Source organism: Pezoporus flaviventris, unplaced genomic scaffold, assembly GCF_033815535.1.
Source record: "Pezoporus flaviventris isolate CSIRO_AGI_PZ_B2104156 unplaced genomic scaffold, CSIRO_AGI_Pfla_v1 ptg000029l, whole genome shotgun sequence".
In the NCBI taxonomy this organism is placed as follows: Eukaryota; Metazoa; Chordata; class Aves; order Psittaciformes; family Psittacidae; genus Pezoporus; species Pezoporus flaviventris.
The window spans coordinates 3,783,788-3,918,137 of record NW_026892577.1 but is presented as its reverse complement, the minus strand read 5'-3'; the positions used below and the strand labels follow the sequence as shown (position 1 = coordinate 3,918,137).

Sequence of the window (134,350 nt, the reverse complement as noted above, 5' to 3'; positions counted from 1 at the left end):
AGCAAACTACAGAAGTTAGTAAGCTTGCATTCTTGCCAAATGCAGTTTTCAGCTATTTTGTGAGCCATGGTCCCCAGAGGTATTCTTGCAAGCATGTGCTCCTGCTCCAATTTGTAACTGCATTGCTGCGGGTGGGCTTGGTGGCCCCATTTCAACACACACACAAAGAACTAACTCTGTGGAAAGGACAGCAAAATATTTGAGCATATCCAGCAATTCGGGTCCCCTAAAAGAAAACATGTCAAAGGGGTCTGATTTTCACACAAAGATGTTCAGCAGTTGCTGAAGGAGTTTCGTCATTAATAGAGGCATTGGTTTCACTGGCTGCTTTCCATTTAACTTACGTGCCAGTATTTTGACAAATGCGGCCCATGACATTCCTTATCCCTTTTCTGTGGCTCCCCAGCCTCATTCCTGCCCAGACTTATCTAATGAGCTACATCGCTCTGAGGAGATACGGGTTCCATAACTGCTGCCAAATTTCCATCTTCCAGTCAATGAACGTAGACTAAACTGCGGATAATTTCTTATTAGCTAGATCTGTTTTGTCTTATCTAAAATTACACGTGTCTTCAGTGTAAGCAGTAATTAAACATGATATCCAGTCATGACCAGCCACTGCTTCTCCAGATTCCTCTGAGACTTGTTTCTAATGATTTCTATGTGGCACTAGCTTGCACCACTTTACCAAAAAGAACCAGACCCAGATCCGAACATTCATGTAGGTGTCACATGCTGCAAGGAGAGACACTCTTGACTTGTTTTTTACAATGGCTAGCAGGCTGAGTGCATTATGTACAGCTCAGCATCTGGAAAAACATAGTTCTGGTGTTATTTCTGAAATTATATCTTCTCTCAGGCAATGCATGTATCTCAAGACCACAAATTGGCTTCTTATATGAGCAGCAGACTCAACCCAAGTTACTTCCTGCCCTTAGGCACCTGAATCATTGCTTGTGTAAGGGTGGTAGTCACTCTCATACAGTTGCCTGAACAGGTGATTATGGCAGAACCCATCCTGTAGATAGCAGTGTGACCTGAGGTCTTGCCCAGGAGCTGAAAGTTTTGGGTCGTGACAGTTTTGACCCACAGACTCCAAAGCACAGAAGAGAACCTGGGACTTACATGATGGACAGGTCAAGAAGGCATTACAAAGAAGAATCTGAATGACATGAATGGGCTTGTTCAGCCTGGAGAAGAGAAGGCCTTTCAATACTTTGAGGGGGCCTTCAAGAAGTCTGGAGAGGGACTTTTACGAGGACATGTAGTAACAAGACAAGGGGTAATTAAGCTGAAAGAGAGTTTGGGTAGAGAAACCTAATCTGTGAATCCCAATTGTCCCAAGAGGACATAGATTAATCAAAATGGTAATGGGTAGACAGAGCTTGAGTAACTTCACTAGAAAAAGCTAACAAATGCTCAGATACCTATATTGTCCCTAAGCTGTAACACAATTTTTTTTTGCTCCCCCTTTTTTTAAAAGAAGCTGTAAGAAATATAAACATGTTTGACTGCATGAAAATGTACCAGGGCACGTATGTCAGACAGATAACAAACAGATAGCTGGTGACTTCTAGCAGGTGACACAGGGCAGCAAAATTAAGCTGTGGAGGAGGCTCAGCCCATTGCCTGTAACAGGACCTTACAATAACCAGCTAAGGTGGACATTTCACATTGACTGTTATGAACATTACATACAACAACCCACTCTGAGGTCTAAAACGGTCTTGCTTTTCTTCAAATCCATAGCAAAACTTTTAAGAGGTGAAGATTTTCATCTATTAGATACGATGAGAGACAAGAAAAGGCAACATCTGTTATATCCAGCATTAAGGGTATCATTCTCACAAAGGTACTCACCCACAGGAAGCCTATAATTAGACGGCGTGTGGGCAGGTCCGCACCCACCATTGTGGGACCAATTCCAAGTGAAAAGAGCCAGTAGCAACCAGGATTTGACAGGGAGCTGGCTGAAGGGAGCTTGCAAATCAGGAACCCCTGCTGCATTCAGAGTGGTAAGTGGCTGAAAACTTGGTTGGGATTTGGGGGGAGTGTCCTTACTAACTGCTGGCTGGGGCTGAAGGACTGTAAGGACTCCTGTTTAAGAAAAGACAGGCTGAACGGTATGGTTTGAGTCAACAGGCAATAAGCGAACAGCAGCACTCAGAGTGACCCTGAGGAGACTGGTGGGAGCTACAAGGCTTCAAACTTTTCAATTCCAGGAAATTCCAGTAGGAGAGGAGAACTTCTGGGCTGTGATAACGTAATGCAGCTAAGAAAACAGGGCGGATTCAGTGGGGCTAACGTAATGTAGGACTAAAACAACTTTGTTTTTAAAGGAAGATTAAATGATGGTGTTTGCGTATGGAATCTGGACTTTTTTCTAAGTGAAAATGCCTGAGAACACAAATAACAGCTCAAATTAAAAGGAGGAAAGATGAGGATACATAATTAAGCATTGGGAGCACTGCAAATTTAAAGGGAGAGTGGAAGTGGGGAAGAATTACAGAGCTGTTATCTGGAAGAATATAGCAAACGTTGTTTGGTAGGCACATACAGAGAAAACTGAATTAGTCAACAGCAAGGGTTATTCTGCCCTTCAGAAATGGCAAAAGACAAATAGTGTTGGCCTCAGAGTTGACAAAATTAGAAAGTAGCCTAATCATGAAGAAGAACAGCGAGGATCCTCCTAGAAGACAGACAAGTGACCAGATGATGGCTATAAGTCAGCTGAAGGCTCCCTCCTTGGCTTAGAACTGGTATGGTCACTTCCTAAAACTGAATCATGTTTGTTGAAGGTTTTATGATGCTTGTAGTCAGATTAAATGATCATAATTGTCTCTGTTAGCTTAAGTGTATGACTACCAGTGGCGAGAACCCTATTATTTCAGAAATCAGAGCAGACACCGCACTAAGTCCTGAAGTGGGAAGCCAAGGAGTTGTTGTTTAACAGCTTTTCTTCACTATTATGCCATAATTTCATGAAATTGTTCACCATGTCTAAGCAACCGACCTAAATACCTTAAAAGCCCAACTCTTCCTGTAGCCTCCAGTGATGAACAATTACATGTACAACTTTGCATACTTACTAACCTTTTATTGGAGTACTTTCCACATTAAACACCTTAAGAAAAAAACTGGATCACTATTACGACTCATTATTTCATGCTAATGCCTTAGTCCACTGTCTCTGATTCAGTTTAAGAGGTCAGTAGACACTCAGAAAACTCTATTACCCAGACCAGACAATGTATGCGAGCCCTGCCTTGGGTATTACTTCATATTGGGTGGTTTGGAGGAAGGAAATCTACTAAAGGTTCTGAACACCTTTGCTCCACTACAAAAGTGACATACATACTGTTAAATATGTCCAGTACTGTGCTCACTAGTTTTCAGTATTTAATAGTCTGGGCAAATGGTGTGTCTGAGATACTGAACAGGGACTGTGCCTAGAAAAGATTATGTTCTTTGTATACTTGCAGAGAACGGACTGAACAACAAAATCACATTCAAATAAAGCAAACAAAATTATAGTACTTTCAGGTATTTGCATATGGGTAAGTACATATACGATCCCCTTTATGAGGCCTAGAGACACTAATGTGATTTCTTTTCCTTAGTTTCTTTTACCATTCTGGGTTATGTTACAATACCTGGATGTGCAACTTGCAAGTGTTTTCTACATGCCTCAGGCTCGAAGCCATGCAAGAATTTGCTGAAAGCAGGAAACTTAACCTGTAATTTCTATACCCAAGCTTTATATGCTAAACTCCAGATGGGTTCTCCTTTGTGTTGTGTTAACTGAGCGCTGTGCCAAACTACTGAAAAATATGAAAGGCTAAAATAAATCACTGGAAAGACAGAACTGATCAAAATATTCTCTGTTTAAGGACAGTGTCAGTGCAGGAAATATAGGAAGTATGGTCGGAGTTGTAAGGCAAGAAAGGATGGGGAAAAAACACATAAATGGTGAATATTTTGAAAGAAGGTAAAGATACTTAAACTACTGTACTGAAGGGGGAAAAGCTGACCTGAATAATGGAAAGACCACATAAGACTGAAGGGACAGAAGATGCCACAATTGGTTTGTTGACATGTGAAAATGTGCTAGCACTGGGGATGTTACTGCATAAGGAGGTGCTCCTGCTCTCCTGCTGCTTGCTTTGAACACAGTGATATTAACAAAGGCTGATCCCCATATCAGCATAGGCTGCTGAGGTGACCCTTTACCTTCCCATTTGGCCTCTTTGAAATACAGGATGAAGAAGCAGAAAGCACCATCTAGGACATCAACCCTTGTCCATTCCACTTCTCACTGTCACATTAAATGTGACAAAACTTCATCTTAAAACTAGCTATGTTGTTTTTCCCCTATGACTTCAGCTTGACAGCTATTTCAGGGCAACATACCAGACTTCATTTTTTCATGGCTAATTCATGTTCTGCCACTATTGCATTTTTAAGCATCACTGCTCCTCTTCCGGTCTGAAGTTACACCTTTGGGGAGCAACCATTTACACTTTGAACCTTCATACTCCTAGTCTTAAAATTTCTCTCTTCGCTTCTTGCTCTGCATTCCCTTTTTTCTATTCTCATGATGATCCAACAAGACTTTCTCTCAACCTCCATTTTCTCAATATCCCTCTTGACCAATGAAACCTCTGTACTCTTTAAATAATATCTTCTCCATCTATATATTGAATACAATACATATACTAAAAATACTATTCTCCCAGCTGCCTGGAAACAAAGACTAACAAGTTCTTTGGCACTTCAAAAGTCACTAGTAATAGATTAGCAAGACTTCAAAGGCCTTTTCAGTCATTGCTTCCTCAGATGCTCATCTCCATTCTGTATGATAGGCAGTATGACAGCATTTACTTTCCCAAACTATAAAACATAATCCAACATTCATGACCTGTACTTTTTATTTATTAATTGCTCTGTCTAGATGTCTATTTTTTTCAGTATGAGCTCATGTCCAGCAATACCAGTGTTGAAAGCTGGCATGCAGTATAATGGAAGAAACTGATTCCTATAAAACCCTGATCAGTGATGATTCATCATAAGCACTGAAAAACAGGGTCAAAAAACAGCTGAAAAAAAACCATGACCACAGCTTCATCATGGTATGATGCAATGGCAAGAACTGTATTTGTAAGTTCAGGAGCTGCCTTCTAGTCCTTTGCTATCATAGTCTGAAATGCAGTAATTGCTCAATTTTTAATCTATTTAATCCATGCATTTAACTTCTCATTTACTTAACTGTTGTAATAATGCATGTATATAATTTTAATTTCTTAAATAAATATCAAATAGCAAAGCAGGTCTTATTAAAACCAAAGTATCATGAGGCTTGAGTGTTGATCTTACGAGAGTGTCGCGTTAGTTTGTCATGTCATGTAACTGAATTCAATGATGTAACTTAATTTTAACAGGTTCTTGCCATTTTTCTTTCTTGACTGAGTATCCTGTAGAGGATTTCATTATTCTGCCTCAGCCTGTTACTCCTCACCAGAGAAGAAGAGCGATAAAAGAATAGTGAGTAAAATTCTTAGCAATCAGATAAACAACATATCTTGGTCTAGATGAAAAAATATCTGTTTCCTGGGGTAAGATTATTAGGTTAAAAATACTGATAACTAAAAAAGCTGAGATTTGGACTTGCTTCTCAGTAATAGCCTGTGTTGGTGTGCGTGTTTGTGTGCATGTCCTGAGGAAGGTGTGTGGGTACATGTGTGGGACTTAAAAGCACACTGCTGACAGTCATTATGCAGACTTTCTCATATCTCACAAACCATCCACTAGTGGCCCATGACTTGCAGGTTGAGCAACAGAGTCCAGAAGATGCCCTGGTGGCCTATTGTAAGGACAACTACTGCTCCACTGTAGGTTTTGTACATTGCAATGTCATCCTATGAATGTTTGCTTTTTCTTTCTTTTCTCTTCTTTTTCTTTTTTTCTCTGAGCTAAACAGCAATTTAGAAATATTTAGGGCTGATATTGCTTTAGAAGTGCATATCCTTTGTCCACTGCGTATAACAATTTAATTTAGCTGAGTATAACAATTGGGCTAAGTGTTCAGCAGCCTTCTTGCCAGCAATACTGGCTAGGCTGAGATCATTTTCACAAACAAGTCATTCCAGTTCCTCTTGTTCAGCACTCAGGCTTTTAAATGCCCAGTGACAGTTTTCCCCCATCGAATGGATTGCTGCCTCAACTGTTTTTAGAAAGACATAATTTCTTAACCTCCTTGCAATCTTGTTGTCATTTAACATAGAATAGTTACGGTTGGAAAGGACCTTAAGAGCATCTAGTTCCAACCCCACTGCCATGGCCAGGGACACTTCACACTAAACCATCTCACCCAAGGCTTTATCCAACCTGGCCTTGAACACTGCCAGAGATGGAGCATTTACAACCTCCCTGGGCAACCCATTCCAGTGCCTCACCACCCTAACATGGATCAGTATCGAAAACCTACCCAGTAAAAAAGAATCATCTGCTACCCAAACTACATCTCTCTTAATAACAGAATAAATCAACATTCCACAAAAACAATAAATAAATGAAAAATAATAAATCTGCATCTTTCATTACTTACCTTGCTACATGTTCATTTCTACTTTCTGCCTTCAAAGGAAGAATCTGTGATAGGAAATTACTGATCAATTTTATTTGACAACAACCTCCCATGTTTTCTACAGTCATTACTCATTAGCTGCCTTAGAGATTTTGGGTCCGAAAAGAAATTATACTACCATTCATGCTGTAGTGTTCCTGACAAGGACTATACATCTCCTGAGTATGAGAGCTTTCCATTAAACATAAATCCCACTGAGCTCTCCAATTTATTTGATGAGCCACATCTTCTGTGATTTTCCTGCACTCTCATCAGGTTCTCATCATGATAATGGGTACTTCTTGATGGATATTGCAGCTGAACGGAAGTGATCCTTTTGGCTGACACTTGGGAACTCTCTGTTCTTCTGTGTTACCAGCTGCTTAGAATAACTCCTGATCCCCTTCCCTCCTACTCTTAATCACTGCCAGACTTCCTCTCTGCTTCCCACTCTCCTCAAGCACCTAGATTTCTTCTCTGTTACCTACATCAATGGATATGTTAAAGTGGGGGACAGAATTGTATTTCATAATTCCTCTAAGCCATGCACACTGCAACTTCAGCTCAATGTTTAGATATTCAGCCTTGCTCCTCTGCCCTACCATATAAACAACAAGCTATTACCACATAGGGACTTCAGAGTTTATTAGAGTGATGAGACACACTCCCTTCACTCTGACCTGTTCCATGGCGCTTGTTTAGGGAACAACATCACTACAGCCAAGTAATCCAGCTCACACAGGGGAATCATACATGCCTCCTGTCCGACATGTGACAGACATACTCCAAGGACATGTTCTGTGAAATTCCCAATTGTTTCTTGTTTGTTTCTGGGAGCATTTGGCAGTGTCAATGGCCTTTAAAGAGCTCATTTTCTAACTTTCTCACGTTGGCAAATCTCCAAGAATAGCTCTTGTAGACAATTTCCCACATAACAAGATTATACCTACTAAAATGTACCATTTTTTCCTTAATTACTTCTAATGAGCTATCTCAGTAACCAGGGGCAATAGCTCAAAGTTTTTGCTTTGCAAGAAAAGCAGTATGTTAGAAATAGAAGGCAAGAGGTACAGAAAACACTTTGAAGAAGAGGAAATTGAGAACAGTGAATGAGGCAAATGGGAGGGAGCAGAATGGTGAAATAAATGACATGGGAAAGGAAAGAGTAAAGGGAAAGCATAGAGAAAAGGAATATGTATATAGTAAAGGATACTATGGTGCAAAAATACTAAAAGCCCCAGGTAAAAAGCAGCATGAACAGCCTGCAGATAGAATCATAGAATCTTTTAGGATGGAAAAAAACAATTCCTACCATCAACCTAACACTACCAAATCCACCACTAAACCATACGCCTAAGTGTCACATCTACATGTCTTTTAAATACCTCCAGGAATGGTGACTCCACCACTTCCCTGGGCAGCCCATTCCAGTGCTTGACAACAATTCTGGTGAAGATATGTTTCTAATCTACACCTCCCCTGGTGCAACTTGAGGCCATTTCCTCTTGTCCTATCGCTTGTTACTTGGAGAAGAGACTGCTCCCTGCTTTGCTCCATCCTCCTTTCAGGTAGTTGTACAGAGTGATAAGGTCTCCCCTGAGCTTCCTCTTCTCCGGATTAAATAACCCCAATTCCCTGAGCCACATCTTCTCAGTCTTGTGCTCCAGACCCTTCACCAGGTTCTTTGCTCTTTTTCGACACACTCTAGAACCTCAATGTCTTTCTTGTAGTGAGGGGCCCAAGGCAAGCATGAAGACTTTACCAAGCTACAGGTATCACTGTCTTTATTCTAATATATCTCCCACCTGTCTCCTCACAGCGGGCAAAACTCAGGACCCCATAATCTGATTCACTCCCTCAGCAATCCATATGCAGTATTGGCTGTGCAAGAAACGCAGTGAAAAGCAAAACTGAGAGGAAGGGAAGGACAACCTCTCTCATCCTGTTGGCAACACTCCTCCTAATGCAGCTCAGGATACTACTGGATGTCTGTGCTGCAAGCGCATGTTGCTGGCTTATGGTCGATTGGTGTTCACCATGACCCTCAGGTCTCTTTCAGCAAAGATTCCTCCCAGCTGACAGGTCCCCATTGTGTACCACCCAGTGTATGAAACTATTCCTCCTCAGGTGCAGGTTTTTAAGCTACCCTTTGTGACAAATGCTTTTAAAGAGGACAAATCACTCTAAATAAAATGCTTAACCTGAATATTCAATTTACTTTAGGTGGCTGGAATGTGGATTATTGCATTTTATCTCCTTGGCACTGTAGCAGGTAAGACACTATATCTATGAAAACTACCACTAGAAGGTGAATTCAGATGAAATAATATATAGGAAATGATGACTGGTATTTAACACTGGAGTTGTAGTATGATTTGTGTGGGTAATTGTGTGGCAATGTCTATTCCTGTGCATAGGACTAATGCTAAAAGGCTCTGCTCTCTTTAAATTTTATTCTTGAGAGATAACACTGTGCTGAAAATCCACAGAGAAATTCAGGATCATGTGTCCTACTTCTATTAAAGCAGTGTACAAGCTGTCTTTGCGTGACTGTTGTATACAAAGAACCTTTCAGCAACAGGGTGTTTAGCACAACAGACAGTGCTGAAACATAAAAGTTGATCATAAGTGAACAAGAGACCCATTTGATCTAGGAAAAGCTACTATATTGAAGGAAATTACCATTTTATTAACAGTACAAGGTCACTGCATAAATATCCTTCAATCCTACGAGCAGAGACACGATGCTTTGGAGTAGGAAGCATGCTGGAGTAATCCTAACAAGCACTTCTTGCAAGACTTTTTTAAAGAAACTAGGTTAATCCTTTACAAGCCTAGAAAATGGTATCAAAACAGCATCTGGGTTATCTTCAAATTATTTAGCTCCCTGCGTGTACCTGCTTCAGCCAATAGCCATGAAGGAAACAAGAATGAATCTCAGTTTCAAAATTCATCATAAAATAAAATCCTTACCTTTCCGTTCCTCAGACTTTTGTAGGCTCAAATAGATCATTGAGCACAAGAAAGTCCAACATGTAAACCAGTTGTTTGTTCTACTCTAGGTAAAGAGGTTTGCTACTCCAGGCTTGGCTGTTTCACAGATGATCCACCCTGGTCTGGGATACCAGGGAGACTTCTGACTGGTTTGCCTGACAATCCGGAAGAGATGAACATCACCTTCTCCCTCTACACCAGAGAAACAGGAAATAACTCACAGGTGGCATTTATTTCTAACATTGAGAACTGATTAAACCTACAATGTTTGTTTATTATTTAAAAAGTCTCTGTCAGTCATCAGAGGCTAAACAGAATAAGAAGGTAGTTGAAGGTACGGTGCTAAAGGTACTTTGGGATAAAGTACAGCAAAAATGTTGTGAATGAACTGTAAGACACAACAGCTTTCCTGGCATTTTCCTGTGGAAGGATACGGGTTATGGCAGACTGCCTTTTGCATGCACTTAGGTCTCTGAGGGAAGCTGAAGACTCACTCCAATAATGAGCCTTCTGTGTATTCAGGTAGGAGAGCAAATAGTGCTGTCTTCCAGAGCTGAACTGTGAAATTATTGTGAGCTCTAAAACTAAAACTCTAAGACTGATTTTAGCAGGTTCCAAACCCACAGTGAAAGGAGGGTGATTTTACATTCTCACCTGCCTCTCTGCGCTTTGAAAGTAAAACAGAACTACTCAGGTTGCTTCTGCCCTGAAATACTGAGCAGAGCAATACAGAGGAACCTGTAAGATCAGGAGCTGGGACCACTTCAGCAAATGTTTATGAAGCTACTAAATCCCTTCCAGGCTCCCAAACCTAGTGTCCCCTGAGCTGTAAGGGATGTTTAGGATTCCTCTGGCATGACCTATGATGCCACCACTGCTATTGCAGACATCATTGCTTACAGCAATCCTGGTTGCCACAATGAGAGTCCAACTCAGGCTCTCTAAGGGTGGGAAGTTATACCTGCAATAAACTTTCACAACTTTCAGAGCAGGGGCATGTGAGCACACAAGATACGTTCAGCAACAGGTTACTCAGTACTTCTGTTGTTGGTAAAATAAGTCAACTTACACTGCTTCCCAGCCACTAAACTTCAATGTTTATGATCTATGGCACAGCCCTTCTACACTCAAACTCCCTGAGCTCATATCACAGACCCTGTATTTGAGTCTGAAAACAATACAAACAGATGTCATTCTCAGAGAAAAGGGACTATTTATAATTAAGAAGTTTGCAGCAATGTGTGAAGATCAGCTTCACCCTTATTGCTGACAGTTCTTGCCTTTCTGGAGTAGAATGACAAAACCACCGTATGAACACCACCTATACAGAACAACAAACGCTGTTGTTTAGATGCAGTGCAACACACTGAAGCCACAGCTCAGGTCAGTGAAAAATCAAGCTGAACCAGGAGATCTGGAACTGGTGGGCTTTTCCCAGAAGGAACTCTTCCAACTAGAGCCAACAGGCAGCATTGGACATTGTGGCCCCTTTAGGTTACTTCACATTCCACATAAGGGGGCTCTTCCTGCATTAAGCAGAATAGACAGGAGCAGCAGAAACAACATGGGAATAACTTCTTCAGAAACCACAGTGGAACTGAGAAAGGAGACGTACAGGGGTTCCAGAGTTGCAAAAATCAGACTTGGTCCATTCAAAGTAGTCCCTTGAGTCCTACAGAGTGGATGACCTAATTGGCTTTTTAAACTGTTTGAAAGTACAAATAAATTAATCTTTTTTCTCCTTCTTTCTCCTCCAAAACCAGCTCATCTCAGCAATAAACTCCTCAACGATCCAAAACTCATATTTTTCCTCAAGTAGGAACACCACCTTCATCATTCATGGATTTGGCAGCACTGGAAGAGAAGGCTGGGTGGTAGAAATGTGCTTGGTATGCGAGTAGCTTCTGATTTCCATCAGCGGTTGTAACTACAAACTGTCAGTATCCTTTAGGCATTAATGTTCACTTTCCAGCTTGCAGTTTGTTAGGTTGTGGCAGATACCAATCAAGAAGCAAATTTCACAGACACCAAAATATGTTCCCACTCTGGAAGATGCAGCATATTGGAGACTTCTTGGACATCTCTGACATTAGGTTTCCCTAGAGTTTCCATCTCCAAACCCTACAGACTGCATCAAAGCAATAAACCAAACACCGATGTCCCCAGCCTGTGCACTGGTGTCAGAATATCAGAATAGACACACTGACTCACTGCATCTCCCATTAGGAGAAATTAGAATGTCCTTCAGTCAAAAGGCCTTCCTGAATTGTAAAGCTCAGGTTTTAGTCTACAAATACTATTGTGGTTGAGCACTATTCAGTTCTTAAAAAACCTAAACCCAACAAAACAATAACAAAACCCTTTTTCTTTGATTACAAAGTGCAAAGAAAATAAGAGATTTCAAATTAGAAATGTGAAGCTACCACAAAACCAGCAGAGTATACTGTGTCAGTGGCAGCCTTGGCTCTGATGGACAAGCAAAATCTACTCTAGCTTGTGCTTCTTCCACCCAGGCACAAAAATATGAGCAGCTAGAAAAAGGCCACTACTGAATACTGGTCATAGACCTGCAACATCGCTTTCTTTCATAGATCTATGAATACTTTTAATCTACAGTATTAAATTTCTAATTCTTTCAGTTGAAAAGAAACAGCAGTTCTATCTGCCTCTGTATAGCACAAACTTAGGGTGCCTGCAGGAAAGGAAGATGTCCAGGCATCAACGCACTATCTCTTCAACCTTTTGCTTTCTTTGTCATTCACCTTCAGCTGTTTATCATGGATTATTTTTTGTTTCCACTTCTTGTTCTTTCTCAAACCTTAAGTGAGCTTTAGTCACAGAAAGCTATAACCTTAGACTCTAATACATAATTCTTCTACTAGGAGAATCACTGATCTCTGCAAGACAGACTAGTACTGAAGTGACCAACACATTAGCTTTCTTTACTGAAATAGAAACTTTCTCCTCTACTCCAGACCTTTACCAGTCTGACATGACTTTGACTTTCTCAGTTCTAAAGGTACTTGGTAAATAAGTCTACTTTCTATACTATTCAGTTAAGCTAACAACATCTCTCAGAGAAAGTCACATCCTGTGCATAGAGACTACTGTGCTGTTGTGTGGCTTTTCCAGATTACTTCAAATAGGTATGCAAATGGTTTATAGATTAAAATATTTTTATTATGGTCATTCATAATTGGTATTTTTTGGATGAATGGCTTGTTATATTCTGTTTTGCAAGAAGATGCATGTTTCGGCATGGCACAGGCAACGAAAGTGAAGAGTCCTGCTTAGTAAAGATTGGGAAATTGCATTACTGTATTACCTTTTAACGCTCATTCCAATTTCAGTTTTATCTCTGTTATTTTGTCTCCTTAAATACTTTATGTGTTTCCGCACCAGCTGTTACTGGAAGTGGAAAACATCAACTGCATTGCTGTCGACTGGAAAGAAGGTGCAAAAGGCACCTACATCAGTGCGGTGAACAACCTCCGTGTGATTGGGGCCGAGATTGCCTATATCATCAACATTTTAAAGGTAAAAGGCACAACCTTACCACCTACAACTTAAGTGGATATAGAGGGGTTGTGCTGCCCCAAAAGACGCGCATTACGCTGATGTGGTTGAAAAGAGGTGCCAATTAATTAAAAGCCAGTAGGTGGCAATATTTCCATATGATCATACAGGAAAGCAAGCATTCCGTGGAAAGGAGGCAAGGCTTGTGAGTTCGGTGCTCGTGAGAGTTTTGCCAACGTTAGATACTTGCGCTAGAAGTGAGTTAGTGTCTCAGCTCAGCGCAACTGAAACGAGGAGGAGCTGACTCACTTGACAATGCCATATTTGCTGTCTACAGGCACGATAAATCATCCAGTTGGCTTCTAGTTGTGAACTTCATGTTCCTGAAAGCCAGTGTTCACATCTACACATACCGCACAGAACTGCTCAGTGAAGTTTAAGAGTATTGGCATTTCCTGCTGACTTCAGGAAGACTCATGAGTACTTAGACATGCTAAAAATCAGAACGCTGCCTGGCTACGGACTTGATCCTGGTCAGGAGGCGTTCATCTTGAAGTGCTGCAAGAAGTAGTTCAGAGCCCACACGACAAAGTGCTGACTTTGCAAGCACCTGAATACAAAAGAGCACTTCTCCAGAATCTGCTGGGGTACAATCGGTTGTTTCTACCTAGGAGGTTCTTATGTAGGCTCACATGTTTGCTTCTTTGCGTACAAATCCCAGGTCACTTGAAGATGCGTTCAGTTTTTCATTTAATATCTCTATTACTGCACCTTTTGCAGTCTAGGACCGTTTTTCTTCCTTTAGAAAAATGCATAAATGTTCCTTAGACTTCCTTTTCCCCAGTTTATAAACTTCGGCAGTTTGACTTCAGGAAAGGTTAAGCTGCACTGTAAATAGAAGTACTCCAGTAAATCGTATTCAGAAGAACCTATTGTCTACTACTAAAGGTAGACAGGCCAGTACTACAGATCTGCTTTTATTTGGATACATTCTGCATACAACTGCATTACAAAACAGAACTTGGTGTAAAACCATTAAGGAATTAGCAACCAGTCCTAGTTGGATTTGGTCATTATAAAATCCAGCAAATCCTTGAATGAAACATATCCCCTGCATGCAGCTTACACATTCATTAATCTCCATTTCCACCTTCAATGCATGTGTAATATCTTAACAGTGCAGGTCTTGTACAGCTGACATGTGGCAAAGAGGAGAATAAATGTCACCCCACCTAAGCTTGTCAGCCAAAATACTATTGAGTGTAATCACATATTCTATGTATGCACATTGAGGGCAGACATGCGATTAAAAAAGGCTCCATAATTGAGTAAATAAAGAAAAAATGACATTATTTTGACAAAAATTAAATTAGGGTTTGATCCAAATGAGAAAGAAGGTTCATATTTTGTCACCAAGAGTAACTGAGTATGGTAACCATACACCAACCCTACAAAAGTGAATCCATCACCACTAGGCATTTTAAATTCTACATCGGATCATTTTCTATCAAGTCTTAGTGTAATTTAGACAATAATTAAGTCAAGGAACTCACTTAAAAAAACCTCAATCCCAGTTTGCTATGCAGGAAGTCAGTCTAGATGTTCCCGAAGGCCCATAATGTAAGACACCCTCTTTGCTTGCTATTTAAAGCCTGTGTTCTTGTCTCCCACCACCACCTCAATGATCAGAAAGTCTCCAGATGCTCCCCTCATGATATCCATTTAATTGGCCACAGCCTGGGAGCACACACTGCAGGAGAGGCAGGAAGAAGGACTCCAGGCATCAGACGGATAACAGGTAGGCTGTTGATCAATGTGCAGAGCTAACATTGCATGTGTCTAAAGGAAAGAAACTTGCAACACACTGGCCTGTAAACTGGAATTAAATGATTGGCAGTGCTGGAAGCACTTCTCATGAGAGCAGACAAACTTTGTGCTTCCCAGAAACAAGGGTAATTATTACATTTTCCTTCTCTAGTTAAGTTAAAAACTGTAGTGGAAGTCTTTAGTGGAGCAAAAGACATAGTTTATATTTAATCCAGTGAATGATGGTAATGTTACATCAAACCCTACGCAAAGACAAAGCAACATGTCAAGAATCCTTAGATTTTCTTATCTGTAAAGCTTTACAGGCCAGTAATAAGCTCAAAGGTAATAAAATGACTTCTTCATGGTAATATGATGCCATTCTATAGTCTACTGGCAAATATTTTACTTCTGGTGGAATAAGTTTATAGAAAGGTTCACAAAACCATGTTTTTGCACATTTTCTTTTCAGTTTAGCTTAACATTCACATTATTATCATTCAACATGCTTTGTGCAGTACTGAACAACGGATGTTGTAAGTTGGCAAAGACATTAATACATGCAACACTTCCTTCCCTCCCTCAAACAATAAATGGGGGGGGGGGGGGTGCTTCTTTTAGGTTTAGACCCCGCTGGGCCCTGTTTTGAAGGCACTCCTCCTGAGGTGAGGCTGGATCCTTCAGATGCAAACTTTGTTGATATCATTCACAGTAATGCTGCTCGCTTTCCTGCTGTAGGTAAGTGTTCATGTGTAAGTAAATACCTGCAGGAATGGGCACCATGTCACTGAGACACCGACCTCACCACATGTGTATCTCAGGGTTTGGAATATATAACACCACTGGTCACCTGGACTTTTACCCCAATGGAGGAACTGTGATGCGTGGATGCACTGATTTACTTCCAGACATGAAACCAAGTGAATTTGAACCTTTCATTGCAGGTAAACATACATTCCCAACATGCATAGTACTTGGTTTTCATTCCATTCTGAAACATTAACTGTGAAAGTAACTGTCAGTTTGGGAGAAAACAGCAAAACAAAATTGGGTTTTGTTTATTTAATTGTAAGATCTAGAGGGAAATAAGAAACAATGAAGGCTGGATCAGAACAGTAATGCCCAGGGAGCAGTGTAGGAAAGGAAGTTCAATACAGGCCTAAGCTTAGCTCCTCTAATTTGAAATTGAACCTGCAGAACACAAAAAAACAGGGAACAGGGAACAACCCAGTCCAACAAACCCCTAGGCCCAGAAGGAGGTTTTCCAGGCTGACACAGGCTCGTGCCATGACCAAAAGCAGCCACCATCTTTCATTTCTCCCAGATGCTGCAGAGAGCATCTGACCCTTTTACACCTTAAATTAGGCAAAAGCACTCAGTGTTTGCAGTGACTGTACATGCTTCACCTCTCCACCTGAGACTTCTCTCTTCATAGGCTTTGGAGAGGTCAGCAGAAGGCTGGTGGAGTCTCCTTACTCTGTTAAGCTCTTTAAAACTTAATGCCATTGTCTTAAAAGGGGCTCTGGTGCCATAGCAGATCAATGTATCCCACTTGAAATCTTGGGGTAACTGGCACACAGTTCTCTGGATAAACCCCAGGCAAAACAGTAACTTCTCAAGACCACGCTGCTGTTCTGTTCCATGCCTCATCTGTTTCCATGGTGAGACAAGTGCAACCCTTGTACAGGGTAACAGGAGGTTATTTCACTGATGTTCATAAACTTTGTTCCCACAGATGCTACAGTCTTTGGAGGGTGCCATCACTCCCGCAGTCATGAGTATTATTTCAAAAGTATCCTTTATCCCACTGGATTCCTTGGATATCCCTGTAAAAGATATGATTCCTTTGATTTGGTAAATATATCAGACCAGGAATGGGTGTAAAAAAATGATCCAGGTCTGTACAATCATAATAGGTCCCACTATGTGTGCAGAAGACTTGGATGCTGGTGACTGTGCTTCTCATGGGTTGGTTTGGTAGGAGGAAGAGTGCAGTGAGGCACAGCAGCTCCATCAGCTATTCCACTCTGGGAAATTAATCCTGAGGCACAGATAATATAACCAAAATAGGGGGAAAAACTTAAACCCCATGCAATTCTCACCCTAAACCTTTATGCAGAGGACGTAGGTTAGATAGAGCTATCCTACTAATTCCTGGCTGGAAGAAGAGACATTTGGAGCCTCCAAAATCCTTGACTGTTCTCCAACTTACGCTTATTAGAGTATGTAAATAAATGCATTTGTGAATGATGCTCCTTTTCTTCCCCTCCATATGGTGTTGTAATGTGAATTTGCAAGCTGCTTTCCACTAGAAGGGTAAAATTGGCTTATATATTGTCCTATACTCTAGCTGAAAATGATTTGAACTAGGGAGTTTCAGACCAGCATGGACATGGGTATCAAACCTGCTCATTCTACACCCTGGTGTACGGCAGGGTGCAGGAGCTGTTGTCTGCAACAAGTCCATCAGGTTTTGGTGGTAAGATATTCAACATACAGCACTGCCACAGCTTTGCAAGATCAGAGCAGCATCATCAACCTTCATTTTGTCTGAGCCAGGATGAAAAAACAGTCTTCATTAACTGATGCTCTTATTTTCCCTAGGGAGACTGTTTCCCATGTCCAAAAGAGGGGTGCCCAATGATGGGGCACTATGCTGACAGATTTCCAGCCAAACTGGAGAGGGTAAACCAAAAGTATTTTTTAAACACAGGAGCAGACCCACCTTTTGCTGGTAAGTGGAGAAGGTTTGTTACAGTTGGTGGTGTGTTTGAAAAGTGATTGCCTTGATGTAATTAACAACCATGCTCCTACGGTGCTCCTATAAACACCTGCCAACATCTCTGACAAAAACCACTACATCAGTTACTAATGTTCATGCTCACTGAGTCTTTCATTCGACAACACAGATTAACTCCAATTAGGAAAAAAAGAACTTTCCACTAAACTAGTATTTTTAGTTATCTCATATTAATGAGAACCTAGCTTGTTTTGCTTTTCTTTATGCAGCTTGGAGACAAAAGGTACTTATCCAGCTGTCTGGTGCAAAGAAAATGAGAGGGGACATAAAACTAGTTTTCCATGATGCAGAGGGCAACACAAAAGAATATGATATTGCCAGGTAAGAGAAATTAATATTTCCCTATAGCATTTAAAGCTGCTAACATTAATCTATGCATTTCCCACACGTTTAAGCAGTGCAAAAGCTTATTCCGCGTTGCAAACATTCCGCTTAACATCAGATTATGAAAAGAGTTATGATTTAGATAAGGTCCATGGATGGTTGCAAAAAGGAAAGGGAAATCACTTCCTTTTCATGAGTTCTGTGTTTCTCTGAGTTGCTCTTAGAAAAGAAACACATGTACACCTGTGGAACGCACATAATTCATATGGTGCTCACCTGTTTCACATGCACTTTACCACAACCACTCCCACGCTAGCCTGGCAACATACACGTCAGCATGCTCATTCCTTGCTCTGACAAGGCTTTGCTGTGCTGGCGACTTGCTGAATGATCTCATGCAAGGCAATCCTATGCCCAAACTTACCAAATTTGCGAAGTGGATACCTCCTTTCTCCCTAGGAGATATTAAAAGCCACCAGTAGCATATGAATGGCACATCTATATAAGCTGGCCAGCAAACTTCATTCACAGCTCTTATCATCTCCCATTGACTACCAATGCAGCAGCTCCCACTGTCTTCCAAAGCAAGTGTTTCCCTGCATTCTCTTACCATCCTCTGTGTATGTGCAGACCAAAGTGCCACAGAAGTGTTCAGCTCTTCCTTAAAGTCCTTCTCAGAAACCTTAGCTGAAGCTCTCCCTGCCAAGATAAATGCAAAACACAGCCCACATGGGTGCTGGAGGCAGACCCTTCCTCACCCCTTGTTATTTCCCAGTGGTTTCCTGCCTCATGCCCATTTATTGTTTTCATCCTCTCCCTGTTCAGAGCATGACACCAGAGTTCTGGGCCTGCACTGTCACAAAGAGCAGCACAAGTGCAGATTTCTGTTGTAACAAACCTTGTGGAGAATGATGTAGGTCAGCAGTTTCTACACTGGTAAACTTAGCATTGCTGTCTTCATTGTATTTGCAGTGGAGACCTCTCTGAAGACCAAGTTTATGCAAAATATCTTGATGTTGAAATTAACCCAGAAAAAACTACAGAAATTGAATTTCTCTGGAACAAAACCCTATTTACCCTTCTTTGGGCAAGACTGGGAGCAGAAACAGTCAATATAATTCACGGAGATGGACATAGGTAAGTATGTCCTTTTACAGCTCAGAAGGAATGTGCAAGGAGTGCAAAACCTCTGCGAGGTAGGATTGAAAAACAGTCTTAAATTGGACACAGTTTGCAATCAACAATGTGAATTTCAGTAACTGCAAGGACAAGATACTGCACTTTGGATGGAAAAGTCAAATGTTCAAGAACAAACCTGTACAAACATCAAGTACAGGGGGTAACTGTCTGACAACAAATACAGCAGTGCATTATTTGGAATGTATACTGTTTGGCTAAAGCCAGACAATTACAACCCAAGATAAAGCAAGTCTCATTCCCACGTGCATTACCTTGTTCTCTATAGAAGATCCAAGGAATAATTATTCTTATTGAAATAATTGGGGTCAAACTGTAACTAGAAGCAGGGTCTTTTTCAAGTCTGGGGAGTACACTTCAGGAGCAAGGCACACACACTGAAGTCTGCAAAACACCAAAAGAGACTCAGAAAGCTTGATCTGAGTAGAGCAGCTGAAGGAAACGTGTTTCTCAATAAAAAGAAAAGCCTGGAGAGGAACATAAAAACAGATGCATAAACTACCTGGGAAGTGATATCCACTGGGTTTAGGCCAAGGTTAAACTGATATAACCTGATAAATACAAGTTAGATGTTAGGAAAAAAATATTCTTTATCATTTGGCATTGGCTTGGGATTATTCAGAGAAGCTGATTAAATCCCTTTCATTGTGACCTCCTAAAAACAAGCTGTAAAGTTTTGCTTGGCGCTATCCAGTAAAGCACCAAGCCTAAACAAAGGCATCTTAACAAGACTTAACTTTTTCTCTAGAGTTCTATATATTGAGATTAGTTTTATTCAGGTTTTACAGCTGGTCCTCAAAAGAAGGAAATTCACCTTGTTCCTGCTCATATGCAGTTGCTACTGTTCTGTACAGCAGGCTTTCAGAAAGGCTTAAGTGGGATTATGGATTGAACTAACAGGCCTCAAGGTGACAGCTGAGAGCTTTGCATTTGTCTTTGGGGGAAAACAGATAAATAAATATTGATTCAAGTGGTTTTTCCTTCCCAGGTCGACTTTTTGTGGCCATGGAACTGTGACATATGGAGTACCCCAGTTACTTACACCTTGCTAGATTACAACTGGTTCTGTACACAGCAGCTGAGCAAACCATCAGTCCTGTGCATGGGAATGTTGATACACAAGGCTATTAAAGCAAAGCCCAAACTCTCTGTGGCTTCCTTTGTTTTTTCAGTGCTTTGCAAACACACTTGTCAATGTTTTTCACGTTTGACCCAGTTTATTGGGCTTGTAACCATGGAAGAAACTGGAGATCATGCCCTAAAATCTACTTATACCATTGTACAGCCTTGCTCCACCACTGCCTCGAAATAAGAGCTATTTCCCACCACATGGATGATTTGCCAGATTCTCTGTCTATCGAACGCTCTCAAGGCAGTACATTACCTCAGCACTTCCCCGTGGCTGGGAATGGTCCCAAATGCCTCCTTTCCACAGTCTACGCCATTGTGCAAAACTTTCCAGCCCCACACAAGAGCACTGCCCTCCAAAAGCACCCTGGGACAGGGCAGGAACAGACCAAGACCAGGGTACTTCAGAGCAGCCCTTTGAACACAGCACCTTCGCAGAAGCAATAGATGAAGGCAAACCTCAAGCATTCCCCACTTCAGAAGCTTGATCACAGCACCTGGCTACTGTTTAATTTCTAACACATACCTCTGCTCTGACCACTGGCAGTCTGGAGAGAAAGTGACTTTGAGTAATGCCAGACTCTGCAGAACCTGGGATTGACTATTTCCCATTCAAATGAGCACTACTGCAAAACTAGGCATGAGTGAGTCACCTGGAGCTTGAAGAGACCAAAGCAGGGGATACTTTTCAAAGTATAAAAACAAAACTCAAAGTTAATGAATAAGAAGAAAGAGTTGTTGAATTATTAACTCCTGTTTCCCCGTGTTTGATAAGTGAAGTACAAGCACTTCCGCAGATAAACTTCTAAGAAATAGGAGTAGAAATACAACATTAAGAACATCTACCTGGACTTCAGCAAGGCTTTTGACGCCGTTTCCCATGACACTGTCATAGGCAAGCTCAGGAAGTGTGGGCTGGACGAGGGGACAGAGGTGGATTGAGAACTGGATGAATGGAAGGTCTCAGAGAGTTGTGATCAGCAGCACATGGTCTAGTTGGAGACCTGTAACTGGCAGTGTCCTCTGAGAGTCAACCCTGGGCCCAGTATTGTTTCACTCGTTCATCAGTGACTTGGATGAAAGGATAAAGAGCCTCCTCAGCTAGTCTGCTGATGATATAAAACTAGGTGGAGTGGCTGATACCCAGGAGTGCTGTGCTGTCATTCTGAAGGATCTAGACAGGCTGGAGAGATGGGCAGAGATGAAAGTCAAAGGCAAGTGCAGGATCCTGCACTTGGGGAGGAACAGTCCCATGCACCAATACACGCCAGGGGATGACCTGCTTGAAAGTAGCTCTGTGGACAGGGACCTCGGAGTCCCGGTGGACAAGTTGTCTATGAGCCACCAGCAGTGTGCCCATTTGGCCAAGAAGGCCAGTGGCGTCCTGGGTTGCCTTGGGAAGAGCATTGCCAGCAGGACGAGAGAGGATACTTCCTCTTTATTCAGCCCTGGTGAGGCCTCACCTGGAGTACTGTGTCCAGTTCTCCACAAGAGAGAGCCTGAGCTCTAGGAGCAAGTCCAGCAAAAGGCCACTAGAATGATTGTCTAAAGCATCTCTTATATGAGGAAAAGCTGAAGGGGCTGGTCCTTTTCAGCCTACAGAGGAGAAGGCTCAGTGGGGATCTGGTCAATGTGTATAAGCATCTGAAGGGAGGGTGTCAAGAGGATGAGGCCAGACTCTTCCCAGTGGTGCCAGGCAACAGGACAGGAGGCAACAGGCATAAAGAAAAACACAGGAAGTTCCACCTGAACATGAGGAAGAACTTCTTTACTGTGTAGGTGACTGAGCTTTGGCATAAGTTGCCCAGAGAAGATGTGGAGTCTCCTTCCATGGACACAGTTCTGGGCAATGTGCTCTTAGTGACTGTGTGCGAGCAGAGGGGTGGGACCAGAAGACCCCAAGTGGTCCCTTCCAACCTCAACCATTCTGTGATTCTGTATTTACAATGAGTATAGATTTACAAGTGGAATATTAGTTAAGAAAAGAAACATGAGTGTTGTATCCTTGACTAAACACTATCCAAGTCTATGGAATTCAAAGGGTAATTAAACACATGTCTGAGGTCCAGCCAAGAGAAATCTGCAGTACAGAAAGTTCCCTGGGGACTTGACAGGTGGCAAGGGAGGCATGAACAATGCCACGAAGCACTGCACCATGTCCCAGGACAGAGCCAGGGCATCCTGCAGCACCAGAAATCCAGTCCTCTCCTCTGCCTGCTTCCAATTCCAGACTACAAGGACCAGAATGGCTCCTCCAGAGAGCAGCCTACATCGTACTGAGGGACATGCATCCAAGCCCTATCGTTCTTCCCAAAGGAGAAGCAAGCAGCTGAAACCCATCTGACCATGGCCTAGCTGTTCAGTTTGTCCTGTGTTATTACTGTTAAAAAGGGTAGTCAACTAACTATGGTAAAATCCTAACTCACATCTTTTCCACCAGCTCTTCATTTAAGAGGGAAAATCGGTTTCCTCCTTCATTTTGATCAAGAATTAAAACTTACCAGCATACTAGGGCATGTAACGATTCTCTTTTATCACTGATACGGACATATCTACAAACTAAAATGCTACTTCGATTAAGGATGGGAGCCCTGAGCTCTAAATTCATATCAAAGGTGATTTTTAGCAGGAAAAAAAACCTTTAATACTACTTAAGAAATAAACCCCACTTGCGCGGATAACAGATCCCTAGACAAACAACTGGTATCTGTTTGGACATTCCCAGAGGCGGACTAGGAGCCATCAGCGCCTCCAAGACATGTGGCCACCACCAAAAATCAGAGACAAGGTGACAAAGCTTTCTAGGGGAAGAGTTAGCCAAGGTTTCCTTTCTTCTTGAGCTTGCTTTCAGCCTTCTCGTAGAGTTGAACAGGACCGAGGGGTTCCCAGGTCTAGTCCTGTTCCTCTGCACAGCCCATTTTTCACCCTTTAGTTGAGGTCTCTAGCAGAACACCATACTGAGCTCTGCAGCATCCCTATACAAAGTGGCCATGTCACAGTGTCTGGAGTAACTTTGAATGTTATTTGTGTGTATTTCCAGCATGCTTACGCTCAGTTAATCACGAAGAGAAAGGTTTTCTCAGAACTTGGGTTACATGGGCAGTATAGAAAGGATCCAAAGGGGTAGACAATCATTCTTCTACATCTACTTAGTTCAAGAAGGAAATGAAAGGGACACCAGAGGAGGGTCTGGCTTTTTCACTATGGAGAGACTGCCAGGCCCACTAAGTAGTTTTCTTAAAGGGATAAAGCTTTGCCAAATGGAGTGGATGTGGAGAAATGGGAATAAAAGACCCAGAAGCACAGGGGCATTCCACATACAAAGTCACTTGTTGCAGGGCAAGGGTGGGAACTCAGTGTTGTTCCCTATTAAATTCCCCAGGAGACCCCCTACATCCCAATACTAAAACCAAAAGCCTTCCCAGCCAAAACAAGGCCCTAAATCCATGACACAAAGATCCACCTAATTCTCTTTAGTGTCCCACTCCTGATGTGTTGCTGACTGGGAACTGCCCTGTCTCTGGAGCTCCAATCCTATTCTGGGCTCCAGCACACCAACTCAAGCAACCTATGCCCATGGATTTTGGAATTTTACAGAGAAAACAGCCATTAGAGTTATTTACCAGTTATCAATAAACCATAATCTGAAACAAATATTCCTATCTTTCTGGAAACATTTCCAAGGATAAAGCAGACTATAAAAAACACACGCAGAGTGCATGAAGCACACACCAGTGCATGGAATTTCCAAGAGGCATCGTAAGTACTTCGGGATTTGGGGGATTTCTTCTACCTTGTCAGGTATACGGCTTCCCAAGGCACAGAAGCATAAAGGAGACGGCAGCTCACATAGGCATCCTTAGGCTAGTTTTAACATAACTACTATATTTTCAATGGGAAGCATAGCTTCACTGGGAAAAAGTCACACTAGATTTAAGCTATGCTTTAATAGATTTAGAAGCCTCAAAATCTCTAGCAGAGCAAGCAAACATAATGCTCATACATGGCAGTTATATATATATGTTGCAGAGAAGACAGACACAGAACCCTTGAGAAAATTCAGCAGAGAGATAAGCGCACTTCCGAATCAAGCAGGTTAGCACATACTACCTGCTTCTTCTTTTACTGTTCTAGATGCTTGGGATTTGGATACTTGCACTATGCCTGCTCAGCGCAGCAGAAGGTAAGTATATGGGGTTATTATTTCTGTAGCCTTTCTATGCTGCTGTATTTTGTGAGATGTCATTCTACACTACAAAAACTTGCCAAGCTTGCCTTAAAACTTGCCGATTGAGGTTACATGGGTGACTTTCCTACGCAAGAATGGCGAGATGAGTGTGTGAGTGTTGTATTTCCTTTTCTCCACACTGGAAATCCTGCCCTAGGAGCGTGCAAGAAATGGTGATGTTTTCTATCTCAGAGCAAAGCTATTGCTCTAACAAGGCTAGGAAGTTGGGTTTTGTCCTCCTCTTTAGTGATGAAAATGGAGAAAAAGCTGGGGGCATTGGGTGGAGGAAGTCTAATGATGGTCTAGCGCTATATTCAGCAGAAGCCACCAGCTTGTATACTGTAAAACTTCCCATGTAGAGTGCAGTCAGCCATTGAGAACAGTTTCAAGATATTGCTGATTATTGGCAGTATTTTGGCTTCTTAATAGGAGAAGCTCATCAGCTCTCTCTGTTTTAGGCAAAACAACAGCTGCGAAAAGATACCTAAAGTATGCTATAGGATACCCACGGGGGAACTGCACTGAATACTTTTGATGAGCAATAGGGCAGCTTCTTTCCTTGGGATAAACTGTAGGTGTTGACGATCTGAGAGAGAACAGCTACTGGTCTTTGCTCTCTGTAAACCATAGGGTGTTCAAGTAACTGAGAGATCTCCAGGAAAGAGATGATATGAGGTATAACTAGCCCGCTCCACTTCTTTGCTCATTCTTATATTACGGATCTGATCTGTGTGCTACAGGTTCAGAAGTCTGCTATGATAGGCTGGGATGTTTCTCAGACAGTATGCCATGGTCTGGAACTACAGAAAGACCAATCCATAAGTTACCCTGGAGTCCAGAACAGATAAATGCTCGCTTCCTCCTCTACACAAGAGAAAATCCTGATAGCTATCAAGTAAGAACTATTGCGGTTTAACCATTAATAAATCACATACAAAAAGAGTAAATAAACACCCACCCCAGCTGTGCTCCTGGGAAGTGTTGGAAACCTTCATTTTATTCAAGAGACAGCCTTATTCAGCTCCATAGCAGGGCCTCTAGAGCAGAACTCTCATGCTCCTCCAGCCCTCACAGAGCAGCATAGCCCATGTTTTCTGTATGCCCACCAGGAAGTGGTGAGAAACTGTGCATGTCTTAATGATTGGGTAATGCTTTTCCACAGATCAAAAGATGACACATTCAAAGTAAAGTCTTGGCTGCTCTAAGATATGTGTCAAAACTTGCTCTGAATAGAAGTACAGACCTTAAGCCATAGTCATGTGAACGCTTACAAATGAGTTTAACATTGCATAACAGCGTACATATAAAGCATAGTCCAGGTCTTTGCAATTTTGATAAACTAATTACAGAAAGCAGATATAAATGTTTGTTCATTTAATATCTACAACAGGAGATCTCTGCAGTTGATTCCTCCATTAGCTACTCCAACTTTAAAACAAGCAGGTTAACTAGGTTCATTGTCCACGGTTTCATAGACCATGGAGAAGAAAACTGGCTGTCAGACATGTGCAAGGTAAGTACCATAAAGTTCCTTAGTTGCCATTTATAAAAACGTTCCTATAAACTGTCTTTATCTCTATTTTGAATCAATTTGTCTCATGGTACTTCTAATGATAAGGGCAGAAAAAAAGAATCATTTTCAAATCATTTGCATCTCTAATACGTATATCCACATCTTGAGGAGAAGCTCTCTGCTTTATTGATTTCTGTGCTGATTCCCCAAGTTATTTCTTAATCCTGTCCCCATACCAAGCTGCACTTCCTGTGGTCTTCTCAACAAGCTCTTTTCTGGCGGTCTTCTCAAATCCTGTGAACATGCTTTCTATTGCAGCTTCAGCTAATGAAAGGTACCAGTCATACAGCACAGAGCAAAACAGCAGTTGATGGCACATGACAGTTTTCAGATCAGACTTTTCAACTAACTATTCACACAACTACAGCTTTGTTTAAATTCCATATTCCTATTTTATTTATAAGAACACTCTGAGAAACAATGTGAAAGTCCACTGAAAGGTATTTCACTTTATTGCATCCCTGTTATCTGCTTCTCTTTGACACAGGGGCAAAGAAAATAAATCTGAGAGTTTGTAATTGAAAAAGACAATCTCCATTGATTACCACTTTGTGAACATTGAGGTGTCATTGTTGGATTTGTTAGTTAACTTTTTCAAAGTATCAGAAGCAGAGTGATGTTTTTTCAAATCCCATTCTCCTGTTTCTCACTCTTAAACCAGATTTTTTTTCAGAACCTCACAAGCTACCGGATAGCTCATATTTTGCTTCAGCTAATCCCTTAATTCCATATGATAAATTTTCATGAGGATGTACTAAGAGGCACAGGATATGTCTTCCCATTCTCTCTCTGTTAATGTGGCCTGTGTTTTATCACAACACTCCAACTTTATTAAAAATATGGTCTGTAAATCTTTTAAGAAAAGAGCAGAGCAAATGGGATTGTGAATACATCCGCCTCTTATGTACATCTGTTACTTACCTTCCTTCCCATTAAGCAATAATCCTACCTGCGTTTTTATTTTTACCACTTCTAACATAGCCATAGACACTTTATTTTCTTTTTTGTTCTTTGCCACTTGTAAAGTGTTTTGGATGCCTTATAGTATCTGACCATAAAGCAAAGAATGAATATACGAAAGCTACTAAAGCAAAATACATTTAGCCAAGCTATCCAGCTCAGAGGAGAAAAGCAAAGCTTCAGATTCTGTGGCAGACAATGAAGTATCTGCCTGTGCATATATATTCCCAAATATAGCCATGAATCTGAAATGAATATTTAGTGACATCAGCAATTTATGCACCCTCTTACAACAAATGCATTTTTCTTACAAATTTGTATCAGGAAAATACTCTAGCTTTTTTGTCATAAATATGTAAGTTCCGATTAAATTACTTTTAAATCACTTCAGTGAATCAGGACATGAGTAGAGCTCATTTCTCATTTTTAGTGTTAATTTAAAGTTTGATTAACATAAAAAATTGAAAGGGTCAGTATTGTATTGATATTGTTTTCCCTTCTGCAACAAATACTGCTATGGGTATTTGAAACGATGGTGTGGTCATTACTGCAGCATACCATCCTCTTTCAGTGTGGTCTGAGCACACATATGGCTGAGAGAAGGCATGACCATGTACATATGCTAAGGTATAGGTTCTTCAAACGTTCTCATACAAATTCATGCAACATTTATGAGTGGAGCTGTTATGAGCATCGTGAATCAATTCTAGACTGTATTTACTGTGGGGAGCTTTGTTTTCTCCTTTTGTTTTACAAAACAGAGGATGCTCACTGTGGAAGATGTGAACTGCATCTGCATTGACTGGAAGAAAGGCTCAAGATGTCAGTACACCCAGGCATCAAACAATGTCCGTGTTGTGGGTGCTGAAATAGCTTACTTTGTGAACACCCTTATGGTAAGAAAATCCTGGTTATAAAGCTGTAGATAATGCTGATTGGAAAGAAATATGATTCAGGATCTTTTATGAATCTGAACATAACCAGCAGGGAACATTTTCTGCTACTCAGCGATCATTTTAAGAGTTGCGCTAAACCCCTCTTTGTAAAGTTAGAGAACTACGCAGCAAATAGCAGGGTTTAGCCAACTTAGGGATATGAAACTCTACAAGCTACCCCTATGGTACAGCAGACAGTTCTTCCACAGATGTGAAGTGTTGTTGGGTAATTTTAAACATGCAGAGATAACAGACACAGCAAACTGCCTCTTCAGGGAGACAAAACCAACCAAGTAGGTTGGAGAACAACTGCTCTCCATGAGCAACAAAGAGGATCCACTCAGCCACCTCAGGGGGAAGTCCTTGTGGCACCTTCTGTAGGTTTAGACACTGTGCACATGACCCCTTTTTCAGACAGCTTCACACAGGAAATGATGCTTGGTTTGGCACCTTCTTTTAATCAAGGTGCTCTCAACACACACGGCCCATACAAGAACTATAACATGCTTCAGTAGATAGTATGCCAGGTCGAGGAGTGCTCTGACCCATATTTCACATGGTGCTTGACCTGCCATGTCTAACTTAGAGTGCCTGCCTGGCTGAGCCTTCCAAGCCAGATGACCTCCCTGTTATTAATAATGGGTCTAGAATATAAAACGAATACAGAGCCTCTCAGGACTCTGTTAACAGAGTTCTCTGAAGTTTTATCAGCCTCCAAATGAGACCAGCATCTGAATAAGGCTTTTGAAAAAGTGATGTATTGTACCGAAACTGACAGACAGATGCTGAAATCCTACAGCTCCCAAGTCTATAGTCAAATTGAAAGTAGTCTTTCAGCACCTTTTTACTCCTCCCTGTTGCTGATGAAAACAGAGCTAGTAACCTTTTATATTCTATTTCCCCAGGACACATTCGGATACTCTCCAGCCAATGTTCACATTATTGGTCACAGCCTTGGAGCACATGTGGCAGGCGAAGCTGGCAAGAGGCGTCCAGGAATTGGAAGAATTACTGGTAAGTCAGTGACTTAAGTCACAACTCCTACTAAAGACACCATTGCTTAAATAAGATGTTGCTGTTCATTCTCTCTTACTATCGTATCTGACTGTGGGCTGTAGTTTAGTAAAGGGCAATTTGGACCTTGTAGAACTTAGCCTCTTCTCACTGTACACTGAGGAAGGAGTGGTTCTCTGGTAAGGGTTGGAAAGCAGTCAGTGTGACAATTATCTTGCTTGCATATATTTACACAGCAAAGGAAAGGCTCCATACAGCTAACAGAGCCAGAAGACTCCTGCAATACATCAGCTGACTTGCTGACACACATTAACGCTTCTGGCAACCTCTACAGAGCTTGATTTAGCCTGTTATATAGCAGCACAGCTGATACAAAACACCCACTGCTTGCAGGTCCCTCCAAAGCGTGTTATAAGCGGCACAACAGTGAGCAGTTAGTTTTGTACTGCTAACAAATATCATTTTCCAGAAAAGGATGGATTAAACCTGATATTTCAGAAGCAGTAGGCTAACCTTAACCGTCCTGATACATCACCCATTCTCACCTTGCTTTGCTGTGTCTACATAAATTTTCACCTAGTAGAGTACATTATTAGTAATTATTCTTCCCCCCCCCCCAGCAAAATATCTGAAGTTTCATTTCTTTTCTTAATAGTAGATGCAGAGATAGGAATATTTATTGCATTATGAGTTCATTTTTAAATAAGGTATACCATCAACCTCTCAAAGCAGAGATGCCATTTCAAGTATTGTAAAACCTCCAATACTCTCCCAGAGAGAAAAACTTAAGAGGTTTTAGGAGCCAAACTTGTGGTCAAACCAATCCTTGTTCTTTCCAAGTACTGGAATTCAACATTGGTGTAAATCAGTAAAATCTAATAGGCTTCACACAAGTAACCCTTTCTGCTTCTTGGGAGAAAAGCCACTTGATAAGAGAGAGCAGACAACATGGTCTTCTATATACTATACTACTTAGATATAAGGAACCACAGACCACTATATATGTGATGATTCATTATATACAAGCATAGCATTCTACGGAACAATGCACCTCTATCTCTTTATCTGTACATAACAAGTTTTTTCCTTTCAGGACTGGACCCTGCTCAGCCTTACTTCCAAGGGACTCCCATTGAAGTCAGACTGGATAAAACTGATGCCGAGTTTGTTGATGTTATCCACACAGATACAGCTCCCACAATCCCCTACTTAGGTGAGTATTGAACAATACTATAATCATTATTATTTATAATCATTATTTATGCCATGTGGCACTTCAGTATCCTAATCATTCATCAAGACCCACTTGTGCTGTGCCGCAGACGTTGAACAAGTACACCATACTGGTCACTAACACCTCACATCCTAAAATATCAAGCACCAGCAAAGTTCAGCTATGGGTACGTAACAGTATTGACTGAAAATATGCTTACCCCTACTTTAAATGCTCCAGGTTTTGGCATGAGCCCAGCTATTGGACATCTTGACTTCTATCCAAACGGAGGAGTGGAAATGCCTGGATGTGGAAAGAACGCTGTGTCACAGATCGTAGATCTCGATGGCATCTGGGAAGGTAAGCATTGATTACATTACAAACTCGGGGATAGATCACCCCTCACTATTTCAGTACTTAACTTTCCTTAGTTCAGGTGTGTTGCATTAGCTTTTGGTGTGCCCAGCAGCAGTGGCAGCTGCAGAGTGCAGTGAAATTCTTCATATGCTTAAACCACGCTATTTTCCAGAGCTCATTAAAAAATAAACAAGACAAAGGGTTTTGCCTCTGGAAAATCTGCCTCCTCTGAAGTATCCAACAGCAGAAACAAGTTAAGGAAACCGTGCCAAGAGTTTTGAAGGGTCTATAACAATATAATTAACTTTGTTTCTATGCAATTGCCCAGCAGCAATACTGGGTGGAGTAGGACAATGATGCTCACAGCTCCTCCTGATGGGCTATCTTCAGCTGCAGCCCTTCTGAGATAGAGCAATTAATTAGCTTTTGATTACCTTTCAATCTGAGTTGCATTAAAGCAATGTCATTGTGTCTGTTTATAGTGCACTAAAAAAAGATTGGCACTTGGTTCTCAAATAGAGTTCTTTGTTGGTTTACACGGTTCTGATAACAGCTCTAAGTATTAGAAAATCTTTACGTGCCTTTAGAAAGTTAAACTGCACAGAACACTAAAAAGAACCAACAAAACGAACAAAACAAGAGCTCTGCTATAGAGATTTTGCACTATTTTATCGGAGCTCTTTCTTACATTGCTGCAAGCACCTGAAACTCTGGGAATCCACAAACTCATTCGTGATAACCAGCCTTTTCCTCCAGCTTTTATTCAGTGCAGTTGGAGGCATTACATTTTCTTTCTTTCTTTTTTGTTATGCGGTAAACTCCTTATCAATAACGGGGAATTAAAGCACAAAGAAATAAAAGCGTTGTATATGATCTTCTTTTTGACCTAAAGTCAGGCAAATAATGGCAACACAAAGGAAAACAATATATTCATTATTTTCATTTTAAGATTCTCCCTTCCTTAAGCACCCCCCCCCCCAAATAATAATAATCTTGTTTTGAAGTCCTCAGCTGAATGGAGCAAATCAGCACTGCCCAGGAACTTCCCTCTTAAACAATTTTCATTTGGTTTCCCTTTGTTATGGTAATCCTGCTGTTGCCTACAAAAGACCTGCTTCATGCCCTTCTCCTTTCTGTTGTGCCCCTTGGTCAGATTGCTTGAATAAGTGTTTGGGAGGGTGAGGAGAGAGCAGGGTCTAAGCTGAGCTGTGCAGTCAGTCTCCACAAAGCATTTCAAGTCTGCATTTTATACCTGTCGAGTCAGTGACATTCCTTAGAGCATCAGTTCATTGCAAAAGTAAGCTTCAAACCTTATGCTTGATACTATAAGAATCATGATGAGGCTTTTGAGGAGGACTGATGCATCCCAATGACACAGTATTGCTGTGCCAGTATCTTTCCTGAACGGTAACAGAGTGAAAGATTTGACCTGGAAACATCTTTTTGCAGGAAGTCGGGACTTCGTGGCTTGCAATCACCTGAGGAGTTACAAGTATTACTCTGACAGTATTATCTACCCTGATGGATTTCTGGGCTATTCTTGTGCTTCATATGATGTTTTTGAATTGGTAAGTACCTCTCAAAGCCTCAGGATGGACTGTATCAAAAAGAGTGGCTCTTTCTTATTTAGACACCTGAAATCCAGTTTACTTACGATAGCTTACACCCAGCGTGGCTCTGTAAAAGAAACAAATGTTGCTGTGATACAGGGCCACCTAAATGGGTATGTCAAAAAGAAGTCCTTGGCTGGCTGGATAACTTTATTAATGGATGTATTTGTTTTCGCTAGGGACGCTGTTTCCCATGCCCAGCAGAGGGATGCCCGAATATGGGTCACTATGCAGACAGGTTCAAAGGGAAAATTAACAGTGACTTCGTGAAACTTTACCTGAACACTGGAGAAGCCAAGGACTTTGCTCGTGAGTTTCCATTGCTTCCATTGCTACCTACTGCTTGCAAACAAACCTTTTGCCCTGTTTTAAAGTTAACAGATGTCAGACCTTACAGCAGAGCAATAGCTGTTCATGCCAATACTTGATATTCTAGAGACTGCCTCTCCCTGGGTACAATCTAACTTACTGTATTTCTCCTCTGCAGTTTGGAGGTACAAAGTAACTGTGACCCTCTCTGGAAAGACTGGTGTGACAGGATATGTAAACATTGCCCTGTATGGAAGCGGTGGGAACACAAGACAGCACCAGATTGTCAAGTAAGTCAAAAATTGGAGAGAAAAGAAACTTCTCTTCTAGAATATTTAATTCAGATTTCTGTTTATATTGGTCTTACTTTAGAGATCAAATTCGAACCTGGTGTAAATGCAGAGGCAGTTCACTCTGGTGATTTGAAGGGAAAAGGTTAGAAGGCAGGATCTTGAACTCTTAGAATCCAGCGTCACTTGTTTGCTGTCCCCCCCAAGGTCTTGATGGACCTATGGTAGCAGAGTTGTGATCTTTCTGCCTTTCACAGGCTTCTAAAACGTTGCCACCACAGCTGCTAAAGTTACCCCATGAATTGCTATATAAAAATCTACTTTTTGTTGCTCATAACTTCACCTGCTTACACTAAATCATAGAATCACCCAAATTGAAAAGACCTTAAGATCATCAAGTCCAGCCATTGCCCCAGCTGCTAGCTTGCCTCATGTGCTCTTGTTGATTTGTATTTTCCTTGTTTGTTTCAACTGAAATATCTGAAATGGTGAAAACTGGGGAGAAGGCGTTTAGATGTGGGCTTTGGGCTTTATGTTTTTGGTTTTGTTTAGTGACAGTTATGTCACTTCCACCTTTCCAAGAAGGACTTCACATCTTCAGGTATTTGCTATGAGCTGATCCCAGTTTGCAGGCATCCATGTGAGATCCAAACACATGAGACAAGTCTGCCAGTATTGAATGCATTCTGGCACTCTCTAGCTGTGTAGCAATCTCTGTCTTCTTCACAGGGATCACCCTGTAACTGAGTCTTCACTGGGAGGTGTGACTGTAGCATCTCAGGCCTTCGCTTCTTCTGATGAACACTGATTTGGGATCAATTATGTTGGAAAAATGGAAATAATTCTGTTACCATGCTATAAGCTAAATATTGTTTTTCCGCTGTCTACTCACAGCCACTCAGTTGACAGGAGTGGTGATTAATATTAAATTAATATTAAATCCTAACATGCCTCACATCCGTAAACCGTTCGTTTTCACAGGGGAACCCTCAAACCAGACAGCACTTACACAGGCTACATTGATGCAGAACTTAAACTTGGAACAGTTACAAAGGTTAAATTCCTCTGGAACAACAACGTGATAAACCCAGCTCTTCCTAAAATAGGAGCTGCAACAGTTGTAGTACAGTCTGGAGAAGACGGAAAAGAGTAAGTATATCCATTGTGAAAATCTTGAGAGTTCCTTGGGAAGATAGGCGACAAAATTACTTGCAGAGTTATTGGCATCGTTCTTTCCAAGCCCTTACTGACCACGAGGACTGGTTATTTGTGTGTGAGCTTGCGTTAGCACGGCTGATTCACAGCCGGCTGGAGCAGCAGATGTTTTTCATTGTTGTTGCTGGCCCCTGAGATCATGATTGAGGAAAGAGGACCATGATAATAAAGACTGATTTTTCTAGACTTTGTGGAATAGGCTGGGATGTTCAGATTACAGAAGTATTATGTATTGACCGAGTTTCACCCATTTTCCTGAGCTTTTTAAAACAAACTCCCTCATTTGCTTAATCAGCTAATTTATCCACCCCATGATTTAGTATCTAGAAGAGGAGGCACAGTACGTTTTGAACCCATATACAAACTCATAGTTAAAATGCCATCGCTTGGAAGATGACATGGCAGATGGAAACAGTTTCAAGCAAAGCCAAATGATTACAGCCCAGTAGCACCACCTTTAAGCAGAGATCCTAGGGCCAGCTGTAGTTCCCATTCTGTTCTGTTGTGTCAAATGGCAAATCAGTTTTGTCTGATCTTAAAACCAAATCAATTTGTATAATTTCAACAACTCATGGTGCTTATATTGTACTTTTTTCTTTCAGATACCGTTTCTGTGGTTACGAGACAGTGAGAGAGGATGTTCTGCTGACTCTTACTGCTTGCTAAAAGCACATATGAATACCCCAAGCCTTGATACCAATAAAAGCTAGCATGTATAAAACTCTGGTGTCTGCAGTCATTGAACTCATAATCCTGGTGGTGTCTGCTGGGGTGTTTTGCTGCTTTGGGTTGTGGGGGTGAAGTCTGTGGATACCTCTCTATAGAGAGAATTTTGAAACAGTTTTGGGAGTGAATGAGGCAAAACCTGTTGAAAAATTCCCCTGATTTCAGCCATATTCAATCTCAAACTAATTTCAGACAAGAGGAGGGAAGGTGGCAAATATCCAGATAGTACCCCCTGGGCAGTACCAAGAGGAAGCAGACCTGCTTGTGACTAGGAGAGGATTAAGAAAGCCGATGTTCCTAATCAAACTGAAGGCTAAGCCCAGAATTAGCATGAGACAAAGATGAAACAGTGATAGGAGAGCAAGTAGTTACAAATGAGGACCGAAATTAATTTTAATTACCTGTGAGAGATGGGAAGTGAACATGGTGGAGAACTGGTGGTGTGTTTTGGTGTGTTACTGCTGAACAAAGCTTGTACCATATGCTCTGGACAGAACCGATTTGAGAAAGCTGCATGGAAAAATTCATATGCTGGTGAAGTTTCCCTTAAATGCTTGTAAGCAGAATAATCACCAGAGTGCCCTGAAATCCCATGTGCTGGCCCTCAGTCTTCAACAAAAGTGCCAGAGCATGTGGGCAAAACAGGTAAATCCAATGAGGGAGATGCTGCTTTCCCTGCTCATTGAAAACCACATTCAGCTGAAGTGTGGATAGCACAAATTCATCTCCATCCCCACATAATCCTACCTTGGCTCCCTCAGCTTGCTGTTGGAGAAGTGGGCTAATGGGGTCAGTGAGATTGGGGAACCCCAAAACCCCATAAAACTACTGGGGCCTGGAGGTCTTCAGCTCCTCAGGACCTTTTCAACAGTCTTTCTTGAGGTTCCCCAGAATGGGGCCCTCTGCTCTTTCTGCCTCTCTGTGTGACCTTTCATCCCCAGAATGTCTTCTCCTAAAGGACATCAACCTTCAGATTCCCCTTGCAGGGTGGAGATTGAAACCTGTGTATCCCGTGGTGGAGCCTACTCTTCTAACACAGAAGACAAAGCAGTTTTATTAACTCAGTGCATTCTGCCAGCTCAGGCAGGGTGATGGGAGGGAGAGTGGGTTGTGAAGAGTAGAAAAAGAACCATCAGCACTGAAAACTGGCAACCTGTGGGCATGGTCAGAGCTCGAATAAAATCACTGAATCAACAAGGTTGGAAATGACCTTTAAGATCATCAAGTCCAACCATTACGTAGGTCCACCAGTAAATCATGTCACTGAGGGTCTCATCTACTAACCTGTTCCTTGGTTTAACCCAACTGAAGAGAATATCCTCTGGTGACTTCAGTTTTAGTCAGAGATGTGCAGGGCTGCTTTTCAGTTTAAAAACCTTGTAAATCACACTTATGCTTCCTACCCAGATTAAAGGGCAATACCCAATTGTGCTGACCTGGGAGCACAGTATAAATCACATTTAGATCTGGAGAAGCACTGTTTTCCGAGTCCCCTGAAACCTTTCCCAAGGGAGGATAATAGGGAATAAACATATGAATTAGTAAAGGAATCAACCTTTGCTACGCTGTCATAGATATATGGGGTATTAAATGCTAAGTCAATTTCTTGTCCAGCTTCTCAAGAGGGAAACAAGATGTTTTCCACCTTGAAGATATTACTTGTGTCTTCCCCTCATTACATTGCTTCCTTCCCTGTGCAGATCCTCATGGCAGCAACAAGAGCACAACAGAGATGTTCTGCATGTTTTCTTCCCATCCTACACTGTCCGTGAAGGGTACAGTCTAACACTCCTTTTGGCTCCAGTTTTTCCCATCTGTGGTCAGCCTTATAGTGGTGGAATAAGACAATAAGGCTTAATAAGTTTTGAGGATGTGAATTGTTTGTCCTGCAAAGGTTGCAGTAAGTCCAGTTTTGGGTTGCTGAGGGTAGGAGGCAGAGTATCCAGTCACAGGATTCTACACACTTTCACCTTTCATTCGTGGTATCCAGCCCAAGGAGGAACCCACATCTCCACTGCAGGGAGATAAATAATTACAGGTTTACTGAGAGGAAAATAACCACAGGCACAGGAGCTGGCATGTGATGGGTTTCCATGTAGTCTGGGTCCCTTTGACAATGCCTCCTTCCTTCTGCCTTGATTCCTCTAGGATCTGGCTTCCTGATCTCAGTACCACCTGCTGAGGAAACTTCAACAGGGTTATTAACTTCGTAACACTGCAGCAGAGTTTCTCCTTTGTCTTTTGTTCCTTTACTTTAGTATAAGCAGATTCTTGCCTACACAATTGTTTTGACAGCCATGATATTCTCTGCATTATCCTTTGCCATAGCCACTTCGGCAGCCCATGTAATTTTAACAAACACCTAACAGAATCTACACGTTAAAGTTGACAATAGCATAATACAAAATCTCCTTTTAATAATGAACCAGAGCTGCCGTCATCTTGTTTTAGCAAAGTAAAAATCTCTTCCCCCCTCCCCGAACACTTTACAAAGCCATTACATAAAATGCAATGTTAAATGAACAACAAATTACTTTCCCTTTAGCTAGCTTTTAATGCTAATGGTGCTATTTATTCCTGACCTTTTGAAATATTAGATTTTTTAAATGACAACATAAAAAGAATTCTTGTTTGAAAACGCAAGCGACTTTAAACCACATGTTATTACTTGTAAGTATAGCGTGCACACGCATCATTCATTTCAGTGTCCCATTTATGGCTAATTGGTATATATTTCAGTTGACATATATTGTTCTCCTGCAAACGTGTCAAATTCCTTAACGATGGCAGTGACAAAAGCATAGTGCTTGAGATATATAAATTACGCTCTTTACCATATAATCATTCTTATCTATTGGGAATGCTATTTGTGACAAACCCTGCTCACAAATACACACTAAATTGATTATTTTTTTTAAACTTTAATGTAACACCATTCATGGCAAGTCTTTGATTGAATCTTGAGCTGTAGAAATGTTTTGATTTCTATCTGCACCATTTTACCGCATTTGAAAAGCTCACTTTATTTATTAAAGGAAGAGTAGCACAGTGCCGATCTTAAAATGCATCTTTTGTTATCGGTGTAAGAAAACAAATGGCTGTAATTGTGGATATGGAAAGAGTAATTTGGTGAACAACACTTTGAGCTGTAGTTTAGGGTTTATAATTCCTGCCACAAATGACTATTATTTTGTTGGTGGGCAGCATTGCCATCAGAATTTTAACTATGGGAGCAACTTGGGCCACGTATTTTCATTCCATTTTAGATTGCCAAGCGCAATGTATTTTGCTCCTATATTACAAATCATCGCAGAGCAAGAAAGAAAAAACCTGGAAGATTTCATGTGACTCCAATTATTACTGAGATATAGCAGTGCTCATTGTTGTCTTTAGACAATGCTGTCTACAGTCATTACGTTGCTTCATAGATCAGGACGATAATGAGGTTCTATCTTTCAAGAGATATGTGAAAGTTCCTAATTTGGCATTGATGAATTCTCCTTCCTGAACCTCTTGAGGGGTTTTTGGTAATCTAGTTTGCTATATTAGAGCTTTCATCACCTAGCCACAGCTGGCAGGGTTATGTACGCATATTTATTGCCATACCTCTCTGGGATGTGTCCTCAGAGGTTGCAAATAGGAATTGTATGATGTTATGCCTGAAGGTTGGTTTGTTCTTCATTTGAGTGTAAATCACAAGCTATTTTGCCATGCCCTCATACTTCAGAAATATATACTGTGTATGGTTATATTTAACTGAAAAAACAAGACTAAACTTGTCAACATCTTGTTACTGATAAAAATTGGAAACAGTTTCTTTGTACAAAAAGGAGATTCCCTTGAAGAAAACACCATCTTTTGCCGAAAAAATGATATAGTAAGCTCAGACACCCGATTTTTTTTTGCCTCTGCAAACCCTCTACAATTTGAAGACATGGTGAAATGGTGAAATGTATCAGCATTCTTAATCAGTCAAAACAGAAAGCTTCAGTAGGGGGCAGAGGAAGAAAGGACAAGGTTGATGCGATGCTCCCATAGCCCTAACTGGAAAGATATTAATACATGTCACTTACTTCTAAATTTTGCCTGTATACAAACAGAAACAAGAAGCAAAGCGCACTTTAAATTAGTCACACAATGCTGTATTCAATTCCACAGTAACAACGGAGTGGCTACCACACTTGCTAGTACATTGAAGACATACACTATGTGAGACCCGAAGACAAAAGTTGCATTCAAGTCCCTCTTTGTGCTATGGTACATGTAATTATTTTTTTGGTACATATCCTATGACAAATCTTACTTTTAATTGCATGAAGTAGATAATTGCTTCACATCAAACCAGTTAGGGAGGTGAAGGGGGGAAAAATTGTATCTAAACTTCCAAAAAATGCACTTTTCACACAGTAATTCACATTATTATCATTTTGCTTATGATTTTAGGTAGACATACCTCTCACTTGTTCTCATTAAATGCACAGTACTGGTGGCCTGGGTACCTCAGTTTGGGTTGTGAAGTTTCAGAATTGGGATTCTCCTGGGGGTGCTGATCATCCTCTTTGGAAAACCTCTCCCATGAGAGCAGTACCACTTCTCCCTCAGACGAGGCTCTGCATGGAGAAGGAATATATTCATCACCTTCATTACATGGGATATGAAACACGCAATGAGCATGTGCATGTTTTGCCTGAAATGATAGAACAGCAGAAACCATCCCCTCCTTCTCTGAACATGGGGCATTGGATCTGCTAACCACAGCCTGACTTGAGCTACAGAAACTTTAAAGGAGCTGCTTAAACCCAGTCTTCTGTTTTAGGTGGAAAATCTTTTCCTTACTGTCCTTAATTCCTTACTCAAATGCCATCTCTCACTTGATGAAAGAATAAAAGTCAACAGGAGAGGAGTGTGAAAGAGGTTCTCCACCACCTTCAGCTCTCACCAAGGCTGCTCAGTAGGATCTGTGGCCTGACCTTACATCTCTCTCCAACTTTCCTCAGCTACCTTCGGCTTGCAGTTTGGAAACCAGTGCTATCTGGCCCTCTTAAACCTCTGCAGAGACACGGGAAATTCAGCAGTGAGTCAGAGAGGAGCATAAGTTTGCTCCATCTGCACCCTTATTCTGTAAACATTCATCTCCAAACCTGCATCTCCCACAGGAAGCAGGGACAGAGGATTGGGAAAGGAGGTTTCTTCAATTCATCAGAGACTGTAGATCCTCAAACCTTCGCTGTAATTCAAAGAGGAGTCAAAATATCTTTGCTGGGTCATAAAAATCAGCCTCACACTGAACTTGAATTACAAACCGGCTTGAATTACAATTCCGGCTGCTGTGATAGAAAGGATGTTGAAGGGCAGTTCACAGCAGGGACATGCCATTCCTGAAGGAACGGTGACACAGCAGCATAAAGGGGCATATTTTTGTTGCAAAGGATGCTTGTACAGGATTAAAAACTTCTTTTTAACCAGGGAAAACGTTACAAGTGAAAAGTGACTGCACTGATGAATAATTCTCCTTTTGACCCACAGAGAAAGAGGTGCCTAATGAAAATATATGATCCCGGACAGTGTGAAGATAACTGTCTGATCAGATAATGGAATTGTTTTCAGTGGTAAGAATGAATCCATTACTAATGCAAATAACGATAATAATTATAATTTGCAATACAGTAAAAATCACCGAGTCTACCTCCTCCTCTGACAGGAGACTGTATAATAAATTATAGGCTGAGAAAAAAAAATACTCAAAGGGATAAAGGTTAAAAGATTAAAAAGAATTCAGAAACTTGAATGCTTAACAGGGAAGTCAAGACCTGAAAGCAGAAATTGGTGCTATTAAATAAAGCAATTGTGAAGAATGAGATATTATGGAATTGATTAACAAACCAGAAACCAAACGTTTCCTCGTATCACTACCTCTTGTCACAGATTTCAATAAACCTGAAAGAACCAAAAATTAAGAGATGGCATATAATGAGAAAATTAATTATTTAAATGTAGGTGAATATGCTAATAGTACTCTGGGAAGATGAATGTAACTTGACACACTGAAAGCCCCCACAAGAGGTGAGTACATCTGGGGAGCTTTACCACTCGTTTTTGCTTTGCTTTGGTATCCAAAACAGGGCCAGCTCTTCTGCTATCGCCAGCAAAGACTGGAATTTCAGACTATGCGTATCTATAGGGTAGATGTTTTGGGTTTCTCTGGGCACACCAAGATGCTCATAATAATTCCATATTCTTCTTTGTTCTTGTGAGGGCTTTTGGTTATGGAGACAATGAGAAAAATGCTTCATTTCGCCTTTGTGGAGGTGTAGAATAGGATAGGTGAAACAAATCTTGTATTACAGAGTTTACACCAAACAGCTGTCTTATTGTTTGCAGCGATTCTGCTTTCTCCATTCGTTAAGCAGAGAGAAATATCACTATGTAAAGCTTACCATACATTGTTAGCATCAAGTCTCACAGATTTGGGTGATGGAGTATTGGGAAACTACCAAGATATCACATAATTCTCCCACACCAGTCAGTCCTGAGTAAAATCGCAGTTAAGTGACTGAGTCTAAAGTGCTGTTTTCTGACACTCTTCCTTTAGATCCTCATTTTCCAAAGCACAGTATGTCCCATAAGAGCCACATGAGAAGTGACAGGGATTTAATGACAGGGGGTATGTAAGGGAGAATTAAAGACCAGAGGTGCTGACACCTCATCAAAAGTAGGGGTGACTACCAGACAAAATCAGTTTTTGACCTCAGAGTGGAGCCCATTTTTCTGCAGTTGGAGAATTCTATTGCGTTTTAAAATCACAGTTGAAAGCTCCATGTATCCTGCCTAAACTTCCCCAGCAAGTCATTCAGGAAGGCAGAGATTTCTCACCCTCTTTGAAGTTTTTCATTGCAGCATTTTTCATGTAGCTGAAAAGCTGAACACACTTCAGGTCAGTAAAGCACAAGTAGTTCATCAGAAGTCCCACAGTATAGGAAGCTGCAGTTCCTGTACTGGGGTGATTCAAGGAAAATGCTTTAACGATGCAAATTCCAATAGCAAATGAATGCAGTATGGTTCATAACCATGATTTGTGGTCCTCTAATAAGTGCAACTTATCAACACCATACCCAGTTAATGCAATATTAACTACTGCAACAAGCTCCCAAGGTTTAAACACGCACCCTTTGGATTGCACACAAGGCAGCCTTTGATCAATGTTTGCAGAAACCAAAACCACAACGTGCCTCAAGTATAGTGCACCCACTGTCTAATCCTCAGTGCTGCCAACAGTAGAAAAGATCACCAGTTCATAAAACATGATTGAAAGACCTGGGGTTTAATTAGAGAATTAGATTCAGGGCAAGCATGAAACTAGTCTTCAGATATGTCAAAAGCTGTCAGAGCAGGGATGGGATGAAATGTTCCATGGTCCCTAGGGGTAGAAAAGCCACGGAGAGTCAGAGTTGACATTATGTAAAACTTTAGACACTGAAACACAAATAAAGTGCCCAGGCAGGTAGTACCATTGCAGAGTCAGAAGGTCTAAAACCAGACTAAACAGGAGTTTGGAGTAATTTAGGAAGAACTAATACTGTTTTGCTGCAGGATGGTGAGATACAGCTGATGTGTGAGGTCCTCTCTCAGGTACATGCATCTCCTGTGATTCTCCAACAGAGCTGCAACTGCAGTCAGCAAAAATACTGGATGGGTCTGCATGGAGATAGAGAAGAAAAAAGGGATAAAATCTAAAGCCATGGTGAAGAGTATAAACTACCTATGTGATCAGTGTATTTTGGCAACATCCCTTCAGTCCTGTAGCATCCTTGATAAGTGTGTGGCACTTTTGGGGCTTCAATCTACTGTGTCTCAACCCTAAAACAAAACAAAATAACTACAAAATTAATTTGGGAGAAAAGGATCTGAAGGAGGATGCTGTAATGTCATTCATGGAACTATACACTTCCATACAGGACCCCCTGCAGATGTCATGCAGGACAGCATCTTTTCAGCTGCATTCAGCTCTGCGCACAGTTAACTTCCTTCAGCTTTGCTCATTTTGAGGAGACAACAGTCATCTGTGTGTGTGTGTGTTGATGGGAGGGACAGGCTGGTAAAATAGATCCATTATGATTGTCACTGGATGAAAAGTAAAAGCTCTGTGAACTATACATTGTATTGCAGGGCTTCAGCTGCAGCTCCGGTACGTGTTAGCAAATATGCAGCGGTGGCACAAGCATGGAATGAATGCAGCACACTTGTGTGGGAAGCATCAGGTCAGCACCGAGGTTGCTCTTTGTACTACAGAGGAAGAGGATGTGCACAGACTGGTGTCTGCTCTTATCAGCTGATGGCAGACGGAAGTTCCTACTTGAGGTGCAGAGCTTATTCCTCAGAGGGAAGGAAATAGTTGTTTTCCTTAGGAAAGGGAGAGTGACCTTTCTAACTCCTTAGATTACTATGGTTTAACACTCACCGCTGTCAGTCTCACCACTCCTTTCTACTTTGAAACCTTCCCTGACCTTCAGTTACTGCTGGAGCACAACAATGCCTCTGTCCTCCCACATCCAAACCCTGGCTGCACACCTTTTCAGCTGATTCCTTTGGTTTCCTTGCACTCAACCCAGTATTGTCCTCCTCTGCTGCAGCACACAATAGTCCCAGAGTAAGCTTGTATTGTGTTTTTCATTTCTCCATGTTTCTGTAAGCTCACCTGTGGACACTGATGGAAGAATCATAGCAGTTGCAACCTACCAAGTTCTCACAACCATTTTTTACCTTAATGTAATATAGCAAACACTATATCCTAGTTTGATGACTTTGGCTCTAGGCACAAAGCCAGTGCTCCTGGGATACAGCACCTAGTAAACTTTCCCCGTTATTAGAGTCCCTGAAAAATAAGGAAATAAATACTACTTCAAAATTATAGCCAGCACCTACACAACTGTATGTTAAACAAAGATTCTTGGTCTGCAGAAAAAGGTTTGCAGTTAGCTAACTTAATATACTGCACTTAGTCCCATTATATCAGTGAGGTATATGCTCAGCTGCTTTTGATATACCCCTTAATGAAGCTGAGATAATCTTGCTTCTTTATCTGTGAGCACTTCCAAATGTTAAGTCACAAGTCAAAGATAAGAGAACAGAACCATCGTGAACATCACAAATACACCATGAACATTATCACCTCCCTAGAGGCTACTCAGCACTCCTGACATTTGCTATGATGCATTTTCAGGGTAGCATAAGACAGCTTTTACTGCAAGAAATTGATCTTTGCATCTGTGGAACTGCACAGGCTCTTGCACAAAGTTGTTTATGTTTTCAGATTCTTAATGTGAAAGAAAAAAAAGCACAAAATTCTGCCCTCCTCAATACATTGTTGTGACTCTACAGCAATCCCACTACAAAAGTGTTTCTGTGCGTTAGAACACAGCAAGGGATGAATGAGAACTGTATTACAACAGAATTTACTATAGTACTGTAAAAATGTTGTGATTTTTATTATTATATAAGTATATATTAATATTTTATTTAGTATTAATATTTTATTAGTAATACTAATATATTATTATGTTCATTATATTACTATTACAGAATTTATTCCTAAAAAAGCAGATACAAGTTTTCCAATACCAGTATCTAATGAGATTGGCAAATACCAGGCCTGAATCCCATTTACATAAAGCACCTGTAGTTCTCACCTGTTTATCCATGACGGATCTCTTGAAAATCAGGCAGCTCTTTCGCTGATGGGACTCATCATCCTTAAGACAGATGCCTGGGTGATGTTTCAGGTAGATGCTTAGGAAGCTGAGAGGAAAGACTCTTTCTGGGGAAGCTGGACACTGCTGTCACAGAGGTTGATTTATAAGTTGTTTTATTCCATGTCTATTAACATGAAAACATCCGCAAATTTCATTGGGATTTATGTGATCTTGGCAAATCCAACAATTCACACAGACTCCTTCCTATCAAGATGAGGCTGTGACTTTAAATATTAACATACTCATATGAGAAAACCTTAAGATTTAGAAAAGTCCAGTGAAAGGATGGAATTCTGACTGCACACACATGAAACTCCCCTGGATACCAGAGCAATGCGCTAGAACACTGAAAGCAAAATTTGGTTCTTAATGTGTCCTGAAGACTGTAATTATATTTCCCATTGTACTAGTAACATTAATTGAATGTTTAGCTGAAATCAAGTTCATTACAAGTTAAATACAGTGCCTAGCCTATTAGGATGGTGTTTATAATGATAGTCATAAAGCACTTGTAAAACACCTTCATTGCAGCAAATAGGTGGAAGTTGGGGCGTAGTGGCTGCTCAATTCATTCTCTGCGTCTTTGCACGTGAGCAGCATTGTAGACTAAGGTCACAGACACCACTGAATTGTCTTGGATCTAGTGCCAACACTGCTGAACTTCACAGGGACATGGCCTGCAATGGTTAGCAGAAAAGTGTAATATTGCACACACTGTTATACAAGCTTTTTTCAGTGCAGCAGGACCTTACTAAACAATCCTAGATCGAGAAACACACAAAGATGTACGCTCTCATGCAAATACAACAGCTTTTTGGTCTGATGATAGAATTTTAACAATAAACCAGCCTGTGACAAGTCCTCTTCGATATATCATTTTTCACATTTGATTTCCTGGCTCTCTCAGAGCATCATCACAGAAAATACGCCATCTGCTCTTGGTATCGTCCAAAGTCTTTCTGTCTGGACTCCAACAGACACCCTGCTCAGAGCTACACCAACTTTGGTGGACCTTGAGTAATCACCAGCTGTGGACTTGTACCTTAGGCACATATGGAGCCCCCCTAGAAAGTTCACAAGTGAAGTAGAAATGCAGCAGCCTCTTGCTGAAGAGCTGTGTGTGCGCCCAGGGGCCTGCCAGCCCTTGGCAAAGACTGTTGGCATCCACACATCTAAAAGACTGAAGAGATCTCATAAGCAGTACATATGGTTGGTGTCACTTTTGCTCAGTTACAAGGAGCATCCAAACGCAAGTATAACCACTTGGTCTTCCTCGCTTCCATAATCAATTTAGGTTTCTTTTTATAACCATTTTCACAAAACCAGTAACACCCAAGAAGAAAAATCAGTTTTACAGTATTTTATTTGACATGATTGGAGACACAAGAACACTCAAGATACAATCCAGACAAGTTGTGAACAGCTCCAAACATCAGTGAAATCTGAATTTATCTTGCACAGAGGTGAACAAGACCACAATGGTTGGTTTTATAATATACTTTAGGACTATTTCAAGCAGGTGAGTACTGTGACGTTATGCCCAACAACTTTTATACTATTCATCCGCTTAAGCCACTTCATATCATAAATATGCAGCTTATCTTGGCAATTAAATCTCTGCAATATATAATTAGCCTTCTCATAATAATGCATTAAAACTCCTGTATATAATATTGGTATATTCATACCAACGTAAACTGTCCTAACCATCACAGCACATTTATCGTAGTCTAGCACAATTAATCATTCCATCACAATTAGCTGCTAACTTTCAGCCTAGACTTAAGTAACTTGGACCCAAACTTGCAAGTTGCTGCTTAGAGCAAAACTTCTACCAAGACCTCCTGCTTCCCCTAAGGATAGCTGGCCTTGTCCTTTCAACACAACGTTGCACAATGTCATCTGAAACCCCTACCAATAAAATGCTCTGCAGGGAATCTCCTGCAAAAGTGTCAGAATTCTACCCTAAAAATGACTTTTTTCCTAGTAAATTTCATATTAATTTTAAAGCCTAACATCCTTTATCAATGGGCATCCACATGCCGCTTACAACGTAAGGTTGTTTAACTGGGTTATAGGCTACAGACCACAGCATAATATTCTACTTACAATTCTAACTCCTTAGAGAGACAAGCTAAATTTTCCATTCGTAAAGAGGGCAACAAGGACAGCTGGGAGTTTGTTCCATAGTTCAGTGCTCTGCAAAGATAAGCTTGATAGTGCTCCCATCAGACAGAATGAGGAAGTGCAAAAATGTGCAAATCACATTTTACAGCTAGAGTAATTTTAGCAACAAACCCCTGCTTGGATCCGGATGGGATCTTACAAAAGGTGAGTAAGAAAGGGCAGAGAATCGCTACTGTGCAGGGAACCATGCTTCAGAAGAGCTGCAGAAATACCCTTAGCATGCCCTGCAGACAGACTAGAAGCAACACAAAACCATGGGCCACCTCATCTTTCTTGTGGGTCATCTCCTCTTCAGAGGGGAGAGGGGGAGGTTGCAACCATTTATTACATCAAATTCTGCGTTAAGGTTAGCAGAAACAAATGTGTGCAGGACTGGAGCAATTCAGTTTAACATAGGATGCAAAGACAACAAAGCCTATTTTTCCTTAAGAAGTTTGCCTTTTGGTAGGCGGTAGTGGTGGACTGGGTCTTACCTGCAGCTACAATAAATCAGCATTGCCTGGCTTTGGAAGGTAGTTTTGTGTTTCTTTGGTTGTTGGGTTTTTTTATACTATGGAAGATCCTTAAGAAAACCCCAAAACCTAGTGAAGAAGCTGTATATCCAGACCAAACAATCTAATTTTTAACTTGGTTTTACAGGAGGATTCATCCATTATTATGATAAACTGCTGGAGGTGGAATGGTCACCGTCTGAAACAAAGAAATGAAAATCCCAGCAACGTACTAGTGCATCTGTGTAATAGGCTTAACCGCTATGACTTGCATTGCAGGAAGAATGTTGTATTCTCTGACACACCAACATTTCTTTCCTATTATTATAAGATCAGCCTTTTACATTTCACATCTTACCATCTTTACAAGGCTATAATTACAGAAGCTGATTGAGAAATTATGTTATTTAAAATTAACAGCTGAATGAAATCAACAGAGGCAAAGAGCATTTTTATACAAGAAAATAGCACTGTAGAAAGAAAGAGTCTGTACAATATTTAAATATTGTATATACATAAAATTATATTGTTCATAACTCATCTTAAAGTTTCTCTTGTTTGTAAACCATGGAAAGCAACACACACACACACAAAAAAATCCCAGTATTTAGCTTTTAAAGCATTTAGCAGGCAGCAAGAAATCGAATGCTTGCAAGCACACTTTGTAATTATAGAAATATCCAGCCAGATACCATGACTTGCATTCTCCATAGTCCTTATGTTTTTTCCTTTACTTTTTTTGTTTCTTAAAGCTGAATGCAGAATACAATGCTGCATTCTGCAGGAGACACAAAACTCAATGGCAAAATGCAGGAGATCAGTTCTGCAGCTCTTCACTGTGGTGAAACGCCAGGCTAAACACAGAAAGCTGAAGTGCAGGATTAGAATGTAAACCAGTGAAATAGTTGATAAAGCTTTCATTTCCCAAAAGTGACAGTGATGGATTTAACTCATGCTCAACTTATTAGAAAGGAAGGTTTAGCTTAACAATTAACATTGCAAAGCTTCAAAAATGTAGTGAATTCCAGCAGGTAATCAGGCAGCTCTGTATAAATGCTCTGAAAGTGTCAGCATTTTAGGGTGATTCTATAGGATTCTGGATTGGGATTGGGATTTGGATTTGGACCTGAAGTTGTCAATTGATGGCAGATGCAGATTGTAGTTCACAGAAATGATGCACCTGCACAATTTTAAACATAAAACCTGTTCCAGTTGCAGAAGAGATTTTCCAGTTGAATGTGCTTAAGGAAACCTTTCCAGAAAGTCTGGAAAACAGGATGCTACTGTGACCATCGTGTATTTTATCTGTGTTAGAGTTGTGTGCTCAGAGCCATGTGAGGAATGTCTTATTTAATGCTATGTGTAGTTTCATTCTCCTGGCTTCTGCTTTCCACTTTACTGGCCATCCAACTCAACCCAGAAATATATTTTACCCAATTAAAACATTTGCTACTCAAAACATATTATGGAACTTTTGGTCTGGATGTTTTCTCTCTCTTTTGTTTAAATCTTCCTGGACAGGCACCATCTAACTACTTCCAAATCTTAACAGAGGAATTAACAAGAAGATAAGTACAATCAGTTGGAGAAGTGCTTATAAACCAGATTGGTCACAGGGACCTCAACAGGCTGGAGGAATGTGCAGACAGGAGCCTCTTAAAGTTCAATGAAGAGAAGCGCAAAGTCCTGATCCTGGGGAGGAATAACCCCATGCACCAGTATATACTGCAGGCCAACTGGCAGGGAGACAGCTTGGAAAAAGACCTCAAGGTCTTGGCAGACACAAAGTTGACCGTGAGCCAGCAATGTGCCCTTGCAACAAAGAATGGGCTGCATTAGGGAAGGCATTGCCAGCAGGTCAAGGAAGGTGATTATTCCCCTTTATCCAGCCCTGATGAGACCACATCTGGAGTGCTAGATCCAGTTCTGTGCTTCTTAGTACAAGGGAGACATAGACATACTGGACTGAGACCAGCAAAGGGTCATGAAGATGATTAAGGAACTGGAATATCTGTGATGTGAAGAGGCTGAGAGAGCTGAGACTCTCCAGACTTGAGAAGGCTCAAGAGATGCTAGGAATGTATACAAATGCCTGAGAGAAGACAGTAAAGAGGATAGAGCCAGACTTCTCAGAGGTTTCCAGTGAAGGAACAAGAGGCAATGGGCACAAATTGAAACACAAGAAATTCTTTTTAAAAATAAGAAAAAAGTCTTTCACATTGAGGGTTGTCAACAGGCTGCCCAGAGTTCAGGCATCTCCATCTTTGGAGATAGTCAGAACTGGACAAAGCATCCTGCTCTGGCTGACACTGCTTAGAGCTAAGAGGTTGGACCAGACAGTCAATGGATGTCCTCTCCAACCTCAGCTATTCTGTGATTATATGATTACAGATGGAGACTAATAAAAGTAAGTTTAGAAGACCTAAAATGGAAATAGCTTTGTTCTTCATTTTTCAAAGTATATTGAGGGTAATGCTTCCTATTTAATCCAACAGCTTATTCTGACAGCTTCACCAATAAAGGCCTTGTTTTCAAACTGGAGCAATCACTATTAGGCTCCTAATATGTATCTGTATTTCCTAAAGCTAATTTTAAGGATTTCTGAGAATCTTCTTTTCCATAGGATCTTAGAATTTAAGAAACTCAGTTCTCGTTTCTTTAAGTCATTGATTTTCAGCACTTAAAATATTGAAAGCATAGGGCAAAATCAAAAGAACACCACAGACTACTAATTTGTTCCCATTGCCAGAGGATGGTGCTGTTTACAGAGACACCCCACACAGATACACCCCCTACAACAACCAGGGTGAGCTCTTCTTGGGAGGAAGAGGAAGAAGAATAACAAGGCAAAGAGATTATGATTTTATATCTTTTTAACTAATCATCAGGAGCCAACAATAATCAGTATTTACTTAATAAAGCTAGGTCTTTAAGCATGCTTGAGTAACTTGGGAACTTTTACTACCTCTGGAACTTTTGCTCCCAAAACTTTTTATGGGTCTTTCAAAACCCAGCCTTTGGTCAAAGGGCACAAACATGACATACCCCACCTTAGAAGCTGTTCTCATATAGCCTGCTGAAATTCGAGTTGATGACATGACATATGAAAGTCAAAAAATTGGGATAGTGGAAGATCAGTCTCACAAACAGGCTGTGGTGGGGGAAAATGGGCTGTTAGTAGTTTAAGAAATCAATACCAACTTTGACACTTTTAGAGGTGGCAACATCAATGGCCATGGCTTTGATTTCAGTGTCCCCAAACTGCATGAGCGTTTTGATCTCCCGCCGGTTTGGCACTGAAGCATCAGTTCCCGTGAGATCCAAGCGGAGAGTGCCACACTTTTTCACTCCAGATTCAGTGATGAAGCTAACATTATCTTGTTCTGAGCTATAGATATTGATCACTATTACTAACTGAGAAGGTTTGGCAGGTGTGTAACTGCGTGTCACAGTTTCTCCAAGGGCTACAGATTGGTCGGCTGAGATAAACTTGTCAAAGACATCAGTGCACCAGCGTGTGCCGTCTTTGACTAGAAGCTTCTCTGGTGGATGCTTCCCTTCCACAAAGCGGTTGAGCACACCCACACCGTAGGTGAGAGGTGAACGCCGCACTTTGATGACAGCAGGGTCTAGACCAAAGAGAACAGCTCCTTTGAGGATAGTGAGCCCCACATCCTGAGGAATGATGACTCGACATCTCGAACCAAAAGCACTCTGGACAGCTTGTTGGAGTAATGGGGATTCAGCGAAGCCACCCACCAGGAACAGAAACTTGACGTTGGTCACTTCTGGCTTATCAAACACATCGCCTAAAGAGAAAGAGAACCCATTCATTAGAGAAAAACCCAGTGTGAAAAGGCAAAGCAGGTGAAACTCCTAATGTCTGAGTGCACTGAATGTCCCGACTTCAGAGAAAATCATACACTTCAGTTGTAGGCTCACCCTTAGTTCAAACGACTGAGGCAGCAAGGCTGAGCTATCTGTCACAACTACTGTAATCCTAGGTCTCTTCTTCCCTGCTCAAATATAAGCTGCTCTGCGCCTCCTGTCTTACTAAGTTGTGACCTCATAAATTTACCTATTAATTCCTCAATTTGTCAGTGATTTGGATGGTCATGGACAAATGTGACCTTCCACTGAGGAGAAATGAACTAGACGTCTTAATAGCAGGAAACTAATTATATCTCTGGCATTATTTAGTTGTTGCCTGAAACAGGAAAAAGAAAAGCAGGATCCGTGTTGGTGCATTTCAATCTTCTGAATGCTTATAGCTTTGGAAATACAGAATAATTGAAGCTTATGCAGTAACAGGACTGAATCACATCCAATAACTAGTACTAGAACTAGGCAGGTATGTTAATGTGATGTCCCTTAGCTTTATTATTCTCCTAACTACTACGCACATTTGGTGCATACTGGGGGGGGGTATTTGACTTTAATTCCAGTTACTGGTTTGAAATAGGTAGGCAAAGCTTCAGTTTCACCTCAGCCAGAAAGTGGGATTACACACAGATACTTACTAAGGTGCTGAACAATCTGGTCAATTGTAGGTTTGAAAAGAGCATTCATTGCATCCGGGCTCATCCTCAGCATTCCCTGGGAGGACCACTTCACAAAGTCCACACTGGAAGAGAACAGGTACAAAGTACATTAATACATTATAGCTGAGCTGTAAGAAACAGCCGGGCACTCACAAGACACACTAAATACATGAATGAGTTTACAGAATCTGAACGCATTTTACTTGGAAGAAAGTGCCTCACCTCACCCTAACCCCATGCCAGCTGCAGCAATGTAAAATTTCAAGGGAGAATTATTATTTGTGCTTGTCTAATTGCTGTTTTCTTTGCCTGATTGCCTTCCGAAACATTACCAATGCTCAGCTGCTTCCTGAAACAGCTGGCAGTCAATGCAGCGCTCGCTCATCTGAAACAGCACTGATTCATCCCCAGAAGGGCAACAGTTAGATTATAGCAGAAGCAGGCCAAAGCCACTGGAAACACATGAGGAAAACAAGCAAGTATGGGAAGCCTCAGGAGGCAGAAGGGAGCACAGTATTTTTAATGAGGCATAACATTTGTTAAGAGAATACAGGAATTATGTTATTCCATCTCAGATACACATCCATAAAGCTCAGTAATCTCCTTTTCAGTCATGCACATGATATGTCACCTTTATACTCTATCACTTTATCCACTGAACTGCATTTTATTTGAAGGGAACATTTAGCATTCCCTCTAAGATTCACCATTAAAACTATTAACAGAAAGAGATGGTCTTGTGAGGGGTTATATTTGCAGAAATGTTTAATGATTTCAGAACCTCAGTCTCATTTAGGAAGTGACCCTGAGCTGGATTCCAAGTCCTTTAGGCTTAAAGTACATTTACCAATAACTTTAGGAAGAGATGTAGGAGTCTGAAGCCTGCATTCAAACATTCAGCATTCACTGGATTAAAAAAGGCAGAAAGAACTAAAGGTACAGGTACTAAATATTACATCTTCTGCTCTCAGATCCCAATCATTCTGCCCTACATTCACAGTCTTTCTTGCTCGTTCTATTTTATGCCATTCATTTCCAAATCTCCTGTAGCACATAATTTCAAAAGAGGCAAAATGCCCACTTTTACTTTCTCCTCACTTCCTTTTCTATTGCAGTCCATGATCTTATCATTTAGGGTGACTTCCTGATACCGAAAATCATGAGTTAAAATCTCTGGAGGATATTATGTCTCCCCACCTCCTGAACAAATTAACTGGTAAAATAGTAGAAGTAAAGAAAGCACGACGTCGCTTTGAAAGAAGAATGCTTTCCCCTTGTAGGGCTCTGTGCAGTAGTGCATGTTTTCACCAGTGATCTGATATTGCTAATAACCCTTCTCCAGCCATTAAAATATCCCTGCATCGTACTCAAAATCTTGGATTTGTTCCAGGACCTCTAAAAGTTCAGGTTCTGGGTAGCTAACTTCCAGACATCAATTCTGTATTTGATCTGATGTTCCTAATGAACACATGAGGGGTTCAAACTATATGGCCAAATTCAGGATGATGCAGTGGTGGCCTAATGAAAACCACAGAAAGCAATACCAGAAGAGTGCAAGTGTGTACAGAAAAGCTTTGGCACAAGACTGATCAGACCTTTTCATTCTGGAAACTGCACTTCAGGCAATCCCATTTTCTCATCCTTTCTCATCTTTACATTATTATTCTTCAGTCGCCATGTAATTAGGATATTTTAATTATTTGTCTTTGCTACCAGTGGTTAATTCTGCATTCATTTGGGTTCAATCATCTACTCACTTGCTTTTCCTCAAGGCATGCTCGACACTGTGACCTCGAAACTTCTTGTAATAATCAATGAAGGAGAAAGGCAGAGTGATGTTTAGTGGATTGGTCCTGTCCGGAGCTGCTGCCCGTTTACGGGACTCAAACGCTATCATCAGATCTACCCAGGCAGCAGGACGCTTGATTTTAAATTGCTCAATAAAATCTTCTCCAAATATTTTACACAGGAGCTTTTCAAATTCATAGTCCACGCCTAGAGAACCATATGGGCCACCTGTATTACAAACAAAACACAGCTTTAATATTCTGAACCGCTTATTAGATTTCAAGTTGACCAAATACACATCAAATTGACACTACTAGGACTGTCACGGGAGAAAGCCCATAGAAAGAGGTATCTTTCCTAGGTGTAACAGTCTGATACTAAACATAATCTTACCTTTGTCTCACTTTTACTCCTATACCATCAGAGCCCCTGCAACACTACCACTAAAAAACAGAAACAGTTTTATTAGAAGCTGTCCTGGGTTCAGCAGTAGCAGTCATGTTTCTCCTCCTTGGTAGCTGGTGCAGTGCAGTGTTTTGACTTTCAGCTCGGGAACAGAGCTGATAACAAGGATGTTTTGGTTTGGCCAAGGACTTTGTGAGCCTCATGCTCTGCCAGGGAGGAGGGGAAGCCAGGAGGAAGCAGAGACAGGACACCTGACCCAAACTGACCAAAGAGGTATTCCATACCACAGCACGTCATGCCCAGGATGTAACTGGGAGTGAGCCGGAAGGGCTGGGAGACTGCAGGGTTGGAGGAGGTATCGGTCGGAGCTTGGTCGGGCTGAGGGGGGCGAGTTATCGGTCGGCTGGTGCTGAGGTGTTGTATTCTCTTCCCTTATTATTTCCTTTATCATTATTATCATTGGTGGTAGCAGTAGTGATTTGTGTTATACCTTAGTTACTAAACTGTTCTTATCTCAACCCGTGGGAGTTGCATTCTTTTGATTCTCCTCTCTGTCCCTCCGGGAGCAGGGGGAGGGCAAGAAAGGGGGGGAAGTGAGCGAACGAATTACCTGACTGGGTTTAAACCACGACAGTTCGTTTTGGCGCCCAACGTGGGGCACGAAGGGTTGAGATAACGACAGATTTGACTGGATTAATAGTCACTCATCACAATGACGATTTATTGGCTCTCAGAGTTGTTCTTGTTGATCTCACAGCTTCAGACCGTTGTAACTTACTTAGAGCCGGTATTTGCTGTGTTAGTGTTTATCAAGTGTGGGGCCTGGGCTAAGGTTCTTGTCTCACTGTGCTTTATGGCAATGGCTTGTAATACGGGTGGGCTCCAGCAGCAGGGCGGGACGGACGTGGCCGTGGACTTGTACCTGGCCGTCCGGCTGCTCTTCACCGTCCTGTCCCTCGCCCTACTCTCCATCTTCGTGAGGCTGCGGGGAGCCGAGGGGGAGCGGCCCCGGGAGCCGGCGGCAGCCGAACCGGCCCCGGGAGAGCGGCCCCGGGGACCAAGCGGCGGCGGGAGCGGGGCCGGAGGCCGCGAGGGGACGGCTGCCGGTGGAGGAGGCCGGGGCGGTCGAGGAGCAGAAGGAAGCGGCTGCCGAGCAGCGGGAGAAGGCGGCGGAGGAGCCGAGCCCCGCGGAGGAGCCGAGCCCCGCGGAGGAGCCGAGCCCCGCGGCCGAGCCGAGACCCGCGACGGCCGAGAGCATTCCCCGGAAGCCGCCCGCCGAGCCCCAGGGGGACGCAGGAGACCACGCAGCACTTCCCAGCAAGGCAGAGGAGGAAGAGCTGGACTCAGGAAAAGAGAAGCTGGTGGTGGGAGAGCCGGCAAGCACAGCAGCTACACCAGCCCCAGTGACAAGCACAGCAGCATCGTTTGAGAGTTCTGAAGGCTCTGAATGGCCTTTGGGTACCCTTGGGACCTGCCTGCTGATTGTGCTGGGGATCAGCATGTTGGCACACACACAGGCTGTGTTCTACCCACAACCATTTTGTCTGATCTCAACAGTTAAGCAGAGTCAGGTTTGGGTCTTGTCTGGGGTTAGACAACAATATAGGGGGGCCCAAGAGGTTTTCCCCAAGGCTGAACAGTCATGAGTGGCAGGGTGTGTGGGACAGTATGGGCAAGTATCTAGTCCACTGGGCCCCTCCAGTGCTTTAGAAGCATCGGAGATGGAAGGCAGCTGTATGGAGTCCCCAACAACAAGCTGCAGAAACTGCTGAAGGGGACAGTGAATTATTTTAAGCCTGGTGGGCCCATGGCGCTTCAGGCCATCAGAGCAGAGATGCAACATAGAGATGGACTCATGATCGAGGGGTGGACTTAGCAATGGACACTATTGCCCAGGTTATTCACGAGTGTGAACACTGCACACAGTCTCTCCTGCTCTGGAAGACTGTTACAAGAGATGGAGCCTGACATCATGGACCAGATGGACTCAGCAGCTTTATAGGGACTGGTCCATGCACTAAGATAAGAGTGATGGTATATTGAAAATGTGGGATCTGAGCACGACGTGAATGGTATGGAATAAGGGGTGGATAATGTCCTGGGTTCAGCAGTAGCAGTCATTTTTCTCCTCCTTGGTAGCTGGTGCAGTGCAGTGTTTTGACTTTCAGCTCGGGAACAGAGCTGATAGCGATGTTTTGGTTTGGCCAAAGACTTTGTGAGCCTCATGCTCTGCCAGGGGGAAGGGGAAGCCAGGAGGAAGCAGAGACAGGACACCTGACCCAAACTGACCAAAGAGGTATTCCATACCACAGCACGTCATGCCCAGGATGTGACTGGGAGTTAGCCGGAAGGGCTGGGGAGACTGCAGGGTTGGAGGAGGTATCGGTCGGTGCTTGGTCGGGCTGAGGGGGGCGAGTTATCGGTCGGCTGGTGCTGAGGTGTTGTATTCTCTTCCCTTGTTATTTCCCTTATCATTATTATCATTGGTGGTAGCAGTAGTGATTTGTGTTATACCTTAGTTACTAAACTGTTCTTATCTCAACCTGTGGGAGTTGCATTCTTTTCGATTCTCCTCTCTGTCCCTCTGGGAGCAGGGGGAGGGCAAGAAAGGGGGGGAAATGAGCAAACGAATTACCTGACTGGGTTTAAACCACGACAGAAGCAGAGGAAACTGCCTCCTTATCCACATGAGAGGTGTGGGCTGGACTCATATTTAGGAGTAGACAGGCTTGATGTATACTGTAGGTTGTCTCCTGAGATAGTCTTAGAGCCACCAAGACTGAAAAGTCTCAGTGACGAACCATACAGATGAAGATTAACTTGGTACAGAGACACACCAACAAATAATAAGCTGATTCGGGCTTAACAGCTTAGCTCGAGGGCAAAGACAGGGGACTGGGAGTTCAGGAAGGGAATACCATTCAGGGAATCACACTTTGTATCTTTGTTGGGGACCAATCATTATGCATTTTTCCCAGGGGATGGCAGACCCTCCTTGTTACGCTGCCTGTGACATTACTGGAATATATGAGATTCCCCTTACATCTAGGGAAACTTCCATTCTGCCAGCATTCACTTCAGAAGGATTTTGTGATACTCAGCTGTTCGTATCTCCAAGGTACATCTCTGAATACCTGGACAGAGCAGCAATACACATACACAGGAGACCTCTCAAAGGACAAGAAGGTGACAACTTTACCAGCAGAAGTCAGACCAGGACCAAGGCAGGAGGTCATGGCCCGAATGAGAGTGAATAACACAGGAGATGGCACTTTCTTACTCTCCCATTGTGAGATTTACCATCCAAAAGCATGAGAAGCATGAAGTGATTTACCATATATGCTGACCAGCAGCTAGATTATACTGATGTTGAATGTTGTCTTATTTCAGGAAGAGCTGTTAGTGAAATGCATGAATAACAAAGGCATATATTTCCTTCACTGACAAATCAAAATATGACATAAATAAAGCAAATGGTGAAAGTAACACTACCTGTTGCTTTGTATAGCTCCTTAAGGTGTCCTTCAGGGAGCCTGATCTGATGGACAGTTATATCCACTGTGCCTCCTCCACTGTCAACAACGATGTAACGGTCACCTAGTTTGCCAAAGAGAAATAGTATTTACATTAGGATTATCACAACAGCATACTGCAACGAAATATGCTTCTCAGGGGTGTTATCAGCCTCAGAGATAATGACTTACAGAAAGTCATGAATGCCTAAGCCGAATTCTTGATCCTTATTAGTAATTATAATGCAGTGACTGATAGCAAGTATGAAATTCAGATTTCAAAAGCTCTTGATTTAGCTTTTCAGCTAATTTAGTTGATTAGTGGAATTTCTCATGCTGCTGATACGCATTCTACCAAAATGATACTGTGGCATATTCACACATCCTGCTCCAAGGAAAATACCCTGGTTGCATTTTAAAACCTGGATTGCTTTTTCCACGTCCTTAATAAACCATATTTCACTAGAACATACGGAATTGCAGTTCAGCCTTAGTAACTAAGAGCAGCTCACAAACTTGTATTTTATTTTCCTATTTACAATCACTGTGAGAACAATGTAGTGCACAGCACAGTTGTGGGAAACACATTTGCCTGCAATATAAAACCAGCGAGAGCAATTTACTCAAGAAAGTACACTACCTTCCTCCAGTTCAGACCAGATCTCTCCTATGACATTTTCCACCATAAAGGTCCGGCTCTGTCGATTACGACGGATGTGTTCCTTCGCTAGTCATGATTAGAGAAAAACTTATTGAGTGTAAGAAAGCACAAAGAAGGTGATATCAAATGCAAGCAGGCTGACATCTGTATTTATCATTCCTTAATAAAACAAATGAACAAAGATTATCACATTAGAATCGGGAACGTTATAACGCTGTTCCTAGAAAGATGGAAAATTGTTTTCCAGCCACACTGATCCTCCTCGATACTAACTGCATTAAACCCAATAGCCTAATATGAAAACTCTAAGCAGGTCGGATGTATTTCTTTGGTATATTCTGGTTTCAAAGCGCTGTCTGGAAGTGGGCTGGCAGCCAGCTGTGCTCCGCACAGGCTTTGCCGCAAGGCGGCAGCCCCAGCCTGCTGCCAGACACCCCCATTGACAAAAGCTGCTGATTTGGGGGTCTCAAGCAAAGAGACACCTCCTGAGCCTTTCAGCCTGTCTCAAAACAAGCAGCTAAAGCGCTGCTTCAGACTTGTAACTCCTTAAGGCCGCAGTGATCACCCTCATGCTATTTTCAATATACACCAGTTACAAAGAATCTAGCAATATTAAATCCATCAGTTCACTTACAGGACTGAATTCCTACTTAGACATTTAAAAGATGCAGAAGTCTGTGAATAGAGGGAGTAGTCAGAACCATTGTTATTATGCCTTTAAATCAACCTCTACAACTGAGTGAGCAAAAAAAATTACTCCCCGTGTAACCTTCACTCACCTTCAAAGGCACTTCTATAAAACACTACAGACGGGGAGGCATCTGGTCATGCATGAAAATATCATTCTTTCTGAAAATATCAGCATGCAAATCACTGAATGGGTTTTGCTTCTTGTTTCTATAGTGCCTATCACCAGAAAAACACCAGCAGCTCCACTTGCACCCCCTCCTTCCTATAAAGACCCTGTGATGCAGACAGGCTGCATTAGCCTTGCTGCGCTGACGGAGCAGCACACAGCAGGGGTTTAAACAGCAAAGTGTTCAGTGACAGAACAAGCACCAGGTCCTAGCAAGGGCCTGACCCAGAGCCCACAGAAGTCAATGGGAGCCCTTTCATTCACTCCTGTGGGTTAAAAGTGAACACAAGAGCCAGCCTTTAACTATGACTGAAGCTTATCCTGGCTGCTACAGACAGTAAAATTTTTGTTTTGACTTCACAGCAATAATATGGTCCTTGGAGTGCTTCTCTCTGTTTATATTACAAGGGGTTTTCTCCTTAATCTGTTCTCAGCTTGTCTTGGGTGCCTGCCATGCCTTGATGAAATTTTAATTCCAACCCCAAATTAACTCCCCCCAAACTTTGTTTTCATTAATTTTGACACGAAACCTTTCTCGTCCTCAACAGATTTTACCATATGAAGTCAAGGGGGAGAATTCTACCCCTCATCCAAGAAAAAGCTCCTTAGCAGAAATCCATGATCTGCCAAATTCTGCTTAGCTTCAAAATCTTAACCGGAGAAACTCTCCTATTATTTTCCCACAGGCAAATCCCTGTGTGGCCTGAAAGTGAGTTCATGTAAAATCACATGGACTGAGAAAGGTTCATGACATGAACAAGGGGGACAGAAGCCAAGGAGCCCCTGAAGGGACTGTGCCTGTGCTCTGCTGAGCACATCTGATGACTGCTGGCTGGGAGAGGCATGGATTTGAGAGAATGATGTAATAACTGCCTAACTAAAAGAAAATACCCTCTGGTAAGTACAGGAATAGCTTTTCTAGCTTCATCTTCCATTTGCCTGCACTGTTTTGACCTACTAAATGTGATAAAATACAAGTTCTTCTGAAAAATCCCTTCTGGGATAGATTGGCACACTACCACCCATATCAGTGCAACTGCTACAATTCACACAGATGGGATTCACACAGATGGGATATCTGTGCATTACGCAGCATTCACATCTTACAGCTGCTTCGTTTGCCTTTTTTTTCCCCTTTCTTTCCTATTTTCCTCCAATCTCAGGTAGAATACCAAGCTCAAAAACCTTTGATTACAAAGGCTCTTTGGGCAAGTGACTTGCACTGTGGTCCAATCTCTGTCCCTCATTGTAAGTCAGCCCTAAAACATTGATATTAGCAACAGATCCTAGGTCAATAAATGAGAAGTGCAGTATCTAGCTGCTCTTCTACAAGCATGAATTCATTGCTATATTCCAGCACCATACGTTCCCCTGAGTGTTGAAAGTAATTAGTGATGCTTCCTAAGGTGACGTCCAAAAGCATCTGCCAAAACCCTGGAACACCTCAGCCTAAAAGTCTCATTGCAGATCCAGTTACTTAACACTGTTTTGATAATGCAGCTAATTGAACGTGTGACTGTTTCCAACAAATTAAAAAGATGATCCAATGTAAGGTGTTGATTTTAATTAAAGCAAAAAAATACTACTGTAAAAAATACTAAGAGACTCCCACGATATCCCAATAAAGAGAAAGCAATGAAGCTACCTGCATGCTTAAATTCAGGTGCGTGCAAACGTGTCTGCTGGATTAATACCTAAACTAGCCTAATAACAGCAAACCAGTTTATAAAAGCAAACTGATGCTAGCCTGAAACATTCAGGAGAGCAAAGACAATAAGAAATGGTAAGGAAAGAGCCCATGTGGGCAAAGAAAACTTAGCCATGAGAATCTAAAGAAGCGAGTTAATAGAAGTACCCTGTGTAAATCCAGTTCCAATAGTGTCACTCGGGCTGTAACCATTGACAGGTGCCCTGCTACTCAGGTCTATCATCTGGTGCAGGCGGAGCTTTCGGCAGTAGATAGAGGCAGCCTCAGGTTCCAGGGCAATGATCAACTGCTCGGGATTTTCAGGAGACGCCATTCCTGCCTGCGAGAGAGAGCTGATCAGAGAAGTGGGGTGGGAAATAACCACAACCTAGCAGACCCTTTTCATTGAACAAGCCTCTCCCCAGCTCATGGTCTCAGTTAGGTCAGCCCCCTGCCTTCAACACGCAAAGGAGCTGCTGCCAATGGCTAAAGGTCTTGGTCTGGGAATCGTCCTGCCCACAATGGATAGCACAACTTCACAGGCTGGAACAGGGAGTATGCATGCACTTACCATGCTAAGTGTCTAAAGAGCATCTGCGCACATGAGAGGTGGAGAAAGGAAGAAGGCAGATTTGAAACCCGTAAGGAATGGCCTAAAATCTGAACTCCTAATTAACTTGTGAATCTGCCTGCTAAGAGGGGCCCCAGCCTCCTTTAAGAAATGAAGGAATATCCTTGGCCTCTCCTCCCCACAACAAGATTTTAAGTGTGCCTTTCTCTATAGCCCAGATACCTACAAAACTTGCCAGAATAGACCCCACTCACTGTGTAGCTTACTAGGAATATGGGATACACTTTGCCAGCAATGCATCTTCTGACTTAAACCCAACATTTTTTTATTACAAAATCCACTGCTTTTAAGCTCAATCACTTTTATAACATCTTCAAAATGCTCATTATATTCAAGAACTCAAAATACAATAGGGCAGGTTCCCCAAAATGTGATGAGAACAACAATAAACCCACATTACAAAATCAACATTTGCCATTCTTTCCATTTTCTTTCTGGATTTTCAGCCTCAAGACACATAGATTTTTAAGAAGCCACATGTTCTCACATACCCACATTACTCTTAGAGCTGGGCTTGGAGAAAAATATCTAAAAGCAGTGGACAAAACTGTGTTTTCATTTCTTTTCTCCTGTGCTTCTCCCTACTGTAAGATTTTCTGTTAAAAGAGATAACAATAACTCTTTCTGACCAACTTTTGGTTTACCTGCTATTGGTAAGTGTCTGAGTATTAAAGCATGCTAGCAAACAAATGTGTATGAACATCTTTCTGCCTCCAGGGTCAGTCTTCCAGCAAACCTTCACTTCAATTCACACACACGCACTGGGGTGGCTCCACAGCATGCCCAAAAGAAAGCAGACTCGCATGAAAAGGCTGCAGACCTGGACTGGAATTTGACTTCCTTCATACAGCTACACTGGGAATTGCTGGCTAGTTTACACCTGCAGCTTGTTCACAAAGCAATACTAGGGTAAATTTGGAGGCATAAAATTGTCCTTCACATGAACTGACCCATTTTACCCTAACTTAACAAGCAAAATAAATAGATTTTTATAGAAAATATATTCCTCATTAATAACAAGAAAGAAAAAACACCAACAATTTGGGATTGGGATTATGGTCATTTTACATCCTTTACTGCTGTTGGGCAAAAGCTTCTGCTTCAGTTATATCCACTGGACTCAACAGCATGATCTGAAATGAGGGGAACTGCCTGGGAAGAATACTGTGCATATACACCACAGAATATCAAACCTTGGCAGCACATTAAAAAAGTACCATATTGAAAAGAATGCCTGCAACCAAACTTCCAAAATCTGGAAAGTGCAGATTTACAGCAGCCAGAGTAACCCTAAAACATATAAGAAGACTATCAATCAAACACAGGTCCAAACCAGACTCTCCTGCCATCACACCACTTGCATGCATGCATGTTGGCAGGCACAGTCTCAGATAAAGCTGTGGAGCTGTACTGGGGATGAAGATGAAGTTCTTGCATCGTGCCTTAATATAAACATGATCTTTCCTCCAACCCATCTGGCCACAGTAGCCACAAGAGGGGCTGGTTTCATTCCAGCTCACTTTAACACCACTTAACTCCAGGTGAGCTTTTCTACACACATAGCTTTAATTTGTTGCAATTAGAAAGAGCAATATTCAAGATATGAATCAATACTTGGTCCCAGACAGATATTTATCTAAACTGCTAAAGAATTCCAAAAATGTACGGTCTCTGTACACAAACTCTCTCGGCCCTCAGTCTTTGCCTTTGGGAAGGTTTGCTAAAAGCCTAATCTGAATCTTCCTTCCTTCAATTTTAAGGCAGGCACTTCTTGCCCTATCCAGGGGCATGGAGAACAAATATCTCCCTACTGCCCTGCTTCAGTTTTCACGTATATTAAATCCATTATCAAGTCTTGTGAAAACTCTGAGCAGCAAATAGGGTTTTTTTAATACCCAGCAATGTGGATGAACTTAGTGTGCTCAGCCTGCTCCATGTACTGGGCATACGTTAGTAGCACCAAGTCTTGTGTCTAACCTACATACACTAAAACACAAAATAGTATTTTAGGGAAAAAAATAGTCTGTTGCCAAGGATACTAAAATCCAAAGGCTACATCACAACGTATATGCAGAAGTGACAAGAGCTGAGTTGCACACTGGTATTTCCTAACACGAGGCAGGGAAGGTTGTATTAATTGCAAAGTCATCTGTTCAAGGGGGGATTTTGGTACAAATTACCAAGGCTGGTTCTGCTAAAAGAAAACAGTAGACCATTAACAATAACATTTGCTTCCTCCCCTCCTCCACAGTCTGTACCATGAACTTTTCACACTGCAGCCTGCACGTCAGGAGAGGAAGGCAGTGACCTGTAGCAGATGGACTCAGATCCATGTTCTCAGACCCTCCAAGTACAGCTGATGCTACTCTTGCTTTTTCTCTCTAGATATTATTTTAACATACACAAAATATCTCCAGAGGAAAACATTCAACAGAAATGACAGGTTTTCACAGTTCAAAGCACAGCTGATCCTAACAGAATTTCATGAAGAAAATGTTGGGATTTTTGGTTAAAAAGCTTTCCTTACAGAGTTGAAGGGGCCAGTTACAATAAAGAATGCGTTATTTCACATCATAAAAGGACCATACAAAAATCTTGTGCAGTGTAAGGTACTGGGCATCCAATATATATACATATGTATATATGTATTGATCGATATTGACTATTTCATACCTTGTGAATGTAGTATTTATACATTGCACGTTACTGTATATATCTATATCGATACACAGCACAGAGGGAATAGGGGAAGGGGAGATGAGAAAGAAACATGAACATACTGCTAGGGAGGAATGGAGCAATAAGGTTGCTTTAATACAAACTCTGAGAAGATGAAGACTTTGGAGCAGAACCTCTGTCCCATCATTACAGCCGAGAAGAAAGGGACTGATGGGAGAAATACATTGAGCATGCAAAGAAAGAAGAGTGAAAACAGCAGGCGATTAACACAAAGAAATGGTGATGCATTCATTTAGAATATTAACTGTAGACATTTGGGAATTTGCTGTATTTTGTATTTGTTCATTTCTATCTGCCTCACTCCACACCCTCACCCACTGCTGTAACCAAGGATAGTGATTCACAAGTTAACAGGTTTGAACAGGACAGATCTAAACAGTGTCTTGATATTCAGCATTATATAGATGATTCTGGCAGTGGCACAGATGCACCATGCTGCTTTTGCCTAGAGCAGACTTTATAACAGAGCCATGTCTTGACTCCAGTCTGCTAAGGAGATTTTCTTTCTCCCATTATACTCACTAGTAACACAAACCCAGTCATCACTTATGAAATATGAAGCAAGCAGGCAGTGGTTTTCCCAAAAATGCAAATGTGGAAAACCCATCATGGAATTACAAAAATCCTTTGAGCACCAGAAAGCTCTCAAAATGAATTTATTTGCAGGACGATAATGCATTTATCTACCTGGGAGAAGCAAAGAACTCCATGAAAAGAACTGCTTTAAAAGACTGCCCCAAACTCCCTTTGCTCACATGCCCAAGGACTAGGACCGTGTGCTTTGACAAGAGAATGCCCAGGTTTTCCCTCCAGTAAACAGCTCCATGAGCTGGTACTAGTGCCTTGCTATTCATTCACCAAGATGCATCATCAACAGCAAACCTCCAAGTGCTTCAAAGCCTCACACACAGGAGCACAAATAACTTTACCACCCAGATGCAGGTGAATTCTCCACCTGGCGCACTAGCTCTGGTTTTGTAGCCAGAGATGTGTCATCAGATGATAGCCACAGCTGACCACAAACACATTCCTGATTCCCTGAACAGCATCAGCTGCCAAGTGTTAAGACCAATTCATCAGTAGCAAATATTGAGGTTTGGACTGAAGCTCTCTATAGCAGTCTGAGCCCTTCCACAGAACTGATGTTCACTCCTTCCATTCACTGTGAAGTGAATGATATTCACTTCCATTCCTAACAGAATCATTGTTCCTACAGATTAAAAGATGCTGCTTTTAAAACCCATCCTCACACACCTTGACACACAAGGAAAAAATAGCAATGCACACTGATTTTATTTTTTTATAATACTGCAATGCATATGGGCTTATAAACAGCATTATACTAGAATCTTCCATGTAGTTTGAGCCTTTTTAAAAGGCGATGAAAGCCATGAGGTAGGCCTAGATAAAAGCTCCCATCTCTGAAAGCTGCCTTAATTAGAAGCATCAGCATTTAGCTGGAGTACTCCTCTATTTCATATCACAGCCAGGCAAAATATTTGTGTGCTATCAGGCATTATTTATTACACCATGGTAACCTCAAAAGCAATAGCATGTTAGGAAATACACCATCACTGACAAGGTGCACATTTCCTATTACTATTCTTTCAGACTACTGAAAGCAATGGCTGATTTCCATCTTTGCTTTTACAGAGATAACTCAGATATGTTTTTAAAGGCACAAATACAGCCTAACCATTGACTTGTACCACAAACAACATCCTTTACATGGAGTGCACCAGTTTCTTTGAATTATAAAATTGATTAAAACAACAGATACTAAGGTCTTAAATACTGCAAAAATCACACATACAGAAAATAGTACACCATCTGTGGAATTTAATGCTGATTTATTATTAGAATGGCACGTTAACTGAAGCCCGTCCTACGCATTTTGCATTCACCTTTATTTCCCTGTGCTTCACCTGCCTGGAAATGCTCTCCACTCAAAACCCCTTAGTGTCAAGCCTGGTTTATGAATGTTAAAACTTCTGAAATCTTACAGCTGACTGATGGCTCTCACAGCACTTTCCCCATCATTAGGAAACACATAGCCATGTTTTCCTGCACGCAGCTGCCTGTTTTAAATTGCTCCTAAAGCTTCTCCCCTTCCATCAACACTGTGTGATACAATGCAGGCAGGCACACACACTTTCACAAGACCACTGCAGAGGCTTAGCTTTCTTTTGTATCTGGATAACTAAAATGGGACAAACCTGCAGGATGAAACTGCATTTGGGGTGCAACAGCAGTGATCAAACACTGCCCTGTCTTGTGCAGACCTTCCAAGAACTTTTCTCCATCCAAAAGGAAAGTATTTTTGTTAAGTTTGTATGCACAATAATGAAGACTTTTACGTTCCTGAGGTTGTGTGGAGGAAGAAGAGTCTATAGCACAGCGGTAAAATCTGACTAAAGTTGTGGGATGCTCCACATGGCAGTGTTGCCCTGCCAGGAGAGGACGGAAAGCAGCAGCTCATGGGATCAAGCTGGCCCCATGCCAAGAGGTGTTCCTACCTATGGCAGAGGGATTGGAATTTAAAGACTGTAAGGTTCTTTCAAACCAAACCATTCTATGATTCTATTCTTTGCAGGCAGAGTCCAAGCAGAATGGTAGCAGGGGGATCTGCCTTAATGATGTTCTGCAGCACAGGGGGCTTGAGAGATTAAAACATTAAACAACTAAATAAAGGATGAAGTGCATTTTACCCCATGCTTATATAGGATTAGATTCATAGAACCGTATCATCATAGACTGGTTTGGGTTAGAAGGGACCTTAAAGCTCATCTAGTTCCAACTCCCTGCCATGGGCAGGACACCTTCCACTAGAGCAGCTTGCTCCAAGCCCCTGTGTCCAACCTGGCCTTGAACACTGCCAGGGATGGGGCAGCCACAGCTTCTCTGGGCACCCTGTGCCAGCGCTTCAGCACCCTCATAGCGATTAATTTTTTTCCTGACATCCAACAATGGCTCTCGCACCTCTGTGAGAAGAGAAAAACCTCCCCCTGTTAAGATGCAGCTGTATTTAATATTATAAAATCAGCATTTTCCTTATGACAAAAATATGGTGAAAATATACATTAATCTTAACAGAGCCCTTAAAAAGATCCAATAAGTACAAGAGAAGTATTTAACAGTCAGCACATATTGGAAATAAGGGAGGTACAAAGGAGCACTACACGGATTCAGCATTAATCAGACCTGTGCAGACATTCCTGTATTGACCCCTATATCACTAGAATCTAGTCAGGGCCACAGCAAACTGCAGCTGAGTCTACGTCAGTGCTAATGCCCACATGAACCTGCAGGGTGGTGATCTTCACTGCTGCAAGAAGAGCACAGAGGCCACTCTTGATTGCTCTTTGGTCCATGGGGTAGTTCAGGCCAGTTTTCTGAACTGGAGAAAAAGAATCTGATTGAGACCCTTTTTTACTTTGGGGTTTTCTCCTAGGAATACTTGCTACATCACTTTCAGGGGCAAATGGAATAAGTAAATTATTCCAACATATACTCACAAATATTAAAGAGTGCACCTTCTCTGCATTAAAACTGTGCATATACTCAGGAGAAGCAGATTTTACTTTCTGTTGCCCTACTAACCAGTGAGATGCTCTTGGCAGACTCTGTACCTCTTACTAGCTCAGATTACCTACCTGTAGAATAGGTATACTAGTGCTCTTGTTCTTTATGCATTGAAAAGCACTAAAGGAAAACATTTTGTAAAAGAAGTATAGAGTCATACACCGTATTACTTTCATGGCAGTTAAATTGGGTCTTTCAGAAACAGAAACAAACTAAGAGTGAGGTCTGACTGGATGAATGCTAAGTTACTGCTTTGATAAATTTTGTAGGTGTCTAAGACCTGCTTCAGTACTGTCTCAGTGCCATAGGCACTACATTCACGATTAATAAGGCATTTCCAGATACAAAAATGTAGCATAAATAGACTAAACAGATAAACACACACAAGAACCACCCTTATTAGACAGCTGGAAAAACAAGGCACAGAGACTAAAAGCCTTGGCTAATGTTGCACAGGAACTCACAATGAGATAGGAATCCACTCCACAACCCCAGAACTTCAGTTCCTTGTCCCAGCCAAACGCTGCTATTCACCAAACAGCAAGCTTCAACTTGTGCATGTGCAGAAGCTGCAGGGACAGCTCCATCACAGCCTTGGGCCCCCATTCTGCTTTTACAGTCTGCCACCTCCACCAACTGCATTGCTTTAATCACTTCTGAAACGATGCTGCAGACCAGATGAGTGTAACTATGCATTCTTCTGCATGGTAAGAAGAACCTTTGAAACCTGTGTTGCCACTAAAGCCACTTTTGTGGGCACTAGAGATAAGATCTATCAGATAAGATTTAGAAGTTGGAGTCTATGAACGATAATGTGGTTCATTAGGAAATGAAGCCCTGTGGAACAACAGCATTCAGCCAAAATAACAGAAGCTGTGAATTAATATCAACATTTTTCTATCATCCAAGATATTTATTATAATCAGTAACAACAGGAAAGCTATGATTGCAAGTTAAGCACTCAGCAGCCCGTATGAAGAAAGTATTGTGGGACTGAATCAAGGCAGCTCAAAACAGCAGTTGGAAATTAAGTGCCTTGTGAAATTTACACTGTTTAAACTAATCAGTTCATTGTGTTAACGGATTCATGATAACACATCCACTTAGTGCCTTGGTGAGTGAGCTCCTCTAATCCTCCTCCTTTTCTGCTAGCTAGCACTTTCTCCACTTCTATGGCATCAAACTGGGATGTCACAAATAAACGACTGAGATCTAATTATGGAGGCAGAGCATGCCAGGAAAGAAGACGATGAGCAACAAGGGAAAAGACTGCATTATCACAAAGAGATGCATAAGGGGGAGCAGGGCTGGCAGGGAGTGGGGCTAGCAGATACCACAAGGCTGCATGAAAAGCACAGTTTTGCTGTATCTTCAGCCCTGAGACTTAAGAAGCCTTCACAACAAATGTTTGAAAATCACTATGCCATCACACACACAGTGATGTTAAGGTCCTTTCCACCCCTAACCACTCTATGATTGTATGTGTGCCATTAGTCTTCAGCATGATGACAAGTACTGCAGTATATTCTCCTTTTTTTCTTTTTAAATCCAGCAATGCAATGCTTGGGTGGTGGTTGACCCTGCAAGATCTGACATCAACTGTGTCATAAAAGCACTCTGCTTTACAGCAACAGGAGCTTTTTGCTTTTTCCTCAGTAACATTTGCTACACATACAAGCATATACATACCAGATATACATAAACACATACATTTTCACACTATTGTTGCCTCTTGAGCTAAAATGAGGGTTGTGGCACAGGCTGTCCTTCATCCCATTCTGATCAGGTGCCACTGGTATTTTGCATTTCACAAGTGAGGATAGAGTGGATAATTATCACAGCTGCAGAATTCCTTTAGTGTCACAGCTTCCCCATCTGTACCGGTAAGTGACAGGACAAAGACACTCATCTCTCCACGAGAAAACTGCTTGAGAGCACATAAATGACATTTCAGACAGCAGTAACTTCCTTTCACAGGCAAAGGAAATATAAACTATGAAAAAGGAAAAGTGGAAAAGCCATCGGTTTAATGGAAGGGGCACAACACTGGAAGCGGAGACCCCTGTAATAGTTTTCATTTATCCACTTTACACTAGCATAAGTGATGAAGTCACATGAAAGACATAGAGGGATGGATCGCAATGTAAAAATTGTCCTTTAAATCGTCCTTAGGATTTGGGGATTACCCTGAGACCTCTCTGAGACTCCAGATATCTCCCCCCTGCCAAGATGAAGTACAGGCTGTTACCATGTAGTTATATAATTTTCTCTGCTTTCAAAATACCAGAGCGTGGGCTTTGCAGTGCTTTCTGAATTCCCAGGGCTTGCCCATGCCAGAAGCTCATACAAAGGAACTAACCTCCAGAGAGTTCAGAGTCTTCACATAGGCTGAACTTACTGCTGCTCACACTTCAGAGGTAGAACTCACAAGCTATGAACTCCTGTGAAGGGAGTTTTCAGGTGAAATCCTCTAACCTGCAGTAAATCAGGGTGGATGATAATAAGGAACCTCACACTTGCACCCATATAGCTGGTTTGGTGAACATCACCAGACAAGATATACATTAACTTCCGTTAATAGCAACACTACTACTCCCCTCTAAGAGTTTGTGCATGAATGTATATGTTGAAGGGGCAAGAGGGTTCGATTAGCATTTTATTTATAGTTAGATTTGGGTTTATGGTGGAAGAAATCTTGGATACCAACTTCAAAAAGCTGGGATGAAAATATGTAATCATTGTGTAAGCTATTATTGTTATTGTTAATCCCAAAGAAACCACTAGAATCACTTACAGCTCTCTCCTACAGCACTTACTTCCTGGTTACTTCTCAGTGTAAGTATTCATGACTGCTAATTTCCATGAGTAATTGCTACAGATTGAGCTCCGTAAAGGTTATCAACTGAACACTTCTGCTCCCCTCAGTTCAAGACAGACATGAAGAAAGTAGAGAGGGTTTGAGGAGGGCTGCTAGAGAATATCCTCTGTAAGGAGAGACTGAGGGAGCTGCATTTTAGTCTGGTGAAGAGGCGGCCAAGAAGTATTCTAATAGTGCCTGCAGCTATCTGAAGAGCAGTTACAGAACAGAACAGCTTTTCCCAGTCTTGCCAGGAGATATAACAAGGAGCAACAGCCACTTATTGCAGCTTGGAGACCTCCAATTTGGTATTATGAAAACCTCTTTTTACTAGGAAGGTGATGCAGCGCCAGATCAGATGCCTAGAGAGATGGTTAAAACTTGGCTAAACAAAGCCACTGCTGACCTGGAGTTGCAATAACCCTGCTTCAAATGGAAAGTCAGAGTAGATGATCTCCAACAAATGCTTCCACTGGATTCTTCCACAATTCCAAAATGGTGCAGGTATTATACATTGAGAGAGACCATAAGAAGGTTTCCCAGATGTCAAAGACCTACATGCTTTCTCATTCCTAATCTTTGTCAATTCTATGTCAAAACCTTGCCTGCATCATCATGTCTGACAGTATGACACCAGTACCAGACTCACTGCAAAAAAAAATGCCTATCCAGTGCTCCACTGGTTTCAATACAGAGCTCAGTCATTTTTGCAATTAGAACTTTAAGTACCTTGGGATCAAAAGGAAACATTTGTCACAGTACACTTTATTTTTATTCTGAAAGTTATACTTTAAAACCTCAAAACATGAAGAGCGCAACAGTTCTAAACAGTTCTTTAGCCTTAAACGTCAGCCATCACCATCGGTCACTTTAAAAAGTGATTTAATGTAGAGAAAGCAATTAGTTTAACACATCAAGGATGCACAAGTTGAGTTTAAAACATTAATACCAACTGCACCAAAATATCTCCCTCAGTCCAGTGTCTTGTCAGAGATGGAAATTCAATTCCTAATTAGTTCATTTTGCTGTATTTGGTTGTAGAGAAAACTTTGTCTTGTGCTTAAAAGCATGAGAATGCAAATAGCAGACCAGAGCTTGGAGCTCAATTCTTCTTTCAGTTCTGATACAAAGCTTCAAGTTTTGCAACTCACTTCGACCAAACTTTGTGAAACAATCCACTAAAGCAAATGCACCAATTTCTGAGTATTCAACTCAATACCAAGGTTTACATTGGAACTATTGCTGAAGTTTGTTGGAAAGCGGGTGCTTGAACTCTGAATAATTAAGCTGGCTGTCTCCATTATGCACATACCTGATCATGCTACTTAGAATGCCGATTTGGACCAAAGCAGAATTCATTTGGTATTTCACTTCTGACTACTAGCCTATCAATAAAGCTGCTCCTAGGAGAAGAAATACAAGTACATTGCTCCCTCCCAGTGGCTGTTCAGAAATCATGGCATTATCCCATTCTGAAAAGCAAGAAGATAAATGTGGCACCTGGAACTGTAATGAAGTGTGACTTTTACTTCCAGCACACTCCAAATAATGAATTTTGTGCACCGGCTGCAGCCAGAACTTCTGCATTTGTGTGGTCACTGATTAGATAAACCAATCTGTTAGGGTTGGCTAGGCTGTCTTATTGAGACAAATGCCTTTGCTAAGCATGATCAAACTGACTCAATTTATTTTTTCCTGGGGTTGCTGTTACCCAGCTTAGAGTTCAGGTTGCTTTTACCTGTGTGTTTCTATACCTCGTATTTTATACAAGATTTTTATAATGTATTCTTTGTGTTTTCAACCTGACCTTGGAATTCTTTTGGACTATCAGCACTATTTGATTCTATTATTAAACCCCATACTCATCCAGTCTTCTGGATTTTGTATTATAATTTCCCTTTTTAAATCTACAAAACAATAAAATTTACCAAAGGTAAGATATAATACAGATTTTGAAACTTCTAAAATGCATAAAGGAAGCCAAAGAAGGAAAAGAAGCAGATAATTTCAAGAGCTCCTGAGGTCTATGAAGTATTACTCAGGGAAATACTTAGGGCTTTGAGCAACCTGGTCTAGTGGAAGGTGTCCCTGCCCATGGCAGGGGGGCTGGAACTAGATGAGCTTTAAGGGCCCTTCCAATACTATGAAACATGTTCTTCTGTGTAGTAGGAGCACTGAGAAGGCAGAGAAGAGGAAATACTGCCAAATTCCTAGATGTGACACTAGCAGAATACCGAAAGAATATAGTATTGACTATCTAAATGTTAAAAGGATAAAGATCAGACTTCTAGTCCAAATGCTAAGGTAAATGTGGCTTCTTGCAGAAAACTACAATGGTGGCAACAAAAGCTTCTCCCTGTTAAGCCTTTGAAAATGTCCCCCTTCTCTGACAGCTGGAGCAAGTCCTTTCACTGGTCTTGGTTCAAAACGTCACCCTACCCCAAAACTAGTACACGTGTTCTATGACTCAAAGCAAAAGGTCCTTGGGACAATCTTGAGCTGGTTTATACTGTCAGAAATCACCCAGAAATGGAAGCCAGCTGTTTATTCTGAAGTTGCCCTTTCACTGAAAAAAATACACCTTTAATTTTTAAGGACCGTCGGTCATTTTCTTACTTCTCAAAGGAAAAGTTTGTTCAAGCTGAACTGACCACAGAGATGATTTCAGGGTTTTAAGGGGCTGTGTAGGCCTGAGGGCTAATGTGGAAGGAAAGAATCAATGTTCTGTCTTGGCAAAGGTGAGAGATCGAAATCAGAGAGAGAAGCATAGGAGAATGTATGTGCTGCACCTGTGGGAGGGTTTGGAAAGAGGGTCAGGAGGAACTGCCACATATCACTGCCTGTTCTACCCCCTCAGTCTTTGATTCCCCTCTTCGTGCACATCAGCACACAGTGAACTCATGAGCTCAGATGTGCACCAGCCACAGCAGTGGTGCTGTCCCCATGAGAGTTCACATCTGTTTTGAACAGGCTGAGGAGAGATGGGGAAAGGCTGCCACATCTCCCAGCAGCCCAAGACCACCCAAAGCTCCAAACACACTGCTGTCTGAATGCTTTCTTGTGCGGTCATAGAACCTATATCCCTGTTGCAAGCCCTTTGCTTTCTCCTCTTCTGCCCTGCGTGGGAACCTGCATCACCAGTAGGTGCATCCATGGAACAATTTCAATGGAAACTGTTTCAGCTTGCCAACAATTGGGAAGAGTGGTGTGAAAATTCAGTTGTCATTTTGCACTGTACGGCAGTCTGCCCTGAATCTCTCCCAGTCTAAAAGATTCTACTGTCCTTATTAAGACAGAAAATGAGGACTTACATACCCCCCACTATGTACTGTCTGTTCTCCACTGCCTCTGGAAGATGCCCATTGGAACTGAATCTCTCGGAGTGGCTGCTTTCCAGACAGAAACAGAGATACAGAAGTTCTACTTTCTCTTTATGGCATGTTGAGAGGATTATTCCTGGTTTAAGTCTAAAAATCTCTTCCAATTATACTTCACTTTTCTAGGAAAGAGCTCTGTAGTCTAACATTTACAGGTTAAAACAGTGAGCTGGATGAATCCGAGAGCAGATGTCTGAGCAGAATGGCTTGGAAATTAGTATTGTAGCATATGGTGAAGAGCAGGCCTTGAGGAAAGAAAGTGGAACATAAGGAAGGAAACATCTCAATTATGACCACTGCCTATCAATCACAATGCAGCATTAACCCCACTTTTGTTTACAGTGCATGGAGAAGGTTCTGCAGTTTACCTGTGCCTATTCCTCAAAAAGCTTTTGTGAACCACAACTTCTTGCTACACAGAGGCAGGGCACAAGCTTTCTGGGTCATCATGAGGCAGAAAAGGATTTCTTGTATTTGTGAGACAGAAAAAGAACACCAATAATCACAGCAGACCTTACTTAGGGCATCACATCTAGTCGAACACATTTTGGTCTCGGAAGTAATCCCAGTTTTGTGAAGGGAAGACTCTTGGATCTCTTACAAGGTAAGGATCAACCACAAGACCCTGAAATCACCAACTTCTTTCTTTGCACAAAAAAGAAATCTCCAAATTGCTTATTTTGTTGTGTCCTTGCCCTTTCACTCTTCCAAAAATTTTCACAGGGACCATAAATAAATCCAGATTAGCATTACTAAAGGTGACTCAGATATTCCTGAATGATAATACACTAAGGGAGAGATTACATTCACTGACAGGTTGATGGTAAAGGGGACAACAGCAGCACCGAGACCAGATTTCCAACCAGGGTAATGCTGCTGCAGCTCATTCCCCAGTGACTGTTGCCACAGATCATACTTGGGCAGCAAAGGAAAGCTTAGCTCCAAGCAGCATTACCAAGAAGTTTTTGCTGCATTACGTTATATGCCCTAAGGTGCAGGAGGACATTAGCTGCAAGTTTTATGAGTAGCTTGCATTAGAAAAATGGAGCCATTAAATTCTCATAAGCTTTTAAATTTTTCATGTTATGGTATTCTGGAAATGCTTTTTGCACCATGGGCATGCACCGGTTACCACAACAGCAAAGCCTGACTCTCTTCCTATTTAAGTATCCTCCTCATGTCTCAGGTTCCCCCCTTCCCTTGGTTTCAAAATATCCTCATTGTAGGTCCTTATGGCTCAGGCTGATTTATTAAAGCAAGAGAAATGGCCCTGACTGAGAGCAGTTCAGCTGAGAAAACTATATACTTGCTATTTTCTGCTAGTTGCACCTGATTTTGTACCTTGGGCTTTCTTTTTCACTACGGTTCCACTTACAGCTTGCATTTCTTTTCTCTTTGTAGTCAAATCTTCTAGATTTTTTTTTCAATTTTATTTTCTCAGCAAGATAAAAAGAAAACCACCAAATAATCCAACTTGTGCCACAGAAGTGGACAAACAGAAGCGTACAGAACGTCATTAGCAGATGGCTTTGTCAACTGCCTCTGCTTTCATGTGAGCCTGCCTGGGTAATCAAAATGTGTAAACTGAGATCAATTAGTACACCATCTCCCACTGTGCCGAGTTCTCACTTTGTAATCTTCACTCCTCAATTAGTTATCCTTCCCTAATTAAACATAAGGACAAGATGCAGAATCCTCCCTAACATATCACTTAATTTTATTCCTTATGATTAAAAAGATCTTAATATCATCACAGTGGAAGCATGGACTCAAGAGAAGCCCAGAAGCTATAAATAATCAGGATGGTTAACGTATTTCTGCTATAAACTACATAAAAAGGCAACGATGTACAGGCATAAGAAGCACTGGGAAGCTGGTGATTTCTTTGAGAGTAGTGGAAGCTGAGAAGGCAGAAGTCTGCTACATCGTGCCTAGACAAATAAGCTTCAGTTGTCTGTGGTTTATGTACCAAAGAATATATTTATAAAGGAATAAGTGCAGCTCAGCTTCACAGATGTCAATCTGGTTAAAGTCTTTTGGGTCATCTCGGTAAACCTCAAACACACTTCACATTGCTTTTTTATTAGCAAGGAATTTCATGTGCTGTCACATTACTCTTTCACCAAAATTGTTTACTTTTCTATGAAGGTTTCCGCAGAGCAGGCTGGTACTGATCAATGTAATGTAATGTAACCCAGGGACACAATGTGTTAAATAAATCTCATCAATTCTATCATGAACTGATGGGGAAAATTTAATACCTATTCAGCATAAGAGCTCATTAAAGAAAGCCTCTGGAATTCCAGGCTCACATGCTTAATCCTATAACCTAGACTGCCTCTGTTTAATTATACACACTTACCATGCAAATGATTTTATTAGCTATGTGTAATTGAAAGATAAATGTACTTCACAGCTCTAGAACTCCATTTCAAAATCAGCTGTTTATATTAAAAAGAACCCTCAACATCTCGAAGCAGACCAGGTGACTGATGTTTGTAAGCCTACAGAATATTTAAGGCAAGCTAAATAGCAATGCGCTATTTTTTCCCTTCCCTTTGCTCTGCCCTGAGTGCATCTGCTATGCCATCTTTTACTTTCTTATTTTATAGCTTCTGCATTCACATGCTCCTGCCACATTCCAGACTCTTCCTTAAAACCTTATTCCTACCGGCATGCTCAAGGAATTCCAGCCTGCAGATTCTGCTCTGCACTTACAGCACCCAAAGAATGTGAACTGAAAGATGAGCTAGAAGAATGCTTTTACTAAAAAGAAACACACTGCCAAGAGCATTGGATCCTTTGCTCCTCTAATAAACAACGTGCAGTGCCTGAAGTTCATCTGGATAAGGGATTAAAAGTGCTTCTCATAGTAATATATTAAGACAGCAAAGTGCTTTTTGTCATCAGTAATACAAGACTAACAGGACACTGAATTTTCTTGTGTCAGGAGGACCTCAGATGATACAGAGGTGGGATCCTGGGTTTGTGTCCGTGTCCGCACACCATCGTGATGAGGCTATAAGTGCCAGGCCACTTTCAGGAGCAGGAAGTGGCTTGCCTGAACCCCTAAGTCATCTTTCCATGCTGGGGTCTAAACCCCAGGCCCAGAGCAGGTAGCTGCATTTCACTGCTTCTGCAAGGACAGGAACAAGGGCAGGTCCCATCCACAGGAGCAGGGTACAGTTCTTCCCCATGCTGTCCAACCAGACCACGCTGCCAAGGTCTCCACAATAAGAAAACAGATGAGCAACCTGAATTAATTACTCACAATGCAACTTCTTCATGAGAATGGGATTCCTTCTACTACTGGCAAATACAGCACTTCTGAGAAAACTACACCAAAGCAAAGAATTGTAAATGGAACAACTAGGACACAGAAACAAAAGTTAATGCCATTTATGATGCCTTATATTTTATGGTGGGGACAATTGCAAACCTGACTAATGCATCCTAAGAGTCATTCTTCAGGATGTAATAAACATAGATTCAATGCACGTTAATCCCAGCTGACACACTTCAAGAAAGGAAACTTAAGAGAGAGGAGGTCCTACAGAGACTGCACTCTGCTCCTGCCACAGAGCTCTCTCTGAGTGAACCAGACCTCAACAAGTGTGACACAGCTTTAGAACTATCTCTGGACATGTAAGAATTGAGCATGAGGGGCAAGAAGAAGCATCTGTGGACCGTTATTCAGGAATAAAGGGAATAAAGCAATTCTGATTCAGCAAAGTGAAGATGCGGTCATGCAGCTCTCTATAGCCTACCGAACTTAGACACCCAGGAAGCCCCAGAGAGCAAGACAAATGAGAACAAATACCTGCTTTGAAGTGGTAACAACTCAAGTATCAAAAGAGTTAAGGAGATAAAAAGCACAACAGATGAATAGAGATGGGGCAGGCAGAGTAACAGCAAGAAGCAATGAGGAGCAGTTTTCATACATTAGCAAATTCGTCACACTCAAGCTTTTGCAGGCGTGAATAAAAGCAGCATTTTAGAGAGTGTTTCAGAGGAGGAAAATGAGTTAACATTACAGATGTTCATGTTCAGAACATGCAGTTTATGTCTGAGTTAACGCAGATGAAGGAGTCAAATGTAGGTTGATTCCCTGTCAAATGTGAGGTTACAAGACCCTTTAGCAGCAATACGCTGAAGAGATACAAAACAGGCCACATTACAAAACCAAGGAGATGATGTTCCAGTAACCAAGATGCAAAGTCAGCCACAGCTTTGGTGAAAGCTCAGCAGTATGTACGGAGAGGAAAAGCTGTTATGCAGACGGAACCAGCGGGATTTTGATAGGCTGGGTGGAAAGAGAGAGGAGGAACTGTGAGCTGAAGGGAACACCCAGATTATTCATTCTGATGAGACAGCAGCTGGAAGGGGACATCGCAGGAGCACTTGGACAGATTAAGAGTTCCAGGTTAGCAATGATTTGTTTAAGGCAAGACAGAATGAGGAGATAGCAGAGGGGCACTGAGATTGTAGGCTGTACAAAAGATGATGGATGTTCAGTGCAGAAGCAGATCTACAACATCGCTTAATGGACTTCGTTAATTCTATGCAATAGCTAGCTTTGCCTAGACAACTATTTAACCATTCCAGAAAGGCTGGGCTTTACATTGTGAACCAATGACTGAAGCCATCAGTATTTTTGTTCTAGTGCTACATCACTTGCTACAGATTACTCATTTCCACAACTCATTAACACTTCCCACTAGTTAACTCAGTTCAGACTACTGCTTGTGTGTCAGTGTATTTCCAGTAGCAAAGTTTCTGCCACTGCCTTTTCACACTTCACTTGATGCCTCAATTACTCTTAGGACAAGCTCTCATTTTCAAGACGCTTGCATGTTCCAATAGCCAGCAACAAGAGCTGCAACTTCTGATCCGTCTGTACATACTGGTTTGAGGAACATGTTGGATCCAGCCATAGGAATTTGGAAGACTGAATGGCAATGCAGGATTCTCCATGTTCTGCACTTCTTTCTTCATCCCCATTACTTTGAAAAGATGAACCATGTGTCAAATAAACATCAATTACCTCCCTAAACTCCTGTTTTCCTGCAAGTGATCACACACCCCGAGTTAAAAGCCTTCTCAGTCCTTGCTGTTTATCAAGCTTGCCGATAGAAGTACAACGATCACAGACACAACCACAGACACAGACACTAATTAACGACATTCCATTGTGCCACAAATGAGAAATGCCAAGAGATCTACTTTACCCTGCCCTGCTCCTTACACAGCTCCCAGTTCACGAGCACACATGCACACAGACAGCAGGCAGACAACAATATACAGAGATAATGAATGGGTCTCTAGTGTTTCAGATTTACCTACAACCGTGTCCTTCCATCAGAACTTTAAGAGTGTTTTGCTTCTGGCACTAGCATTAGCAATCCCACAATAAAGACTGTTAAGAAAAATGTTGCTCAACATTAGAGATAGTCAGAAACAGAGTCAGAAAAATCTGGGTGCTTCCCAGGAGCACTCTGCAAATTACTCATGATCTACTAGAGGTATTTTACATAACGTGCATCACATCGCTGCTGCCAGGGGGTTACACAAGTCTCTGACCAAAGTAAATAAATAGAAATCAAAAGAGAAAATGAGTATCCTGATGAAAAGAAGAATGTGTGCATCTCGTGTGTTAAAGACACAAACTGAATTTGAAATAAAGGGCATGCATATGGAAAGTGCACATATTTGGGGAGGTTTAGGGGGAGGGAGTTAAAATGCAGATAAACCTCTTACTGGTGCAAATAACATTTGAATTTAGTTCTATATCCAGACTATCCGGTTCACAATCCTTTCATTCCTACTGTGGGAAAATGGGAAATGGGAAAAAAAGTCCCACTGAGGAGGCTCTTTGCTTTCCCTCCTCTTCCTTATTCTTTATTTTTATTTTGCTTTAAAAGTCTGCAATGACCTAAAGAAAACAACAAAACCAAACTGTGTGCAGTACTTTAAAATCAGCTTTCCCTTGGGTCTCAAAACTGCATCGCTTTCATGTGCACCAAATTCAGCAGGAACAGAGTGTACAAGAAGACTAAAACATCAGAATGAGGGACACCAATATATAAAAGTAAATAGAAAGAAAAAGTCATTTAAGAGGTAAACATGTCTCACTCAAAGCTACTGCTCAGTCGAGTTAACTCCTCTTTAGTGTTACTAGTCTCTTATCTGGACCATTTGTATACAGTTTATACCAGAGCTAATTGTCCCAAATAAAGTTTATCATTTAGCCTATCAGCTAGGTCTTTAAAGGGCCTTTTCTACATTCAGCCTGTAATCTTACCTTGTAGGCGGCTTGTCTCATAAACTGCTTTGCGGGCTGCTTCCAAATAGCAGGCACTGTAATGACCCATCTTACTTCAGTGTTTTCAAAGTCTGAGCCTCCTTGGTCACTGAGCTCCTAAATAAAATGAAACCAGAGGTGAATGCAAAAAGATGGGTGTCTACTTCATAAGAAAACATTCTTTTCTGCTGGCTCTAGTAACAGTAACTTTCTCTTCTCAACTCTTTTCCTCCTCCATCCACACTACAAATCAGAATTATTGACAACCTGTCAAGAACCTTTACTGTGCCAAAAGCCGGGATTAGGGTTGACGCCTTCTCAAGGAGGGCTATAGAAAAGTTTACTGCTTAACATGAAGCAGAAAAGTTAGTTTTCCCAAAAGCAGCTCCTGCACTGCTGAACGTTACAGAACATTTATGTACACTCTTAGTCACAGTGTGGGATTTGCTGTTCGCTTGAGGAATTCACACTCACACCTTGATTAATACACAGAAATATATTTGGGGTATCACTGATGAACATTATGCTTTACAATCTGGGTTTTTCAATGACTTCTTTATACACCACATACCTTTAAATCAAGTTTTTACAACTCGGTTAACAAGAGGAAAATACAGTTAAACCCTTTAAAAAAATAACTGCTTGCTCCTTGAAAATTTTGCTCTAAGCAAACACTCAAGACCAGTTTAGTTCTTTTATTGTCCCTTTTTTCCCCCTTAAAAAGAGGAAAGTCTGTATTGCATTTGCGAATTAGGTGATACACTGACATGTTTTGGGAAAGGTTCCAAGCAAAATGTCATTACCATATGTCCTATCTAAATCTCCATCCAAACAGGGAAAGGTTCAGAAAGGTGAACAACAGGCCTTTAGAATGTAAAAAAGCTCTTTCTGCATGCGCTGTGCAAAGGTGTTGTGTTTGTTGAGCTATGCTGCAGTTCAAAAATCCAGGCTGGAAAAGTGCTTCCTTTATATTGCACAGGGCAGAGGAATGGACAGATTATGGTGCGAAGTAATGATTCATTTACATCACTCGTCCAATTAGTTTCAGCATGCACACATAAATCACAGGGATTTATTAACATCGAGAAAGGCTGTAGCCTTGAACAGGCAGGACAGCATATATATGAAACCTAACAGCATTCACTAAGAATTTCCCCAGACTATGCATGGGCTCAAGTCTGTGACTCCATGATCAATCCCAAAATCTAGTTAAGTCTTTGACAAGATGAGGAATTGGAGTTGTAATGGGAAGAACGCTTCCCTGTTGCCTTAAAGAGATCTCAAAGATAATAAGTTAACCCCATCCAAAAAGGTAGGTTCCATTTTAACAAGGCTATTTCAAACAATGCTTGCTGGGATGAATATACTGGTTTGACTCAGCAGCTTGCTTACATGGACATTACAGTGGTGCATTTGAAGCCAGTGTGTACTTAACTTATGTTTGACTGTTTATATAAGATTTTAAATCTCAGAAAACTGTTTCCTGGGGACACATATTTTGCAGAAGAATATGAAAAACAACCTTCTGTCCCAAGAAGAATATCACAAGAAATGAGTATTTCAGCATTTCAAATGGGAAATGGAAAATAAAAAGCCACACCAGCCACAGCAAGGGGGAAAAAAGGAGAAAAGAGAAAAGTAACATAAATGGAGGCAGTCCATCAGAACACGGTATGAATTTACAAATTAAACTCCTAACAGATGTCTCTCTTACTTTCCACTTGTTCCAGTGCCTCACCTCCCTCACAGAAAAGAACTTCTTCCTTCCTAACCTGAACTTCCCCTGTTTCAGTTTGAACCCATCACCCCTTGTCCTATCACTACAGTCCCTAATGAAGAGTCCCTCCCCAACATCCCTATAGGCCCCCTTCAGACACTGGAAGGCTGCTATGAGGTCTCCACGCAGCCTTCTCTTCTCCAGGCTGAACAGCCCCAACTTTCTCAGCCTGTCTTTATACAGGAGGTGCTCCAGTCCCTGATCATCCTCATGGCCTCCTCTGGACTTGCTCCAGCAGTTCCATGTCCTTCTTACAATGGAGACATCAAAACTGTGACCTGCTGGTCATGAAGGAGGCGATCCTGCCCCTCTACTCTGCTCTCATGAGCCCGAACCTTGTGTGAACACAGAACAACGTGTTGTTCCAGCAGAAGTATAGGAGATGAGGGCAGGACACAGCCTCAAACTTATTCCTGTGCTTCAGCACCTGCACTTTTTAACTGTCTTTTCAAATCAATATTTTTTCCATTAAAAAAAAAGAAAAGTGGGAAATATTTAAGCCAGTAAGAAAATACTCAGAGCTGTGCAACACAGTGATGCACTTACTATTAGTGAATCAAGCTTGCCCTGTGTGAGGGGAAATCACTTCAGGCTATTGTGAGGTCTTCGGTGTCCACTGGAGTTTCTACAGCTTCCTTACTTTGCTTACATCAAATGCTACTGAAGCCAGAGCTTGGCAAGGTTAGAAGGGCTAATCTCACATTTATACCAGTTATAAATACAGCAAATATAGATAAGGAAGCATTGCCCTACCTTTAATGCCTGTTCCTTAAAGTATTGCAGAGCATAAGCAAATATCTCAAGTGCTTTGACTTTTTTGCCATTTGCAGCTGTCAGGTCTGTCTCCATGGTAAGATTCTACATGAAAGAAAATCAGTGGAAGTTATTAAAAGGAAAACATGAAATTAATTCCCTTGCTTGAGGAAAGGGCATTCTTCATTATCCACCTGGTTAGGAAAAAGTGACAAAATTGTTCTGAAGAGGATCTAACTCATCACTTGAATTTCCTGGAGCATGACATCTGCTGCTTATTTTAGACTTTGCTTTTTAACACCTACCATATCTACAGATAACTGTGGGCAGAGAAAGAAATATGGACTAACTATTAAAGAATTACAACCAATGTATCCATAATTAATTGCAACAAAGCTGCATATGCAAGATATTTAATCCAAGAGTTAAAAGCATAGATTTTTGGCTTCCCACCAACACATGAAACCAGAAAACACCTCATTACAGAAAGTACTGGCCAAGTCCCAAAACTCTAGAATGGATTAAAGGCAAAAATATAATCAGCAGGAATAATGTCAAATTAGCAACATGATTTGCACTTGCAGTTTTGACAATGAACTCAGGGTAAATTTGCTCCTCTGCGCTAGCGTTCTGGATGGCTCTTATGTTCCATTTCTGTTTTCTGACTAGAGTTATAAAACAAACCAACTTCATGCAGACTCCCTCGACAGCTATGAATTTCACCCAGGCAAATTAGGACATGAAGATCTAAGCAAAGCAGATACTGAACTTCTGAGATCTAAAAACAAGGCTGGCAAAATACACTCGCCAAATGCAGCGAGAAGCAAAATGAATCATAACGTTAACTGACTTTATTTACTCTCTAAACATAGACATAGAACTGCTTCACATCTAGCTGACAGTCTTTAGGCAGAAATCTAGTACTGTTCACAGGAAGGTAATCTGAGTTTTCAAACTCACAATTATTCAAGGGAATTGGTTATTACTTACACCAGTGGTATGTAGCTTCATCTTAAACTTTTCAAAATACAACCAGTGCTTTGATTCAGTGGGATCCAAGTCATGGTAGAAATCTCTTGCTGCATACCCAAAGCTATGAAACTTCCTCTCTGGTGTTAGGAGGATAGTGGTAGGTGTCTTCTGATTGGATACGCCTGGATCTCCACCTTCCCATCGCCTATCCAACAAGTGAAAGAGCTTCAGTAAGTGATACTAACGTTTGGAGCAGCAGGAAAAACAGTGTATCATGAGGAAAACAACGCGGTGGCAGGTTGCACAGACTACTTTCACCTTCCAACAACATTAATTTCAATCCTTATAATACCAAAAGCAAGTGGGTTTATTCGCATCCAAGAAAAGACGACTGTAATTTTCATTTCAGATAATTCAATACATTTTGCAGTTAGTCGTATCATTTTTAAGGACATAATCATGCTCTGTCGTGATAAGGATACGGGTTCCCTGAAGCAAGCCATGCACAATAAACACTGAAATTTTCAGACCAAGTGTACGCATGTAATAAATATCGTACAGAAGAAAAGAAATCAGGTAATTATCCAAGAACACTATTAAGAAAAACCCCACCTCTTCAAAAGGAGCAGCCTATCTATTGTCAATCAGAGGCCATGAATGCCTCTTTGTAGGGAATAGGGACCTGTTTCAGCCATCTGAGCACAACTGCAGAGAAGTCGATTAAATCCCCATTTCTCTCACAGAATGCTCCCTGAAGCAAGACAAGCCAGGTCAACCGGAATTGAATCCTATGTCTGATTTCCTGGACACCTGAAACTCTGAAGACACGTCTGCAGATGTTGAGTTCTCTGCATCGCGCTCTCTACCCACCTGAAGTTGACGGATTTGTGTTTTAAATGCCCCAAATGCTGTAAAAGTTTTAAGCTGTCAAAAATAAAGCAGCCTATCCCAACCCCCAAGTATCTTATCTCCACCAAAGCATTTCCCTCACTACTGTCCAGTAAAATGGGGAATAAAACTATCCTAGCCTACCAAGATTGTGAAGGTATCTTCAGGAAGACCCAAGAAGCACAAAAGTATTAAGGCAAAAGCAACCCAAAGCTTGATTCACGGAATGGATAAAGAAATAAATAAGAACACTGAATACGTGAACACCCAGCAGCAGGAATCGGGAGGGCATGGCAGGACAAGGTCAGACAGTAGAAAGCACAGACACAGCTGTGAGCCTTCTTGTCTTCTCCTCAGTGCTCCATCATAAGAAAAAGCAGAATGGAAGAACAAGAACCTCACAGTAATGCTCCTCCTCGCCCTATGTACGTGTATTTTCAGCATGGGAAACAAACACTTACCAGAAAACATTTTCTTAAGAAGGCCTTAGTGGAAAATCTGTTTATGCTGTCAGGCACAATCATAACACAGCTCAAACAGGAGCCAAGTTAAGATCACACAGGCAACTGCATTCATTATTAAACCACATGTTGATTACTTCTTTCTAAAGATAGCCAAACACACTTTCGTAATATGCTACTGCCAAGGTTCTTGTTCTGAAGCACAAAAAGGTTGCCTTGCTTCATGGTACTTGTTTCTGTGACATAGGAAGATTATGGATGATCTTAAAGGTCTTTTCCAATCTACTTGATTCGCATTGAAAAAAATCTCTTCCATTTCACTCTCAGAAACAGCTGAGGCAATTGAAAATTAATGGACTTCCAGACCAAGGCAGACAACTGATACGGAAAATGACAATCTAAGGGGTTAATACTTGGCAAAGTAACAAGGAACAGGACCTTCTAAAGCGCTGGAAACCCTTCAGACCACTCAGCTAGATCAAACAGAGTGAAATCTGCCCTTTTTTGCACTAGCAATGGCAGGGAATCACAGGTCTCTGAATTTACTTCAGTGTAGAGGGCAATTCCGCTGCTCTGAGAGTAGAAACAGCATAATGGGAAATTAAATGATTTCCACCTTCATCTGCTCAGAAAAACTTCCCTAAACCTCCCTAGCTCCCACTGCTCAGGCCCTGAGCCATTATCAGCTGGCAAAGGCTCTGCTCCAGGTCATTTCTTCTAACCTGCTGCTAGCAATGTACTTTGGTCAGCTCGAAAACTCTTTGAGTAGGTGTTAGAGCAAACATATGGTTGCAATGTGAAGAAGTTGGGATCCCACAGCCTATGAACGGAAAACGCTGCCTATTCCACCAGATTGCTGAATCCCACACACCCGCTGCAAGCAGAGAGGAGACAGACTGCTATCGGTTTTGCTTGGAATCATTAATGATTCATTCTGAGTCACTGGTGGGAAATTCCATAAATAGGACGTGGCTAATAACAAAACTTCTTTATTTTTCATTGCGGCTGGGCACATTTGCTGTGTCTGGAATAAGTACACTTAAGGAGCAGTTTAAATGAAGACAAAATTGATGCTCAGTTGTATGGGCTGAAAGTTTCAAAGCCACCTAGAGAACTGGATGTTCACTTCCTGAGGAGTTTCTGACGGAAACTCAAGACAGTAATTGCTCAACACACTCTAAAGTTCTCAGCTTGTATTACTGTTCGGTCACAGAAAGAGCAATACGGAAACTGAAGGGGAAACCTGACTTTACCATTTGCAATCAGAACATTAAAAGTATTCCTGTGTGACATCTATTTGAGAGATGCAGCTGCAAAAGCATGTGCATTGCAACTCCTGACCGCCCACTCTTCTCGGGTGGAGCATCAATCAGTGGAGGATACCAGTCAGTAGGGCTGGGGTTTCACACCTTCATCTGCAGACTTCTTTCTGCCTCCCAATAGGGGAAAATAATAGTAATTACTGCTCTTAGGCTAAAGAAAAATATATGGAAATACCTATTAAGAGCATAGACCAATACAAGCCAGAAGTATTCTAAATGCACATGGGAGATATCTTCTCAAAGCAGGGTCTGAGCTGCAAATCTATTCAAGCAGAACCCAGTGTAGGTTTCTGCCTAAATTCAGACATATGAGACCAGTTCCTAGGTTGATATAAAGCGGAGCAGCTCTGCATATCAGCATTGACCTGTTTATAGCCACAGGGGGTCTGACTGCATATTAAAAGTGAAAAAAGAAGCAGTAAGAAAGTTAACATGGAAAGGATCACAAGGTTATACTAAGGTTAGAGAAATGCCCTGAATCTGGCTGACAGAGAGAGCAAAGGGAGTGATCCGTGCAGAGTGATGAGAATTTGATACAGAGCTGCAGCATAACAGTCAGGGAAATGAAGTAGTGGGGTCATCAAAACGTAGCTGAACACAGCTAGAAGTGTGTATGCAGGAGAAAGGCAGGCACGTGTCTGCCAAGAATTACAATCAAACAGGGAAGAGAAGCAAAAGGAAAAACCCAAAGGTTGAAATAAAGTTAGAGTGAAAAAAAGACCACAATCTGCCACCTTCCAAAGACAGGCTGCAGTTTGTTTCATAATCAAGTGCATTATTTCATGTATTTTTCTCCATCTGTGAAATACATTCAGATTGCTGCTGCTTAACCAGAAGCCAAAACATTTATAACTTCACTTAAGTGTATATAAATCAATAGGAGTTTTTTCCAAAACTGTGTTATACCTTCTCTATCCCCTCCAACAGAGACATTACTGTTAACTCATTCTACAGCCTTCACTTTGGCTTTGGCACTGCCCCTACCACTGAAGTGCTTGCTGAACTCATGGCCAGGTTCTTCACATACATTTTAACCACAACTATCTGGGGCCCTCAGCACAAGAGGGATGTGCACCTGCTTGAGTGAGGCCAGAGGAGGCCATGGAGATGCTGCAAGGGCTGGCACAGCTCTGCTCTGGAGCCAGGCTGGGTCAGCCTAGAGAAGGCTCCTTAAGGGGAGACCTGAGAGCAGCTCCAGGGCCTAAAGGGGCTGCAGGAAACCTGGAGAGGGGCTTGGGACAAGGGCCTGTAGGGACAGGCCAAGGGGAATGGCTTTAACCTGCCAGAGGGGAGACTGAGATGAGCTCTTAGGCAGAAGCTCTTCCCTGTGAGGGTGCTGAGGCGCTGGCACAGGGTGCCCAGAGAAGCTGTGGCTGCCCCATCCCTGGCAGTGTTCAAGGCCAGGTTGGACACAGGGGCTTGGAGCCAGCTGCTCCAGTGGAAGTTGTCCCTGCCTGTGGCAGGGGGTTGGAGCTGGATGAGCTTTGAGGTCCCTTCCAACCCAAACCAGTCTGGGGTTCTATCATCTGTATAGGAGCTGTGGAGAACTAGGAAGAGTTGACAGGCATGAATTATTACTTTAATTAAAATTGATAAAACAATAACTTATGCTAGGCAATCAAAGTGCGGTCATTCATCCATCATCTAGAAACACACACCCGACTCCAAATACATTCTTTAGTCTACTGATACGAGTGAGGCTACTCATGCATTTAAAGCCAAGTATATACTCAAATAACTGTTAGGCCAATGCTTATAAATTCATTTTTTTTTAGGGCCTCACAGCAATTAAACACACAGAGTCAAAGACATGACTTTGTCTACTAATTACACAACTGGAATCACAGCTTTGCCGATACTACACTCAAGAGCTGTAGTAAAGTGCTGAGTGTTCACTCTTTTCTGAAGTAGGACCTTCTCAATAACCCCATCTTACCCCTAACTGAGAGATAGCGACAGAAAAGCAGCTTTGTTAACAGGCAGTCAGAAACCTAAATGTCTGGAAAGGATCAACACTAAGTAGGGAAGGTGGAAAATATGTGAGGAAGCAAAGAGGACGGCGCATCACTGGTAGGCTTTATTTTCATGTAAACATTCTCGAGTGCGGGCGGGAAGTTACGTTAACTCTGCTGAAATATTGGTAAATCATCCAACATGTGAGGCCCATTCTGTACAGAGTTTGAACCTCTTAATACCTGCTGAACTACTGAAGCCTTATTTTGATACATACACCATTCATTTCATTGAATATCACGATTTATGTGTATTTATATGTAAACAGCTATAAAAATACAGGTTATTTCATAAGGAAGTTTTGGTATATCTTCCAAAAAACTCCTTCCCTGTCAGTAATATTTATTAAGGGAAAATAAATCATTTTTGGTATTAAAACATTTTGCATTGTTTAAAATACCTTGTTGGAAATCTGAATACATTTCCCCTCCCAAAATATGTTCCTTCCTTCTGGTTGAAAATATATAAATTGGTTTAGCTTCTTTTTACATCAGTATCTCATATCTACACAGGTCTCAAATCACAATCATGCTACCATTACTGAATGAGGAAGAAAAAGTGGTGCTTTGAACTATAAGTAGTAAAATACCAATTAACATTTGGAACATGGTCTCAGCCAGCCACACAGCACCCAGATTTTAGTGTCCCAGCAGGGAGCCTGGTATCCTGGAAGGAGGATGTAGTCTGTAATTTAGTGCAGTATAGCGTGAACCCAATAGCAAAAATTGGGTCCTGAGGTAAAATTTTGAATCCAAAGAGCATAAAGGACATCCCTAGGAACAGCAGTGATTTCACTTAGTAAAACCTCCATAGAGATTATAGGAACAACACTAGGTTTGCTCAGGTACAGCTTCGGAGATGGATTCCCTCATTTCATCCAGCTTCTTTGAGAGAGCTGATTAATCATTTGCTGTCATAAGACAAGTGGAATTAGTAAAAATAGGTTCCAACTTGACAACCCTGTAACCTGTCTGAGACAGCAACACATGGCCTGCCCTTTGACTTCCAGCCTCACGCAGCTTCCTGTGCTGTTCAGGGAACAATAGATGGATGAGATGCATAAAAGGCCTTGAAGCATTACTCATCCATACTGAGCATGGTAAGTATCTTTGCAACCGGATGCAATATTTACCTCCCTTTAGACAGTACTTCAAACCACTCAGCTGCATTGGATCTCTGAAATACTTGCAGCTGTATACGAGACCAGCTATGGAGGCTGACTGTGCAATCCATACTGTCTGCTGAGACAGAGCTGCATTCAGCTAGTATCTTTGCTTAGAAAAATCACACTGGGCTACAAGGCAGTCTGCCTGCCTTTTTGTTCTCAGGATTACACAGCTGCAAACAGTACATTACCTACAGCAGCTTTGCTCAGAAGCACTTGTATGGCTAAGGTTTTCAGGCATACCTTGTTTGTATCTGAAATTATCTATACCTTGGAATTGTTGCAACACAGTCATTTTAAAGAGAGTTTTAATAAGAATTGCATAGGGTTTCATTATAAAAACCAAGTTTTAAATAACCATATAAAACACTACAAAAATGGTTTGTAGGGCAGTCCTTTCAGGCACCTGCCATAATAGTTTAAGCATTTGTGATTGCATTAGATTTGTATGCACAGCTTTACATGGTGTTGATTTAATCAAGAAATAAAAATACCACAACCCACATAATGGCACCTAAAGTCCGTCCCTTACATACATATAATACAAAACAGATTTTCTCAAACCTTAATTTTCACATTCATGGCTTTTGACTGCTTATTTCCCAGTATCACTGGTTCATTATCAGAGATTTGATTTAAATTCAATGCTAAAAAGCTTAAATCAGCCAAAGGAACTACCAGTTTCAGTGTGCAAGTAACTAAGTGTTGCAGACACAGCTGCAAATAAACATGATTCCAAGGGATAGCAGCACCTCTGAAATGCCATGACCTTAATAAACATGCAGTTTCTCAATCTCTGAGAAAAAGCATCCTGACTTAATAATTATCACTGTTCAAACACTCACTGATCCCTCCCTTTGCTCATGTCATCTTGTAAAGTCAGCAAAAGAGAGGACATATTCACATTGATTATTAAAGCAAATTAGAATACAGTAAGATGTAACAAAAAAAAACCTATAACCATGAAAAACGTGTACATTCTGGCAACACTAAACAAATCTGGACACTTCAGGCTCTTGTGGAGAATACCTATAGCTACTGCAGACAGTCCATGCTATCACAATCAAAAACTAAATGCTGCATTGCAGCCCTTACCTCATTACATGAATACATTCTGGTTCCTTGGTGAAGCTGTAGGCGTAGCCACTGGATGTTGTGCCAAAATCAATAGCCACAACAACAAGAAATAACTGTTCTACAGCATCATCCGCATCAGAGTCCTTCTGTTAAACAGCAGAAGCAAAATAGACACCGAGTCACTGATTAGACTAACTGTAACCTGTCTTACCCTTCAGTATTTCTGCTCTCTGAGAAACGCACATCTCTTCACTGGAAATAAGGACTTCCCTAAAGTTGCATTTGCGACAGAAGCCGATACCAGAAAGCTGCACGTTTCAATGGAAGGGGAAATTCAATATACAAATCAACATATTTCCTGGAGCCTTTCATACATAACCTTCGGAATCAGGAGTTTCCTTCACACCAATTTTCTTTGGAATAGCTATTATCTGGTATCATTAAAACTTACAGCTGAACACTGGGTTCCTGGTTTGGGGGCTGGTTTGTTTGGGGTATTTTTCCTAAAATTGATCAAGGAGTATGTTTATATCCATCAACATGGTATATTTGGGACTTATTTGGTGGTTTTAGGAGTAAACTATGTCATAACCCTAAACATGAAGCATTACTGCCATTCCAAACCCAAAATACAGCCATAAGCTTTATATCCTAAGGTAATTATTTATTTATGAAGAATTTACATAACACTGATTTTGTAAGCATTACATGCATTCTGCTTCCTCCTGCCTGTGCTAGAGTGTGGAATGCTGTTGAGCTGCTTACAGTGAATTTGAATCCCACTCCTGCCTTTTACCTGTAATCCTGCAGTCCCTGAACAGCAGAGTCAAGGGCAATATGGGAACATTAACCAGAAGAGGTGGGAGGCTTATGGCCCAAATGATAATGATGTGATATAAAGTATGATGTGAATAAACAAGGAATTGCATGACTCCCCAGTATGCTATCACCTAACATAAATCCCACATAAAGGAGCAATAAGTACAGCAAGGAGCTACTCTTCACAAGCTGATGTGGTTAAAGCACTAACAGCTTAACAAGACTGGAAGAGAACAAGCTGGAAGTACTGGTGAAAAGGCTATGTGCTAAAGGCAGGTCACAGGGAAGGAGGGTAATACACCTGTCTGCACACACATCATTTTGGCAAAATCACAATGGAACAGACCTGTTGACCTACTACCATACAGGTTATGTCTGAACCCTTCAACACTGCTGCTCAATCTGCGCTTACAAGCACACTTGGAAGCAACTGTTACTATCCTTTACAGAGGATCTGCCAAATGTCCTCATTCTATGAGCAGTGTTCCAGCATCTTCCAGGGCCTAAACGGAGCCTACAGGAAACCTGGAGAGGGACTTTCTAAAGGGGCATGTAGTGGTAGGACAAGAGGAATGGCTTTAACCTGCCAGAGGGGAGACTGAGATGAGCTCTTAGGCAGAAGCTCTTCCCTGTGAGGGTGCTGAGGCGCTGGCACAGGGTGCCCAGAGAAGCTGTGGCTGCCCCATCCCTGGCAGTGTTCAAGGCCAGGTTGGACACAGGGGCTTGGAGCAAGCTGCTCCAGTGGAAGGTGTCCCTGCCTGTGGCAGGGGTTGGAACTGGATGAGCTTTAAGGTCCCTTCCAACACAAACCAGTCTGGGGTTCTATGATCTTCCTCCTGTATCACCATTATCTCCATGCCTGCTACTTCCAACACCTTTCTATTGTACCCCTACATTTTCCAAGATCATCCCATAGGCCTGCTACTTAAAATGCAGAAAAAAGAGTAATAAGGTTTGGCCTGAAACAATGAAAGACTTGTTTGGGTCCTCCTAACACAGCTTTTCAAATAGGGCAACCTGCTTTTTATGTGTCTTCCTTAAGCTTTATATGTCTTAAACTTAAGAGTTTAAGGAGACTAACTGAAAGAGGATATAAAATTCATCACTATGACAGAAGAAAAAGGGAATAAGTTATCGAGTATATGAAGAAAGAAAGGAATAAAAGCAAATATTTATGAGAGTGCACTCTGGAAACCCTGAAGAGGAATGTTGCACAGCTCCTGATTTAAAAATCTAAGGAAAAAATCTGGTAAGGGTAGCAATGTGTTCTGAACATGGCCTTTTGCAATATCAAGAAATACACCATGCATATACTGTGTTACAGATGATGCAGATGACCTTAAAAAACAGATGGGACCTAGTTTAAATGGGAGTTTATCAACCAAATGAGCATGATGTGCAAGAGATTAAAACACTACTTTTATGGGACATTTGTTTGCTTCTAAAAGTTTTTCTTTAAGGAATTAAACCAGTTCTATTTTGATCTCCTCTCTTTCTCTCTCTCTCTCTCTCTCTCTCTATATATATATATATATATATGTATATGTATTTTGGAAGAGATTCTCTGGGAAGTTGGATTTTACTGCTGAGCATCATTTATATCCTTATTTTTTTAATGAACAGAATGAGACATTTCAGGGTCTGCCTAAACAAACCAGTGGCAGACAGAGACAGAACTTGGGAACCCTGAGGATCAAGAAGCCCTCTTGTTCAATACAAAAACATGCAGGAGCACATCTATCAGCTCAGCAAGTAGACAAAAGTAAAGCAAAATCAGGGCCCCAATGAAATGAATGACAGCTCCGTCAACAATCCCAGCGTGACCAAAATTTCACTTAAGACTATGGGAAGCATAAAAGGGATCTCTAAGTGAGGAAAAAACAGCTTTCTAAAGAAATTATGTCCCACTAAATACACAGGGAAAAGTAATGTCAACATACAGTATATATTAAGAGTGCATTTCTTACCACAATATGTGATGGAGACAGTGGTGTGATTCCAGGGTCTCCTAAACTTTTGGCTGGTGATGAGTAAGCAGATGTGGAAACTGCATCTGAAAGGAAAGCAAGATTCCTCAGTGTCAGTAAGCAGAATGAGTAGGATAGAACAGTTGTTTACTGCTACACTCTCCTTGCTGTAACAAATCCGCTCAAAAGAAAGTAAATTCCACAGCAGCCATGTAAAATATATATTTATACCTTTACAATATACGATGACACAAGAACTGCAGGTTTGGTTTTAAAACGTTTGTCTGACCTTCACGACTTACTTCCATTCTTTTGCCTATTACATTCCCACGTAAGTTAAGTCTTTCTAAACCTAGTCAGAAGTCATAGTTAATACAAGCAGCTTGAACACCGTCCACTCATATTGATGGCCTCAGATTTCAATGTATGAATGCAGAAACTAAACACAAGTGGAGAGATCAAAAAGGACAGACTCATTTTAAGAGCAAAAGAGGAGTTGGTATCAATTTGACAATGCAGTAAGAGCAGATTTCAACTATTCCACCATGAACCTTTATTCTGAAACTTTCCCAGTACTGCCTGGTTTTATTCCTCAATGCACTCTGCACTGAAACATCTTGCAGCTGTTAATATTACTGCAGGACACAATCCAGCTGGGAAAAAGGAAAGTATTAGTAACAAACCATCAAAGAAATATTTGTACCCTCCATTACAATACTGAAATTTCATTTAAAGGAACATACCAAACGAGTGACAAATACCATAATGCATTATCTGTATTTTTCCTTCTTGTATTTACCCCATTGATGATAGAAAGGGAAATGGCTCATTAAAATAATCAAAACCTGATGAGTCAGGTGGATTTATTTATAACATGTTATTTTGTAGAGACTGCAATAGTGTCTCAAAATGGAATGTAGAAAAGGTACCACACACCCTGTCCGTGCTCATATCTCATGTTCAATAGAGCCAGTGCCAGCTGGCTCCAAGACAGACCAAGGTCAAGCCCATCAGAGTGGTAGCATCTCTGGGATGACACTGGGAGGGGGAAATGACCCAGCTACTGCAGCCAGAGGGAGAAGGGAGAACATATGAGAGAAACAGCCCTGCAGATACGAAGGTCAGTGTAGAAGGACGGGAGGAGATGCTCCAGGCACCTGTGGTCCATGGTGAGGCAGGTTGTGCCCCTGCAGTCCATGAAGGTCCACAGTGGAGCAGATGCACTGCAGCCTGGAGATGACCCCACGCTAGTGCAGGGGGATGCCCAAGGGAGGCTGCCTCCAGTGGGAGGGACCCCACGCTGGAGCAGAGGAAGCGTGTGATGAACTGACACAACCCCCATTCCCTGTCCCCCTGCACCGCTGGGAGGGAGGAAGTTGAGAATTTGGGAGTAAAATTAAGCGTGGGAAGAAGGGAGGGGTGGGGAGGAGGTGTTTTTAAGATCTGGTTTTATTTCTCATTACCCTGCTCTGATTTGATGGGTAAGAAATCAAATTGGCCCATTTCCCCAAGTCAAGTCTGTTTTGCCTGTGACAGTAGCTGGTGAGTGTCTCTCCCTGCCCTTATCTTGATCCAAGAGCCTTTCATTATATTTTCTCTCTCTGTTCAGCTGACAAGAGCAATGACATAGCGGCTTTGGTGGGCACCTGGGGTCCGGCCAGGGTCAAAATCCCACCTCAACAATGCAAGCGAATTAGATGTGAAGCAGTTACTTAGCAAGTCTCTTTAGAGACTTAATAACAACAACAAATATTAAGCAATACATCTCAACATATTTTTAGCACCTGCTTGGATGTATCACACAATAAAATGTATATTTATTCATAGCATGCAACTCCTAGACATGACTGACAAGTCACATTATCCTCAGAAGACACAGGAACCGCTCTCCAAGAAAAGACCCTTTAACTACTCAGTGAAGAATCCTATTGTTCCTAGTAATCATGTATATGTTCTTTCCTAGGGAAGATGCAAAAACTGCAGTAGGCAACTATGGGATAATCTGCCCAGAGGAGACAAAATCCTCCTCCAATTCTTAATGTTGCTCTTACGACAATTACTTGTGTTCAAGTCATAATACGCGTGTTCAGCCTGATCTTCAGAAGCATTTGCAGAAGTCAAATACTCTCATTTCCCACACAAGTTCTTCAAGAACATGTTATGTTACTGCTCTGATGGTGAAGTACAAAAACCCACAGGCCAAATGTGACAAGCACGGAATCTGCTTGGTTCATTAAGACACATTTGGATCAGATGCTGCTATCAGCCTCAGATGCTGTTATCAGCCCCCTTTGTGCCATTTCTTTCTCTTTTCAAAACATTACTTTTGTACCATCAACATTGCCTTTTTTGGTAGAATTGAAGAGCAACATTTTAGCACTGGGGAAAAAAAGGGAATTAGTGACAAAACATGTTCCCTGCATCCTGCTGCTGTTCGTGACTGGACCTAAACCAATACTTCCTAAGCAGATCAGGACACTGCAGTACTGACTCAACATCTTTGGATACTGGTACATATTGCCCACTGAGGATACACGCTTTGCAGCACAAAAATGTAGCTATCAGACCACTATCTATGTGTTTTCAGTGTTTCTCTTTGAATTCTTTTCGTTACCTGTTTCAGCACTCAGGTTTCAGCAATCTATTTCCCAGCCTGCCTTCAGTTATTAGCCTGGGTGTACCTCAAGAAGTTATTTATAGCTCTATATGCAGCTCAGAAAATCCCGTGTGACAGTATACACATCTTTCTGTCTCTCAGAGAGCAGTGATCCAATAAGCAGTGCCATATTCCTCTTTAGCCAATGAAACTGTGCTAACTTAGATGGTGTTCTATCAAGAATTCGTTCAACCCAATCAACTTGTGATAATCCAGAGGTGTAAAAATTTATACACGGATGCTCACTGTATCCACGGGTATAAAAATATTTGCTAATGGATACAAAAATGGGAAGCAGGGTTTAGAGATCTTTAGCTACCCATAGAAAACATCACTTGAAACAGAAAACAGACATTTTAGTGAAAAATCTTAAAGGTAAATTGTCCTTTCCAGTTTCAGTTTCTTCTCAAGAACTTATGGATAAAGGTTGGATTTGTGGAAGGGCTAACTTTTCCTATTTCTCATTAACTGCCCAACTCTGATGGAAGCTTAAGCTCTTGGCCATATATCAGTATTTTTACCACAGGGAAAAGAAACCCTTCCAAACCCATAACCATCTGCAGTGTGCTCACTGCAGCTCCTGCAAATATGCTGCTAAACAAAGGAATTCTACAGCACATCCTACATGCAGCCAGCCTAGACCTTTGTTGGCTCAGGAGAGGAAAATTATGGAAGACAATTCTACAACCTCTAAAGCAGCAAGTGAAGATTTTAACCCAAATATAGTGGTCCAGGGGTTCGGTAGAGCTCTTCTCATGTTGGCTTAAGCAGCAGTTGCATTACACTGCGACTGATTTAATGAGACTCCCAACTAATCATGTGTGGTAACTGGGGCACCTGTAATTGTTATATCCTACCTCAGCTGTTAAAAGAGGTCCTGACACTACCAGAGAGTTTGCAGAGCTAATAAATAAGTGCAGCTCAGAATACTGGGAAGTTAAAGAGTCATTCACCAGAGTGAATTTATATCTACAGAAAATGGCTTGCAATCCAGGTCACCCTGGGTTTAATTCCAAGAGTTCTTCTAAGAAATAGTGAACCAGTTGTCAAAAGTAAATCATAGAATCATGGAATGGTTTGGGTTGGAAAGAACCTTAAAGCTCATCCAGTTCCAACCCCTGCCATGGGCAGGGACACCTTCCACTAGAGCAGCTTGCTCCAACCCTTGTGTCCAACGTGGCCTTGAGCACTGCCAGGGATGGGGCAGCCACAGCTTCTCTGGGCACCCTGTGCCAGCGCCTCAGCACCCTCACAGGGAAGAGCTTCTGCCTAAGAGCTCATCTCAGTCTCCCCTCTGGCAGGTTAAAGCCATTCCCCTTGTCCCATCAATATGTGCCCCTTTAAAAAGCCCCTCTCCAGCATTCCTGTAGGCCCCCTCTGAAATCAGGACATCTGTAACATTATGCCATCTAACCTATCTGAACTGAAAGGTATTCTTTTCCGTGTGGGAGCTTTACTATTTCATTGAGCTAATGTTTGCTTGGGGGAAAAAACGTGCCTGTGTCACAATTTTTACATCATGGTTCTGAAGAGTGGCAAATGCCTGGATTTTCCAGGATATTTAAAAATCCCTTATCTATCTCTAAAGGGCTGTGATTGGTTGATCTGAAAGAAAAAGAAGCATCTTCTTCAAGCCAGAGAATAGGAAAAGGATTGCAGGGAACCTGATTCGCAATCATGCAACAAAAAGAAGGCATCCTTAGCCGTTATAAGTAAATTCCTCTTTGTAATTTAAAAAGATGTCCTGGATAGTATCATGGCATTTGGAACAGTTCTTAAAGGCAAGATGACTTACTAAGGCTTCTGTAATGAAAGAACACAAGTAGGGTCCCACAGAGCTCAAGTTCCAGCTTTATCCCCCACGTTTACCAAGGATCTCTGTGTCAAACTACACACTATAAGAAAACATACAGCTAAACAGCATGAGCTAAATAAACGTTTAACTCTTGACAACTTGCCCATCAAAATAAATGGAGGAATCTGACTTGGAATCCAAATTAAAGTGAGTCTTCAAGCACTTACACCAATATTTAAAATAATATTTTTCTAAATACTGAGTAAAATCTCTTTAAGTTAATTATAGAAAAAAATATAAACATTAACCTGAGATATGACTATATCAGGGGGTTGGATAAGTCATAGAATGAATTTGACTACATCCTTACAGTTTCTGACTTTAGTCCTAACCCAAGCAACTGCCAAAGAACGTCTCGTGCATTTATGAGGTGACAGACAAAATAGAGAAGACTTCCATTTTCACCATTTTATTTCCTTTATTCTATTCAAAGGCTCCTATTTGATTTGCAATTAACAATCATAGAATCATAGAATGGGATGGGTTAGAAAGGACCTTAAGATCATCTAGTTTCAACCCCCTGCCATGGGCAGGGACACCTCACACTAACCCATATCACCCAAGGCTCTGTCCAACCTGGCCTTGAACACCACCAGGGATGGAGCATTCACAACCTCCCTGGGCAACCCATTCCAGTGCCTCACCACCCTAACAGGAAAGAATTTCCTCCTTATATCCAATCTAAACTTCCCCTGTTAAAGTTTTAACCCATTGCCCCTTATCCTATCACTACAGTCCCTAATGAAGAGTCCCTCTACATTGGAGATATTCAAGGCCCGCCTGGACAAGTTCCTGTGTGATGTACTCTAGGTTGCCCTGCTCTTGTAGGAGGGTTGGACTAGATGATCTTTTGAGGTCTCTTCCAACCCTTAGGATTCTGTGATTCTGTGATTCTCCCCAGCATCCCTATAGGCCCCCCTTCAGATACTGGAAGGCTGCTATGAGGTCTCCATGCAACCTTCTCTTCTCCAGGCTGAACAGCCCCAACTTTCTCAGCCTGTCTTCATACGGGAGGTGCTCCAGTCCCCTGATCATCCTCGTGGCCCTTCTCTGGACTTGTTCCAACAGCTCCATGTCCTTCTTATGTTAAGGACACCCAGAACTGCACACAGAATGGGTAAACTTATGAAATCAGGAGATACTGTATTAATACTGAATCATGTCCATTATCATATTAGCTGCAATTGCTGCTTTGGCAGATTTAATTTACACGCTTCTTTCTTTTAATCTAAACACATGCAAGAGTGTATTTCCTGTGGCTTCCTGCAATAGCTAATCAGTTCAACTTTTCCTGTTTTTCAGTAAATGATCAGCCACGTTCTAGATGTCGACAACATACGACAGAGCTGACAACAAAATGAAATGAAGCATTAACCTTTAAGTGTCACAGAATACAGAGTAGAAGCAAAGTCCAGAGCATTTACACGCACTTCAATGATGCCGGGTGATCATTTCACAGATAAATCCTATTTTCTAATAGACCTAGAGAGCAGGACCAGGCTTGCCATTTAATTAGAAAGATCAGTTAATGGTAGCTGGTATCTGAATATAATATTCTATTCTGAGTATCTGGGAGTCCCTGTTCCTATTTGGGAGACTGGATAAGTTAAGTTTTACCAAACCACTGAAAGTATCAGCCATGGACCACTACAGTCCCAGATAGTCAGACGTAGGAAAGATGCCTGCTAAACCTCACAGTCACAAGTCACTAAGGTGGTATTAAAACAAAAAAATTCCTTCAGGAACTATACAAGATATTCTCTTCTCTATCAAATTCAGTTTTTATGAAGTATTTAACATTAAATAATTCAACTACACTGCGCATCAGCAAAATTTGCTGCTTCACATATTAGGAAAGCCAACACTTCTTTTTAGCTTTTCCCACTCTACTCAGTACTTGTCAGGCCACACCTGCAATACCATGTTCAGTTTTGTTCCCTGCTGTACAAAAAAGATGTGAACAGGATGAAGAGGGTCCAGAGAAGGGCCACAAAGATGATCCAAATGCAGGGAAAGGCTGAGAGAACTGGGGTTGTTCAGCCTAGAGAAAAGAAGGCTCAGGGAAGACCTTATTTAGCATTTAAAGGACGGTTATAAAGAAGATGGAGACTCCTTTTTTGTAAGGAATCACACAGAAAAGATGAGAGACAATGGGCACAAAGTTATTCCTGGAGAGATTCTGGTTCCACACAAGATAAAAATCCTTCACAATGAGAACAATCAGCCATTGGAATAATGTCCTCAGGGAAGTTGTGGATTCCCTGGAGTTGGATAATCTTAAGATTCAGCTGGACAGGGTGCTGGGACATCCAGTCTAGGTCATGCTTTGCCTAGAAAGGCTGGTCCAGATGATCTCTGAGGTCCCTTCCAACCTATAGGTATTCTGTACATATCCTATGGATTGTTCATTTCAATAGCAAAGCAGCACACCATAGCAGTGGATTCTCTGCTAACAGAAGGTTCCCTGTAACCCAAGTAATGTAGACAACAGATAAGCTGAAGTGTGTATTGCCTTTAAGTAAGGATTTAACAAGACAGGTAAAAGCAGGAATTCCAGGTGCAGGGTATGCTGTGGAGCAGCATAAAACAGACATGCAGTCACATTAGGAAAGGGGGGTATTTTCTGACTATGTCTCATGTCACTAGTTTAGCGAATGGAAAAGAAGAAATAAGGTATCAAGCCCTAAGTCTGCCATCAGGAAACCAAACATGGACCTTTTCAGGCATGTTCTGCAGTACTTTAGAGTCATGTCAAAAGAAGAGAAGGCTTGGCCAGGACAGAATCGTGCTTCCTGAACCTTCCAGACCTCACTTCCAAGCGATGGTGAAAGGGACTCATCATGGTCTGGATCTCCTACAGCTGTTTTGCAAAGCAGAAAATCGGCAGCATCATTATGATATCATCTCTCTGTAGAAACATGTCCAAACATTAGCATGGATTTATATCCCAGTCAATGTATTTTTAAGTTAATTTCTACTTCTATCCTGCCAGAGTGGCCCCAAACCCAATACCTGCTAATCAAATCACAATTTTCTGAATCATCCACACTATTTCAGATGATATGTTGAGAATTTGAAGTAGTGCTTTCACAATAAAAAGTCCTTTTTCCAATCCATAGCGTACAATGCAATAAATTCCATGCGTTGTACAGATCTGAGCCTCTGGCTGAGCTTGAGGACCCACTGGGAAGACCTGGATACCCCATCCTTTTCCAGGCTCTCCAACTTCCATCTAAGAATGCCTGTGGTATACCTCCCTGCCTCAAAAGGAAAGCTGCAATCACACTTTTTGAGTTGCATAGTGCATATCCACTGTTCCATATGCCAAGTCAGTTCAGCCTCTCAGTTGTATGTGGGTTGATGAGCCAGATGCACAGAGTAAGCCAGGATGCATTAGATCTACGAAAAATGTCACTATTGTAGATGATCCTTATGGCTCCAATAAATCCAAGTAAACTCAATGTACTGTGTACATGCAGATCATTTTCAGATATCAAACACTTGCACATATCTGATGGCTATTCTTCTGGAATTCCCAGCCATCCATCAGCTGGAAAGAGTGACTGTTCCATGTAGCCAGGATCTCAGTCAGGTTGTTGGTCATACCAAAAACTTAGCCAAATTCTTCATTTTCCTTTCAGGTACTATCTCTGGATTTAAAAATTAAAAAGATCTCCTAAGTCAAATACGGGTATAGGGTGGCCACCAGGTAATAAAAAAATGAAATCAAAAACATCATTTTTCATTCAAAACACTGTCTATCATTTTGAGCACCAATAATTACGTTTTGCCTCAAGCAAAGGCTCCTAATGATGTTGCACAACAGGAAAAGAAGGGTGTACCATGGTGCTATTAGCTGGTAACTGCTGTGTTGAGGAAGAAAACCTTATTCAACTTTTCCTATGGCCAAGATTTTGCTTTGCATTAAGCACAAAATGTCACAGCTTCCAAATGTAACATGACAACCTTGAGCGTTTTACTGTAAAGACAAAGATGGCCTTTGAAAACAATTATAGAACAACAAAAAAGAAGAGAAGCAAATGCAAGAAACAAAATATTCTTATGCTTAATAAAAAGATCCCGTATTTCATATCAGAAGTAAGAACTTTCTTTTTCTACTGAAACCAATGCCACCACTGTTATTACCATCAATGGAATCAGAGTTCTTTGTTTTAAAATGCCAGTAGGCATTCAGCTGGGTTGCTGAGCACTTCCCTTCTATGAATACAGCCACTGCTCATCTCTGATACAAATCCAAGTTTCCTGATACCCTGCCATAATAATCGGTCACCCAAAGAGCTGGTATTCATTGCACTGGTACCAATTAAAGCCCAGTGATTTCCTAAGTAGAAAAAAACCTCCCAATTCTTTGGATAAAACTCTAAAAAGAAGACATGCTTCTCATTACACCTTTGACCTTTTTCCTTACAGCTTTTATATCGCCTCCCATCATGATTACAGTTTGACTGGAAGAATTACTTTTCCACCATGCTATCAAGCTTTCTAAGATAATGTAAGTTTTTAACATCATTGTTTAAGCGCATCAAAAAACCACCACAGGCTCATCCCATCCCTCGCTTTGTGGATAATATCTTCCTTCACTTCACCAAACAAAAGCCACTACCCATTTTCTGTGAACTTAAGATGAAAGAAACACACAAGAACTCGCAATAACCTTTTGAAAATGCCACATGGGTTATGTTCACTTTTCTGTTTGACAGGACATTGGCTAAACTATTTTACCTAGATCTGGTCTGGCCTCACTAATACTTGATAAGCTGGACTGGATCAGGACTATCACAATTCCATGCACACTGGATCTGTAAAGCCACAGCCAGGTCCCTAAATCTGACCCTAAAGCCGCCTTAAACTCAAGCCCATTCATAGAATCATAGAATAGTTAGGGTTGGAAAGGACCTTAAGATCATCCAGTTCCAACCCCCCTGCCATGGGCAGGGAGACCTCACACCAAACCATATCACCCAAGGCCTCTTAAATACAGCTCCACCTCGAATGACCCAAGAGCTTTCCAGCTTTTGAGATCAGTCAGCTCTCTCTTCCCTTTCAGTCCTGATATGGTTCCAACGTGCTCAGAACCGGCTCACACCCCAGAGCCTGAGTTTGAGGAACTCAACAGCAGCGCCTGGGATCTCTCTCTTCCTAGATTCCAGCTCTTCCACCCACACCCATATAGTACTGCCAGGAGAGACAAAACTGATCCCGGTTTACACGTGGGAGAGGGCAGGCTGCATACTGTGATAAAGACGGGCTAACAACAGATTCTGCAGTTCACAGTGGTAGGAGACAGCTCTCCAGGATCTTTCTAAATGTTCCACAGATACAGTTCTGTAACAGACACCATCATATGCATCAACTAACCTTCTCTTCCTTCAACAAGCTCTTGTATGAACTTGCTTCCTTCAGGCTCCCTTGCACTATTTGCCTCTGTGCAAGCACTATTTTCCTATATGCCCCATCTCCCCCCTCCTTCCTTCCAAACAGAAGGACATAAAGAACAGAAAACAAAACCCAGATGTACAGAACCTAGGTTCTGTGAAAAGATACTTTCCCAGAAAAGGTTTCCTGCTGTTTCTCCATCATGTCTGTCACCATCGACTTGGTTCACTGCAAGGTTGTCAGGAACGGCACTAATAAGATTATGCTCCAATTCGCAGGACCACACTCATAAAACATTTGTGATGCTAATCGCTTTCTTTGGAGAAAGAGCACCATTTACCAGCTGAGGGGGGGCTGGGAGGCTGAGTTTTTTCTTCTTAAGATCAAAATATTACAATTATGAAATCCCTGATTTACTGCAAGTTTCTATTTAAGAACCATCTTAAGATGCAATTGTATCCTAGATGTAAATCCTAGATGCAATCCTAGATTTACCCTTCTAGATCAAGACATTCAAAGGAATATTACTCAGAAGACTGACCAAGAATTATTGTTCAGCTTTTCCAGACTGTGTGTCCAGCACACAGGAATAAGAACACTTTGGGGGGGTCTTTGTTAACTTAGATGGCATAAAAGTTATTTAGTTATCAAGCATTCCCAGATTCGTGAAGTATCTCCCAATGCATCAAGCTGGATGAATGCAGCGACTCCCTTTTCTTAAAGCATGAATTGGAAGAAACACTCCAAAATATTTGTCTTCTTCATTTTGACAGTCTTCAGGAATGCTAAACATGATTCACACATTTGTAGTCTTGATAAGAGAAAACAAACCTCACTCCTCCCCCCCAGAAAAAAAAACAACAAAGAGAGAAAGACAGGGTAAATAGAATAGCCAAACTAGAATAACCATTACTGCTCACAGTAGTCAGCATGAGCGATACGATACATAAATCCCTTGATATTCTTCCTGGCAGTGTAACTGGATTTTGTTCAAAGATGGGAAAATAAAGAGAATAATAGCTGTTGCAAACCTGTAAACACTGGTACGTTTGATAATTCATTAGCAAAGTCATGTGTGAATCCACAGTCTATGGCTATTGATTGAGCTTCTGAGGGACGCTTTATAGCTAAATCAAAAGTAAGTTTGTATGTCTTCATTCTTTTTATTTTACAGTCTTAAAAACAGATCAGTTATCAGGCTTAGACGAAAATACCTTATGAGGAGAGAAGCCGTGGCCATGTACATGTTTAGGATTTGTAGAGCAAATCACAGACCTCATGAGGAAAGAAGCCATGGACAGAAGTACATGTTTAGGATTTGTAGAGCAGATGACAGAATCATGCAATCATAGACCCAAAGCCATTTCCAGAGGTTTTTACACTAGCACTCCTCAGGCTTACATTCAAGCACCAAGACTGTGCATAGACATCACCCAGAGACCAGCACTGACCAGGCAGAAAACTAGCTGGAACGGTTCACTGTCACAGTGAGAAGCAATGGTACAGCCTGCAAAGGAGTTCCTAAGGCTAAAACCATAATAGGACCATAGCTGAGTAAGCAAGAGGGCTACTGCAAAAGGTTGATATTTGAAAGCAGCATTTCCATAATGACAATACTGAAAGCTTTTGTAAACCACATGCCCTGCTGCTTGGATTGCAGCGTGTGCTCTACTAAGGTATCCATGGAAACTTGAGAAAGAGATGTTAAATTTGCTGGATCTGTTTGGCACCAGGGAATGGGGCTAGTTGCCAGTCAGCCTACTATAACCACAGGTATTTTGATCTTTAAGCGTGGAAAAAGCATGAAGAGTCCTCAAAAGATGATGAAATCCCCAAGGCCAAGTCGCCACTGTAATGCATTTCCCAAACAACGATGTGCTAAAGAAAACAGTGATTTTAATGCTGTTATTATCTGCTAACACAGAAAAATAGCCCAATTGGTGTAACAAGGAAAAAGACACACAAATACTCACTCTTCAGACCTCAAAAAGAAAAGAGTGACTACAAACACAGAGCCTCACAAGGAAAGGCTGTGTGGGATGGGTGGGCACGGAGCGATCAGAACTGTGAAACCCTTTCAGACAAACTGCTTCAACCCTAGAAATTGGACCTGAGCAGCACTAAAATGAAAGATGTATTCAGAAATGGACAAATCAAAGCAGTGTTCCCAGATTATTCCCTGTTTGAGAAGGAAGTAGCCTAAGGAGAATAATTTCTTTCTGCCTCTTTCCCCAAGGAAACTAAGTGCAGGTTGGATAGGTTCCTCCAATAGAGGCAGTTTTTCTTCAGGGAATAAGTGAATGAAGTCCTTCAAATGACAAGAAATTGCTGTTACAAAACTCCATTCACATACATGCTTCTTTTGAATCCAACTGGTAACAATTACTAGAAATCTCCCTCAATGCACCTCAGAAACTGGATCTGCAGAGCACAGTGAGAGGGTGGATTCAGGCACTGAGGAACTACTGACAGAAGAAACAGCTCAAAGAAAAACCCTCTCCAGGTCTCCTGTGCTGGTAAATGAAGATGCCTTTAGAAGTGATCTGTGTGCCCACAGCCCTGCAAATCAATCACAACAGCGCTACTGATCTGGGCCAGTGAGCACCAATTGACTCTCACACACAACCACAGCACAGCAGCATGCTGAGGCTGGAGCACCCTGAAGCTGCCCTCTGATGTCCTTGACACACCCTGATGCAGTCCTGAGTAAGGACATTCAGTCAAGACCTTCAGAAAGAACAAAGGCTTTCTCTCCTGAATGCTGGCCTCCACATTCTGAGTACTGGAGTTTATTTATTTGCTTACTTTATTAGAACTGACTGCATCTTCCTTTTCATTTATATGAAAACCTTTCCCCAAGACAGACTTCGAAGGAATTTCCTGTGTTAATACTGATTACTTACACAGCTCACCATCCTAATTTGCAAACACTGCAAAGCCACTGCTTTATTAGGAATTATAGCAAAAATGTAAAACTTGCATTTGCTTATTTTAAATGCATGTCACTGTGTTTCTTAACGGCACAACACATGGGCCATAGCTGACATATTTTCAGTAATGAGAGCTATGGAATGTTCAAAAATGTGCCTGGTCACTGAGAAGAAAGAGGCAGTTTCAATTCAATGACCTAGGAGCCATTGGGTCACTTGTCACAGTAAAGAAGATGAAGTCCGCAGGTATGTCACAGGCATCTCAGATGGCTGAGGTTCACACTTGGCAGCAGCGTTCTCTCAGTACAACCCCAACATCTGTGACCTTACATCACCAAGCAGCTGCACACTCTCCAGTAAAACATCTGTGAAGCGAGTGTACCATTTGCAACCACAACCAGTGGACTTCAGGGCTTGTTCCTGAAACAGATTCCAAGTCCTCCTGGTACCTCTCACCAGTGCACAAATACTGCCTGTGTAATAGTCATGCAGCCTGGAGCTTCCCCCAGTTCTGTTTTCAACTAGCAAGGCTGTTTAGTGACAAGTGATGTACAGAAACTGAACAAGTAAGCAACTGAAGTCATTTATGGATAGACACATTTCAGTAAGCTGCATATGGAAAACATCAGCATTTAAGTCACTTATAAAATAGAAAAGGAGTAGATCCAACCCCCCCCCCCCCCCCCCAAAAGGTCATGTTGTGTCATACTTGATCAAGGTCATGACTCAAAAGTACCATCATTTGAATGCACTGATTTTTAGTCCTTTCACATTTTCCCGTATGTTTTATTAGTGCAGCTTTGTTAAATACCTCAAAAAAGCCAATTTGCTCCTTCACAATCTCTACAGACTAAAACAGCCACAGAGAGAAGTTCCTAAAACCGTAAAAGATGTGCTCTTTGAAGTGCAATACTTGTGAAATCCCATCTGACACACCATCAAAAGGCAGAACCAATTCAGGTACAGAAAACAGAGGTGATGGGATCCTTTGGATGTTACTCTTAGAACTAAAAAGCATGTTTTTTAGAAAGCGGTGGTTATTTGGTGCCATGAAGGGAGCCTACAAGGATGCCAAAGAAGGATTCTTCATCAAGGACTGCAGCCACAGGACAAGGGGTGATGGGCCCAAACTTAAACAGGGGAAGTTCAGGTTGGATCTAAGGAGGGAGCCCTTTGCTGTGAGGGTGGTGAGGCACTGGAATGGGTTGCCCAAATAAGTGGTAAATGCTCCATCCCTGGCAGTGTTCAAGGCCAGGTTGGACAGAGCCTTGATCGACGTGGTCTAGGGTGAGGTGTCCCTGCCCATGGCAGGGGGTTGGAACTGGATGATCTCAAGGTCCTTTCCAACCTAAACCATTCTATGATTCTATGATAGATACAGTAAGTGAAATCACAGTAGAGAGCAGCAAAAATCATTCAGACTAGAAGAATAAGGACTTGGAAATCTTAAAGTATTTGATCAAAACTGCAGCTTTTAAAGAAAAGAAATTAATCCAGACTTAATAACAGCAGGTCTGATGTCCAGATGGGGCCTCAAAAATTCCAGTATTCCCATGAAAGTGGGTGAAGTTGGCCATGGCAGGTCTTGTCAGCTCAACAGCCAATAAAAAAAGCAGAGAAGAGTACAAGATGAGACACCAGTCAACTCACATCGCACCACTGACACCGTCAGAAAGCAAAACTTGTCCTAAGCCTTGACATTTCCATGCAGGGAAAAGGTTTTTTGTAGCTGAGGCAGCATTCTGGTCTCCCTACAATGACCTGGCTTCCAAAGGCTGCTCTAACTTAAGCTGACATCTGAGGTTGCAGCAGCCTCTTCCAGTTCCCAGTGGGAGTTGTATCTGAGCTATGTCCCGGTCACTCCCTCTAGACTAGGATAAAGCCCCCTTGCACCATACATGCATGAGCTTAATCAGCCTCTGAACAGAACAGACCTCTGGGGACCTCACTGCAGCAATAGGGAAACCTTGCAGGTACAGAGCAGGGCAGCTCTGTTGAACACCAACTGCTGTCCCAGTGGCACTGAACTAAATATTCACACTGCAAGCTTACAGGGTGACAGAACCATAGAGCAAACCTTGTCAGATGAATCAGCATCGCCTAATTATGAGCCAATGGCTTTAAAAATGCCAAAAGTCAGCATAATGAGAAGCTTTACATGCCACAGCTCCTGGGTCCAAACAGTTTCATCCCGGCTCATACTGCCCAAGCTGCAGATACCGCATTGCTGTGCTAACCACAGCTATAAAAGTGATTGGCAGGCACTGCATACAACGCTTGGCTATTTTACATATAGACATTTCCTCAGCACATTGTACTATGCAGCAATAAGTGACTGCAGCTTCAATACTGTCAATACAGCAACACTCACTAAGTCACATTTTACCCCCCAAGCCTTTTTTTTCCTCTGACAGCTTCAGCATTCCAGAGTGTGGAAAGAAGGTAAAGATTTCTGGCATAACAAATCATTGCTTTAGTACACAGTCTTCTATCTTCTAAGACGACCCTTCCTGCATAGATCTCCCTATGTCACAAGTTACTTCATTGCATTATTGCATCCTTGCCACTTTGCAGAAAACAAAACACACGATACTCTGTCATCTAAAAGACAAACGGATCTGTCAGTCTGCTCTTGCCTTTGTCAGCTGCATGCTCATACATTGTTACAGGTTCCTTCAAACCAAACAGACATTAGAGATTTTATTTAGGAAGCACTGAGAGGGCATTTAGATTAGGAGGGGCAGGGAGGGAATCCAGTCATCTTGGAGGTACAGCTAGTTTCTAAGTGTCATTTTCTGGGGTTTTTTACACAGCTACTTTTATTCCACTCGCACTGCAACTAAGCTATCTTATTCAAAATGTTCCCAATTCCCACTATGATCTGTATAAAGTCAACCTTTCAAGTTTCTCCATACATTACTGCCAGTACCTCAGGCTCAGTATTGAGGTTTCCTTAAATCTTTGCAGCATACAGTGAGTTTGAAGGGATGCAGAGATCGAATGAAATCGGGCCGAGCCTGCATTTCCCTTAGGGTTATTCACCCGTATCGTTTGTATCCGAGGAACCCTCTTCCCTCCCCCAGCTCCCTTCCCACACAAGGAGAGACCACCCCTGTCCTGCAAAGGCTGTGTTATTTTTATCAGACACAGTGTAACCACAAAAATTGACCAAAACCACACAATCCTTGTTCCAGCCACAAGAAGATTCAGCGCGTCTCAGCCCGTAGAGCAAGTTTGCAAAGTCAGGGACCCGCAGACCCGCTAAAGTGGTAAAACGGAACCCCTGGGGTTTATCCCATCCCTACACCTCCTCGGGAGCTCTCCGGTCCCCGGGACCGCGCCAGGATGTTAAGACTCTCATCGCAGACACCGCTGCCTCTCCCACCGAGCTGCCAGCTCGCTCTTTCTCAGTGCATCAACCAGGCTACTCGCTGGAAAGGGCGCCTGCCTTTATTTCCAGCCCTCCCCCTTCTCTCCCGGGCCGCTGCTGAGAAAGGAAGACCCGGACCGGCGGGGAGGAGGGGGCCGGGAAGGATGCTGCGCCCACCGGCACCCGGCTCAGCGATGCCGCCGCATTGTTTTGCACTTATATCCCCCCCCGCTCTGCTGCACCGGCTCCCCAGGGACCACGGCAGCTCCGCGTGGAAACCCCTCCCCGGGACTGGAGCGCTGCCTGCCCCTGGTGCGGCCACAGCCGCCGGGACATTGTCTGCCGCCTCCCCGCCCTCTCCTCCTCCAGACGGGGCTCCTGCTCCAGATCATTTCCCCCGATAAGCCGGGGCCGGGCTGTGCTGTGCCGCGCCGCGCCCGCCGGCGGCAGCGCTCCCGCATTGCGGCGGGGACCCGGCCCCGCTCCCCCTTACCTGCGGCCCCGCTCTCCGCTTCCGACATGGCCCGTCCGCCCGCCGCCGCACCGCGGCTCCCTCCCTCCGCGCTCACTGCACACGCCGAGGCATGGGCCGGCAGCCGAGCGGAGCTGCGTTGCGCTGCCCACCCCAGTGGGAGGCTCCGCTCCTTCCTCCCGTTCCGTTCCGTCCCCTCCCCGCCCCAGCCGCGCCTTCCTGCGGTCGGTGCTCAGAGCCAAGGGGAAGCCGCCGCGGCCACTCCCCGCAGCCGCACAAGGGATCCGGGGCTGCGGCTGCTGCTGAGGGCGGGGGGGGGGGAGAGCTCCGAGGGGCGGCACAGCCCAGCCCAGCCCCAGATGCGGGTTTCACGGCTGTTGAAGCGGAAAACCCCTCACGGTGACAGCTATAAAGGAGCACCCCCTCCGCGACCTGGGCAGAGGGCTTCTGATGGGGATAGAGCAAGGATGCTGTCTGCAAAGGTTATAGAGGCTGTTTGCTGTCAGGGGCGTGCAGGTCCAGCTAACCTGAGCGGTCAGAAATCATTAACAGGTCCACCGAAATCACGAATTCCTGGGTAACTTTCACAGCACAAGACTCTTTTTCTTTGCTTTTGGAGTTAACTCTCCTGTGTGGTTCTGCAGAGGCACCAGGGCCAGAACCTCTCACTTCCAGTGATTTTTAGATGATTAACTTGTCTCCAGGACCTGGGAGAGAGACGCCCCTATTGCCACTTGATTAAGAGTTTTCCAAACTAAGCAAGAAGAAATTACAAACCCGAGCATAAAAATAAGGCTGGTATACTCCCATGAACATAGAGCCAGAGAAAACACTCCTGTTCTCTTCCCATGCTTCATGGTCTAATTCTCCTTTCCTTTCCAGGCTCAGCATCCACCCCCAGTTTGAAAGTACTGCCAGCAGTTCAGGTGGAGTGAATGAGGGCACTAACTGCAGGCACAGTATCAGGTCCTTCCTAACGCCAAGGCTCAGGAGGCCACTGACGTTCTCCACAATGTAAAATCAAGCTAGAATTTAACTGCATCCTCTCACCGAGGCTCACACAAGGCAGGATCCCAGTAAAACCTCTGAGGATGGGAGAATTTTGAAGCAAAAGCCTGGACACTGCAGGTACTTACTCAGCATCTCCATCTAGCTGCTCCTCGGTTTCCTCCTCTGCTGGCATTAGCTCTGCTCTGTGTGAGTTCAGCTCTGGGGGCCACAATGGATCTGCTTGCGCAAGTCCAGAGGCCACAAAAATGATCAGAGGAGTAGAGCAGCTCTGCTCTGGAGCCAGGTTGAGTGAGCTGGGCTGGGGCAGCCTGGAGAAGGCTACTTAAGGGGAGACCTGAGAGCAGCTCCAGTGCCTAAAGGGGCTGCAGGAAACCTGGAGAGGGGCTTGGGACAAGGGCCTGTAGGGACAGGCCAAGGGGAATGGCTTTAACCTGCCAGAGGGGAGACTGAGATGAGCTCTTAGGCAGAAGCTCTTCCCTGTGAGGGTGCTGAGGCGCTGGCACAGGGTGCCCAGAGAAGCTGTGGCTGCCCCATCCCTGGCAGTGTTCAAGGCCAGGTTGGACACAGGGGCTTGGAGCAAGCTGCTCCAGTGGAAGGTGTCCCTGCCTGTGGCAGGGGTTGGAACTGAATGAGCTTTAAGGTCCCTTCCAACCCAAACCAGTCTGGGATTCTCTGATTTATTGCCTCTGAAGACAGAAGGTGTGGCACAAAAGTTAAAATTAAAGCACTAAACAGCTTCACATCTACCCACCCAGCTCATCTCAAACGCCTTCACCAGTCCTTCATACACTCCAAGGTGACCTCTTCCTGAAATCCACTATCTGGTCACGGGAACAGCTGAACTCAGTTCTCCATCTCTCCAGTCCAGCTGCACAAAGGGATGTTCTGAACTCTTGAGAAAGAAGGAGCATGCAGGGGTGGTTGGAACAGCAGCTCACACCGCCGTTCACATTGGCTGTAAGATTATATCCTTGCAGACACTCAGTAACACAGGGATCACTTGCCAAAACACAAGGAGAGGGTGCAATGGGATTGTGGCTTCCTGTTCTTCCTTCTCCTCCACGCCAGGCAACAAAGGGGAATATCTGGCCAATAGTCGGCTCTAATCACCTGTTTAGAGCCAGGCTGAGTATTTCTACTGTCATTAAACAGCCTCGGAAACAAGAAACCAAACAACTCTAATGCTTGGTTTCCTGACAAGGGTTTAAACCACGACAGAGACTTAAATAGCAGAAACTTTGGCTTCAAATTCAGTGCACTTCAACAGCGATTAATCGTAAGCTTTAAAAACGTAGTGAGATAATTAACAAAGACGGGGGGGGGTAAAGAAAAGCAACAGTCAAGGAACACAGAAACACATGTGCAAATCCTCTCCTTTCAGGAAAAAGAATGCTGCATGTAGGCTAATTTTCCATCATCCCTCAAGCAACAAGACAACACACATAAAAATAGCTCTTGCTGGGTACAGACATCTCTCTGGATGTCAAGGCAGTGACTGCGTTATTCAATATTAAGCCAGGTTGCCTGAGTTACACACTTGGCTGTAGGTGTTTCGAATAATGCAGAAGGAGAATATTTGAAGGTGTGTGACTGCTGGTTTCAGAAGCAAGATCCTTTCCCAGAGAGCTTGGTATCTCCTTGGGAAAGCTGTAAGGAATCCATTAAAAACTGCTTTATTTTTTCTTTAATTAAAGAAATACAAGGCCAGGTTGGATGGGGCTTGAAGCAACCTGCTCTAGTGAAAGGTATCCCTGCCTGTGGCAGGAGGCTGGAGCTGGATGAGCTTTAAGGACCCTTCCAACCCAAACCATTCCATGCATTATTTTCCCCTTTCCACCTCTCTTCCTTGGAACAAATAAAAAGTACATTTCATATGAAAGAAAAAGCCTTTCTGAAAAGGTCACCATTGCCAATGAGGCTGCTCTGGGGCTGAAGAGACTTCTTTTTGTTACTTATTCCATGGGAAGTTTGTCATTTGCATGGTCATTTTGACAGGCTGTTTGGGATCTGTGGCTTTAATGGTTTATTATTTTATAAGCATACCAGGAACTGAACCTAAATATAATGATTATAATGTAAAAATACCATGAATGGGTAGATTTTGGGAAGGATGGCACAGGTAAAGTTATTCACATCGTCTGAACACGGTCTTGGTGAACACCTGGATGAGCTCATCAACTTGTCCCTTACACAAGGTTCAATTTTAGTGTGAGTCGGATGAATTCTGTTCCTTCTCAGTGACCTGACATCAGCTGCATTAGTACATTGCAGGGGAACAGTAGCAGAAAGGAAGAACTTGTTTTGGACTCTGAAACATTAAAGTGTTGATCTGTCAGACAACCAAGGCCCTCACCAGTGTGAAATTCAAACCTGAGCACCAGCAGTCATTATGGAATTACTCTGACTATGGACAGAAGCATGATTTCTGCAGTGGCTTGGGACAGGCATCTGCTTTAAGGTCTCTCTCAAGCATCTACTTGGGAGTGAACACCTCTCAAGCATAATCAAGTACAGGGATTTAATATACTGTATTTTGCCACTACAGAGCACTTCTTATCCTAGATGATCCCTAGAAAGCTGCAGCTTTCAGTTCATCACACAAAGAGTTCAGAGACACTGAATAAACTGATAGTAGAAGAATAATAGCTGTGACTGTAGCAGAGCTCCCACATACATATCATCCATTAGCATCAATCACAATTTCATGTGAAAACTGAAGATCAGCACAGTGCCCTTCCAGGGACACACTCACGTCTTTTGAGAGCTACACAAAGCTGTAGGTAGCCAGTGAAAAGAGCTACATGCTTCTCACACGTGGCTGTGAGGGTCTAGGGGAAGCACAGATGGGATAGCACTGAGAACTGGGGAGCTGTAAACAGTAGGCACAGAGGTCTGGAAGGAATATAGGCATTTGAATATCGCTTCCCATGCACCTGGCAGCAAGATGAACAGATGTTATTACAGATACTGAGAGCAGCATCCAACTGAAGCCAACACCCAACCCAACACTGGTATCAGAGAGAGCCGTATCTTTAAAAACCCCACCACATTTAAAACAAAAGAGCAGAAAGCAGGTAGATGTGCCTTGTATCCTGGCAGCACAGAAATCCCTCATCAAACACTATGTCCATCTGGTCTATTAAAATTGCTAAGGTAATCCTTTCGTACGTCCAAGTTTTCTCTTACATACTTTCTGGAGCATCATTAAACTTACAATACCTGAGTTTTGTTTGTCACCTGCATAGCAGTCTCCTCTTCCATTCTGGCTGTATAGTTTTTTCATATTACAGCACTTTAACCTCTACAGTTTGGCTTGTTGCTAGAAACTCAGAAATTATTTTTATTACAGTCAACTATCAATCCCTTTCCCTTGATGCAGTTTGTGTCTTCCCCTTTCCTAAAAGACTCAAGAAATCTCTGTAAAGACAAGAACAAAAAACTATTCACCAGTGTCACAGTCCTTCAGAAGCAGCTTATTGAGCACATAAGAATGTGAAGGGCTTCTCCAAAAGGAACAGATTCACCTGTCTTTTATATATTTCTCACTCCCAGTATCCTGGCATGTATTGGAAGCCCATTATTCTGAGAATAGAGCCTGCACAGAATTCTGATGCTCACAAATCTCTGGTGGCACACTCTTTTAGAGGGTACTTTCTAATGCAGAGATGGCAGCACTAACCACTACTTAAACTGTTTGGGTATTTTCACTTCTTTTATAAGCTATACTATGTAGGTATGCTGAACACTGAACAGTGTTTCCCACCGTAGTAACATCCAGCAGCATTTCTGTGGATCCCAATGGACGGTGCTAGCTGCTGTGTGCACAGAACTAAAAGGTGGATTCGGTCCTCAAAAGTTTTCACTCATACTGTATGTCTTGAACTTCTTTTTTCCTTAAATCCATTGCACTTCCTCTATGCTGGATGCATTAAAACCAAATGCTAAAGAAACACCAAATCCTAAACAAACAAACAAACCCCTCTAAATGAAACAGGTTTATTAGATAACTCAATGTGAGCAAACAATCAGTTGAGTATTCCTCTCCAAACATGCACCCATCCTTAGACAGTAAAAAATGCCATTCTGTCATGGCATTTTTAAAACATCAACCAGATTGTGCACACAACAAACACAGTGGCTTGTTTTACCACACATTTCTTATCACTTCAAAAGAAACAAAGCTGCCTATGCATCAAACAATAAATTTAGTTTTGTTCCATGGTTCCTGCTTAAGGAAGTGATGATGAGCATGTTGGCTCTCACTAAGGTTAAAAGTGGCAGATGGCTCAGCCACCTCTAAAAACAAGGAGCTCCATTCAGGCAGGACAAATTCTGCCTACCTTATTTCTTATATCCTCTGTTCCAGTGAACACACTGCAACCCCAGGTGGCATGTTTAGTTCATACCCTTGCTTTGCAGACCACTTCACTGAATCAAATAGCAGTACCAAAACTGCAATGTGCAGTGCAAGTAATAATTCTGTCCCTTAAAAGTATCCTGTGCCAGGCTAAGAAGTATACTGAATTGGACAATGGAAAAGGGCAAGGACTCAGAAAATGATCAGACTCAACACATGAGAGGAGTACATTCCCCCCCTGTGTACCTGTGATGTTTAAAAAAGTCATCACAGAAATAAATACATAGAACATATGGCAGTTACCAGGCTCCTACCTAACTGCGTTCTGATGCTTCCTGTGACCCACTGAAAACACTAGAAAGAAAAGGCAGCATGCTGAAAGATAGGCAAAACATCATCGACATGATACTCAAAACAAATTGCATCCAAGGGGAAAATATGAAAGTAGGATGATACATGGTTTCCACAGATGGATTACTCATAGGAAACAGGCATCTAGGTCTCATTAGGTACATGTCAGCTTATGTTTTGTTTTTCATATAGATGTTTGAGAAACTGTGGAGAATACACAAATGGAAGAAAAATGTCAACCCAGATCCTCCAGATTAGCATGGAATGAACTGGAAGGGTGAGCACTATAATGCATATTAGGTTTCATCCCTCTTACCCTGTATTTTGGAGGTAGAGGCAGTCACGCTGAGACACATACACATACGGAGGAATAAATGAAGTTTAAAGGCCAACTGAAGAAATGCAGGCTAGCACAGCCATGGAGTAACCAAGGGAAATAACAAAACCACTCGCAGTATGCAGAGGAATTTATACCTACATATATACCACCTAAGGCTGAGCAAACTGCTTACTTAATGCAGTAAATATGGATAAATTCCCTAACATCCAACTTCCATCTGACATTTAACAATGCCGCAGGACCAGGGCATTTCAGATTTGGAAGGGAGATGAAAAATAACCAAAAGACCACTGATACTCTTAAGAAGCGCCTGGTGAGTACTGAAAATGTTTAAACATTATAAACATATTTTAATAGGCTTTACAACCTCTAACATTTCATGTATATGTATATGAATATGACATGATTTGATTTTTACTTCTAAGAATATTATTCAAGAAGAAAAGGCTAAGCTGTCGCAAAAGATGTTTTACCAAGATATGCCTTAGAAATGCTCATGAAACATAAATCTGCAAATATAGAATCATAGAATCATAGAATGGTTTGTGTTGGAAGGGACCTTAAAGCTCGCCCAGTTCCAACCCCTGCCATGGACATGGACACCTTCCACTAGAGCAGGTTGCTCCAAGCCCCTGTGTCCAACCTGGCCTTGAACACTGCCAGGGATGGGGCAGCCACAGCTTCTCTGGGCACCCTGTGCCAGTGCCTCAGCACCCTCACAGGGGAGAACTTCCTTATATCCAACTGAAATCTCCCCTCTGTCAGTTTGAAGCCATTTAAAGCCAAACTAAATGGGGGGGGGGGGGGGGGTGGGTGTGTCAGAGCATAACTGTTTTTAAAAAAGAATATTTGATAGCAAATTATATTTAGAACATCAAATGGCACCATCTATTCCCTAATGGGTAGACAGAGCATAGTACACTGCAAGGATGAAATAAAAATAGAAATACTCCTAGACATAGTAGAAGTAGATATTTTAGCATGAATCCACTGGTTGAAACCTGTTCTTACAAAACATTTAAGAAAATTCCAGTAACTAATTCATTTGTAACAATTCACAGGCTAAATCATCACTCAATCACCACTGTGAGTCATTTACTTTGGTTAAGATGTCTGGAATTAACGGTAGCTGGAGCGTCACCAATATTTTCTCACAATCTTGATATGCCACTCCTCTGTATGTTCTTTGTTAACCACCACATATTGCTATTTTTGGACCCTTTAATGAGGGCACACATGTATAAATGAAAGTACATAACATCCCAAATGAACAGAGTGAGGTTTTCAGCCCAATATCTCATTTATCTCACCACAGGTTACAAGAGACGTCTGATCATTTTTTCCTCCATAATCACTAAAGGGATGCCAATTCCATAAGATCGCACCACTCAATCACTTGCTGTAAAATCCTTCTGAAGACAGACAGACATCAATACCAGGTTTTGATGATTTCTAAACATGGGGCCTAGTATGCTAAAGATTACAAATCAGTAACTCGTATTATTCCTGCAAAGGTGAGGAATTACCATGAGCAATAACAAGTAATTAAAAAGTCAAATTACGTGAGAAACAATCCAACAATCATCTAACAAAGACATGACTATTTATAAGAGAAGTCCTTCATCTTAAACAGGGGAAGTTTAGAATAGATGTAAGGAAGAAGTCCTTTACTGTGAGGGTGGTGAGGCACTGGAATGGGTTGCCCAGGGAAACTGTGAATGCTCCATCCCTGGTGGTGTTCAAGGCCAGCTTGGACAGAGCCTTGGGTGACATGGTTTAGTGTGAGGTGTCCCTGCCCATGGCAGGGGGGGTGGAACTGGATGATCTTAAGGTCCTTTCTAACCCTAACTATTCTATGATTCTATGATCTTATACAAGCATCACTGAAACAACGTATTTAGTTTCTATAAATGAATACTGAATTGACTACAACAGCTACATAGAAAATAGAAGCAAAATTAAACTGTTTCCTGTATTTACACAAATGTAAATGAAAATAGTTTGCTCCTAACTTCAGAATGCAATAGCAGATAAAGAAAAATAAAATATATGGCAGAGCTCCACTGTCTTAAAGAGGAACTGTAATCAGAAACCATGATTCATATCTTGCTTAAAGCATAATGCTGTGAGTTGGAGAAGGCCGTTATTGTTCCGTTCTCATTGAAATACAACAGACGACACCAAAAATCTTTAAACTGGCACATACAATGGAAGAAACATTCTTCCTCTTATTAAAGCTGTTGGATTTGCTTGTGGTATTTTCAATAATGATTTATTATATTAGTGGTCTTTGCCAGCAGAAAAGACTGTTTACATTCCTGTAAGTGTTCAGCCTGCATTGTTACTGAACTGCTCAAGTCTGGTCATTCAATAAACCAAGAATTTGTCCAGGAGAAAAGTTAATACTCCTTTAAATGTTGCCAGTTTCTTAAAGTTAAGTACTACAAAGATAATGCTTTAAACCCTTGAAAAAATAAATGGAATCATATTAATTTGCTTTCTCAGTGACAAAAGAAGAATCACATAACGTTGACCCCATTAGTTGCAATAAAAAATATATGTTTTATTTCTTGGTGAAGATTGCCATTCAGAAAGAGATACAGCTGATCACTTTAGTATCCTGTGTGTGCACGCATATCTTATAAACCCCCTGAGCATAACAATATTCCATGCCTTTTGGTACTGAGGACATGATGGCAAACTCTGGTTGCAGCTTCTTTCAGCTGGATCCAAAGTCCCATTGCTTTCAATAACATTAAATCAGGTGTTAAAACAGTGGCTGGGTGCCAGCTGCCCTGGTATCTAGGAAGCGTATAACAGAGGATGGAATGTATGCCCATGTTTCTAATACAGCTATTCTTCAGCTAGTACTTCATTAACCTGTGCTGGTACACAGAAACCATGATTGTTCACATCACCACAATGACTGGCACAGCATGTGGATTCGGATGGTTTAAGAAGTCTGTTATGCACAATCAGAGTTCGGATTTATTTAAAGGCCAGAACATGCTGAAAAGGAGACTAGATTGCTTTCAGGATCTTGCAACACCAGCAGGTCTGAGCAAGGATGTTTGGAAACCCAAATACAGCAAATGTGATTGAGGTTGCACACCCCAGGTGAGCTTTGTTCAGCCAAGGTATCCTGGTTTTGAAACATAAAGCAGTGGAAGCAAATGTTGGTGCTTCTTTAAAATCAGTCCTGCAGAAAATGTGTGTCTCATGGGCAGGGTGCACACACAAAAAAAAATGTTATCACCACAGGAAACCGCGTTTGGTTTGTTTAGAATGGCAGCAAAACATTTCATAGCAAAAGAAGGCTTGACACTGTTTATAAATAGTGGAATATGTGTAAAAATACTGTTCACATCCATTTGACATCTCTCTTCCAAAGGACTGTATTTTGGCTGAGTCCATATTTTTAATTCTTTGCCTTATGCTTGACTGCTCTGTTATTTATAAAGTAGTGACCTTCTTTTACTAATATAAAGACTGGGCAATTTTAAATCGGAATGTACCAAACTACTGCCATTAAAGTATAATTTAATGCAGTGCTCAATGCAGGAGCAGTCCTCCTCCTGGAAAAGCCTTCTTCCAAAGAAACGGAAAAGTGACAGTCAGAGATGAGAAGCCTATATCAAGTTGAATGGTTCAATACTGTAATTCTGGTGGTAGCATAAAGCAGGCCTTCAGACTGCATGGCTTAAATAAAAATGGGTAGTAAACAAATATTAAACATGAAGGCGCTGCTCAAGAAACAGAAAGGAGCACATGGTGAGGAATTTATGGTGAGGAGTGGCTGCCAGGAGGAGAATAAGCACCAGGAGATAAGAATAGTATTCGCTAAAACAAGGTCATTGCAGAGAAGGTTTCAGATTCCAGCCTATGTTTATAGCCTTTGGTGTCAAGCTGTCCAAGAACAGATCCAGAAAGACTGCCTTTGTAAAAGTAAATTTTCTCTGTCATCCTTTCTCTCACCCGAGGTGCTATCTGTCAAGGCCTATAAACTTCACTGTAGATAGATTATGTTAATAAGACATGAAATATTGTATATAGCTACAGGGAAGATAGGGTGCTTGTATCAAACACATCTTCCTGTTCACCCATGCAAGATCTGAGGGGCACTTTCTACAGATAAATGGGTTTGGAATGACATTTCATTTAAAATTGTATTCCCAGTCACAAACGGACCATGCAGACAACAGACATGTAAGCAATCCAAATGCTGCCGTGAATAACTGCTTATAGTTACCCTTCCTTCTTCCATCTTTCAAATGCTGAATATTTCATCAATACACAAGCAACACACTTAACTCTCATCATCTTCATCTTGCACCTGAGGTAACTAAACCAAGAGGTTTTCAAGTCAGTTTTCACAGGCATCTGTAACTCATTTTCCATGCACTGTGAGGGTTTTCTGAGGGCTCAGTATCTCTGAAGACTTAAGGCAGAGAAAACAATAGCTTAGAAGCACTCACTAATTCTGAATGGTTAATTTTAGACTTTCAGAATCCAGCTTACTGCTGCTTTCTCTGAGATGCAGTTGCCCAGCATCAGAAAGCATGTATGTCCAGCATTTAGAGCACTCAGAGACAGCTAGATGCCCAGCTTGATTTCCAGATTCCCAGAGGCACCTAATCCTTAGTGAAAATCACAGGAAACAATTGTAAAATGGCTTTTCAAAGTCAGCTGGAAAGCTGGGTCCATTTCTGGGTCCTTTGACAACCTTATTGGCATAAGTATATTCCCCGTAATAGATGTTTCTGTGCATCCATGTGTTTTATACTCTGCAACTATGAGGATTTTTTTCTGGAAAGAAAATGAAGATTGTGAGGTAGTTCACTTAAAACTGTGTCTTCCTATGGGTATTTGAAACTTCAAGGACTTTGGATGACTGGATAGATACGATTATCACTGACAAAGGGAAGAAGCTGTACTTCTATGCTATGTATGAACAAGTTTTATGTGGATACATACCATAATTTCCTCTCAATGTGTTACAGTTTATAGACATAAATACAATTTTAGGTGAGCAATTACAACCACTGCTAAATCTCCTCATTGTAGGCTCTTCTGTTTGTAATGTTTCTGTGTTTGGCTGGCCCTTCGCAGCCGGTACAGCTGAGCTGGGGCACTAGGTAAAAGTTATGGACTGGCCACTTTCTAGGTCCCTGTTCACCAGTTAGGGATCCCTGCTTTCTCCAAGACCTACTGTAACGTATTTCTAAGCCTGTAGGGACCTGAGTTACTGCTAGCTGGCAGATGTTGATAGCCCTTCACAGCTAATACAGTTTCAGCTCCAGCTGATGCCTTGGCATCCAAAGCAGGATTTTTAACGTTTAACTTCCTGTGCTTTCTGATCCTTTCAGATGCTTTGAGAATACCTAAGCCAGAAGGTGACTAGCTGTCCAGATGTATGGAGTGAAAAAGAGGGGTGCTTGTCTTTCTTTCCCTACTTTCAAACCAACAGTACCTAAGAGGGGCTGACAAGAAATCTGGAGGACTTTTACAAGGGCCTGTAGGGACAGGACAAAGGGGAATGGTTTTAAACTGACAGAGAGGAGATTTAGATTAGATATTAGGAAGAAAATAGAGAAGTTGTGGCTGCCCCATCCCTGGCAGTGCTCAAGGCCAGGTTGGACACAGGGGCTTGGAGCAAGCTGCTCTAGTGGAAGGTGTCCCTGCCCGTGGCAGGGGTTGGAACTGGATGAGCTTTAAGGTCCCTTCCAACCCAAACCATTCTATAATTCCATGATTTTCAGGTAAACTGCTAGCCAGGCTGTTTCTACCGCTTGGTTCTGGAATGTAATGTGACCTGAAATATACGCTACAGTACTGCACAGATGCCACATTTAATATCTATGCCTAAATTAAATAGATTTACGATGCAAATCTGGAGCCAAAATGTGGATGTATGTTTAAAAGGGGGCCCTAAGGCATGTACTTTTGCAGTACAAGACAAAAAGGTTGACCACAATGTCATACTCTTTTGACTGACAGCCATCCGCACAAACCAGCAGGCATGCCACCCCTACAAACCTAGAAACCCCTGCTGAAAAGGCCCAAAGTAAATTCTTTGCAGAATTTCCCCAGTAGAGGTTCCTGCTCCTTCCTACTAAAATCAATAGTTTCTGCAGGAAAATCTGAGAACAGAAAAGTATTATGCACTAATCAAAAGCTCAAAAGGTGCAAGAGATGAAAGTGAAACTTGTCTATTGGCTCAAGGTTCCCGAACTCCTTGTATCCAACTCCCTCACAGTTTCAAGTAGGGAAAGGACGGATGTGAGGTTCTCAGCCTGTACTACTGCTGTTACATCAACTTCTGCAGTTAGAAGTCACTGGGACAGAGGATTTCAAAATCATGCCAGATTCAAACTGCTCAGGACTTTGAACACTTGAATCAGTCTCTTTAAATAGGCCAGCAACCACTTTCCACAGCAGCCAAAGCTTCCAGTGACTGCAATGTATTACTCAAGATACCATGTACTACACTAATCTACTCAAGAGGTGATGGGGGCACAGAAAACCATGTAAGGCCAGCATCTGAAAGGAAAGGTTGCAGACTCTTGGGCAAACACGGATGATAAAAGCATTCCTGGCAGCTGTTGCTATCTAAGCATTCTGGAACAGCCAAGGACATCTTCAGAATGGCACAATATCATCTTCAGAAATCCACTCTCATTATCTATTTTGTTTGTGCAGTGCTTGTTTTGTCCCTCAACAACCTTGCATAACCCTCTTTACAGCCAATGGAAGTTAAACACACTCAGGCAAGAGCAAAATGGAAATCAGCTCCTTACAAAACAACCATACATTGGCTTTGAGTTGATAGACAGAGCTGAAGCTAGTAACATTTTTGGATAAACATCACTTTGATTTGCCCCTTCAGGCCCAAATATGTCACACGGAACCAAAACCACAACTGCCAACATGTTGGCAATGAACTGAATACATATTAAAACCAGAGAGAGAGCCACGCACAAAACCCAAATGCAAGAACAATCCACAGAAATCAACAATAAAAACTAAACCGATCCAAGGAAACGTAAGACTCTGATCCTGCACCTACGTTTCACAAAAGCAACAACTTAAACAGAATCACAGAACTGTTTGTGTTGGAAGGGATCTTAAAGCTCATCCAGTTCCAACCCCTTCCACTAGAGCAGCTTGCTCCAAGCCCCTGTGTCCAACCTGGCCTTGAACACTGCCAGGGATGGGGCAGCCACAGCTTCTCTGGGCACCCTGTGCCAGCGCCTCAGCACCCTCACAGGGAACAATTTCCTTCCTAATATCAAATCTAAATCTACTCTCTTTCAGTTTAAAACCATTTACCTTTTCTTCTTTGCCTGGAGGCTACATTCAGTGGTCTACAGAACCTCTAAGCACTCAATCACTGGCAAAATATTCCTACCTTTTCAGTGTTATTCTACCTTCTTTTCGATCATCCCCATGCATGGCATACGATGTACTCAAAAAAATATTATGCCAGGAGCTCCAGAAACAGCCAGTGCTTGCTGCATAGTTAATGACACTGTCCCAGCTGATTAATTTGTGCCTTTCGATGTGACCTTTTTCTTCAGCCAAGTTAATATGCAAGCTTAACTTTGTGGAGGAAATCAATCAGGCTCTGCTTACAATTCCAAGAGTGTAAATGTGAAGCAAGCTTATTGTTCTATTCCCAGTGCTACAGAAGCACACAGACAATATTTTAGACCTACGGCACTGTAAGATGTGATGCATATCTAAAATCAGACAATAGTAATGCAGAAAGATTACATTTTAGATTAGCAACAATGTCCCAGCATCTGGGACAAGGAAAACAAATGCAGGGCAGCTTCAGGAGGAATAATTTGAATATGCTATAAACACTGCTTAATTCTAAATTAATCCCAACCAAAAAAAGCTTGCTGTCATGGTGAATACATCATTCAACAGCTATCAAGAAATGAGAGAAAGTTAAAGTAGTGCAAAGGAACAGAACAAAAAATCAGCTACAAAGCTATGTTAAACATGATGCTCTCACCTGGAATACTGTATTCGGTTCACACTGTTATATAAGGTGTATAAGAACCAAGCGCCATTCAAAGTGCATTATAACAGCATTTAGAGACACTTTTCCATATAAGAACTTGTTAAGATTGGGATTGGACACAGAGGACAGCCAACTGTAGGCCAAATCTCTGTTGATACACAGCTCTGCCTGATTAGACTCACCAGGCAGTGTTCAAAGGCAGAAGACAGAACCTAAATTCCAACCTCTACCAAATGTCTTGAATCAGAAAAGAATCCTCAATAATTCTGAATATGCTATGTAAGCAAAGAAACTAGAAGAAAAGACATGCTGCAATAGGCTGAGAAAGTTGAGGCTGTTCAGCCCAGAGAAGAGAAGGCTGCATGGAGACCTCATAGCAGCCTTCCAGTATCTGAAGGGGGCCTATAGGGATGCTGAGGAGGGACTCTTCATTAGGGACTGTAGTGATAGGACAAGGGGTAACGGGTTCAAACTTAAACAGGGGAAGTTTAGACTGGATATAAGGAGGACATTCTTTCCTGTTAGGGTGGTGAGGCACTGGAATGGGTTGCCCAGGGAGGCTGTGAATGCTCCATCCCTGGCAGTGTTCAAGACCAGGTTGGACGAGGCCTTGGGTGACATGGTTTAGTGTGAGGTGTCCCTGCCCATGGCAGGGGGGCTGGAACTTGATGATCTTAAGGTCCTTTCCATCCCTAACTATTCTATGATTCTATGAATATCAAACAGTGAGACTGAACATTCCCAAAGAGGAGAGAGCTAGCAAACTGCTAGAATAATCGCTTGCCTTTCAATGCCAGCACATGCACCACAATCATGCTACTAGTAATGTCCTTGTGTCTTGAGGATGCCTAGGTATTTCTGAGGTACTTTTGTGCAGGTAGGAGACACCTTTACTTAGGCCAAAGTGAATAACAGTGAGTTAACTCCAGCTAACAGGTCCACTGCAGCAGCTGAACAGCTCTTGCAGAAAGCTTTGAAATGAGAAGCATCCAGGCATGTGAACCAAAATCAGCTAGGATTGAGGGGTAGCAATCTCACAGACAGCATCTGCCCTGACATCTCCATTGTATTGATTAGCCTAAATATTTCATTTCAAATTCTATAGCTTGTACTATATTTTTTTCTTCGTTTTTATTTTCTACATTAGGAGGTACAACAGCTCTGTGCTGCAGCTGTACCAGGAGACAAGAATTAGGGCTAGCAGTACAAACATGTCAAAGACACACAGAAGACATGTCATAGAAGGCATAATATGGTTGAAGTTTAAGTTGAGGTGCTACCACACAGTATAGAATTGCTACCTTGTGAAGTACAGTCATTACAGTCTATCTGTAATCTTGTATATTCTTGTGCTATATCTCAATTGTTTCCATTGCTTCTGATCATAATCCAAATCTGATGTCCTAGTTACACACTCCAGTAGTTTCTAGGACCCTGGGGAGTGAAGTAAAGGACACAGCTGCATCATGTCACTGAAACTATTTACCTTCCCACTCAAAACACAAGTGTCAGCTCAAAAATGCACCAGAAAGGTGCCCACTGCTTTTGCCACCTGCAAACTCTCACCAGTCAGGGGCCATGAACAAATTGTTCCCAAATGGAGGTAGGGAATGAACAGTCTCCAGCTGCACATCAGTGGGAAAAACCTGACCTTTCCTGAACTGACCCGCAAGCTCCCCTGTGTCTAATATATAAATATGTGCATAAACAAACATCAGCTAAAACCTACATCAACAGCTCCTTGTTGCCTTTTCATACAGAAAAGATTTTCAGAAGCATGGGGACAGATGAACCCCAAATTCTCACCTTATTTTGAAGGTTCTTTTCTGTTGAAATGTCACTGGAATCCACAGTTAAATATATCTTGTCCTTCACTTTCATCATGTTTTGCGTTTCTTACTAACTATCCCATAGATAGAAACTCTTAAATGTCATTTTTCTGCTATGAAACACATTAGCACTGGTGTTTTCTCTGGATGGCTCCTTTAAGGGCTTCATAGCTGCCCTTCTGCTTTATTATTTCTAAACATTTACAGCTTATTCAGAATCATGCTGCTCTTCTCATCTCTTGTTGGACCCACTGTTCTTGTGTTAGGATGTTATGTCTTGAGCTACATTAAGATAACTTGGAAATAGAGAAAGAGGATTAAATCCTTCTTATTATTTATGGCTGTAAAAAAAGCCTAGTGGGAAATTGAAGGGAGGGAATTCAAAGAGGGAAAATGATTAAGATGCTTCAGTAAGACGTATCTAATTACTTTCAGAAGGCAGTGGCTATCTAACATGGGTGTAACCAGCGCTACCAAACCTTCAACAAGAATCTGAGCAATATGGGGCCAGACTCACCATAGTGGGAGAGAATTTTTTACTGTTAAAAAAAGCTGTAATGGGATGAAAGGGTGAAAAATTGTAAATCTGAAATTCTAAACACATTAGATGCGAAAAAAATAGGGCAAAAAAGCAAAACTATTCTGCAAAGGATTGTATGATGTTGGCAGGGGGAAGAAAATTACCTCATCAGCTATTGCTTTTGTGTATTCATCTAGAATTTTATCACTCTTCTCTTTTTTTTGTGTCAGTGTAAGCCAATTCTCATTAATCTATGAGTCATTCTTATGAAAAGAAGAAAGAGATTAAGAAGTCTGGAGCTGGTTAGAAGCGTTCCTAACTCTATTTATCTACAAGGTGACAAATGAAATTCAGGTTTTCAGAACATAAAACTTAGATTTTTTCTGGAAGTTTCCCAATCATGGCCCATGTCCTAAGCTGATTTTCGTTCAGCAAATAGGCAACAGTGTCCAGAGGGTTCTATAGCTGGAATGTTGATCTTTCTTCAGAATCTGGTCACCTGTTGTAGTGTGCAGGCAAAGAACTGAGTTCTCTAGAGAAGATGACCTTATTGGCGTCAGACACACTGAAAACATAGAATCATAGAATAGTTAGGGTTGGAAAGGACCTTAAGATCATCTAGTTCCAACCCAAGGCTCCGTCCAACCTGGCTTTGAACACCGCCAGGGATGGAGCATTCACAGCTTCCCTGGGCAACCCATTCCAGTGCCTCACCAGCCTTACAGTAAAGAACTTCTTCCTTATATCCAATCTAAACTTCCCCTGTTTAAGTTTTAACCCATTATCCCTTGTCCTATCACAACAGTCCCTAATGAAGAGTCCCTCCCCAGCATCCCTTTAGCCCCCCTTCAGATACTGGAAGGCTGCTATGAGGTCTCCACACAGCCTTCTCTTCTCTTTCAAGGGACATGAAGAGAAGTCGTTTGGTACTGATACGAGGAAAAGCAGGAACTGTGTATTCTTATTACTAAATGAAAGAAGGGGCCTTAGCCTCATTGCTACTGAATGTAACCACATTACAGCTTTTTGATTATTAATTTCACCAACTAAACCCACTTCTTGGCAGATAACACCTAAAGGCTAAGGCCAAATGAGAATGTTTGGTAAGAAAATTTACGGATAAATTCGAAGGGTAAATCTCTGCTTGATATAATATGCTTGTAAAAAGGTCCTAAAATAACAGGCAAGCATCAAGAAACATAACAGATAGGCAGAACATACCTTTCTAGCCTTAGCAAGAGCTTCATGACCTATTCTGGTGACTTAGTGTCCAGTCTTTCCAGCTGAACAGATCATATACCTTCTGCCTATATCACACGGCAGGAGATTGCTACGCGCTGTGACCTTTCTCCTGGCACATTGTAGCTAATCATACAGCATCTCCACACTTCTAGGAAGTTCTGGTTCCATTGTACCTGCATAGGTCTGTAATTGTCCATGGGAACTGAGTCTGCCTGAAGCTGCCCTATGTTTGCATTGACAAAGTTTGGGACAGATGGCAGCAGGGCACTGGTGACAGACTCCATGTAACCTGTTTCTAGCTGTTAGTTTTCTTCGATACCCCTCAGGCTCCAGCACAGAATTACCTGTAGCACACATGAATTGTTCCAGTGTGACAGCTTCTTCCTGAAACCATTTCTTCTGGAAGACCCCAAGCTGCTGCACAGCTGATATCCCACTGGATGGAAATCAGCACTTGGAGCTCACTATATGCTATAGCCCATGCGGCTCCTATTGACTGCCACTGTGTAAGTTCTTCAGTTAATGTCTGTTTCCATAATTGTCTGTAAACCCACAAAGCTGGCATTCTCCTACAGCTCCTGAACGAAGGCAAGGCTCCAAAACACAACAGGGTATAAAGCTCAAACATTTCACCCACCTTGGAACATCTCAGCCAAAATGACCAGAAACAGCCCTGCTCTCCTAGTTGTGTACCAGCTAAGACTCAGCAGGCTGTACTCTAACAGCTCTCCATACAGAAGAGGGAAAGGAAGGAGTCCTAATTCTGGAATTTTTATTGCCCCTAATCTACCAGAACTTGACTATCAAACCACACTGTGACACTGGAAGAAAGTTAAATTTCAACAAATGTGAGCTGGGAGGGATGGGCTGTCTCCCATGTAAAACCCTGTCACACTTTTTGCTGACATTGCTTTGCAGTTCTTCACAAACTATGGTGTGGATTATGGATAGGAGTATTTCAGAACAATAAATAAATGGGACAGGGTGATTTTGCTGCATCATTTTTTCCCCCCACACCCTTTCTTTCACTTTACAGGAACAGCCAGGACCAACGCAGAGGGTGCTTGTCTTGGCAGATAATGACCAAGGCAAAAGGTCATGTACAAAAACTTAGCTCCAAGAAAGACTCAGCTTAGCAGCCATCTCTAACTGACACTGAGGAAAGACCAGACTCAAGCACTCAGACACTCCATTTCTCTTTATCTGTCAGTGAGTTAATTGCTGCCTCTTTCTCCACCTCAAGAGATGATGAAACCAGGGTGTCCAGCTTCTGAAAGAGTCACATGCACTGACACAGACTTTCCCAAATGGCATTTCAAAGGCTGCTCTGTGGTGCTTCTTACAAAACACATTAGAATTGTGATCTTTCTTTGCTGGCCCTAATGATAAGGCTAATCCAGTTCTGACTAAATACAGCCACAGTTTTAATACTGGCTCCATCAGGAGTGGAAATGCAGAGTTATATTTGGCATCCAGTGATGATCTACTGCTTACAAGGTCATGGAGCCTGGAATCGAGAAGAAACTGCAACTTCAAGTCACTCTCATGCTCTAAGGTTTGTTGGAAAGAAGCTTGTGCTGTTTTCAAAGAGCTGCTTTGTGGATATATTTAACCAGATCCTTGGGAAAGTCCTTCTTGTGCTAAAATTAGAATCTAATGACCCTAAAAGACAAAAGTTTCTGTCGCAGTAGGTAAAAGTACAAGCTGGGAAGCTGGTTTTTAGACTCCTTGTCTTTATCCAACAATACACTGCCATCGTGTGGTTCAGTTAATCAACGGCAATATTAAGATACATTGACGACATTAGGATGCTTTCAGTTGTTATTGCTTTAATTTCTATGATGTTAATAATGTACCGACTTTATGCTTTCAGGGTATTTATTGGAAGTTTAAAAGAAAAGGAAACAATGGGGTTCCCTTTTCAAATTAGAAGAGCCAGAAAAGGTTCAATAACATTATTTGAAATTAACTGCATTTCATTTGCTTTACTTTAATAGTGGCCTGTTTCTAAATGTACATCACTTCCATCTTTCCATTTTCTTTACTTAATGCAAAAGGGGTGAATTCTTGGAATAACTGTATTTTATATATACATATATGCGTGTGTTTATGCACATAACTTTATTGCTCTCATGTTCAGTTGCTTCTTTGACTTGAGAAAGAGCAAATGGCTTTCTAGTTGTTCCCTTAGTCCTTTGTTTTCTAATAATAACTTGCTGTCTTCAGCCTAAGTATTCAGCTATGGATCCCAATGGGGGAACCTCCTGAAAGCCTCTCCCCAATGGGTCAACCTCCTGAAAGCCTCTCATGTTGCTTTGCTCAGAGCTCTGCTCTTAGACAGAGCTGCACTTGAAAAGGTAAGCTCCTTAGAAGCTGAAATTAGGGAAAAGTAGTGCGAAGGAAACATTTCTTATTGCATCTGCTAATTGTTCTTTCAAGATACAGAACAGTGAGACCGTGCCTTGTCTTCCCTACAAGAGAAAAAAAGCATTATGATCACCATGAACATAACATTCACATGGGGCCTGTCATTTCCTCTACAAAACTCATGCAAGGTCATGGCTAATCCAGTGATAAGCAGTTGGCAGAAGAAACTCACTGTTTCGTTTTCTTCCCTGGAATCTTGTTTTTAATAGCTAATCCTGCTTTAAAAAAAAATAAATCCATCTGGCTTCATAGTGTTGGGAAGTCAGTGCTGTCCAGCAAAGTCAAGAGTTGTAGGCAGCACTTTATTTGAGATGGTAGGATAGGATAGGATAGGATAGGATAGGATAGGATAGGATAGGACAGGACTATTTCAGTTGGAAGCGACCTATAACAATCATCGAGTTCAACTACCTGACCGTTTCATGGCTGATCAAAAGCTAAAGCATGCATATTAAGCATATTAAGGACATTGTCCAAATGCTTCTTAAACACTGACAGATGGGGGCACCAACCACCTCTGGGAAGCCTGTTCCAGTGTTTGACCACCCTCTTGGTAGAGAAATGTTTCCTCATGTCCAGTCTGAACCTCTCCTGGTGCAGCTTTGAACCAGTTCCACATGTTCTGTCACTGCATCCCAGAGAAAAGAGATCAGTGCCTCCCTCTCCATATCCCCTCCTCAGGAAGCTGTAGAGAGCAATAGGATCACTCCTCAGGCTCCTTTTCTCCAAACTAGACAACTCCAGAGTCCTCAGTCACACCTCACAGAAGGCTGACATGCCTTCCAGCTCCTTCACCAGGTTTGTTGCTCTCCTCTGGATGCACTCGAGGACCTTCACATCCTTCTTAAACTGTGGGCCCAGCACTACACACAGCATTCCAGGTGAGGACACAGCAGTGCTGAATACAGTGGGATAATCCCCTCTTTTGACCAGCTGGTTATACTGTTTGATGCACCCAGGATGTGGTTTGCACTCCTGGCTACCAGAGCACACCACTGACTTCTATTGAGCCTGCTGGGATCTGCACCATAGATCCCTTTTGGCAGGGCTGCTCTCCAGCCACTCCTCTTTCAATTTGCACCCAGCATTACTCTGTCCTAGCTACAGAATCCTGCATTTTGACTTGTTAAATTTCATCCCATTAGTCATTGCCCAGTGCTCCAATATATCTAGATCCCCCTGCAAGCCATATTGTCCCTCAAGAGAGTCAACAGTACCTTCCAGTTTGGTATCATCAGCAAACTTGCTAATAGTGCATTCCATCCATTGAAAAACACATTGAAGAGAACTGGTCCTAAACTGAGCCCTGAGGAAGCCCCTGATGTTCTGTATCATGCTGGTGTGGTACTTTTTAAGGCTGCACCTCTGATATGTAGGCTGTTACAGATGCAAACTCATAGCTGTGACTGCACACTGAACATGCAACAGCTTGCTTCAAAAGGCTGTCTTTATTGTTATTCAGAAGGACTGCACCAGCGTCTCTAAGGGACACTCAGCTGTTGCTTCAACTAAGCAACTTACTTGGAGAAGGCAGCATTCAAAGCTCAGACCAGGTATTTGTTATTGCATGTCCATGGAAAAAGGTCTTCCTGACTCAGTCATTAGCGCAATTACATTATGACCTAGAATGTCATAATGTAATAAGTAGCTTTCTGATATAAAGTTAATTAAAATAAATCAAATCTGTATTCCTTCTGGTTCTTATATATAAAACCCCATATATAAACCTGCAAAACTCCTTTATATGCATAAATTTATATATACACAAACATGTAAATTTACACTACCTTTATACATTCAGTTTCTTTTTTTCATATAGTGTAGCCCTTAGCTGTCACAGTGGAAAGATGGATACACTGGAATATCCCACAGGTTGTTCAGTGTTATGCCATATAGTGTATTACACCACTTTTATGTTCCACATAAAATACAATTTATAAGAAATACATAAAATAAACTTATAAATTGTATTAGGTTCCACAAAATACAATTTATTAGAAAGGCTTTCAAAGACCCTCATCCTCTCCATCTCCCTCATTTTGCTGTTTCTGTTACCACTGTTTGTATGAAGCATGGGCAGCTGGAGACAGCAATCCAGAGGAGGGCGTCCTATGGCTTTGTATAATGACCCGGGCTCCTGGAGTCCAGAGAGCCGTGAGGAGGGGATGGGGAGAACCAGGACACTGTAGGACAGCGTAAAATCAGGAGTGGATGCAGCACATACATGTAACAAGCGAAGACACCCTACATCCATCAGGGATGGATGTATTACCTCCTGTGGAAACCTGAGTGCTCACTACATGCCTCAGCTATGGGAGACGGCTGACCAGCTGGAATCTGGGTGCTCCCTAAGTCTACCTGCAGCCCGCTCCTATGTCCTAGCTCCCAGACACCACAGACTACACCCCACAGTCTTCCACTCGCTCTTTGCTTGACTTCTCCAAGAAAATCATCCCACAGCTCTTCTAAGAGTTTTGGGGAGTTTTTTTCAGCGTAAAAAGTCTGGAGTGAGAGGTGAAGTTTTCAACCCAAGTCAGTCGTCTGAGCTGCTGGGCTTGTCCTGCTGCAAACTCACATTTAATACTGAACCTGAGCCAGTGCCTATCAGAAAGGAGATCCTGTACCTCTTATGAAAAAGGCTGGTGCACAGTCGGACACCCTGCAGGTCATGCCATCATTAAAAACAGCTCTTTTGTGAACAGATACTAAAATGAGCAAGAAGAAACATCCTAAAATATTACAAAACTTTTGGGACGGCAACCAACATAAAAAGCTGATCAGAGAACCTGAGTTCCAAAGGAAACACCTGCAAACCCTAGCCCTTCTCAGCAGTTTATGAGCCTTACTTTACCAATCCTGTGCCTGGGGAAGCCCTGAATAAATCATGAGTGAAGGAAATCTTGCCTCTGAATAAAGGTTCTCTTTTAATCAGTACCTTTATAACCTTGTTCTATCAAGTTTAAGATCTTTCCTACAGTCAAAGAATATTTTTAAAGGGGAAAAGCTAGACATGAAAAATGCTTTGCTAACTGCTGGGAGGAGCATGTTTGCTTAAAATGGAGCAGAAGTATTTCAAATCACTCAGCGATGAAAATAAAATATATACCAGAGGAATTGTATATTTAAAGAAAATTATAATGTATCCGAATGTCACACTATTTCAAGTATAAATTATTTATAATGTTATCAACTGCCATATAACTATATTACAAAGAAATAATATTAGAGGTATTTTTAACATTTAAATTCTATTACATTTCAATGGCTTTAGCTGGGATGGATTTTTCCTGAGGGAAAGCTGTGATAGGTTTCATGTCTTCTGCATTCTGCTGCTGTATTACTGAAGTCAATGGGAGCTTTTTCACTGACTTGAGTAAGAACAGAACTTTACAGCTCTAATCAAAGGGAAGGATCTTAGATCATCTTGATGAAAGGTAAGCATTTTGAATTGCTAAATACAGTTTTCCACAACTTCTGGTCAAATGAGTGTCTCAAGGCAGTTATCAAAAGAGTAAACAGTATCATACTCTGCTGCCCTGAAAACATACACCTCTAGAGTTTCAAGGGGTTTTAAACCTGAATTTCCTGTCTTGATCCATGAACTGTTACTACGGACAGTTAAACAGGTATGACATTTCATTCCTGTGATGTTTCATTCCAGAAGACCTGCATTTCAACACCAGAGATGCTGACGCTGCATCTGCAACAGAGCTTGCAAAGCGCTTCAAGTTCCTTTCACATGAAATACAGCACGGATTTCAGATGATCAAGTTGACTGATGTAACACATGATACACCTAGCACAGTCAGTTACATCTCACCAATGAAAACTCCTCATTCTTCCTACAGTAGTCAGTAGGTTCTGCAATTTTTCTCTCAACAGGAGACAAAATGTTAGGTTACAGAACCCTTAAAATTCTCTGCTGGATCTCACAGAATGGGCAAGTCCCACCCTGTGGGGAATGCCACTTTCCAGCAGTCTCCACACATTCCCTGAAAGAGTTCAAATTCTTTACCCCAATTGAACGCGTTTCTCCTCTGGTTTGAATGGCAGTCTGAAAGGAGACACTTGAGAGTTCTTGGTGGCAGACATTCTAATTGATCTCTTGGCTGCAGTATACTGTAATTTGTATGGAAATATGCATTTCTCTGTGTAGGCTGTCCTGCAGT

General features: G+C 41.9%; 3 protein-coding genes across 3 annotated transcripts; 2 read left to right on the top strand and 1 right to left on the bottom strand.

The window, feature by feature from the left end:
• Window positions 1-1,651: 1,651 nt before the first annotated feature.
• On the top strand, window positions 1,652-20,408 carry LOC133272052 (pancreatic lipase-related protein 2-like). Its single transcript, XM_061458656.1, has 13 exons — window positions 1,652-2,015; window positions 8,846-8,894; window positions 9,685-9,839; window positions 11,380-11,505; window positions 13,019-13,153; window positions 14,822-14,930; window positions 15,560-15,676; window positions 15,760-15,882; window positions 16,674-16,792; window positions 17,543-17,672; window positions 17,948-18,059; window positions 19,035-19,199; window positions 20,248-20,408. Exons 2-13 carry the CDS (start codon window positions 8,855-8,857, stop codon window positions 20,309-20,311), a joined length of 1,395 nt encoding a protein of 464 aa, XP_061314640.1. The 5' UTR covers window positions 1,652-2,015; window positions 8,846-8,854; the 3' UTR covers window positions 20,312-20,408.
• Window positions 20,409-24,431: 4,023 nt separating this feature from the next.
• LOC133272054 (pancreatic triacylglycerol lipase-like) lies at window positions 24,432-34,812 on the top strand. Its single transcript, XM_061458660.1, has 12 exons — window positions 24,432-24,570; window positions 25,356-25,510; window positions 26,006-26,128; window positions 27,910-28,044; window positions 28,989-29,097; window positions 30,191-30,310; window positions 30,551-30,670; window positions 32,117-32,235; window positions 32,457-32,586; window positions 32,765-32,876; window positions 33,858-34,025; window positions 34,694-34,812. The coding sequence occupies exons 1-12, from the start codon at window positions 24,522-24,524 to the stop codon at window positions 34,755-34,757; spliced, it is 1,404 nt and encodes a 467-aa protein (XP_061314644.1). The 5' UTR covers window positions 24,432-24,521; the 3' UTR covers window positions 34,758-34,812.
• Window positions 34,813-48,354: 13,542 nt separating this feature from the next.
• HSPA12A (heat shock protein family A (Hsp70) member 12A) lies at window positions 48,355-110,358 on the bottom strand. The gene is made up of 12 exons (XM_061458653.1): window positions 110,097-110,358; window positions 93,396-93,481; window positions 90,628-90,755; window positions 83,702-83,888; window positions 82,712-82,816; window positions 80,182-80,298; window positions 60,863-61,034; window positions 58,131-58,217; window positions 57,471-57,575; window positions 53,543-53,801; window positions 51,765-51,868; window positions 48,355-51,053 (listed from the first exon to the last, which is right to left on the bottom strand). The coding sequence occupies exons 1-12, from the start codon at window positions 110,122-110,124 to the stop codon at window positions 50,419-50,421; spliced, it is 2,013 nt and encodes a 670-aa protein (XP_061314637.1). The 5' UTR covers window positions 110,125-110,358; the 3' UTR covers window positions 48,355-50,418.
• Window positions 110,359-134,350: the final 23,992 nt, after the last annotated feature.

Excerpts from the sequence above, each read along its gene's own strand:
- LOC133272052 (XM_061458656.1), top strand. The coding sequence starts at position 8,855 with ATGTGGATTATTGCATTTTATCTCCTTGGCACTGTAGCAG. Across the intron at positions 13,154-14,821 it reads ATATCATCAACATTTTAAAG|AAAGTCTCCAGATGCTCCCC; the intron begins GTAAAAGGCACA and ends CTCAATGATCAG. Across the intron at positions 17,673-17,947 it reads AGCAGACCCACCTTTTGCTG|CTTGGAGACAAAAGGTACTT; the intron begins GTAAGTGGAGAA and ends TTCTTTATGCAG.
- LOC133272054 (XM_061458660.1), top strand. The coding sequence starts at position 24,522 with ATGCTTGGGATTTGGATACTTGCACTATGCCTGCTCAGCGCAGCAGAA. Across the intron at positions 25,511-26,005 it reads AAAATCCTGATAGCTATCAA|GAGATCTCTGCAGTTGATTC; the intron begins GTAAGAACTATT and ends TATCTACAACAG. Across the intron at positions 34,026-34,693 it reads TCTGGAGAAGACGGAAAAGA|ATACCGTTTCTGTGGTTACG; the intron begins GTAAGTATATCC and ends TTTTTCTTTCAG.
- HSPA12A (XM_061458653.1), bottom strand. The coding sequence starts at position 110,124 with ATGTCGGAAGCGGAGAGCGGGGCCGCAG. Across the intron at positions 80,299-82,711 it reads TTAAGGAACAGGCATTAAAG|GAGCTCAGTGACCAAGGAGG; the intron begins GTAGGGCAATGC and ends CATTTTATTTAG. Across the intron at positions 51,869-53,542 it reads CATGCCTTGAGGAAAAGCAA|TGTGGACTTTGTGAAGTGGT; the intron begins GTGAGTAGATGA and ends GTTCTCTTCCAG.